The sequence below is a fragment of the Coregonus clupeaformis genome, chromosome 15 (genome assembly GCF_020615455.1).
Source record: "Coregonus clupeaformis isolate EN_2021a chromosome 15, ASM2061545v1, whole genome shotgun sequence".
In the NCBI taxonomy this organism is placed as follows: domain Eukaryota; kingdom Metazoa; phylum Chordata; class Actinopteri; order Salmoniformes; family Salmonidae; genus Coregonus; species Coregonus clupeaformis.
In genome coordinates, this window is record NC_059206.1 from 4,647,309 (window position 1) to 4,791,487 (window position 144,179).

The following is a 144,179-nucleotide window of genomic DNA, read 5'->3' on the forward strand; positions in this document are numbered from 1 at the left end:
TAGACTCAGTCTAGTACACTCAGTCTAGTACACTCAGTCTAGTAGACTCAGTCTAGTACACTCAGTCTAGTACACTCAGTCTAGTACACTCAGTCTAGTACACTCAGTCTAGTACACTCAGTCTAGTACACTCAGTCTAGTACACTCAGTCTGGTACACTCAGTCTAGTAGACTCAGTCTAGTACACTCAGTTAGTAGACTCACTCTAAAACACTCAGTCTAGTACACTCAGTCTAGTACACTCAGTCTAGTACACTCAGTCTAGAACACTCAGTCTAGTACACTCAGTCTAGTACACTCAGTCTAGTCCACTCAGTCTAGAACACTCAGTCTAGTACACTCAGTCTTGTACACTCAGTCTAGAACACTCAGTCTAGTAGACAAAGTCTAGTACACTCAGTTAGTAGACTCAGTCTAAAACACTCAGTCTAGTAGACTCAGTCTAGTTCACTCAGTCTAGTACAGTCAGTCTAGTAGACTTAGTCTAGTGCACTCAGTGTAGTACACTCAGTCTAGTACACTCAGTATAGTAGACTCAGTCTGGTACACTCAGTCTAGGAGACTCAGTCTAGTTCACTCAGTATAGTACTCTCAGTCTAGTACACTCAATCTAGTAGACTCAGTCTAGTACACTCAGTCTAGTACACTCAGTCTAGTACACTCAGTCTAGTACACTCAGTCTAGTACACTCAGTCTAGTACACTCAGTCTAGTCCACTCAGTCTAGTAGACTCAGTCTAGTAGACTCAATCTAATACACTCAGTCTAGTCCGCTCAGTCTAGTACACTCAGTCTAGTACACTCAGTCTAGTACACTCAGTCTAGTACACTCAGTCTAGTAGACTCAGTCTAGTAGACTCAGTCTAATACACTCAGTCTAGTCCGCTCAGTCTAGTAGACTCAGTCTAGTACACTTAGTCTAGTTCACTCAGTCTAGTACACTCAGTCTAGTACACTTAGTCTAGTACACTCAGTCTAGTAGACTCAGTCTAGTACACTCAGTCTAGTAGACTCAGTCGAGTAGACTCAATCTAGTGGACTCAGTCTAGAACACTCAGTCTAGTACACTCAGTCTAGTAGACTCAGTCTGGTACACTCAGTCTAGGAGACTCAGTCTAGTACACTCAGTCTAGTAGACTCAGTCTAGTACACTCAGTCTAGTACACTCAGTCTAGTAGACTCAGTCTAGTACACTCAGTCTAGTAAACTCAGTCGAGTAGACTCAGTCTAGTACACTGAGTCTAGTAGACTCAGTCGAGTAGACTCAATCTAGTGGACTCAGTCTAGAACACTCAGTCTAGTACACTCACTGTAGTACACTCAGTCTAGTACACTCAGTCTAGTACACTCAGTCTAGTACACTCTGTGTAGTTCACTCAGTTTAGTACCCTCAGTCTAGTAGACTCAGTCTAGTACACTCAGTCTAGTCCACTCAGTCTAGTAGACTCAGTCTAGTACACTCAGTCTAGTACACTCAGTCAAGTACACTCAGTGTAGTACACTCAGTCTGGTACACTCAGTCTAGATCACTCTGTCAAGTACACTCAGTCTGGTACACTCAGTCTAGTAGACTCAGTCTAGTACACTCAGTTAGTAGACTCACTCTAAAACACTCAGTCTAGTACACTCAGTCTAGTACACTTAGTCTGGTACACTCAGTCTAGTACACTCAGTCTAGTACACTCAGTCTGGTACACTCAGTCTAGTCCACTCAGTCTAGTACACTCAGTCTAGTACACTCAGTATAGTACACTCAGTGTAGTACACTCAAACTAGTACACTCAGTATAGTACACTCAGTCTGGTACACTCAGTCTAGGAGACTCAGTCTTGTACACTCAGTCTAGTATACTCAGTCTAGTACACTCAGTCTAGTCCACTCAGTCTAGTAGACTCAGTCTAGTACACTCAGTCTAGTACACTCAGTCAAGTACACTCAGTGTAGTACACTCAATCTAGTAGACAGTCTTGTAGACACAGTCTAGTACACTCAGTCTAGTACACTCAGTCTGGTACACTCAGTCTAGAACACTCTGTCAAGTACACTCAGTCTGGTACACTCAGTCTAGTAGACTCAGTCTAGTACACTCAGTTAGTAGACTCACTCTAAAACACTCAGTCTAGTACACTCAGTCTGGTACACTCAGTCTAGATCACTCTGTCAAGTACACTCAGTCTGGTACACTCAGTCTAGTAGACTCAGTCTAGTACACTCAGTTAGTAGACTCACTCTAAAACACTCAGTCTAGTACACTCAGTCTAGTACACTTAGTCTGGTACACTCAGTCTAGAACACTCGGTCAAGTACACTCTGTGTAGTTTACTCAGTTTAGTAGACACAGTCTAGAACACTCAGTCAAGTACACTCAGTCTAGTACACTCAATCTAGTAGACAGTCTTGTAGACACAGTCTAGTACACTCAGTCATTTAGACACAGTCTAGTACACTAAGTCTAGTCCACTCAGTCTAGTACACTCAGTCTAGTACACTCAGTCTGGTACACTCAGTCTAGAACACTCGGTCAAGTACACTCAGTCTGGTACACTCAGTCTAGTAGACAAAGTCTAGTACACTCAGTTAGTAGACTCAGTCTAAAACACTCAGTCTAGTAGACTCAGTCTAGTTCACTCAGTCTAGTACAGTCTGTCTTGTAGACTTAGTCTAGTACACTCAGTCTAGTACACTCAGTATAGTACTCTCAGTCTAGTACACTCAATCTAGTAGACTCAGTCTGGTACACTCAGTCTAGGAGACTCAGTCTAAGAGACTCAGTTTAGTACACTCAGTCTAGTACACTCAGTCTGGTACACTCAGTCTAGGACACTCAGTCTAGTACACTCAGTTTAGTCCACTCAGTCTAGTAGACTCAGTCTAGTAGACTCAATCTAAAACACTCAGTCTAGTCCGCTCAGTCTAGTACACTCAGTCTAGTACACTCAGTCTAGTACACTCAGTCTAGTCCACTCAGTATAGTACACTCAGTCTAGTACACTCAGTCTGGTACACTCAGTCTAGAACACTCGGTCAAGTACACTCAGTCTGGTACACTCAGTCTAGTAGACAAAGTCTAGTACACTCAGTTAGTAGACTCAGTCTAAAACACTCAGTCTAGTAGACTCAGTCTAGTTCACTCAGTCTAGTACAGTCAGTCTAGTAGACTTAGTCTAGTACACTCAGTGTAGTACACTCAGTCTAGTACACTCAGTATAGTACACTCAGTATAGTACTCTCAGTCTAGTACACTCAATCTAGTAGACTCAGTCTGGTACACTCAGTCTAGGAGACTCAGTCTAAGAGACTCAGTCTAGTACACTCAGTCTAGTACACTCAGTCTGGTACACTCAGTCTAGGACACTCAGTCTAGTACACTCAGTCTAGTCCACTCAGTCTAGTAGACTCAGTCTAGTAGACTCAATCTAATACACTCAGTCTAGTCCGCTCAGTCTAGTAGACTCAGTCTAGTACACTCAGTCTAGTACACTCAGTCTAGTACACTCAGTCTAGTAGACTCAGTCTAGTAGACTCAATCTAATACACTCAGTCTAGTCCGCTCAGTCTAGTAGACTCAGTCTAATACACTCAGTCTAGTCCGCTCAGTCTAGTAGACTCAGTCTAGTACACTTAGTCTAGTTCACTCAGTCTAGTACACTCAGTCTAGTACACTTAGTCTAGTACACTCAGTCTAGTAGACTCAGTCTAGTACACTCAGTCTAGTAAACTCAGTCGAGTAGACTCAGTCTAGTACACTCAGTCTAGGAGACTCAGTCGAAAACACTCAGTCTAGTTCACTCAGTCTAGTCCACTCAGTCTAGTACACTCAGTCTAGTACACTCAGTATAGTACTCTCAGTCTAGTACACTCAATCTAGTAGACTCAGTCTGGTACACTCAGTCTATGAGAATCAGTCTAAGAGACTCAGTTTAGTACACACAGTCTAGTACACTCAGTCTGGTACACTCAGTCTAGTAGACTCAGTCTAGTAGACTCAATCTAAAACACTCAGTCTAGTCCGCCCAGTCTAGTACACTCAGTCTAGTACACTCAGTCTAGTATACTCAGTCTAGTACACTCAGTCTAGTACACTAAGTCTAGTCAACTCAGTATAGTACACTCAGTCTAGTACACTCAGTCTTGTACACTCAGTCTAGAACACTCAGTCTAGTAGACAAAGTCTAGTACACTCAGTTAGTAGACTCAGTCTAAAACACTCAGTCTAGTAGACTCAGTCTAGTTCACTCAGTCTAGTACAGTCAGTCTAGTAGACTTAGTCTAGTGCACTCAGTGTAGTACACTCAGTCTAGTACACTCAGTATAGTAGACTCAGTCTGGTACACTCAGTCTAGGAGACTCAGTCTAGTTCACTCAGTATAGTACTCTCAGTCTAGTACACTCAATCTAGTAGACTCAGTCTGGTACACTCAGTCTAGGAGACTCAGTCTAAGAGACTCAGTCTAGTACACTCAGTCTAGGACACTCAGTCTAGTACACTCAGTCTAGTCCACTCAGTCTAGTAGACTCAGTCTAGTAGACTCAATCTAAAACACTCAGTCTAGTCCGCTCAGTCTAGTACACTCAGTCTAGTACACTCAGTCTAGTACACTCAGTCTAGTCCCCTCAGTCTAGTAGACTCAGTCTAGTAGACTCAATCTAATACACTCAGTCTAGTCCGCTCAGTCTAGTAGACTCAGTCTAATACACTCAGTCTAGTCCGCTTAGTCTAGTAGACTCAGTCTAGTACACTTAGTCTAGTTCACTCAGTCTAGTACACTCAGTCTAGTACACTTAGTCTAGTACACTCAGTCTAGTAGACTCAGTCTAGTACACTCAGTCTAGTAAACTCAGTCTAGTAGACTCAGTCTAGTAGACTCAGTCTAGTACACTCAGTCTAGTACACTCAGTCTAGTAGACTCAGTCTGGTACACTCAGTCTAGGAGACTCAGTCTAGTACACTCAGTCTAGTAGACTCAGTCTAGTACACTCACTGTAGTACACTCAGTCTAGTACACTCAGTCTAGTACACTCAGTCTAGTACACTCAGTCTAGTAGACTCAGTCTAGTACACTCAGTCTAGTAGACTCAGTCTAGTACACTCAGTCTAGTACACTCAGTCTAGTACACTCAGTCTAGTACACTCAGTCTAGTACACTCTGTGTAGTTCACTCAGTTTAGTAGACTCAGTCGAGTAGACTCAATCTAGTAGACTCAGTCTAGTACACTCAGTCTAGTACACTCAGTCTAGTCCACTCAGTCTGGTACACTCAGTCTAGGACACTCAGTCTAGTACACTCAGTCTAGTACACTCAGTCTAGTACACTCAGTCTAGTACACTCAGTCTAGTACACTCAGTCTAGTAGACTCAGTCGAGTAGACTCAATCTAGTAGACTCAGTCTAGTACACTCAGTCTAGTACACTCAGTCTAGTCCACTCAGTCTGGTACACTCAGTCTAGGACACTCAGTCTAGTACACTCAGTCTAGTATACTCAGTCTAGTAGACTCAGTCTTGTACACTCAGTCTAGTCAACTCAGTCTAGTAGACTCAGTCTAGTACACTCAGTCTAGTACACTCAGTCTAATACAGTCAGTCTAGTAGACTCAGTCTAGTAGACTCAGTCAACTATACTCAGTGTAGTACACTCAGTCTAGTACACTCAGTATAGTACACTCAGTCTGGTACACTCAGTCTAGTAGACTCAGTCTAGTAAACACAGTCTAGTACACTCAGTCTAGTACACTCAGTCTAGTACACTCAGTCTAGTAGACTCAGTCTGGTACACTCAGTCTAGGAGACTCAGTCTAGTTCACTCAGTATAGTACTCTCAGTCTAGTACACTCAGTCTAGTAGACTCAGTCTGGTACACTCAGTCTAGGAGACTCAGTCTAAGAGACTCAGTCTAGTACACTCAGTCTAGGACACTCAGTCTAGTACACTCAGTCTAGTCCACTCAGTCTAGTAGACTCAGTCTAGTAGACTCAATCTAAAACACTCAGTCTAGTCCGCTCAGTCTAGTACACTCAGTCTAGTACACTCAGTCTAGTACACTCAGTCTAGTACACTCAGTCTAGTAGACTCAGTCTAATAGACTCAATCTAATACACTCAGTCTAGTCTGCTCAGTCTAGTAGACTCAGTCTAATACACTCAGTCTAGTCCGCTTAGTCTAGTAGACTCAGTCTAGTACACTTAGTCTAGTTCACTCAGTCTAGTACACTCAGTCTAGTACACTTAGTCTAGTACACTCAGTCTAGTAGACTCAGTCTAGTACACTCAGTCTAGTAAACTCAGTCGAGTAGACTCAGTCTAGTGGACTCAGTCTAGAACACTCAGTCTAGTACACTCAGTCTAGTAGACTCAGTCTGGTACACTCAGTCTAGGAGACTCAGTCTAGTACACACAGTCTAGTAGACTCAGTCTAGTACACTTAGTCTAGTACACTCAGTCTAGTAGACTCAGTCTAGTACACTCAGTCTAGTAAACTCAGTCGAGTAGACTCAGTCTAGTACACTGAGTCTAGTAGACTCAGTCGAGTAGACTCAATCTAGTACACTCAGTCTAGTACACTCAGTCTAGTACACTCTGTGTAGTTCACTCAGTTTAGTACCCTCAGTCTAGTAGACTCAGTCTAGTACACTCAGTCTAGTCCACTCAGTCTAGTAGACTCAGTCTAGTACACTCAGTCTAGTACACTCAGTCAAGTACACTCAGTGTAGTACACTCAGTCTGGTACACTCAGTCTAGATCACTCTGTCAAGTACACTCAGTCTGGTACACTCAGTCTAGTAGACTCAGTCTAGTACACTCAGTTAGTAGACTCACTCTAAAACACTCAGTCTAGTACACTCAGTCTAGTACACTCAGTCTGGTACACTCAGTCTAGAACACTCGGTCTAGTACACTCAGTCTGGTACACTCAGTCTAGTACACTCAGTCTAGTACACTCAGTCTAGTACACTCAGTATAGTACACTCAGTGTAGTACACTCAAACTAGTACACTCAGTGTAGTACACTCAAACTAGTACACTCAGTATAGTACACTCAGTCTGGTACACTCAGTCTAGGAGACTCAGTCTTGTACACTCAGTCTAGTACACTCAGTCTAGTAGACTCAGTCTAGTACACTCAGTCTAGTACACTCAGTCAAGTACACTCAGTGTAGTACACTCAATCTAGTAGACAGTCTTGTAGACACAGTCTAGTACACTCAGTCTGGTACACTCAGTCTAGGAGACTCAGTCTTGTACACTCAGTCTAGTAGACTCAGTCTAGTACACTCAGTCTAGTACACTCAGTCTAGTACACTCAGTCTGGTACACTCAGTCTAGAACACTCTGTCAAGTACACTCAGTCTAGTACACTCAGTCTGGTACACTCAGTCTAGAACACTCTGTCAAGTACACTCAGTCTGGTACACTCAGTCTAGTAGACTCAGTCTAGTACACTCAGTTAGTAGACTCACTCTAAAACACTCAGTCTAGTACACTTAGTCTGGTACACTCAGTCTAGAACACTCGGTCAAGTACACTCAGTCTAGTACACTCAGTCTGGTACACTCAGTCTAGATCACTCTGTCAAGTACACTCAGTCTGGTACACTCAGTCTAGTAGACTCAGTCTAGTACACTCAGTCTAGTACACTCAGTCTAGTACCAGCACTCAGTCTAGTACACTCAGTCTAGTACACTCAGTCTAGTACACTTAGTCTGGTACACTCAGTCTAGAACACTCGGTCAAGTACACTCAGTCTGGTACACTCAGTCTAGTAGACTCAGTCTAGTTAACTCAGTCTTGTACAGTCAGTCTAGTACACTCAGTCTAGTACACTCAGTGTAGTACACTCAGTCTAGTACACTCAGTATAGTACACTCAGTCTAGTACACTCAGTGTAGTACACTCAAACTAGTACACTCAGTATAGTACACTCAGTCTGGTACACTCAGTCTAGGAGACTCAGTCTGGTACACTCAGTCTAGTAGACTCAGTCTAGTTAACTCAGTCTTGTACAGTCAGTCTAGTAGACTTAGTCTAGTACACTCAGTGTAGTACACTCAGTCTAGTACACTCAGTATAGTACACTCAGTCTAGTACACTCAGTGTAGTACACTCAAACTAGTACACTCAGTATAGTACACTCAGTCTGGTACACTCAGTCTAGGAGACTCAGTCTTGTACACTCAGTCTAGTATACTCAGTCAAGTACACTCAGTCTAGTCCACTCAGTCTAGTAGACTCAGTCTAGTACACTCAGTCTAGTACACTCAGTCTAGTACACTCAGTCTAGTACACTCAGTCTAGTACACTCAGTCTAGTACACTCAGTCTGGTACACTCAGTCTAGAACACTCTGTCAATTACACTCAGTCTGGTACACTCAGTCTAGTAGACTCAGTCTAGTACACTCAGTTAGTAGACTCACTCTAAAACACTCAGTCTAGTAGACTCAGTCTAGTACACTTAGTCTGGTACACTCAGTCTAGAACACTCGGTCAAGTACACTCAGTCTAGTCCACTCAATCTAGTACACTCAGTCTAGTACACTCAGTCTAGTACACTCTGTGTAGTTCACTCAATTTAGTAGACACAGTCTAGTAGACTCAGTCTAGTACACTCAGTCTAGTACACTCAGTTTAGTACACTCAGTCTGGTACACTCAGTCTAGTATACTTAGTCTAGTACACTCAGTCTAGTACACTCAGTCTAGTACACTCAGTATAGTACACTCAGTCTAGTAAAACCAGATGTTTAATCTCTTGAATAAACGTCTCTGTTCCCTCTTATTTCCCTCTGCGTAGATTTTTACTCTTCCTCTGTTTCTTCTTCTCCTTCTTCCTCCCACTCGGTCTTTGAATAATCTTCTCTTCGTAGTTTAAGCTTTCTTTCTTTCTCTCTCTCTCTCTCTCTCTCTCTCTCTCTCTCTCTCTCTCTCTCTCTCTCTCTCTCTCTCTCGCACTCTCTCTCTCTCTCAATTCAATTTTCAATTCAATTCAATTCAATTTAAGGGCTTTATTGACATGGGAAAAGTATGTTAACATCGCCAAAGCAAGTGAAGTAGATAGTAAACAAAAGTGAAATAAAAAATAAATATTAACAGTAAACATTACACTCAGAAGTTCCAAAAGAATTAAGACATTTCAAATGTCATATTATGTATATATATAGTGTTGTAACAATGTGCAAATAGTTAAAGTACAAATGGGAAAATAAATAAACATAAATATGTGTTGTATTTACAATGGTGTTTGTTCTTCACTGGTTGCCCTTTTCTTGTGTCAACAGGTCACAAATCTTGCAGCTGTGATGGCACACTGTGGTTTTTCACCCAGTAGATAAGGGAGTTTATCAAAATTGGGTTTGTTTTCGAATTCATTGTGGATTGCTGTAATCTAAGGGAAATATGTGTCTCTAATATGGTCATACATTTGGCAGGAGGTTAGGAAGTGCAGCTCAGTTTCCACCTCATTTTGTGGGCAGTGTGCACATAGCCTGTCTTCTCTTGAGAGCCAGGTCTGCCTAAGGCGGCCTTTCTCAATAGCAAGGCTATGCTCACTGAGTCTCTACATAGTCAAAGCTTTCCTTAAGTTTGGGTCAGTCACAGTGGTCAGATATTCTGCCACTGTGTATTCTCTGTTTAGTTCAAGTTTTTTTTTGTTCTTTCCAATGTGTCAATTAATTCTCTTTTTGTTTTCTCATGATTTGGTTGGGTCTAATTGTGTTGTTGTTGTTGTTGTTGTTGTCCTGGGGCTCTGTGGGGTCTGTTTGTGTTTGTCTCTCTCTCTCTCTTTACCATTCTGTTTTAGCACTCCCGATGCAGTCGCTTCGACCCTCCCCTCCCACTCCTCTACCCCTTCCAAGAGTTTGTCCCTCATTATCCGACCATCCAATCCCTTATATGCCCCCTACTAACCCCCCCTTCCTATTTCGTAGTAGAATGTATTAACACGGGTGTGATTCCACCACGAAACTAGTTCATCGTCTCCTGAGTTGGAGCTATCTGGCGTAAATCAATGGGGTAGGTGTATGGTTTTTATAAAGTTCATGAAGTTTTCTCTTTAATCATGAGGCTCAAGGGTAATGGGTTGAGCCCTATGTTTTTCCTGGCCATACCATCTGACCAGGGTAAAATTATGAACCCAGATGATTTTCTTGGTCAGGCCACAGTCAAGAGGAGTGCCGTTGTAACGATGGCAGCCCGGGTGAGCATTATGTGCCTGTAAAGATGGCAGCCCGGGTGAGCATTATGTGCCTGTAAAGATGGCAGCCCGGGTGAGCATTATGTGCCTGTAAAGATGGCAGCCCGGGTGAGCATTATGTGCCTGTAAAGATGGCAGCCCGGGTGAGCATTATGTGCCTGTAAAGATGGCAGCCCGGGTGAGCATTATGTGCCTGAGTTTAGTGTGGGAAGCTCTAGCTACAGTAGTGTGACACTGCCATTGGCTTACGCCTCATTATAACAGGAAGCTATTGACTCCGCTTAACAGACAATAAATTAGTCAAATCCATGTGTTGTGAGGATTTAGATACTAATCAGTGACTGACTGGAGCATAAACTGGTGTCATTGGTGTCAGTGATATACGATCTGTTGGACTGAGAAAGAGGTGAGAGATTAGGAGGTGGGATACAGTCAGAGATACACTATTTGTGAGCCACATCTTGTCATTGACATCACTGAGCCACCTGTTGCATGGGAAGATCAGATATTTTATATAGGGACAGGAGTTGTTCCTGGGAAGTTCATGTCAGCAGGAAAAACTCAGGGCCCTAACTATAATAGTATTGAATCAAAGTAACAGTAACAAGTAAAATTACAGAAACTATCTTTATGTCTACAAGATAATATCCGTCTCCTCACTAAGTCACAGTCAGTCATCACTCTACTCCAACATGATCCTGAGTCCCCTCTGTTCACCAAACTAACATGCACCATCACATAACTGTTGCTCTGCTCTGTGCGTCTTCACTCCTCATCATGGAAGGAGGGGGTAAAGGGAGGAGGGGTGGCGAGGAGACGGGCAGCGGGGGAGAGGCTTGGTGGAAGGGGGGGTTGGAGTCTGTCCCTGTTCCTGGGAGACAGATGGCATAGGGCTCCTATCTGTGCCAGGCTGTGGAAGGTTCTGGAAGCCCTCCACGTGCTGGATAGCGGGTAACTGGTGCCCGGGGCGGCCGTGGGCGTCACTCTGCTCCGCAGCTCCACAGTACAGCTCCTCAGGCGCAGGAGCCCTGCTTCCCCCGCCCCATCTGTTCCCCAAGTGTGTCACACACACACACACACACACACACACACACATGCACACATGAACATACCCATGCACACACACGTCAAAAACCGCTTCCCACTAATAAACAAGACAGTGCTGGGTTCAGTCACAGTGCAGCCGGAATCCCCCCTCCACCACTTCCCTTTTGATGGCATCATATCCCCCGCTTTGTTTTTTAGCCTTAAACTACAGTCTAGAAAGCTATCCCCACAGAATAATTTACCCACCAAAATACCATCAAAGAATCCTACTATGACCAGAGCAGCCTAATCCAAATGTCAGGACCTTAATTGGGTTGTTGGCATCTGGGTAGTGTTCAGTAGAAAGAAAACGTTTTGAAATGGAGTGAAATGGGAAGGTTCTACCTGAATTTGTCCAATCAGAACACAGATGTTCATTTTTTTGCTACAGTGTACCCTACTGAACATGACCCTGGACCCAGATTCCAGATTAGCTACTCCTCCCTCTGTGGAAGCAGTGGAGGATATGTAGCATAGGGAGTACCAGTAGATGGGGAGGGAACAGGAGGCTCCAGAGCCCTGATGGAGTCAGAGGAGAAACAGGAAGTCTCCATGTGTTTGGATCTGAACAACAGACCAGAATGGTTGCCATAAGGCAGACACGTCTGAGGATGACAAGGCTCTATCAGTCACAGTCACAGTCACACTGACGATCGTCTCAAGACCATAGGCCAACAAAGGTTTATCAAAATGGCATTTTTAGACTGACTCATATTTATGATTATACATATGAAAAACAGGATTGTTACATTACAGACGATGAGACGATGGACGCAACTCATGTTTTAAAATCGTGTCATTGTACTGATTTCTAGTTAGAGATTTCATGACACTTCACCAGAATATTCAGACAGGATAGTGGCATTGAGTTGTACACAATGTATTTAAAACGGTGCTTCCCCCTCTTTTTGCCCTCAGATCAGGGATGCTGGCCCATGTTGACTACAATGCTTCCCACAGTTGTGTCAAGTTGGCTGGATGTCCTTTGGGTGGTGGACCATTCTTTATACACAAGGGAAACTGTTGAGCTTGAAAAACCCAACAGCGTTGCAGTTCTTGACACACAAACCGGTGCACCTGGCACCTACTACCATACCCCATTCAAAGGCACAAATATTTTGTCTTGCCCATTCACCCTCTGAATGGCACATATACACAATCCATGTCTCAATTGTCTCAAGGCTTTAAAATCCTTCTTTAACCTGTTCCTCCCCATAATCTACACTGATTGAAGTGGATTTAACAAGTGACATCAATAAGGGATCATAGCTTTAACCTGGATTAATCTGGTCAGTCTATGTCATGGAAAGAGCAGGTGTTCCTAATGTTTTGTACACTCAGTGTATGCACTGTATGTACATATCTACCTCAATTACCTCGTACCCCTGCACATCGACTCAGTACTGGTACCCTGTGTATATAGCCAAGTTATCATTACTCATTGTGTATTTATTCCTCGTGTTATTATTTTTCCCAAAAAATTGTCTGCATTGTTGGGAAGGCTCGTAAGTAAGCTTTCACTGTTAGTCTACACCTGTTGTTTACGAAGCAGGTGACAAATCACATTTTATTTTATTTGCTGATGATGACATTCCCTCTGAGCGAGCACTGCTGGTCCGGGTCCTAACGTTGCTTTTAGCGCCATCTGTCTGAACGGCAGTTAGAAAAACATCAGACCTTAAATATTAATGTTGCAATATGGCATTGGACTGCTCACTGAGCTGTGGTCTCCAGGCCTGCTGGTTCTATTTGTCACACTCCAGAAAGTGCGCTCCTAAAGGCAAGGAGAAAAAAAAAACCTTCCAAGAAGAGTTGAGAGCCTCCATGAACCGAAATGTGCCACCGTGACCAGATTGACCACACCGCCATTAGAGAGGTCGTAACTTGCACTAATGATGTAACCTCTCTCCTCCGCTCACTCTCTCCCTTCTTTCCTCTGTCATTTATTTGTTTCTTTCTCTTCCTCTCCTCCTCCATCCTCTGTCCTCCATCTTGTGAGTTGTGTTTGTTGTCTTTTACAGGTACGTATAGCCTATATCTAGTCCTGGGTGGTATACTGTACATTAGGGCACACCGTAGCAAAACATTTCAAAATATTGTGCAACGGAAAACAAGCGTTTCTTATCAGAAAAGTTTAGCTAGAACCTCCTCGTTTCGGCCTGTTTTCATCCATTTCGTGCCCAGTGAAAATGACCCAGTATATTCGCATTTCCTTGAAATGCTTAAAATGCTGTATTAAAATAACCAGAGGCTTGTTTTAACAGTAATTGTCAATAAAATAACAAGTTAGATGAATGAGACACTTTGTACCGTTCTCTCTGTGAATAACTCTCAGCAACAGATGGCCGAGGGAGAGAGAGAGCAGCAACACGTTTATTTTCTCTGTCCTTGATATCCACACTAATTCTGCCTAATTGGATCCCCGTCATAACCCACATATTTCCGTTAAATTTTGATGTCTGTCCAACAGAAGATATTTTCATCTCTTTGACATCTCCATGACCAGATATCTGAGGCAAGATCCTTAATTGGCGTTTGGAATCTTAGTCATTAGGGACATGAAATGGATGATGGAATCATCATCATCGTCATCGTCGTCATCCTCATCAACATCAACATCATCATCATCATCATCATCAAAATCAACATCATCATCAATGTTGTCAACATCCTTTCCATCATTGTTAACCACCATGGTTACTTCATGTTCAGTCTCCTCTTCATCATATGCACCGTCATTGTCTTCATGATCATGGTTCCTCAACTTCATCTTCCTCAGCCTTACCCAGGAGGTAGCTGGGTAAGGTACGAATGATTCATCCCCCCTCCTTCAATCCCCCATACCAACTTTCTCAGTAAAAGAAAAGTGCTCACTTTTTTGTTGAACGAACACACACACACACACACAAAGCCACTCCCCCCACATAGTGCTGTACTGTATATTCATTCAATCACGTCTCTCTCTCTCTCTCTCTCTCTCTCTCTCTCTCTCTCTCTCTCTCTCTCTCTCTCTCTCTCTCTCTCTCTCTCTCTCTCTCTCTCTCTCTCTCTCTCTCTCTCTCTCTCTCTCTCTCTCTCTCTCTTACTCTCTCTCTCTCTACTGCCTCTCTACTGTCTCTGCTCTCTGTCTCTGCTCTCTCTCTTTACTGTCTTACTGCTCTCTCTCTTTACTGTCTCTGCTCACTCTTTACTGTCTCTCTCTCTCTCTTTACTGTCTCTGCTCTCTCTCTCTCTCTCTCTCTCTCTCTCTCTTAGTCTCTGCTCTCTCTCTCTCTCTCTCTCTCTCTCTCTCTCTCTCTCTCTCTCTCTCTCTCTCTCTCTCTCTCTCTTTACTGTCTCTGCTCTCTACTGTCTCTGCTCTCTGTCTCTGCTCTCTCTCTCTTTACTGTCTATGCTCTCTCTCTTTACTGTCTCTGCTCTCTCTTTACTGTCTCTGCTCTCTCTCTCTCTCTCTCTCTCTCTCTCTCTCTCTCTCTCTCTCTCTCTCTCTCTCTCTCTCTCTCTCTACTCTCTCTCTCTCTCTCTCTCTCTCTCTCTCTCTACTGTCTCTGCTCTCTCCTACTGTCTCTGCTCTCTACTGTCTCTGCTCTCTCTCTCTCTCTCTCTCTCTCTCTCTCTCTCTCTCTCTCTCTCTCTCTCTCTCTCTCTCTTACTGTCTCTGCTCTCTCTCTCTCTCTCTCTGCTCTCTCTCTCTTTACTGTCTCTGCTCTCTCTCTCTGTCTCTCTCTCTCTTTACTGTCTCTGCTCTCTCTCTCTCTCTCTCTCTCTCTACTCTCTCTGCTCTCTCTCTCTGTCTCTCCTCTCTCTCTCTACTGTCTCTGCTCTCTCTCTTTACTGTCTCTGCTCTCTCTCTCTCACTGTCTCTGCTCTCTTACTCTCTCTCTCTACTGTCTCTGCTCTCTCTCTCTCTCTCTCTCTCTCTCTCTCTCTCTCTCTCTCTCTCTACTGTCTCTCTCTCTCTCTTCTCTCTCTCTCTCTCTCTCTCTCTCTGTCTCTCTCTCTCTCTCTCTCTCTCTCTCTCTCTCTCTCTCTCTCTCTCTCTCTCTCTCTCTCTCTCTCTCTCTCTCTCTCTCTCTCTCTCTCTCTCGTCTCTCTCTCTCTCTCTCTCTCTCTCTCTCTCTCTCTCTCTCTTTACTGTCTCTGCTCTCTGTCTCTGCTCTCTCTCTCTTTACTGTCTATGCTCTCTCTCTTTACTGTCTCTGCTCTCTCTTTACTGTCTCTGCTCTCTCTCTTTACTGTCTCTGCTCTCTCTCTCTCTCTCTCTCTCTCTCTCTCTCTCTCTGTCTCTGCTCTCTCTCTGACTCTCTCTCTCTCTCTGCTCTCTCTCTCTTTACTGTCTCTGCTCTCTCTCTTTACTGTCTCTGCTCTCTCTCTCTCTTCTCTCTCTCTCTCTCTCTCTCTCTCTCTCTCTCTCTCTTTACTGTCTCTGCTCTCTACTGTCTCTGCTCTCTGTCTCTGCTCTCTCTCTCTTTACTGTCTCTGCTCTCTCTCTTTACTGTCTCTGCTCTCTCTCTACTGTCTCTGCTCTCTCTCTCTCTTTCTCTCTCTCCTCTCTCTCTCTCTCTCTCTCTCTCTCTCTCTCTCTCTCTCTCTCTCTCTCTCTCTCTCTTTACTGTCTCTGCTCTCTGTCTCTGTCTCTCTCTCTCTCTCTTTCTGTCTTCTCTCTCTCTTACTGTCTCTGCTCTCTCCGCTCTCTCTCTACTGTCTCTGCTCTCTCTCTCTCTCTCTCTCTCTCTCCTGTCTCTGCTCTCTCTCTCTCTCTCTCTCTCTCTCTCTCTACTCTCTCTCCTCTCTCTCTCTCTCTACTGTCTCTGCTCTCTCTCTCTCTTTACTGTCTCTGCTCTCTCTCTTACTGTCTCTGCTCTCTCTACTGTCTCTGCTCTCTCTCTGTCTCTGCTCTCTGCTCTCTCTCTCTCTGTCTCTGCTCTCTCTCTCTATCTCTGCTCTCTCTTTACTGTCTCTGCTCTCTCTCTTTACTGTCTCTGCTCTCTGTCTCTCTCTCTTTACTGTCTCTGCTCTCTCTTTACTGTGTCTGCTCTCTCTCTTTACTGTCTCTGCTCTCTCTTTACTGTCTCTCTTTACTGTCTCTGCTCTCTCTCTACTGTCTCTGCTCTCTCTCTCTCTCTCTACTGTCTCTGCTCTCTCTTTACTGTCTCTACTGTATCTGCTCTTTCTCTCTGTAGTCTCTGCTCTCTCTTTCTGTCTCTGCTCTCTTTCTCTCTCTCTCTCTCTCTCTGCTCTCTTTCTCTCTACTGTCCCTACTCTCTTTACTGTCTCTGCTCTATCTCTCTCTCTTTACTGTCTCTGCTCTCTTTACTGTCTCTGCTCTCTCTTTACTGTCTCTGCTCTCTCTTTACTGTCTCTGCTCTCTCTCTCTTTACTGTCTCTGCTCTCTCTCTCTTTACTGTCTCTGCTCTCTGTCTCTCTACTCTCTCTTTACTGTCTCTTCTCTCTCTCTTTACTGTCTCTGCTCTCTCTCTCTACTGTCTTTGCTCTCTCTTTACTGTCTCTGCTCTCTGTCTCTTTACTGTCTCTGCTCTCTCTCTTTACTGTCTCTGCTCTCTGTCTCTTTACTGTCTCTGCTCACTGTCTCTTTACTGTCTCTGCTCTCTCTCTTTACTGTCTCTGCTCTCTCTCTTTACTGTCTCTGCTCTCTACTGTCTCTGCTCTCTCTCTTTACTGTCTCTGCTCTCTGTCTCTCTACTGTCTCTGCTCTCTCTCTCTTTACTCTCTGCTCTCTGTCTCTGCCCTCTTTACTATCTCTGCTCTCTCTCTATTTACTGTCTCTGCTCTCTCTCTCTCTACTGTCTCTGCAATCTCTCTCTTTACTGTCTCTGCTCTCTCTCTCTTTACTGTCTCTGCTCTCTCTCTCTTTACTGTCTCTGCTCTCTCTCTCTTTACTGTCTCTGCTCTCTCTCTCTTTACTGTCTCTGCTCTCTCTCTCTTTACTGTCTATGCTCTCTGTCTCTAATCTCTGTCTCTATACTGTCTCTGCTCTCTGTCTCTTTACTGTCTCTGCTCTCTGTCTCTCTACTGTCTGCTCTCTCTTTACTGTCTCTGCTCTCTCTCTCTTTACTGTCTCTGCTCTCTCTCTACTGTCTCTGCACTCTCTCTTTACTGTCTCTGCTCTCTGTGTCTTTATTGTCTCTGCTCCCTGTCTCTTTACTGTCTCTGCTATCTGTCTCTCTACTGTCTCTGCTCTCTGTCTCTTTACTGTCTCTGCTCTCTCTCTTTACTGTCTCTGTTCTCTGTCTCTCTACTGTCTGCTCTCTCTTTACTGTCTCTGCTCTCCTCTCTCTTTACTGTCTCTGCACTCTCTCTTTACTGTCTCTGCTCTCTGTGTCTTTACTGTCTCTGCTCCCTGTCTCTTTACTGTCTCTGCTATCTGTCTCTCTACTGTCTCTGCTCTCTGTCTCTTTACTCTCTCTGCTCTCTCTCTTTACTGTCTCTGCTCTCTCTCTTTACTGTCTCTGCTCTCTCTCTTTACTGTCTCTGCTCTCTGTCTCTCTACTGTCTGCTCTCTCTTTACTGTCTCTGCTCTCTCTCTTTACTGTCTCTGCTCTCTCTCTCTTTACTGTCTTTGCTCTCTCTCTATACTGTCTTTGCTCTCTCTTTACTGTCTCTGCTCTCTCTTTCTTTACTGTCTCTGCTCTCTCTCTACTGTCTTTGCTCTCTCTTTACTGTCTCTGCTCTCTGTCTCTTTACTGTCTCTGCTCTCTCTCTTTACTGTCTCTGCTCTCTGTCTCTCTACTGTCTCTGCTCTCTGTCTCTTTACTGTCTCTGCTCTCTCTCTTTACTGTCTCTGCTCTCTCCCTTTACTGTCTCTGCTCTCTCTCTTTACTGTCTCTGCTCTCTGTCTCTCTACTGTCTCTGCTCTCTCTCTTTATGGTCTCTGCTCTCTGTCTCTCTACTGTCTCTGCTCTCTCTCTCTTTACTCTCTGCTCTCTGTCTCTGCCCTCTCTCTTTACTGTCTCTGCTCTCTCTTTACTGTCTCTGCTCTCTCTCTCTTTACTCTCTGCTCTCTGTCTCTGCCCTCTCTCTTTACTGTCTCTGCTCTCTCTCTTTACTGTCTCTGCTCTCTCTCTCTACTGTCTCTGCTCTCTCTCTCTACTGTCTCTGCTCTCTCTCTCTTTACTGTCTCTGGTCTCTCTCTCTTTACTGTCTCTGCTCTCTCTCTCTTACTGTCTCTGCCTCTCTCTCTTTACTGTCTCTGCCCTCTCTCTTTACTGTCTCTGCTCTCTGTCTCTTTACTGTCTCTGCCTCTCTCTCTTTACTGTCTCTGCTCTCTCTCTTTACTGTCTCTGCTCTCTCTCTCTTTACTGTCTCTGCTCTCTCTCTCTTTACTGTCTCTGCTCTCTCTCTCTTTACTGTCTCTGCTCTCTCTCTCTTTACTGTCTCTTTACTGTCTCTGCTCTCTCTCTCTTTACTGTCTCTGCTCTCTCTCTCTACTGTCTCTGCTCTCTCTCTCTTTACTGTCTCTGGTCTCTCTCTCTTTACTGTCTCTGCGCTCTCTCTCTTTACTGTCTCTGCTCTCTCTCTACTGTCTTTGCTCTCTCTTTACTGTCTCTGCTCTCTGTCTCTTTACTGACTCTGCCCTTTCTCTTTACTGTCTCTGCCCTCTCTCTTTACTGTCTCTGCTCTCTCTCTTTACTGTCTCTGCTCTCTCTCTCTACTGTCTCTGCTCTCTCTCTCTTTACTGTCTCTGCTCTCTCTTTACTGTCTCTGCTCTCTCTCTCTTTACTGTCTCTGCTCTCTCTCTCTTTACTGTCTCTGCTCTCTCTCTCTTTACTGTCTCTGCTCTCTCTCTCTTTACTGTATTTGCTCTCTCTCTCTACTGTCTTTGCTCTCTCTTTACTGTCTCTGCTCTCTCTCTCTTTACTGTCTCTGCTCTCTCTCTCTTTACTGTCTATGCTCTCTGTTTCTTTACTGTCTATGCTGTCTGTCTCTCTACTGTCTCTGCTCTCTGTCTCTGCTCTCTCTCTTTACTGTCTCTGCTCTCTCTCTTTACTGTCTCTGCTCTCTCTCTCTACTGTCTCTGCTCTCTCTCTCTTTACTGTCTCTGGTCTCTCTCTCTTTACTGTCTCTGCTCTCTGTCTCTTTACTGTCTCTGCCCTCTCTCTTTACTGTCTCTGCCCTCTCTCTTTACTGTCTCTGCTCTCTCTCTCTACTGTCTCTGCTCTCTCTCTCTTTACTGTCTCTGCTCTCTCTTTACTGTCTCTGCTCTCTCTCTCTTTACTGTCTCTGCTCTCTCTCTCTTTACTGTCTCTGCTCTCTCTCTCTTTACTGTCTCTGCTCTCTCTCTCTTTACTGTCTCTTTACTGTCTCTGCTCTCTCTCTCTTTACTGTCTCTGCTCTCTCTCTCTACTGTCTCTGCTCTCTCTCTTTACTGTCTCTGGTCTCTCTCTCTTTACTGTCTCTGCACTCTCTCTCTTTACTGTCTCTGCTCTCTCTCTACTGTCTTTGCTCTCTCTTTACTGTCTCTGCTCTCTGTCTCTTTACTGACTCTGCCCTTTGTCTTTACTGTCTCTGCCCTCTCTCTTTACTGTCTCTGCTCTCTCTCTCTACTGTCTCTGCTCTCTCTCTCTTTACTGTCTCTGCTCTCTCTCTCTTTACTGTCTCTGCTCTCTCTCTCTTTACTGTCTCTTTACTGTTTCTGCTCTCTGTCTCTTTACTGTCTCTGCTCTCTGTCTCTTTACTGTTTCTGCTCTCTGTCTCTTTACTGTCTCTGCTCTCTCTCTTTACTGTATCTGCTCTCTGTCTCTCTACTGTCTCTGCTCTCTCTCTCTGCTCTCTCTCTCTGCTCTGTCTCTCTCTCTCTGTAATGTAATGAAGTCAACCTTGGAGATGCCCTGTGGTGCTCCAGGTATGGAGAGCAATGCTGGCATTGATGTGTGCTGTGCATCTTCCTCTGACTCTGTTCTGCTCTGCAGGGTATTAGAAGAGAGACAGAAGAAACCAGGCAGCCACCGATACTCTAACTGGAAGTTCAACCCGAGAAAGAGATTGGGGGTTAGGAGAAGTCTGTGGGCCCATAATGGAGACAATATTGAGTGTGTGTGGAGGTTGGGGGGCAGTGTGTGTGTGTGTGTGTGTGTGCGTTTGCATGCAAATGTGAGTGTGTGTGCACCACCCTGCCTGTCTGCATGCATGTGTGTGTGTGTGCGCATCACATTACATTGTTACACTACATCGAAGCCAGATAACTGCCTGATCGGCTGGCTATGTAAAGAAATGCAATTATGAGAGGTGGGTTAAGACAGGGGGCCGCCCAGGGTGACTATAGAAAGTGCTGTGGTGGGTCCCGTGGAGAGGTCGGGGGGACGCGTGGTGGGTCAATGATGTGATTCCCATCGATCCCGGGCCCCCTGACAAGTGTTCAGTGATTTCCTGTCCCTGGCAGAAATATTGTGCTTGTTAATCCATTTGAGTCGGAGCATCATGGGGGCTCGGGAGGAGGGGTGAGGAGAGACGGGTAAGTGGGGTTTAAAAGGCTAGAGCGGGTGGGTGGAGAAGGGGGTGAGGGGGGAAGCGCAGGTCAATGCTAACAAGATGCTAATGAGCCTGCGCTAATCAATGTGTGTTTAATAAGCCATTCAGCACGGGAGGGAGGGGAGAGAGGGAGGGATGGGGTGAGGAGGAGGGAGGAGTTCATGAGAAAGTGCAGGCCCCAAACCCTTGGATTCACTCTGATTAATTCTCTCTTCTTTGTTGAGAATGTTCATCCTCACCTTTCTATCTCTTCCCATGAAGGGGTCTGTTTCTTATGACTTGATAATAGGTTGATTTTAAGAGTCATCCCATTACATTGTGCCTCCCGAGTGGCGCAGTGGTCTAAGGCACTGCATCGCAGTGCTAGCTGTGCCACTAGAGATCCTGGTTCAAATCCAGGCTCTGCTGTAACCGGCCGCAACCGGGAGACCAATGGGGCGGCGCACAATTGGCCCAGCGTCGTCCAGGGTAGGGGAGGGAATGGCCAGCAGGGAGGTAGCTCAGTTGGTAGAGCATGGCGTTTGCAACGCCAGGGTTGTGGGTTCGATTCCCATGGGGGGCCAGTAGAAAAAATAAAAAAAGAATAATGTATGCACTAACTGTAAGTCGCTCTGGATAACATTTACATTTACGTCATTTAGCAGACGCTCTTATCCAGAGCGACTTACAAATTGGTGCATTCACCTTATGATAGCCAGTGGGACAACCACTTTACAATATTTGGGGGGGTAGAAGGATTACTTTTATCCTATCATAGGTATTCCTTAAAGAGGAGGGGTTTCAAGTGTCTCCGGAAGGTGGTGAGTGACTCCGCTGTCCTGGCGTCGTGAGGGAGCTTGTTCCACCATTGGGGTGCCAGAGCGAACAGTTTTGACTGGGCTGAGCGGGAACTGTGCTTCCGCAATGGTAGGGGGGCCAGCAGGCCAGAGGTGGATGAACGCATTGCCCTCGTTTGGGTGTAGGGACTGATCAGAGCCTGAAGGTACGGAGGTGCCGTTCCCCTCACAACTCCGTAGGCAAGCACCATGGTCTTGTAGCAGATGCAGGCTTCAACTGGAAGCCAGTGGAGTGTGCGGAGGAGCGGGGTGACGTGAGAGAACTTGGGAAGGTTGAACACCAGATGGGCTCCAGCGTTCTGGATGAGTTGTAGGGGTTTAATGGCACAGGCAGGGAGCCCAGCCAACAGCGAGTTGCAGTAATCCAGACGGGAGATGACAAGTGCCTGGATTAGGACCTGTGCCGCTGTCACGATCGTTGTAAGAACCGGACCAAGGCGCAGCGTGATAGGCGTACATCTTTTAATGAGTACTTTAACAATAACAACAAAACAACAAAACGATACGTGAAGTCTACAGGTTAAACACCACAAACCTATACAGATCAAGATCCCACAATTAACTGTGCCAAACAGGCTGCCTAAGTATGGTTCCCAATCAGAGACAACGAGAATCAGCTGCCTCTGATTGGGAACCACCCTGGCCAACATAGATCCACACGATCTAGAACATAAACCTAGAAAACTAAACATAGAAACTAACACCCTGGCTCAACATTAAAGAGTCCCCAGAGCCAGGGCGTGACAGTACCCCCCCCCCAAAGGCGCGGACTGCGACCGCGCCAACCAAACCCAACAGGGGAGGGGCCGGGTGGGCATTCCGCCTCGGAGACGGATCCGGCTCCGGGCGTGACCACCACTCTCTCGCTACCCCCCCGTAGCGCCCCTGGTCTGGTCTGGCCCCGCTGGCCGGAGCTGGACTGGACACCGGTGGAGCGGATTGCTCAGGCTCCGGTGTGGAGCAGCTGACCAGGCACAGGTGGAACAGGTACGGGCTGTGCCGGACTGACGACGCGCACCACTGGCTTGGTGCGGGGAGCAGGAACAGGCCGGACCGGGCTGGCGACGCGCACCATTGGCTTGGTGCGGGGAGCAGGAACAGGCCGGACCGGGCTGATGACGCGCACCATAGGCTTGGTGCGGGGAGCAGGAACAGGCCGGACCGGGCTGGCGACGCGCACCACAGGCTTGGTGCGAGGGACAGGAACAGGCCGGACTGGGAACACACACCACTGGCCTTGTGCGGGGATCAGGAACGGGCCGGACCGGACTGGTAACACACCCCAGTACCTCTCGCCGTGCCTCTACACTCTCCTTCCCCCTCATGACCAATGGCCCCCGTAACCTGGTGGCCTCCTCTCCTAGTCCACAAACTCGCCCTGTAGCTGCCTCCAGCAGCCCCGTCGTCCATGTCGTGTGCCCCCCCCCAAAAAAATTATTGGGGTTGCCTCTCGCCTGTCCGACGACGGCACGGTTGGCGCCGTGCCTCCTCTCTCGCCAGGGCTTTAACTTTTGCCCTTTGCCCGCGAACATGTCCTCCCAAGACCACCATTCGCCCACCTGGGACATCGCCAACTTCTCCAGTTCCTTTCCCGGTGTCTGCTCCTGAACACGCTGCTTGGTCCTTCTTTGGTGGGATCTTCTGTCACGTGAAGTCTAAAGGTTCTACACCAAAACAAACCTATACAGATCAAGATCCCACAATTAACTGTGCCAAACAGGCTGCCTAAGTATGGTTCCCAATCAGAGACAACGAGAATCAGCTGCCTCTGATTGGGAACCACCCTGGCCAACATAGATCCACACGATCTAGAACATAAACCTAGAAAACTAAACATAGAAACTAACACCCTGGCTCAACATTAAAGAGTCCCCAGAGCCAGGGCGTGACAGCCGCTCCTGTGTAAGGTAGGGTCGTACTCTGCGAATGTTGTATAGCATGACCTACAGGATCGGGTCACCGCTTTGATGTTAGCGGAGAACGACAGGGTGTTGTCCAGGGTCACGCCAAGGTTCTTTGCACTCTGGGAGGAGGACACAACGGAGTTGTCAACCGTGATGGCGAAATCATGGAGCGGGCAGTCCTTCCCCGGGAGGAAGAGCAGCTCCGTCTTGCCGAGGTTCAGCTTGAGGTGGTGATCCGTCATCCACATTGATATGTCTGCCAGATATGCAGAGATGCGATTCGCCACCTGGTTATCAGAAGGGGGAAAGGAGAAGATTAATTGTGTGTCGTCTGCGTAGCAATGATAGGAGAGACCATGTGAGGATATGACAGAGCCAAGTGACTTGGTGTATAGAGAGAATAGGAGAGGGCCTATAACTGAGCCCTGGGGGACACCAGTGGTGAGAGCACGTGGTGCGGAGACAGATTCTCGCCACGCCACCTGGTAGGAGCGACCTGTGAGGTAGGACGCAATCCAAGAGTGAGCCGCGCCGGAGATGCCCAACTCGGAGAGGGTGAAGAGGAGGATCTGATGGTTCACAGTATCAAAGGCAGCAGATAGGTCTAGAAGGATGAGAGCAGAGGAGAGAGAGTTAGCTTTAGCAGTGCGGAGAGCCTCCGTGACTCCATTAGTGATCCTATAGTTTAACTATTGCAATCTGACCGAATAAACTGCAGTATGATGATGTCATTATTGGTCATTCATTGGTCAATAGACAGGTCAATCAATAGTCATTAGCCAATAGATTGCTGAGGTCAGGAAAACCAACATAAATTAAATTGATTGATATCATTGGAAATGTAACACCTCTTTTCCCCTCCCTCTTATATTCCATGACTTTATCACCTGAATGTCCCATTTAGGCTGATAGAGCTAAGCCAGTTGATGAATGGAGGGCTCCAGTGATAGTCTTATCTTAGTCATGTGCCAACCAGTATCTGTCTCTAGTGTCTTACGGGGGGGGCTGAGTGAGTGTGAGTTTACTCCTGCTAGACAAAGCATCAGTTAAACGTGGGACAGAGTGACGCGTAGAACGCTGCATTGATCTTGTGGATCTTTATCCCTGTCTAATCAGATCTTCCTTGAGGTGCATTAAGGCAATTTTGGTTATCAAGTAATACAGTCATCATTTACCTACAAGTATCCACCTGTACAGAGGTATCGCAAAGTCAGTCATTCAACATACCTTTTGTAAAGTTATTTTAGACATAGAAGAAACACTTCTTTATCACTTGTCATCAGATTTTTGGTTAATCTCTGACACACACACACACACACACACACAAACAAACACATCTACCCCCACACACACACAAACACCTACCCCCCACACACACAAACACTCCTACCCCCCACACAAACAAACACACCTTACCCCCCCCCCACACACACAAACACCTACCCCCCACACACACACACTCCTACCCCCCACACACACAAACACACCTACCCCCCCACACACACACACTCCTACCCCCCACACACACAAACACACCTACCCCCCCACACACACACTCCTACCCCCCACACACAAACACTCCTACCCCCACACACACAAACACACCTACCCCCCACACACAAACACACCTACCCCCCACACACACAAACACACCTACCCCCCCACACACAAACACACCTACCCCCACACACAAACACACCTACCCCCCCACACACACACAAACACACCTAACCCCCCCACACACTCCTACCCCCCACACACACAAACACACCTATCCCCCCACACACAAACACACCTACCCCCCCACACACACAAGCACTCCTACCCCCCACACACACAAACACACCTACCCCCCACACACACAAACACACCTACCCCCCACACACCGGTGTCAGACATTAGGAAGGGTCTAGGTGTACATATTACATCAGACCCCTGGTCTAATCTAAAGTCATTTGCTTTTGTTTATCAACTACTATTATTTGACATTCCTTTTGTCTGTAGGGCCTGCTTTACCTGGCTGTGTTTTCCGGGGGGACGGTTCTAGTGGTTGCACATTAATCTTGTTCTTTACCCTCTCAGAAAAAGCCCACAACTCAATCAGTCCGTCCTCGGCAACGGCGGCCTGTAAAAAATGACTCAGAACCCGGAGTTGACAGCCTAGAGATGGAAAGAGAGAAATTAACCTGCAGAAAGATCCAGAAGAAAAAAATGAAGAAAAAAATGTTAAATGCAGTGGGGGCCTCCCGAGTGGCGCAGCTGTCTTAGGCACTGCATTGCAGTGCTAGAGGTGTCACTACAGACCCGGGTTCGATCCCAGGCTGTGTCGCAGCCGGCCGTGACCGGGAGACCCATGAGGCTTGCGCACAATTGGCCCAGCGTCGTCCGGGTTAGGGAAGGGTTTCGCTGGCCGGGATGTCATTGACCCATTGCGCTCTAGTGGCTCCTGTGGTGGACCGGGAGCATGCACGCTGACTTCGGTCACCAGTTGTACAGTGTTTCCTCCAACACATTGGTGCGGCTGGCTTCCGTGTTAAGCGGGCAGTGTGTCAAGAAGCAGTGTGGCTTGGCAGGGTCGTGTTTCCGAGGATGCATGGCTCTCGACCTTCGCCTCTCCTGAGTCCGTAGTGGAGTTGCAGCGATGGGACAAGACTGTACCTACCAATTGGATATCACGAAAAATAACCCCCAACATGCGTGCACACACACCAATGCACAGTGACAGACACACAGTCTTGCACATCTAGCCACACATAAACACACACACACACCAGCACCCCTGTGTGTGGAGATGAGTGCACTGCAGTGAGCTGTAGGGTTCTGTCAGGGCCGGGCCTGTGAGGGAGAGAGATCAGTCCACATTACGCTCTAATCTGTTATCGCCCCGGGCAACCAGGGAACAAGGGGGCAGTGCAGTTTATGAAGTGATGTCAACATGGTCTGATCCCAGAACAGCCGTAGAAATACTCCTGGTGTGTTCAGGTGTTAATATTCTAGAGCAGATCGACATAGACATCCCGGTGAAGGTGAGTGGTTCAACTCACACTGGTACAGTACCAATGGAATCCATTATTTGGTTTCTCTCCTCTGCTAAATGGGATATGACCTGGAGTGATGGTGGAGGGCAACAACTGTGGTCAGGTTTGGATGTAGGGGGGAGGGGGTGCTTGCGTGCATGCATGTATACCTGCGTGCGCATGCGTATGTGTTTGTGCACCTCCGTGAGTGTGTGTGTGTGTGTGTGTGTGTGTGTGTGTGTGTGTGTGTGTAGAGGGAGAGATAAATGGAGGGAGAGATACACTACATGACCAAAAATATGAGGACACCTGCTCATCAAACATCTCATTCCAAACTCACGGGCATTAATATGGAGTTGGTCCGCCCCTTTGCTGCTATAACAGCCTCCACTCTTCTGGAAAAGCTTTCCACTAGATGTTGGAACATTGCTGCGGGGACTTGCTTCCATTCAGCCACAAGAGCATTAGTGAGGTCGGGCACTGATGTTGGGCGATTAGGCCTGGCTCGCAGTCAGCGTTCCAATTCATCCCAAAGGTGTTCGATTGGGTTGAGGTCAGGGCTTTGTGCAGGCCAGTCAAGTTCTTCCATACCAATCTCGACAAACCATTTCTGTATGGACCTCGCTTTTTGCACTGGGGCATTGTCATGCTGAAACAGGAAAGGGCCTTCCCCAAACTGTAGCCACAAAGTTGGAAGCATAGAATCGTCAAGAATGTCATTGTATGCTGTAGCGTTAAGATTTCCCTTCACTTGAACTAAGAGGCCTAGCCCGAACCATGAAAAACAGCCCCAGACCATTATTCCTCCTCCACCAAACGTTACAGTTGGCACTATGTATTTGGGGCAGGTAGTGTTCTCCTGGCATCCGCCAAAGCCAGATTTGTCTGTTGGACTGCCAAATGGTGACGCGTGATTCATCACTCCAGAGAACACGTTTCCACTGCTCCAGGGTCCAATGGTGGCGAGCTTTACACCACTCCAGCCGACGCTTGTCATTGCGCATGGTGATCTTAGGCTTGTGTGTGGCTGCTCGGCCATAGAAAACCATTTCATGAAGCTCCCGACGAACAGTTATTGTGCTGACTTTGCTTCCAGATGCAGTTTGGAACTCGGCAGTGACTGTTACAACCGAGGACAGATTATTTTTACGTGCTACACGCTTCAGCACTCAGCGGTCCCGTTCTGTGAGCTTGTGTGGCCTACCACTTCGCGGCTGAGCCGTTGTTGCTCCTAGACATTTCCACTTCACAATAACAGCACTTACAGTTGACTGGGGCAGCTCTAGCAGGGCAGAAATTTGATGAACTGACTTGTTGGAAAGGTGGCATCCTATGATGGTGCCACGTTGAAAGTCACTGAGCTCTTCAGTAAGGCCATTCTACTGTCAGTGTTTGTCTATGGAGATTGCATGGCTGTGTGGTCCATTTAATACACCTGTCAGGGTGTGGCTGAAATAGCTGAATCCACTAATTTGAAGGTGTGTCCACAGAGACCCCCCCACACACACACACACAGAGACCCCCGCCCCACACACACCCACACACAGAGCCCCCCCCCCCCACACACACACAGACCCTCGCCCTACACACACGCACACACAGAGACCCCCCCACACACACAGAGACCCCTGCACCACACACACAGAGACCCCCGCCCCACACACTCACACACACAGAGACCCCCGCCCCCCACACACACCCACACAGAGACCCCCCGCCCCCCACACACACACACATACACACAGACCCCCGCCCCCACACACACACACAGAGACCCCTGCCCCCACACACACACACACACACAGTCCCCCGCCCCCACACACACACACAGAGACCCCCGCCCCCACACACACGCACACACAGAGACCCCCCCACACACACACACACACACACACAGAGACCCCCGCTCCACACACACACACACACACACACACACACAGAGACCCCTGCACCACACACACACACAGAGACCCCCGCCCCCACACACACGCACACACAGAGACCCCCCACACACACACACACACACACAGAGACCCCCGCTCCACACACACACACACACACACACAGAGACCCCTGCACCACACACACACACAGAGACCCCCCCCACACACACACAGAGACCCCCCACACACACACACACACAGAGACCCCCGCCCCACACAAACACACACACACACCAGTCTATCATCCTTTGATAACAGTATGCATCTTTAATCATTTCCTCACAACCACATAACATTGTGAAATTAGTCAAGTCATTTGTCTCTAACTAAGCCGAGCCGGATTATAATACCAAACACTCTATTTATGTTGAGAACATCTGATGAGAGAACATCGTTACCGATGGACTGACGGCTGTGTGAAGGAACAAAGGAACAAAGGAGACAAGCTCTGGAATGTGTTGGAGAGGGAGAGCTTAGCCATAATTAGCGAGTGTCCACAAACACACACACACACACACACACACACACACACACACACGCGTACACAGGCAGGCAGGCACATACACACACACACACATGCGCACGCACACGCCTCTAATGATGCTTAAGCAGGCCCTGGCTACGAACACACACACACACACACAAATGCAACCACCCACACACACACACATTAACACACACACTGCCTGAGTCGTTTGATGACCGTGAAAAAATATATCTGAAGGAGTGTATGAAAAGGTGCATGTCCTCAGGTCTCCCATCCAGTACATTTAGTGAGGCTGATGACATTTATGTTGATGATGCGTGAGGGCTTTTTTAAATAATACACTTACAAAGAAGAGAGGGTTTAACATGCAACACAGAGTCTGATTGTCTGTCAAGATGTTCTTTGATGTCTTGCTGCTTCTGCGGCCTGAGGGGGTTTGAGTTAGAGTATCATCATTAAGGACTTTCAATGAGTCACGGGTTAAGACCAATCCTTCCGCTAACGGTTTCATCATTTTTTACATTTTAGTCATTTAGTAGACACGCTTATCCAGAATGACTTACAGGAGCAATTATGGTTAAGTGCCTTGCTCAAGGGCACATCAACAGATTTTTCACCTAGACGGCTCAGGGATTCAAACTAGCAACCTTTCAGTTACAGGCCCAACGCTCTTAACTAGGCTACCTGCCATCTCATCCTCAGTATAAAATGATTAGCCAAATGTTACCGTTTTTTGATTGGTCCACAACACCATTGTTGGTCCCATTTAGTTTTAGATGCTGTGTAATTGTTCATGCCTGTGATTTGATGTACTGTACAGGCATCCATTTTCTAGGTATCTTAGTACTGTATATTGAACACTACAGTAGTATGTGTCTGTCACCTGGTAAAGTTGAGAACACACCCACACACACACTAGCATTCTGTACTTGGAATCCGAACAAGGCGGAACACATTAAATATTCCTTTTGATTGGATCTCCAGCCGCATATTTTTACACAGAGAGATTTTGCTTTGCTGCTTTAACTCAAGGTTCTGTACACACAAGCACTTTGGTGGGCTGAACAAATATTTCCCCCCTGGCAATCTCTCAGCCCACCTGTGGTTTAGCACTTAATCCAACCCCTACAAATCCAGCCGACATATTTACCACGAGGTGGGCGTGGGGCGGCGTTTTTCTACAAAGAGAATTATTGACATTGTTAAGTTACGTGTTTACAGTATACAACAAGCCTTTTTTGACTTCTTGCAGAAACGTGTGTGTATCATTTTCAGTTCATTATGATGAAAATGACCTTAAATTCAGTGGATTGGCTAGATAGGCTAGTTCTTGAGAATACTAATGTTCGTAGTAGTGCCATCGTCTTGTAATGTGGTTCAAATCAAATCAAACCAAATCGGGTTCTCTTAAACCCCAGGTCTTCCCCCAAAATCAATGGTCCGTTTGAAAAGCATTGGTCTTCTCATCTCTGGCTCCGTTTTGAACACTCATTAGGAGCAGAGATCAAAGACTGGGGCAGAGGGGCCCGGGAAACTGTGGGGTAATTTTCATCTATTTATCACTCACGGCTGCCATTTTGTCTTTGAAATGGCAGGCAATCTGCATCCAGATTTCATTCCCTCTGCTCTCTCTGTGTGGCTGCCATTTTGGTGAAGGCCTGCATTTTAATGGGATGCTGGGCTGAACATGAAGAGTTCACCTACCGTTTGGGGCCACAAAAAAAAAATCAGTTGCTGGCAGTCTCACCATCCTGACTGGGTGAGACTTGTGAGGCCGTGGTGGATATTGGCTGTGGTGGGTATTACTTTTTGTTATCTTGCTGTACAGTCGATAAGTGTGAAAAGTGATAAGAAGTGATGTAATGATGATATGCATAGAGTATCGACGTAAACAACCCTGGTCCTGTAGTGCCGCACAGGTAGTGCAGGGTTTAGTTCCAACCAGGCACCACCTGACTCTAATAATGTATTTCATCAACTGATTTAATTGATCAATATCAGTGACTGGCCAAGTGCAAATTACGGGGCAGGGGGGTGCGAATTACGGGGCAGCTTTTTTTTGTGCAAGCGCGAGACTCTCCCGAATGTCACGGTATACAGTGGGGAAAAAAAGTATTTAGTCAGCCACCAACTGTGCAAGTTCTCCCACTTAAAAAGATGAGAGAGGCCTGTAATTTTCATCATAGGTACACGTCAACTATGACAGACAAAATTAGGAAAAAAAATCCAGAAAATCACATTGTAGGATTTTTTATGAATTTATTTGCAAATTATGGTGGAAAATAAGTATTTGGTCACCTACAAACAAGCAAGATTTCTGGCTCTCACAGACCTGTAACTTCTTCTTTAAGAGGCTCCTCTGTCCTCCACTCGTTACCTGTATTAATGGCACCTGTTTGAACTTGTTAACCATATAAAAGACACCTGTCCACAACCTCAAACAGTCATACTCCAAACTCCACTACGGCCAAGACCAAAGAGCTGTCAAAGGACACCAGAAACAAAATTATAGACCTGCACCAGGCTGGGAAGACTGAATCTGCAATAGGTAAGCAGCTTGGTTTGAAGAAATCAACTGTGGGAGCAATTATTAGGAAATGGAAGACATACAAGGCCACTGATAATCTCCCTCGATCTGGGGCTCCACGCAAGATCTCACCCCGTGGGGTCAAAATGATCACAAGAACGGTGAGCAAATATCCCAGAACCACACAGGGGGACCTAGTGAATGACCTGCAGAGAGCTGGGACCAAAGTAACAAAGCCTACCATCAGTAACACACTACGCCGCCAGGGACTCAAATCCTGCAGTGCCAGACGTGTCCCCCTGCTTAAGCCAGGCCCGTCTGAAGTTTGCTAGAGTGCATTTGGATGATCCAGAAGAGGATTGGGAGAATGTCATATGGTCAGATGAAACCAAAATAGAACTTTTTGGTAAAAACTCAACTCAGTCGTGTTTGGAGGACAAAGAATGCTGAGTTGCATCCAAAGAACACCATACCTACTGTGAAGCATGGGGGTGGAAACATCATGCTTTGGGGCTGTTTTTCTGCAAAGGGACCAGGTCGACTGATCCGTGTAAAGGAAAGAATGAATGGGGCCATGTATCGTGAGATTTTGAGTGAAAACCTCCTTCCATCAGCAAGGGCATTGAAGATGAAACGTGGCTGGATCTTTCAGCATGACAATGATCCCAAACACACCGCCGGGCAACGAAGGAGTGGCTTCGTAAGAAGCATTTCAAGGTCCTGGAGTGGCCTAGCCAGTCTCCAGATCTCAACCCCATAGAAAATCTTTGGAGGGAGTTGAAAGTCCGTGTTGCCCAGCGACAGCCCCAAAACATCACTGCTCTAGAGGAGATCTGCATGGAGGAATGGGCCAAAATACCAGCAACAGTGTGTGAAAACCTTGTGAAGACTTACAGAAAACGTTTGACCTGTGTCATTGCCAACAAAGGGTATATAACAAAGTATTGAGAAACTTTTGTTATTGACCAAATACTTATTTTCCACCATAATTTGCAAATAAATTCATTAAAAATCCTACAATGTGATTTTCTGGAATTTCTTTTCTCAATTTGTCTGTTATAGTTGACGTGTACCTATGATGAAAAGTACAGGCCTCTCTCATCTTTTTAAGTGGGAGAACATGCACAATTGGTGGCTGACTAAATACTTTTTTTCCCCACTGTAATTCACACTCTTGGTGGAAGATATTTACACCACTAAGTGAGTGGTGAGTAGGAGGGGGTATTCCACAGGAATGCGTCTTGAGACCATTGCCATTCTGAGGTCACTGAGGTGGCCTATTCTCCCCTGTCTCTTTGTCTGGGTCCTACACCTGATATACAGTATCTCCTATGTATGTATAACTGTCACTCATATGGGGTCTTGTGCCTGTCATCCCCTGCTCCTGTGTTATTTGTGGATTTACAGAAACAACTCAAAAACAACTGCCTTGAGGATTACTCCTTTGTCTCTGAAATCACTGCACATTTATGTTCCAGCTATTGATCCTTCTCTAATCCCCTTTTCTACCACTCCTGATGATAATCTGCCTTTGTTCCAGTGGATGGATGGAGTGTTCATCAGATTAACGCTGGATTTAGATTACTTTTAACCTCTGCTACTCTTTAGACCCATTTGCCCCTCTCTAATACCCTTTTCACACTATTGTGCTGGCTGGCTCTGATATTTTATTTTAACATAAAGAACCAGGCCAACGCAGTACAGCTTGGCTCAGCTCAGTAGTGTGAAACTGGGCTACAGGAATGTAGGAATGAAGCAGCAGGTAATGGTTTTTATATGGGTCTGTCTGGGTCACTCAACACCACACACACTGTCCCAGGGCAGTGACCTCAACCCGAGTAAAGAGCAAACATGCAGACAAGCCAGCATAGATCCTTCTTCAGCAATGGAATTTGGGCTATGTATGAGAGATGTTTGAAGACAGAGGGCAATTCCACTGTAATAGAATGACGCTGAGACTTCGATTTTCCACTTTAAAAGTATGCCAAACAAAAAAAAATGTTTATTGCAAAGTTAAACAAACCATACTACATTTAAAGTGGACTACTTTTAACAATTTCCACTGAACATTTTACAAAAACACATTTACTCAAAGAACAGTGCAGATGTAAATTTAGGTAACAGAATGACAGTAAAAAACTTTGAATTAAGATTCAAAGATGTCTGCAGAAAGAATGGGGTGCCAGCTATAATATGAAACCTTGAGTTAGAAAAAATATTTTGGTTATTGAACTACAGTAAGTGAAGTGGATTAACACCCGGTAACAGAATGATGGTAACAGAATGACATCATGGGTCCCTGATCTGTCCTATACAGAAATGCATAATGATGAATGTCATGCTCTTCATGTACCCTGAATAGGTACACAAAGGTCGAAAAAACATAATATCCCACCTTTGCATGTTTGGGTATTATACTACACACTGGCTACTATTCTAATGAGCTCTGCTCCCAAACAAGACCACATTTGGTTGGTCACCAAATCTGTACCAGTCATATATTTTACAAGTTTGGAACTCACAGTAGAGTACAGTACAGTAAACTAGAGTACAGTTCAGTACAGTAAAGTACAAAACAGTATACTGACCTATACTTTTCTGTACTGTACTCTACTGTACTGTGCCGTGTTGTCCAAACCTGTGAAACAGACATCTATGATTGGTTTAGATGTGGACTGACAAAATGCCTACTACTTTTCAACTTCCATGGATGTCCGGTGTCGGTCGGCCCTCAGTGGGTGAGAGGGCTGGTTACGATAAATGGAAAGAGAGGTAGCTCATGGGTAGCTGTCAGTAAGATCCGGGAGCGGTGACATTAACTGGAGAGAGGGAAGGAGGGATTGTCCAGACTGTTTTCACACTAGAAAGAACAGTTATGAGCTGAATATAACAGTATGCCAGTGGAAGGGAGGACAGTAGCAGGCAAGCCAACTGTGGTTTGTGACTACTATGAATTCCCCTTGTAGCCAATTCAGTTGCAGTCATTCTACTACAGATTTTTGGGCGTTTTAATCACTTAATAAATCCTAAACCAAACCGTTATCAGTAAAAACACTAACTACTTGGTAGGTCTACCTTTACTTGTTACCTCTGAACTGTCATTATCCTCCCTCCTCATGAGGGAGAGAAATTCTAAAATATCTTAAAGATATGTTGTGGGTTTTTGGTAACAGAATGACAAGACACCAGGCAATATTTATTAAACTTACAGAAAGCAACTCATTTCTGCAAAACTAAATATAAAATGTTGATTTAGTTGGCAGGGGTCTTTACTTCAACATTACTGTGTTTTGATGTATTTCTAATACCCTTTAAGACTTCTTCTGCCAGATGTTTTCTAAAGAGCCCTTCTCCATCTGTGTGACCAGAAATCAAAGCCTTCGCTTATTCCTCTTTTTTTTTAGGAAGGAACATTTTAGAACAATTATATGCCTTTTATATATGCCTTAATTTCTCGAAAATATAGACTCTTAGCTTTGATTTGACACCAAATTTGATATGCTCCTATGAACTTCACGTTAGTGCTGATGTTTTTTTTTTTACATGGAAATTCCCCAGACAGTCTGAATTCTATAACACTGTAGAGATGGAGACAGAAAGAGACAGAGCATCTGATGTCTGTGAGTCTACCGGTATGTGTGTTTTGTTAATGTGTGTAGCTTTGGGAGGATCCGCTGTTTCATGTTTCTTATAGCAGGATTTGTTTTTGACAATTAAACAAACAGTATCCAGTGCAATACCATAGCTGTTCTGTGAGGCTTCGGGGCTCCTCTCAGTTCCTCTCCTACAGAATGTAAACTGGGTTACTCAGTGTGCATAGAAGGAACCTGGAGTTCACCACACTACATCACAGTGAAAAAGCCGCCTGAACAACCCAGTGGCTGTCACAGTCTGTCACGGCTCAACAGATGTACCTTCCTTTGCAAAATGAGCTCCTGGAAAGTTGTCAACACAGCGTTACAGTGCTGCCTGCCAGACTGACTGCTACTGTTCCTGTTCGCTGGAGTTTGGTGTCTGTGGTTCTCTCTGTGTGTTTGTCGGTGGGATATATACTGAGAGGGATGTTGGGGTGTGTGTGTGTGCGTGTTTTAAAATGTGTATGCGTTTCTAAACAGGTGCTGTGTGTACGTGTTTATAAACGTGTGTGTGTGTGCGTGCGTGTGCGTGCAGCTCTACATTGATAATGACCTGTCAGTGTGTGTTTTCGCCCAACAGTGGGAGCGATTAAGTCTGACTTGCTCTGCATGTGACAGTCTGAGCCACACATTAAATATGTCAAAGAAAAAGCACCGCTTTCATTTTTCCACTGCAACACTTCATGAATTCATAAATGCACTCACCTACCTAATTCTAGCGCCAGAAAAACACAGCCATCTTATTCTACCTAAGGCTTGAATTGCGTGCAATACTATTCTTAATTTACCAGTAACTACCTGATCCAATCCATTACTTACTTAATCAGTGGGCCTGGTACAGTGAACTGCCCTTATGTGGATTATCAGACTGGTAATCCACAGACCTACTAGGCAGTATAGCACCCCATGGGCAGACCACAGCAGGACCATAATGGATGAATAAACCACCACCTTCCACAGACCCCCCTGCCTCTACAGACCCACAGACCCCCCTGCCTCTACAGACCCCCCTGCCTCTCCAGACCCACAGGCCCCCCTGCCTCTCCAGATGCCCCTGCCTCTCCAGACTATTTTCACCACCTGCCCCTGTAAAAAAAATAAAAAACTTTTGAGGCAGTGCTTGTTGTTTTTAGCCATCTTCACTCACCCAAAACATAAAGTTTCATTGAATTCCAAACAAAACTGATAGGTAAGATATATAAAACCTTGTAGAGAGCATATCCAACTGACAAGCTCTTTTTGGAACCAAGACTTAAAAATAACGGATGTTGGCACAAGATGAAGGGAAAGTTGGAGCATAACTAATTAAATTAAAGTTAACAAAAATCTACGCTTAATCCAGTATAAACTAATGTATAGAATGTATTATACAAGAGACAAAATTCATAAATTATACAGCACAATGGCAGAGTCATGTCTTAAGTGTAAAGCTAATAATTACTCAATAATCCATGTTTTCTGGGAATACTAAAAAGTCTGGAAGTTGTGGGCGGAGCTAGAAAGTTGTCTGTCAGAAATATTTCAAGTGTGGCCCCGTCTGTCTGCATATTTCAAGACATGGCATATTGGGGTGTAGTGAGATACCCGATGGGTTGGATGATTCTCTTTTCATCACGCATCTTGAATAAAATGTATACTAAAAACGTAGAAATCAATAAATCCGCCATCATTAACACAATGGAAAAATCGAATTATTTATTATTTACATATTTAATGTGCGTGGGCTACTGAGAGAAACAAAATGATGCAGTTTCAGGCCATGTGGTGGAAAGTGATGCGGGTGCTGGAGATGGGGGTGTGTGCTAGTGGGTCTGGGCAGGTGGGATATAGTTGATGGAGATGGGGTGTGTGCTAGTGGGTCTGGGCAGGTGGGATATAGTTGATGGAGATGGGGGTGTATGCTAGTGGGTCTGGGCAGGTGGGATATAGTTGATGGAGATGGGGTGTGTGCTAGTGGGTCTGGGCAGGTGGGATATAGTTGATGGAGATGGGGGTGTGTGCTAGTGGGTCTGGGCAGGTGGGATATAGTTGATGGAGATGGGGTGTGTGCTAGTGGGTCTGGGCAGGTGGGATATAGTTGATGGAGATGGGGGTGTATGCTAGTGGGTCTGGGCAGGTGGGATATAGTTGATGTTTGTATGATGTTGTCGTATGTGTATGTTTTGTATTGTTTATGAAATATTTTTAAAAAATTGTACCAAAACAATAAATCTAGAATTCCAAACAAAATGTCTCTGTTGTATGAATAATACAACGCCAGCTGTTGTGTTGAATAATAACAATAGATATTACAGTATTACTGTGAATCTGATACTGCAGGAGTCAGAGGTCACCTAGGGGGGTGTCCTGTATGGCAGAGGTGGCCTTAAGGGGCGACTTCAAACGCTTCATTAAATGCTTCCGTCCTGCATAGCTGAATGAAGGACAGGATGAATGGATGACATTTACTAAATGAGTGGAGAGAGTTACGTGGGGGTGTACCACAGGGATGTGTCTTGGGGCCGTTGCCACTCTCTCTCTATGGCCTATTGACCGCTGTCTGTGTCCCCTGGGGTCTTCCATTGACCTCTGAGACGGAGGGTTCCTACGGGGCCTAGAGCGCAGCCTGGCTGCGGCCTCCCTCTGCTCTCGGAGTGAAATGTCAGTCAGGAGGTCTGGTGACGAAGACCACAGAGAGGGGTCAACCCCACCGTTTGAACGTTCCACAGAGGGAGAGACAGAGACAGAGAGAGAGAATCCCCACTGTCAGAGCGCTAGGACAGAGAGATCCTGAAAAGCAGCTCTGCTCTCCAAAAGCCAGCCAAGGCAACCGCCCCGTAGCGCTGCAAAGAGCAGCAGCACAACAATGCCTGGCTCAGCACAGAAATCATTCCTATGTGTTAGAGCCAGTGTGTGTGTGTGTGTGTGTACTGTGTGTGTCTGAGAGGCTGGATGTGAGAGATTATTTTAACCTTTGTGTCTTTGTTGGTCTGTGAATAGGTGTGTAAAAATAGTATTTCATACAGTGCGTGTGCCCTTGCACATCTGTCGGTTTATGTGTGTGTAAGTGCCTTCCTATAGCTCTCCTCCTAGTCTCCTGACCTTGTCTCCATGTGTATCTGTATGTTTGTGTCAGTGACAGAGTGCTCTACTCTCATGCAGTATTGAGGGTTCCAACCTGGACACCTCGTAACTCGTCGCCCACGGCTCAACCCTCCAATCTCCTGGCTGTATCGGCTACGGTTCAAACCCCCCAACGCTATCTTGGGCCGTTCATCTTAATTCCGCCATTGAACAAAATGCTTCTGAGAAATGCAGTCGATGGCGTGTCATCGCAGAGGGGCCAAAGACAGAGGACTCCATTTGTTGTTGGGTGTTTTTTTCCCCTTCTGAAAATGTATTCAGTCTTTCTAAGCCTCACTGATTCCTCCCTCTCTCCGCAGCTCTCTGATGTGTGAGGGAGGGAGAGTCCCGGTGGCCAGCCCAAGGTTAACGGAAACCTAAACTGGGTTTGAGCTCTCTGCTCTACGCCCACCATCGTGGAGATCAAACATAGGCTACGTCTCTCTGCTCCCTCTGTACTGACATCCTACTGTTCTAAAAACAGGCCCACTATGCCCCTGAGCTCCAGACTAAACCCCTTGTTATCTACTGGTGGCCTTCTGTAAAACAGATCCAGACTAAACTAGATCAGTCCAGCAGTCAGAAACAAAACCAGTCCAGCTCTGGAACTCCCACATCACCCCTGAATAACCGATTATTTGATCCATATCTCCATTTTAAACCTCTGACCACAAACCATACCCAAACTTCTCACAGTCTCTTGTTAAATCAGGATAATAGTCTGATTTATCAAATTCTGTGAGAACTGGCACTTTGAATATGGTTAGTGGGAAGTCCCGACCCTAAACCCTAACCTTAACCATAACCTAACCTTAACCCTTAACCATTTTAAATGTCAACTTCAATGGTATGACGTCAGAGTTAGGACGTCCCAAGGATTCTGTTTAGACTTTTCCATTTGAATACTCAGAAAGTTCTTACAATACTACTTCCTTTGGGGGGTTAGAGTTTAATTAGATGTTATTACCATAGTAACAGTATACAGTACTGTTATTGTTCTGAGATGGTGTCATACAGAATCCAATCCAACATATTGCACAATGGAGACTCAGTGAGTCCCGCTCTAAACACATGGATCTAACGCAGCCTTGGAGCACCGCTTGGTGGAAAATAAAAGAATGGCAGTGCTTTGCTTTTCCTCTCTTTTTCTGTCACTCAGAGTGTGTTGTCAAAGTGTGGCCCCTAGGTGTCCACCAGTAGCTTTTCTATTCTGGTTCTGATTCTAGCAGAAGGGTGGAAACTGGAAACCTGACTGTACAATCTTTGATTCTACCAAAAATGGCGACAAACAAACACATCTACCACCAGGTGATCACTAGAAGTGGAAAGGCCAAAGTAGGTTACATTGTCACTGTTTGGATTAAATGTGGCTGTAGCATGACGTACCTTTGGGTACCAGGACCAGGATTGCGTAACACTCTAATACAGTACATGTAATGCTCTGTGTAAAATATCCTTATTAATACAGTGACCAACCCTTGAGTTGACTACCCTGATATCATCGTCATCATCAATATTCTACTTCCTCATCCGTTTTCCTCTTTCCTAATAAAGGCCCGGGGCAAAGTTGGTCATATCTACTACACACCACACCACTGTACAAAGTACACTAACGTGTCTACATACAAAATCACATTGTGGGTGACACTATCAAACAAAACTCACCTGCAGCCAATGAACAACATTGTGGGTGACAATCAAAATAAATAATGTGAACAATATTGAATGGAATGACACTGACTAATCACTCAGTGATATGGAGTAAATAGCAGGAGCTTAGAGCTACGTGGAAGAACTGGCAGAGGCATTGGCTGTGCTGTATGTTGAGGCACCCATAGGGAAACAGCTAACTAGCAGACAATCATTCTGTCAATGAGCAGTGCTCTATCCTGTCCTGACAGGCCCGTCTCTCCTCAGGAACTCACTGTTCCATTTTTCCTCTCTGTGATTTCACCATAGCCCCTGGAAATGCATTCCACACACACACAGTGTACACACACACCAATGTGTGCATGCGCACACACATACTGTACAGATATGTACCCATACACATGAATTACCTAAAGTCAGAGGGCAGGCCTGCTCCATGTGACTTTAGTACACTCTTCTCACATTGCAAATATATCTGCTGCAATTACAACTGGCACCACACATTGATAGGACAATGTACTATAACTCAACAGTGATATACCACAAATGCCGAAGATTTGAGAGAAAAGCTTGAGTCATGTCCATGTCAACCTCTCAGCTTGAGGTCCAAGATTCCACTCCATTCTTCTCCCCTGGCCCCTCAGGAGATCAGCGGGTGACCCAGATCACTCCACACTGACAGGAGGGAACGTAGATCCACTCTGCCAGTCATATAAATTATTCAGAACAAGAAGGGCATCCTCACACTGACTACTTCATGATGTGCCAGACACTGCTTTGTGAGTGCTTTAATTTAAGCACTAAACCAGGATTATGTCCTTTAAGTAGGCATATGATTGTCTGTTAGGGCCACCAGGGTTGACAGACACTGAGCAACCTCATACAGTATATTTTATAAGACTTATAATATAGAATACTTTCACATACTTTACAAAATATCCAGTAGAGGGCACTCTGACAACAATTATATATTTCTACAGCCAAGATTGACTTCATAAAGATTTAAAATAAACCTAAATACAAATGTATAAGCCTATTGTATTTGGTCGGAGTACTGTTAGAAACGGTTTGATTGTATTGCTCACCTCTGACCAGCCCAAAATGCTTCACAGATTGTTGCCACAGGGGGCACTTTCCATTTAAATTAAAATCCCTCTTGTTGACAGAACGATGTAGCTAATTCCATGCGCGAGGAGGTGCTGTTGTGCATCATGCGGAGGACGCACGGGGTCAAGGCAGCGCTCATGTGTTGGACTCTCCGCTCAGTGAAAATTGCTTGGACACAGAGAGAAACAGTTTCACACGTTGATGTGTGCCACAAATCTGGTCTCGTACCTCCAGCGAATTCATCTTACTGACACATGTGTGAGCCAAGAATGCAGGAATAATCGAGGGAGACACGGCGAGACGCTTTGGTTTCTGGCTAGTTAAGTTTTTGTTTTTTACGGCGAGTGAAATCACTGCTGGCTACGAAATGTCGGGGAAAATAGAGAGTAAGCAAGGTAAGCAGCCCAGCCGACTGGCCCCTCATCATACTTCTGCACCATGTCGGGTACTGGAATTTCACACATTGGGGATGGGTAGGCCCGGTTTGTGAGTCTCATTCGGGGGTCTTCAAATATTGGCAGGCATACATAGTACAAGCTTTTTGCTAGCCGTGCTCGTGTGCAGGAGATTGGTTTTCTGTCTTACCCAGTCGAACGAACGGGTGTTCCATACCATAGCTGTGTGGGTAGGGATAGCGGTGTAGAAAAGCTAGCTAGTTAGCGTTGGCCAACATTCCAGCGCTAGCTCTTTTCCTTACTTACCTTAAGCAGCAAGCTTATACATATTTTGCTAAGTAGTCGAAGTAATGACTGTAAACATTTAGTTCTCAGCTTTATCTAGTTACCCTTTCTCCTTTGCAGATGTTTCATACCTAAGGTTAGCTTAGCCAGTTGAAGAAAACGGTAGCTATCCGCTGCCTGGATGGATGATAAAAACAGTGGGACAACACCACACAGCTGGCAAGCATATCTTGTGTGGTAGCCAATTACCTTGCAAGCTGGCTCAGTAACTTTAGCTAACTCTATTTAACCCACCAGCTGTAAGTGGAGTAATGTCACACCGCCCTCCCTGTGTTGTCAAATTCACTTTCCATTGTGCACGTGGCATATCTGCTTTGCAATGACATTTGTTTTAGCAGTGTCTGGTACGCTATTGACAGTATATTCACATTAGGATGAAAACGTTAACAGTATGCAATATAAAGCATATATATACACACGGTGTTCAGTGCAATGGGATGGAAACCAAGGGTGGTCTGACGCTGCTTTTGAAAACTCTTTCCCTACTAGTATCCCACCCCTCCAGCTGTCTCCCGGTTTCGCCTCTCGACCCTGGGCGGTGATGCATGTAGCTCACTGGGTGGGGGTGTGAGTGTTGTCCACGGAGAGAGTACTCCAAACAGACGTAAAGTTTCCGATTGTTGGTCAATTAGTTGTTATGGCAGCAGCCAAGGATTGCCGTGATGTGCGCACAGAGAGAGAGAGAGATATGACTTTAAAGGTCGCGTTTTGTGCACAAATAAAGATTCACAAAGTATAGTAATTGTTTTCTGCCCTATGAATGAATGACGTGAGTGGGTGGCTGGTCTCCTGGGGTTTTGCCATCTGCGCGTGTTTACCGGGTCACCTGTTTGAGCCTGCTGTCTGTTTCACATGTGCCCATCGATCCCAGACACTGTATTTCCCCCCCAGGGCAGAGCAACAGACTATGCTGGACGCCATTGAGCTGGAAACGGGGACTAGGCTTGGCCCGTGCTCCATGGAAACAAACGAGGCAGATGCACGCCAGTGGCATAAGGACTGGGTGTGTAGCAGAGCTGGAGAAAACTAAGCATATGTTTTGTTCCCCTTAGAGAGAGAGAGAGAGAGCAAAGGGAAGAGTGTATGTTGTGTGGGCTGTAAGGAGACACTTCAGATAGCTCAGGCTTATTGTTAAGAGGAGATCATTTAACCAATTCCTTGACAGACAGGGCAATACTTGAACTGAAGCAGATAGGGAGAGAGTGTGTGCGCACATATGACACTGGGGTAGTTTGATGTTTCCGTTTACATTTGAGTTCCCCGTAGGCTGTGTGCCTGATGTGCTTGTGTACATTTCTATCAGGCCTATTATTCTTCCGACAGACTCGTCGTCACTGGTGTTTGCGCTGATGTCACAGGCCACATCAACACGCTCCATTATCACCATGGTGACAGTGTCCTGCTGCTGCTGTATCAGGCCCAGGGGGGAGAAACACCATCACCTGTTTGGAAATGTTCTCTGTGTTTTTGTCTGCTGAAGGCACTTGGGATGGCACCTCAGAGGGTGGCTGTCCTGACTGCAACCCCCATCTCACATACACACACACATCCTCCGTTCACTGGGAGGGCTTCAACAGTAACAAATGCTGTGCCTCTGGTGTCGCCCCAAAAGCTAACAACAGCCGGAAGCCAATCTCACATCCTAGCGTTTTCCTCCCACAGTGAGAAAATTAACTGGGTGGAGGAAGAATTGAGTTTGTGTGTTTGTGTTTTTTAATGTGTGTGTGTGTTGTGTTTTCTTCTTATTTCTAGTGAGTTTTTGTTCTACTCTACTTTTTTTATTGTATTGCATTGTTGGGAAAGAGCGAGCAAGAAATGCATTTCACTGTACTAGTGCACGTGACAATAAAACTTGAAACTTGTCTTAACTGATGAAGGAAAGGGGTCCTCAAGGCTGCTTTGAAGTGCTTTCGGATGAATGGGGTCCATTGCACTACTACAAGCTGTGTGTGTGTGGGCCTTATGATTTTTCCTTTTTGCGCCTGTAAATGTTTGTTGCTGTGACAGTTGTTCTCGCGGCTATGTTTTTTGTTTGTAAAATTTCAACAACTTCTATCCCTGGGGTAGAGGGGAACAGTGAAATAGGACAGCAAGGGATTTCTTATTGTAGTAAACTGCTGTGACAATTCTACTGACGCATATTTAATGTAGCCTAAAGTATTCTGTTTGTGATTTATGTTGTTTTTGTACAGAATCAAGTTTTTGAATGAATTAGGAATTCTCTATCTAGCTCCCTCTCATGGGTAGGGCCAGACATTTTATATTTAAATTCAATAAAACTTTATTAATCCTCTCAGGGCCAATTTAAGAAAGGCAAGGTTACGTCAACATCCTTCACTGTATAAAGAGACTTGTAGTTTGGGTCCAGCTTGTCACAGACTAGGTGGGGGGTGGTGAGCAGCACTGGGCTGTTCAAATGACTATCTAGGAGTGGGTTGTTTCAGGCTATTTCCCCCATAGGGACAGCTGATGTGAGACAGCTATTTCACTTTAATAATGGAACACTAGTCACTATAATAATGTTTACATACAGTACTGCTTTACTCATTTCATATGTACAGTGAGGGAAAAAAGTATTTGATCCCCTGCTGATTTTGCACGTTTGCCCACTGACAAAGAAATGATCAGTCTATAATTTTAATGGTAGGTTTATTTGAACAGTGAGAGACAGAATAACAACAACAAAATCCTAAGAAACACATGTAAAAAATGTTATGAATTGATTTGCATTTTAATGAGGGAAATAAGTATTTGACCCCCTCTCAATCAGAAAGATTTCTGGCTCCCAGGTGTCTTTTATACAGGTAACGAGCTGAGATTAGGAGCACACTCTTAAAGGGAGTGCTCCTAATCTCAGTTTGTTACCTGTATAAAAGACACCTGTCCACAGAAGCAATCAATCAATCAGATTCCAAACTCTCCACCATGGCCAAGACAAAAGAGCTCTCCAAGGATCTCAGGGACAAGATTGTAGACCTACACAAGTCTGGAATGGGCTACAAGAACATTGCCAAGCAGCTTGGTGAGAAGGTGACAACAGTTGGTGCGATTATTCGCAAATGGAAGAAACACAAAATAACTGTCACTCTCCCTCGGCCTGGGGCTCCATGCAAGATCTCACCTCATGGAGTTGCAATGATCATGAGAACGGTGAGGAATCAGCCCAGAACTACACGGGAGGATCTTGTCAATGATATCAAGGCAGCTGGGACCATAGTCACCAAGAAAACAATTGGTAACACACTACGCCGTGAAGGACTGAAATCCTGCAGCGCCCGCAACTTCCCCCTGCTCAAAAAAGCACATATACAGGCCCGTCTGAAGTTTGCCAATGAACATCTGAATGATTCAGAGAAGAACTGGGTGAAAGTGTTGTGGTCAGATGAGACCAAAATGGAGCTCTTTGGCATCAATTCAACTCGCCGTGTTTGGAGGAGGAGGAATGCTGCCTATGACCCCAAGAACACCATCCCCACCATCAAACATGGAGGTGGAAACATTATGCTTTGGGGGTGTTTTTCTGCTAAGGGAACAGGACAACTTCACCGCATCAAAGGGATGATGGACAGGGCCATGTACCGTCAAATCTTGGGTGAGAACCTCCTTCCCTCAGCCAGGGCATTGAAAATGGGTCGTGGATGGGTATTCCAGCAAGACAATGACCCAAAACACATGGCCAAGGCAACAAAGGAGTGGCTCAAGAAGAAGCACTAGCCAGTCTCCAGACCTTAATCCCATAGAAAATCTGTGGAGGGAGCTGAAGGTTCGATATGCCAAACGTCAGCCTCGAAACCTTAATGACTTGGAGAAGATCTGCAAAGAGGATTGGGACAAAATCCCTCCTGAGATGTGTGCAAACCTGGTGGCCAACTACAAGAAACGTCTGACCTCTGTGATTGCCAACAAGGGTTTTGCCACCAAGTACTAAGTCATGTTTTGCAGAGGGGTCAAATACTTATTTCCCTCATTAAAATGCAAATCAATTCATAACATTTTTCACATGCGTTCTTCTGGATTTTTTTGTTGTTATTCTGTCTCCCACTGTTCAAATAAACCTACCATTAAAATTATAGACTGATCATTTCTTTGTCAGTGGGCAAACGTACAAAATCAGCAGGGGATCAAATACTTTTTTCCCTCACTGTATATACTGTATTCTACAGTATTTTAGTCAATGCCACTCCGACATTGCCCGTCCTAATATTTATGTATTTCTTAATTCCATTCTTTACTTTAGATTTGTGTGTATTGTTGTGAATTGTTAGATACTACTGCACTGTTGGAGCTAGGAGCACAAGCATTTCGCTACACCCGCAATAACATCTGCTAAATATGTGTATGTGACCAATACAATTTGATTTGGTAGTAGGGATGGGAATTGCCAGGGACTTCACCATACGATATTATCACGATACTTAGGTGCCGATACGATATATATTGCGATTCTCACAATTCTATATGTATTGCGATTCTCACGATTCTATATGTATTGCGATTTGATACTGTGATTATACTAGTGGGTAGTGGTATGTCATGCCACTCTTAGTAATAGTGACAGTGTAGAAACACAGGCTTTATAATTAGCTCAGTGACTTCTCTCTGATTGGACAGAGCCAATGGAGTAGCCGGCCTCAGCGGAACATCAGTTCCTTATTTTAGCCACCCTGCCTGCCCTATCCCCAGCTGTGTGTGTGTGTGTGCGCGCTCGCCTCAGAGTCATGTATTCAGAAGTTCTAAATATATGGCTCTGGTTATGACTGCAGGGTGTCTCACGTGGTTCATGTACATTTTGGTGACTAAAAGAGTCCTCAGCTATAAGCCCTGGTGCTGCAATTTTGAGGTTGGGAGGAAATTAAGTATTTTTGCTCACCCTTGGAATGAGAGACTTGCACTTACCCTATAGACCTACATGGGCTGTAATTATGTGTTTGGGAGCGCACAAGTGTGTGAGAGGGAGACCGAGAGGGTGGAGACAGGCTGGAGGCCTGGTGGGAATGGAGTTACTGACAGAGTACTGTCCCATCTGGAAGAAACGAAGGATGGGACAAACAAATGGAGGAAGGAGAGCGATGCAGAGCTGAATACTACATTGGAGGAAAGCAGTCTTTCTCCAACAAGATTTTCATGGCCGAAGGGTTTTGTAGTAGTTACTGAGGACACTCACTGTTTCATTTTTGGCATCAGTTGTGGAGCCCTATAAGAAATGTTTCCAAGAGTTACAACCATCTTCGCTTTATGGAAACCACTCTTGTACAGAAGCTTTTAGCACTGAAGTGACTTCACACAGGGGTTGTGCAACATCCAGCATCCACCCTTGTACCAGTTCCAGTGACTTCTTGGTTCTCTGTGGTGTTCTGTCATCTGATGCAGCAGGGCAAGTGATTTGATCACTGTGTTTACATCATGGACCCGGGCCCTGCAACCCCTGTGGTCTAAATGTCAATCAATATTCAATCAAGCCTTCTCTGGATGTCACTGATACAGAGAGTCATGGACTAGCTTACCTTGGTGATGATTGACCTGACTTGTTTACTGAGAACCACTGCTGAAGGAGACGAGAGTACGTGACTGCAGCCATATTTCTCAAGACTTTTACTAGATTCTTGTTCAACCTCTTGTGATTCAAGGAAACTTTTGATCCAGCTCATCGTTAAGCCTGTTCTATTTTTGAGATCTTTCCGCCCATGTTATGTGGTCTGAGTCAAGCAGAGTCATGGGACGAGTGATTAACATGACTGACAGTCATAGCCAGAAGATTGGCCAATTCACATTCTATGTGAAGTGTGGAGTTCATCATCACACAGTGGTGGCTTGACTGTAAACAACAGTTGTGAAATGATTTATACTCTGTAAATTGGTTAGTGATCATCATCTACCTAGGTTGCCTACATTCCTTTGAGAGGTGACTGCAAACAGTGGTTGGACAGAACAAGCTCACGGTTGAATCAAACTGGACGACCTGGACCAAGTGTCTGATCGGAGGACTTCAGGTCTCCTGGATGGGAAATTTAAGCTGGAAGAGCCAAGGCTCTTCTGAAAATACAGACTCCTCTTTACAGGGAGAACTAGATGAGGAACAGCCAGGTAAACCAACACACATGGTCGCATCAACAGGGATTGCAGGTAAACCAACACACATGGTCGCATCAACAGGGATTGCAGTCATTGCACGACTACAGTGATGTGTATGGTTAAATGTTGTTTCAAGAGTTTGGCGGTACTGACCACGACAAACTCACTGCACATTGATCTGGTACTGGTACTCCCTGTATATAGTTTAATTCTTGTGTATTTTATTCCTCTTTGACTATTTTTACAGATTTTTTTTTAACGCTGCATAGTTGGGAAGGGCTCGTAAGCAAGCATTTCATGGTAAATTCTACACCCGTTGTATTCGGCTGACTTACCGTGTTTCATATTGTAATGTTTTTGCTATCTATCTAAAATGGTTGTTGAATGGTTTTATTTGACCTGACAAGTGCGGCAGGTAGCCTAGCAGTTAAGAGCGTTGGGCCAGTAAGGTCACTGGTTCGAATCCCCGAGCCGACTAGGCAAAACATTTGTCGGCGTGTCCTTGAGCAAGGCACTTAACCCTAATTGCTCCTGTAAGTCGCTCTGGAAAAGTGTCTGCTAAATTACTTAAATGTTAAACGTAAAGATGGTTAGATAAAGACAAATGAAAAATACTATTCCCCATTGCACCTCAGCAGGCATATTTGTTCTTGCGCTAAATGCATCCATGCTTGCATTTGTTTTCTTTTGGGGGGGATGGATGGATGGACAAACCTCGCTCGTGTTCTTTTCTTCTCAAAGACTAGCCTGTCAAAGCCATCCTGTTTTAGAGCTTTTATGTAAAGAAAAATAGAAGCGCTGGCATGAATGAAGCGCTGGGGACATTCCTCCCTAGGCTTTTTGTGTAGTGTGGCTTTTGTGAAGGCGCTCATTTGCTGTGCTGAAGTCTAGGGTGGACCCAGCCAGCCAAAGGAGGCAGCTAGACACAGCTCTGTACAGCCTGGCCTGCCCAGACTAGACTGCATGGGCCTAGGCTCTCAACCCTGAGTTGTCTCACTGTTTCATCCATCTGTACATCCACCAGCTTCAGAAACCTTTTTGGGGTTTAAATTTCAGTTAGGCGATGTGATGTCAGTCTCAAACTACTAGTCGGTGGCCTTGTCTATCTGTGCCATGTGAAAAGTAGCAGCAACATTTACTTGCAATATGTAGCGTCAGCCACATTAGCCCTGTTTATTTAGCTTCGTAATGACTGCCTCTTCGGCTCAGCCAGTTAGCAGTGTGTGAACCGAGATACCCTGGTGTGCTGCTAGCCTTGCATGGAGAGAAGAGAGGCTCCATAATTGAGGTGGTTGAGTCCATCATTGTGTAATTACACAGCGCAGAGTGGCGTAATGCCTTGTTTTGAAAACACGGCGTCCGCGGTGCGCCGTCGAGCCTAATGAAACTTTGCTGCTGCGTTTAACCTGGCAGGTGGTAAAGAGTGTCTGAGGACTCCTGTGTGTCTGTCTCTGTGTGTGTGTGTGTGTGCATGCGTGCGTGCCCACCGTGGCCTGTGCAGTCACCTCAGCTGTGGTGATGAGGCCAATTGGGGCTCAGCAGTGTGTGAGTAATAGTCTCTGTGTCAAACAGGCAGACTGGTGGCAGATCTAGAAACCAGCTAGCTAGTACAGTAGTTAGACAGTCACTATAGGCCTCACTGCAACCAAAGCTGAGCCAAGCAGCAGTAGAGGTGGGTCCCTGCCTGCAAATGTCTTTGCTGCAAGTGATGGTATAGGTGCATAACCACTAATTCACTTTGTGCTTTTTGCTCAGGAAATGTTACCATCTCTTATCACTTTTGACCTTCCCCACTCAAAACAAACACACAAACACTGTCTTTGGATAGTCAGTAATTTACTTAGTCTGGGTCCACATTGAGGCAGTGTGCACATACTCTGAGTGTACAAAACATGAATATAGAGTTGCATCCCCCAAGTTGGCTAGATGTCCTTTGGGTGATGGACCATTCTTGATACACACAGGAAACTGTTGAGCATGAAAAACCCAACAGCGTTGCGGTTCTTGACACAAACCGGTGCGCCTGGCACCTACTACCATACACTGCCCATTCATCCTCTGAATGGCACACATACACATCTCAATTGTCTCAAGGCTTTAAAATCCTTCCTTAACCTGTCTCCTCCCCTTCATCTACACTGATTTTGATTTGACATTTTTTGTTTATTTAGCAGACGCTCTTATCCAGAGCTACTTACAGGAGCAATTAGGGTTAAGTGCCTTGCTCAAGGGCACATCGACAGTTACTGGCCCAATGCTCTTAACCACTAGACTACCTGCCACCCTGTATTGATTTAACAAGTGACATCAATAAGGGATCATAGCTTTCACCTGGTCTGTCTATGTCATGGAAAGAGCAGGTGTTCTTAATGTTTTGTACACTCAGTGTATGTGCACATACACACACACACACACACACACACACACACTTTGTTGTCCTGCAGCAGACCCGGCACCAGGATAAAATGACTAAAAGCTCTGCATGCTTCCCATCCGAAACAGTTCGGAACAGTTCATGTCCTTATGACAACATTTTGTGACGTTTTAGTTTGTTTTGGTCTTGGGTAAGAGTTTTTTTCTGTTGTTTATGAACACTACATTTTTTCTCGAGGTAAGCTGAAGTTCGGTAGCCAAAGTCTACGCCCCTACATTGGTCAACAGTAGGGATTCTTCAATGAAGTGTTTGTACACATTCAATGATAGACGACTCGTTTTATGCAAATTTTTTCACTTGAGAAATACTGCACCAAATACTGTATCTTAGTTAGATGTAAGATCTCCTCGGCAAAAAAAGGTACAAATGAATGACACATTTCTTGAGTTATCTTAGATTCAGACTATTTTGAAGAAGTGTATATTGGCTACGGCGTCTTAAGATGGACAAAGTAATATTGGCGCTTTTTCAAGTTTTTCAAGCAAAGGTCTTTTTAAAGGAGTATGTGAGCGCACTCGTTCGGCTAGGCGACAGCCGAACTAAAGCGTGTGGAAGTAATGGGGCAGTTGAATTTAGCGAGGGGGTAAAAAAATTTTTGGGGTTCTTGCATTGGAATTCTATTGAAGCTCATGCTTTTGACCAAGAAGTGACAGATTGGCGTGAAATCTCCGCTGCACTCCATCAGCACCATGGACAGCGCCCTAAACACTAAAGCAAGATTTTGATCAAAACCAACCAGCTAGATAGTTTACCTTTTCAGAAGAGCCACATTTACGTGTCCTTAAACAGCCTATAACTAATTACTATTCCTTGTGTTTCGATCTGTAGCATATGCAAAACTTTATAGCCTATTGTTTTATTGTTTTTTACTTTCCTAAAACAATAATTGTCCACCTCAGAGATTTGAGCACTAAATGCATCAGGGCATTGCATGCATAGCCTATTGGCTTAGGTGTACGCTGTTTTAATATTAATATATTGTGACGTCACGAGAGGCTACACAGCTTTCAGCGGGATTGCTCAAGTAGTGCATGGAGACAAGGTTCAAACAAAACAAGGATTTTATTATAGGTCTTGGGAAATTAACGAAAATATAACAAAATTCTGTTCTCTTGTGGCTCTTTAAGGGTTAACAGTTCAGGGATGTCTCTTCCACATCCAAAATCATAATTCTCACTCGCTCAGATAACTTTTCCCCAGCCTTACTGTAGTCCACGTTGCAGCTAGTGGCCAACCCAGCAAAAAAGTCCTTCCAAATGTCTCTCACGTATTTCCACCGGTGCATATATCCAAAGGTGAGTATTTCCCAAAGGTAAGTATCTCCAAATCCTTATATTCCTCATGGAAGTGGACGTGCAGCACTCTTGTCCTCCAGAGAGCCCAGCTTGGAGACTGTGTCTCTTCCCTTCCCAAACCTTCAGCTCATCAGCTCCTCATTTGTTTCAGCTGCGTGGGAAGATTGGCCATAGAGGGTTGGAGTTCCCGACCATACCAGCAGATGGAGCCATAGCTGTCTGGGTTTGCAGCCACCTCAGGGGGATGTAACGTCCCTCCAGGACACAGCCTCTCGTGACATCACACATCCCCCTCCTCGGGACCGACGTCCTCGTCGGGGTAAAGGCAGCGAAGAAGGCATCACGCCGGGAGAGGGCGTCCGCATTGCCGTGGTGCTTGCCAGACTGCTCTCTCTTCAACTCCTCCAACTCTAGGACCAGGGACTCAGCCTCCTGTTGTCTCTCCTGGAGTTTCTTACTGAACGCATCAGCCTTGGTTTTAGCAGAGTTTAGCTTCTGTTGAGCAGCTTTCAGTTCCTTCTCTCTCTCTGCCTCCGCATTCTTCATCTTGTTCTCCAACACCTTGTACTTCTCCTCTGCCTTCTTCTGGACCTCCTTACTACTGCGCAGGGTCTCCTCACACTCCTCGATGGTCCTGCGCAGCCTCTCCAGCTCCTCCTGTTGCTTATGGAAGGAGCTCTGTTGGAGTTTAGCCTGGAGGATATCTAACTCTTCTGTCTTCATGTCTAACTGTTGCTTTAACAAACGATACCTCTCAGCGGTCCCCTTCAGACCAGACAGTTCTTTGTCCAGATTCTGTAGCTCCGTCTCTGTGTCGGTCTGGGCACCTGCCATCCCTATCAGAGCCCGGGCGGGAGTGAGTAACTCGGAGGATTGCACCGGAGCCTTCCCAGGATGAGTCTTGCCTCTCCGTTTCCGAGGTACTCGGGTTAACCTCTCCTGAGACTCTCTCCAGAGTGGGTAAAAGGCTGGGCAGTCTCGTCCAATTAGGACAGGGACGGGGAGGGAATCAACCACCCCCGCCGTCGTGTGTATGGTTCCCCGTGTGCTGGTCATTGTAAGTTCAGTAATGGGGTATTCTCTGGTGTCCCCATGGACACAGGAAACTGGGAGGACTTTCCCCGGGGGTCAGACACGTTGGGCCCACCAAATCCTTACGCACCAGGGTGGCCCGGCTACCAGAATCCAGTAAGGCCTCCACATCATGGTGATTCACTGTTACCGGGCAGGTGGGGGGTCGATCTGGGCCGCCATCTACGACTCCCAAGAGCGAGGCAAAACGGTGTGTGGGTGCTGAGCTGGAGGACTCCGCAGTGGGCATAGGTTCATCGGCTGGTTTCCCACACTGCCAGGAGATATGTCCCATCTCCCCACACCGGTAACACTGTCGAGTTTCCCCCTCCTGGTGTACTCTTCTTGGACCCGCCTGGTTTCTGGCTCCCCCTGGAGCCGGGATAAGTCCTGACGTGGCTGGGTTCGAGACCTTGGGGTCCTTTGGACGGGTTCTTCCCATTTGTGGTGGGGCCGCCCTCCTGGGGTCTTTTCGGGAAGCATTCAGCATCTCCGCTGTGGCCTGGTACTTTTCCACAGCTTCCACGGTCAGATCAGCCGTGGTCAAGGCCTGTTGACTGATGAACCGTTTTGCCTCATAAGGCAGGGGCGCGTAGGTAACGATCCACCACAACGGCCTCCACCACCGCCGCTGCTGTATTCCTCTGCGGATCCAGCCATTTCCTTGCGATTCGGACAAGTTCATGCATCTGCGCCCGAGGAGGTTGGTCTGGTTGGAAGGTCCAGCCGTGAAAGCGCTGGGCCATACCAAACTTTGTGAGTCCATATCTGCTGAGGATCTCAGACTTCAGGGCATCATAGTCAGTAACCTGGTCAGGGCCCAGGTCCCGGACAGCATTCAGCGATTCCCCGGTTAGAAAGGGGGCTAACAGACCAACCCACTGTTGCTTGGGCCAGGCTTCCCTAGTGGCCGTGGCCTCAAATGCATGCAGGTATGCCTCAATGTCATCGGTAGCTCCCATCTTAGATATAAAGTCACTTGCCTTTATTGGGCGGGTATTTTGGACAACCCTCTGTCTCTGCAACTGCAATTCCTCTGCCTTCAGAAGGTTGGCTTTCTTTTGCTCCTCCAAGAGAGCCACGTTTGCTTGCATCTGGGCTTGCTGGCCAGCAACAAGGGCTTTCAATATGTCCTCCATTTCAGTCGGCGGGAGCCTACGGCCAACTTGGAAAACTGGGTGATCAAACCTTCGGTATCCTCCTCTGACATGCACTATTAACGCTTGAGCGTGCCCGTATTCTCCACCATCTGTGACGTCACGAGAGGCTACACAGCTTTCAGCGGGATTGCTCAAGTAGTGCATGGAGACAAGGTTCAAACAAAACAAGGATTTTATTATAGGTCTTGGGAAATTAACGAAAATATAACAAAATTCTGTTCTCTTGTGGCTCTTTAAGGGTTAACAGTTCAGGGATGTCTCTTCCACATCCAAAATCATAATTCTCACTCGCTCAGATAACTTTTCCCCAGCCTTACTGTAGTCCACGTTGCAGCTAGTGGCCAACCCAGCAAAAAGTCCTTCCAAATGTCTCTCACGTATTTCCACCGGTGCATATATCCAAAGGTGAGTATTTCCCAAAGGTAAGTATCTCCAAATCCTTATATTCCTCATGGAAGTGGACGTGCAGCACTCTTGTCCTCCAGAGAGCCCAGCTTGGAGACTGTGTCTCTTCCCTTCCCAAACCTTCAGCTCATCAGCTCCTCATTTGTTTCAGCTGCGTGGGAAGATTGGCCATAGAGGGTTGGAGTTCCCGACCATACCAGCAGATGGAGCCATAGCTGTCTGGGTTTGCAGCCACCTCAGGGGGATGTAACGTCCCTCCAGGACACAGCCTCTCGTGACATCACAATATATATATACAGTGGGGAGAACAAGTATTTGATACACTGCCGATTTTGCAGGTTTTCCTACTTACAAAGCATGTAGAGGTCTGTCATTTCTATCATAGGTACACTTCAACTGTGAGAGACGGAATCTAAAACAAAAATCCAGAAAATCACATTGTATGATTTTTAAGTAAATAATTTGCATTTTATTGCATGACATAAGTATTTGATACATCAGAAAAGCAGAACTTAATATTTGGTACAGAAACCTTTGTTTGCAATTACAGAGATCATACGTTTCCTGTAGGTCTTGACCAGGTTTGCACACACTGCAGCAGGGATTTTGGCCCACTCCTCCGTACAGACCTTCTCCAGATCCTTCAGGTTTCGGGGCTGTCGCTGGGCAATACGGACTTTCAGCTCTCTCCAAAGATTTTCTATTGGGTTCAGGTCTGGAGACTGGCTCGGCCACTCCAGGACCTTGAGATGCTTCTTACGGAGCCACTCCTTAGTTGCCCTGGCTGTGTGTTTCGGGTCGTTGTCATGCTGGAAGACCCAGCCACGACCCATCTTCAATGCTCTTACTGAGGGAAGGAGGTTGTTGGCCAAGATCTCGCGATACATGGCCCCATCCATCCTCCCCTCAATACGGTGCAGTCGTCCTGTCCCCTTTGCAGAAAAGCATCCCCAAAGAATGATGTTTCCACCTTCATGCTTCACGGTTGGGATGGTGTTCTTGGGGTTGTACTCATCCTTCTTCTTCCTCCAAACACGGCGAGTGGAGTTTAGACCAAAAAGCTCTATTTTTGTCTCATCAGACCACATGACCTTCTCACATTCCTCCTCTGGATCATCCAGATGGTCATTGGCAAACTTCAGACGGGCCTGGACGTGCGCTGGCTTGAGCAGGGGGACCTTGCATGCGCTGCAGGATTTTAATCCATGACGGCGTAGTGTGTTACTAATGGTTTTCTTTGAGACTGTGGTCCCAGCTCTCTTCAGGTCATTGACCAGGTCCTGCCGTGTAGTTCTGGGCTGATCCCTCACCTTCCTCATGATCATTGATACCCCACGAGGTGAGATCTTGCATGGAGCCCCAGACCAAGGATGATTGATCGTCATCTTGAACTTCTTCCATTTTCTAATAATTGCGCCAACAGTTGTTGCCTTCTCACCAAGCTGCTTGCCTATTGTCCTGTAGCCCATCCCAGCCTTGTGCAGGTCTACAATTTTATCCCTGATGTCCTTACACAGCTCTCCGGTCTTGGCCATTGTGGAGAGGTTGGAGTTTGATTGAGTGTGTGGAAAGGTGTCTTTTATACAGGTAACAAAATAAAATATATTAAGATGGGCAAAAGAACACTGGACTTTTTCTTTGCAACTCTGCCTAGAAGGTCAGCATCCCGGAGTCGCCTCTTCACTGTTGACGTTGAGACTGGTGTTTTGCGGGTACTATTTCATGAAGCTGCCAGTTGAGGACCTGTGAGGCGTCTGTTTCTGAAACTAGACACTCTAATGTATTTGTCTTCTTGCTCAATTATGCACCGGGGCCTCCCACTCCTCTTTCTATTCTGGTTAGAGCCAGTTTGCGCTGTTCTGTGAATGGAGTAGTACACAGCGTTGTACGAGATCTTCAGTTTCTTGGCAATTTCTCGCATGGAATAGCCTTCATTTCTCATAACAAGTATAGACTGACGAGTTTCAGAAGAAAGTTCTTTGTTTCTGGCCATTTTGAGCCTGTAATCGAACCCACAATTGCTGATGCTCCAGATACTCAACTAGTCTCATGAAGGCCAGTTTGATTGCTTATTTAATCAGCACAACAGTTTTCAGCTGTGCTAACATAATTGCAAAAGGGTTTTCTAATGATCAATTAGCCTTTTAAAATGATCAACTTGGATTAGCAAACACAACGTGCCATTGGTACACAGGACTGATGGTTGCTGATAATGGGCCTCTGTACGCCTATGTAGATATTCCATAAAAAATCAGCAGTTTCCAGCTACAATACCCATTTATAACATTAACAATGTCTACACTGTATTTCTGATCGATTTGATGTTATTTTAATGGACAAAAAATTGCTTTTCGTTCGAAAACAAGAACATTTCTAAGTGACCCCAAACTTTTGAACGGAAGTGTGTATGTATGTATGTATGTATGTGTGTATATATATATATATATATATTTATTTGGCCAAAGAAAATGGCTCAACAGAATGAAAGAACACTTGTGAACTGGTTTAAACCTTCACAGAAGTTTTGAACAGGCTATATTGCAGCAATTACCAGGAAAGGCCAGTGCCTACCATACCCAACAAATTAGATCAATAGGCTACTGATATTTATTTTACAACAGGCCTACTTATAACCTATCTTAAATTAAATACGGAGCACACTATTAAAAAGACAGATCAAACTTAATTTAGCTAACGAAAATGTCTCAACAGAATTAATGAAAGCACGTTTTGCATATTTAAAGAAATGCTTTGGATTAATAAATAGGCCTACAATAATAATAATGATATACAATTTTAATAATAATAATAATAAAACAAATGATTATAAATACGAAAAAATAAATACATTTAAGTTCCAAAATTGCATCTTACCTGAATAGCTAGTTGCACAATAGCCTGCTTTGGCCGCGCCAACTTTCTTCTCATCTTTGTCCACTACAATATTACAACTTTTCCATACAGACATTCCCCTTGTAGCCGGGCATCAGACTAACATTTTCCCCTGGTTGCACTAGTGCCACTAAGTTTTTCAGTTGGTGGCACCAGCCCATGATTTGGATGCACACAACAAAATATGTGCAATAGCAAAAATTAGTAGGCCTATCAACCTATGAAGTAATTCAAAGTGCTTTATTAAAAAGTGTAATAGTCTACTGAGATGGTGTTGAAGAAATACATTATTTCATTATCTTGTGATATGATTCAAAATATTTTGATGTGCAACCTAATCCAGTGATTGTCATGCATTTTGGGTAGACAATTATGCTATTGTTATATTATACTGTTAAAATACACTACATGACCAAAAGTATGTGGACACCTGCTCATCGAACATCTCATTCCAAAATCACAGGCATTAATGTGGAGTTGGTCCCCCCCTTTGCTGCTATAACAGCCTCCACTCTTCTGGGAAGGCTTTCCACTAGATGTTGGAACATTGCTGCGGGGACTTGCTTCCATTCAGCCACAAGAGCATTAGTGAGGTCGGGCACTGATGTTGGGCGATTAGGCCTGGCTCGCAGTCGGCATTCCAATTCATCCCAAAAGTGTTCGATGGAGTTGAGGTCAGGGCTCTGTGCAGGCCAGTCATGTTCTTCCACACCGATCTCGACAAACCATTTCTGTATGGACCTCGCTTTGTGCACAGGCATTGCTGAAACAGGAAAGGATGTTCCCCAAACTGTTGCCACAAAGTGGGAAGCACAGAATCACTAAGAATGTCATTGTATGCTGTAGCGTTAAGATTTCCCTTCACTGGAACTAAGGGGCCTAGCCCGAACCATGAAAAACAGCCCCAGACCATTATTCCTCCTCCACCAAACTTTATAATAATAATAATAATACGCCATTTAGCAGACGCTTTTATCCAAAGCGACTTACAGTCATGCGTGCATACATTTTCTTTTGTGTATGGGTGGTCCCGGGGATCGAACCCACTACCTTGGCGTTACAAGCGCCATGCTCTACCAGCTGAACTTTACAGTTGGCACTATGCATTCGGGCAGGTAGCATTCTCCTGGCATCCGCCAAACCCAGATTTGTCCGTTGGACTGCCAGATGGTGAAGTGTGATTCATCACTTCAGAGAATGCGTTTCCACTTTTCTAGAGTCCAATGGCAGCGAGCTTTACACCACTCAAGCCGACGCTTGGCATTGCGCATGGTGATATTAGGCTTGTGTGCAGCTGCTCGGCCATGGAAACCCATTTCATGAAGCTCCCGACGAACAGTTATTGTGCTGACGTTGCTTCCAGAGGCAGTTTGGAACTCGGTAGTGAGTGTTGCAACCGAGGACAGACTATTTTTACGCTCTACGCGCTTCAGCACTCGATGGTCCCGTTCTGTGAGCTTGTGTGGCCTACCACTTCGCGGCTGAGCCGTTGTTGCTCCTAGATGTCTCCACTTCACAATAACAGCACTTACAGTTGACTGGGGCAGCTTTAGTAGGGCAGAAATCTGACGTTGAAAGTCACTGAGCTCTTCAGTAAGGCCATTCTACTGCCAATGTTTGTGTATGGAGATTGCATGGCTGTGTGCTCAATGTAATACAACTGTCAGCCACTGGTGTGGCTGAAATAGCCGAATCCACTAATTTGAAGGTGTGTCCACATACTTTTTTATATATTGTGTATTTTATTTTAATAGAGATACATTTGCCTGCATCTTTATGTGCCCTAATATCATGGGCTAATTCACCACCTGAGTAAGTGGGAACTCAAAACTATAACTAACTCTAAAGATAATACCCACTCATAGTAGCCGTGTATTAATCTAACAGTACGTTTAATTTCCTTTATTTTTTTCTTCAGTTGTAGCCTACCATCTAATGAGGCCTATGCACTCGCAATGGCCAATGCGCATTTCGCGTGATTACCTACAGAAAGCTGAGAACATCCTCTCTCCATCTGTGACAACAGGATAGCTGTGTTTTTCCAGCAATTGGATTTAAAAATGTTCTACAATCAGAACACTTCTTTCTCCGGGAGCATTTGAAAGGAGAGCGAGAGTGGGTAGCTCCACACAGCAGCAGGCCCCAGTGAAACAGGTACAGGGGCAGGCAGGCAGGCACTTTCATTACAGGAATCATGAGGATAATGTACTTTACTGTTTGACCAAATCATGGTTTTAGCCTCCTAAAAAATAGGATGTTTTTAGTGAAGTGAATGAATATGCAGCCCGCGCCGATGCAACCAATACATTTTTTTCCTCCCACAGCCAGGTATCCTATGGGTCGCAAAATGTGACTAAATGTAGGCTTTTCCCTGTAGGCATACTCTCTAACTTTCGTTTTACTTCAATGAAAAAAGGACTCAATCTTCGCAATCAACAGTAGCCTCTCCTCACCAGCAGGGCAGCCCTGGACAATTTGGCCGGCAATAATTTTATTCATCAGCTTTTCATAAATTGTATCGTCCAAAAGCTGGCAATTACCGGCTAATGGAAACCCTGCACCCCAGTGGCTTTCCATAGCCCCCCTGCACACACCACGGCGCGCTCTGTCCATTGTGCTGACACAGCGGAGATACAGATTTTGCAGCAACCTGGCACTTAATCATTTGAACTTTTTTGGATTCTAAAACTAAAACTGAGGGGGCACAAGTTTCAACTGATGGGGCAAAGCCCCCTTTTGCCCCCTTGTGGAGCCGTGTACATCCTGCAGGAGTTGGTGTATGTAGTGTAATGTAATGTAGTGTAATGTAAAATAATCTAAACCTCATTATGTGTGTTCTGTTATTGTAGCCTGAGAGGAGGGGGGAGGGGAGCAGAAATAGCAGCGTCTTAGGCTGACTAGGGGACAGGACGAGGCGTGTGGGGAATGTGAAACTTCAGGGCTCCCTGTTTAGGCATGTCAGGGGTGTGTGTGTGTGAAAGGGGGTATCCCTTCCTCCACTAATCCATTTCCGAACCCAGTTGAAATAGGAGGCAGAGAAGGGTGTGTGTGAACTCTCTCCACCCTCTCTTCCCTCTCTTCCCAACCCCATGACAGCCGTTTGCCCCCTCACCAATCCCTCAGACATCTGTGTCACACAGCATGACTCACACGCGCACACACACGCACACATACACACACTAGTCATCCCAGCAGGCAGTGCGACGGTCGGTTGCTTGCAGCCCCTCTAGGCAGTGCGGGGTCTTTCTGCTTGAGTACATCAGGCTTGGCCTGACCCACTTCCTCATGTCCTCTCCCTCTCCTCCTGCAACAGGCCGTCTGGAGGCTAGACCCCGGCAGGGACCTCTCCTGGCCAGTCCTGCCCACTCTGAGCATCTCATGTAGGGAAGGATTCCCAGCTGATGCCCCCTATCTCTCCGTAGTCCTCATCTCTCTCAGCACTGACAGAGTGTGAGCTGAATGAACAGAGGAGGATTGTCTAGAGAGCGAGCGAGAGAAAGAGGCTAGTAGTACTCTCTTCTCTCCAATGTGCTAAAGGACATTTACTAATCTCATCATCATTAGTTCTTGCTCACACTTAAGCAGCGCTGAAGTAATTTGCTCTTCTGGGGCTGTGTGTGCTTCGAGTGTCTGTCTGAAGAGCTTTAGAGGCTCTCTCCCTCTCTCTCTGCCTTTCTCTCTCTCTGCCTTTTTCTCTCTCTCTCTCTCTCTCTGCCTTTCTCTCTCTCTGCCTTTTTTTCTCTCTCTCTCTGCCTTTCTCTTTCTGTCTCCCTCTGCCTCTCTCCACCTCTTTCAATTCAATTTGCTTTATTGGCATGACGTAACAATGTACATATTGCCATATCTCTCTGTCTTTCTCTCTCTCCACCACCAAACAACAGTGGTTCACATCATACGGAGCTGCTACTGCTATAGGGCCTAGTGTTTATCTCCCTGGATCAGATGGTATATGTCTCTCTGCTCTCAGCTGCTGACTGCATTTATATCAATATAGGAAAGGCCCTAAAGTCTATAGACGAGATGAAAGATGGCCAAAAAAGTGGCACCGTTTCAGAATAAGAGACAAGAAGGACCAGGGGTCATCTCATTTTCCACCTCTCATTCATTTTCCTGGCCATGTAGCTGACGTACACACATTTCTGTCAGTTTGTAGCTGCTGAACTGACATTTCTATCAGTTTGTAGCTGATGTACACACATTTCTGTCAGTTTGTAGCTGACGTACTGACATTTCTATCAGTTTGTAGCTGACGTACTGACATTTCTATCAGTTTGTAGCTGCTGAACTGACATTTCTATCAGTTTGTAGCTGACGTACACACATTTCTGTCAGTTTGTAGCTGCTGTACGGACATTTCTGTCAGTTTGTAGCTGTTGTACAGACATTTCTATAAGTTTGTAGCTGCTGAACGGACATTTCTATCAGTTTGTAGCTGCAGTACGGACATTTCTGTCAGTTTGTAGCTGCTGTACGGACATTTCTGTCAGTTTGTAGCTGCTGTACGGACATTTCTGTCAGTTTGTAGCTGCTGTACGGACATTTCTGTCAGTTTGTAGCTGACGTACAGACATTTCTATCAGTTTGTAGCTGACGTACGGACATTTCTATCAGTTTGTAGCTGCTGAACTGACATTTCTATCAGTTTGTAGCTGACGTACAGACATTTCTGTCAGTTTGTAGCTGACGTACGGACATTTCTGTCAGTTTGTAGCTGCTGAACTGACATTTCTATCAGTTAGTAGCTGCTGTACGGACATTTCTGTCAGTTTGTAGCTGCTGTACGGACATTTCTGTCAGTTTGTAGCTGCTGTACGGACATTTATGTCAGTTTGTAGCTGCTGTACGGACATTTATGTCAGTTTGTAGCTGCTGTACGGACATTTCTGTCAGTTTGTAGCTGCTGTACGGACATTTCTGTCAGTTTGTAGCTGCTGTACGGACATTTCTGTCAGTTTGTAGCTGACGTACGGACATTTCTGTCAGTTTGTAGCTGCTGTACGGACATTTATAAGTTTGTAGCTGCTGAACTGACATTTCTATCAGTTTGTAGCTGACGTACACACATTTCTGTCAGTTTGTAGCTGACGTACACACACATTTCTGTCAGTTTGTAGCTGCTGTACGGACATTTCTGTCAGTTTGTAGCTGCTGTACAGACATTTCTGTCAGTTTGTAGCTGCTGTACGGACATTTCTGTCAGTTTGTAGCTGCTGTACGGACATTTATGTCAGTTTGTAGCTGCTGTACGGACATTTCTGTCAGTTTGTAGCTGCTGTACGGACATTTCTGTCAGTTTGTAGCTGCTGTACGGACATTTCTGTCAGTTTGTAGCTGCTGTACGGACATTTCTGTCAGTTTGTAGCTGCTGTACGGACATTTCTGTCCGTTTGTAGCTGCTGTACGGACATTTCTGTCAGTTTGTAGCTGACGTACGCACATTTCTGTCAGTTTGTAGCTGCTGTACGGACATTTCTGTCAGTTTGTAGCTGACGTACGGACATTTCTGTCAGTTTGTAGCTGACGTACGGACATTTCTATCAGTTTGTAGCTGACTTACGGACATTTCTGTCAGTTTGTAGCTGCTGTACGGACATTTCTGTCAGTTTGTAGCTGCTGTACGGACATTTCTATCAGTTTGTAGCTGCTGAACTGGCATTTCTATCAGTTTGTAGCTGCTGAACTGGCATTTCTATCAGTTTGTAGCTGACTTACGGACATTTCTATCAGTTTGTAGCTGACTTACGGACATTTCTATCAGTTTGTAGCTGACTTACGGACATTTCTGTCAGTTTGTAGCTGCTGTACCTACATTTCTGTCAGTTTGTAGCTGCTGTACGAACATTTCTGTCAGTTTGTAGCTGACGTACACACATTTCTGTCAGTTTGTAGCTGACGTACACACATTTCTGTCAGTTTGTAGCTGACGTACACACATTTCTGTCAGTTTGTAGCTGACGTACACACATTTCTGTCAGTTTGTAGCTGACGTACACACATTTCTGTCAGTTTGTAGCTGACGTACGGACATTTCTATCAGTTTGTAGCTGACTTACGGTACGCAAATTTCGGTTCGCTTGAATTCCGTGGTCCGGTTCCCTTTTTTACGACAATGTGAATGAAAAGCTCCCCAGGTTCACTTGTCATTATTCCTGCACCACACACTAGACTACTGCAACAGCGTTTCCCCTGCCATAAACCCTCACATTGGTGCCTCAAAAGAGAGAAGATGATGATGTGCAGATTCGCGGAAGAAAAGGTGTGCCGTTTTGGGATATTGATTAGCGATTGTCAAGGAAGCACAGAAATTCCAAAATGTGTGAGGTTTTTAGTTCAGATTATTTGTTTGCAATATATGTGATCTATATATATGTGATCTATAGGCTAAGAGCTTCATAAGCTGCTTATTATCGTGGGGTTTGAATAGTGTGAGAAGACTATATTTGGTGAGCATCACAACATAGGTTTGTATAAACAACAGGGTATAAAATCTATTCTAGCTCTTAAAGGGGCAGTAGCCTACCTTGGGTGTACAATTTTCAATTACAGCATTATTTATTCTGCAGTTATACTATTGCTATCAATTTTGTTACAAATCATATTACAATTATTATGTCTCATATTTTAACTAAATGCAATCTTTTAGCTTCCAAAATGTAAGTAGGTATATCTAGCTGTCCGATAACACATTCTGATGGAATGGTTTGTCCTACACTTTGTAAAACCCAGAGTGCATTGAGTGAATGTTGGAAAAAGATATTGGTTCCTTTATAAACATAGCAATGTGAATGCAAAGAGGACTCTGGAGGATTTCTGCATAGTGCAGCTTTAAAAACCTGCTGTATGTAAAATATTGTGTGCTATAGCTTGGAAAATAAATACATGTAACTCTGGATGACAACATCATGATGTTTGTTTCCAACATTAGGGCTGTTTTCCTAAAGAAATCTGCTTCGTGTTTTTTTTCCCTTGCCACGATACTAACGAGTATCATGATACTGGCATCGTCCCGGACCTAATTTCTATATGTTTGTGATGCTTTAGTTAGCCTGCTTGTCTCAGGTGACCTGCTGCAAGCCCAGCCTCTCTCTCTCACAACATACTGCTAAAACACAAAAAAGGGCCGGCGGCCAAAATACATGCTGAAAAATGGACCAAACTACAGTATCAGTACACAGAAGGTCACTTGAAGTGTGTGTGTGGCGTGCATATAATGTATGTGTATGTGTGCATTGTGAGCTTGGCGGTCCTAGGTTAGTCAGCATGTTGTTTACCCAGGCAGCTCAGGGCTGAGAATGCGTGTAGGGAGGATGGGAGGGGGCCGGCGGGGGAAGGGGACAGGAAATAGTGGCAGTGACCTGGCTGGCGTCAGGGGGGAAGGAACAGGAGGGGTACCCAGTACAGAATGACACACACCCAGGCCACGCACCCACACGCACACGCATACACATCCAGCTAGAACAGTAGAAAACGTGACCACCATGACAGGGTTTAGGCCTACTGACGGGAGGTCATATGACAGAAATGCTATAATAACCATAATCCTATCCTTGCCTATGGCTCTGTGGACATCATGGTATGAAGGAGTTTAGGCCTACATGTATGTACAGTGAGGGAAAAAAGTATTTGATCCCCTGCTGATTTTGTATGTTTGCCCACTGACAAAGACATGATCAGTCTATAATTTTAATGGTATGTTTATTTGAACAGTGAGAGGCAGAATAACAAAACAAAAATCCAGAAAAACGCATGTAAATTTTTTTATAAATTGATATGCATTTTGAAGAGGGAAATAAGTATTTGACCCCTCTGCAAAACATGACTTAGTACTTGGTGGCAAAACCCTTGTTGGCAAACACAGAGGTCAGACGTTTCTTGTAGTTGGCCACCAGGTTTGCCCACATCTTAGGAGGGATTTTGTCCCACTCCTCTTTGCAGATCTTCTCCAAGTCATTAAGGTTTCGAGGCTGACGTTTGGCAACTCGAATCTTCAGCTCCCTCCACAGATTTTCTATGGGATTAAGGTCTGGAGACTGGCTAGGCCACTCCAGGACCTTAATGTGCTTCTTCTTGAGCCACTCCTTTGTTGCCTTGGCCGTGTGTTTTGGGTCATTGTCATGCTGGAATACACATCCACAACCCATTTTCAATGCCCTGGCTGAGGGAAGGAGGTTCTCACCCAAGATTTGACGGTACATGGCCCCGTCCATCGTCCCTTTGATGCGGTGAAATTGTCCTGTCCCCTTAGCAGAAAAACACCCCCAAAGCATAATGTTTCCACCTCCATGTTTGACGGTGGGGATGGTGTTCTTGGGGTCATAGGCAGCATTCCTCCTCCTCCAAACACGGCGAGTTGAGTTGATGCCAAAGAGCTCGATTTTGGTCTCATCTGACCACAACACTTTCACCCAGTTCTCCTCTGAATCATTCAGATGTTCATTGGCAAACTTCAGACGGGCCTGTATATGTGCTTTCTTGAGCAGGGGGACCTTGCGGGCGCTGCAGGATTTCAGTCCTTCACGGCGTAGTGTGTTACCAATTGTTTTCTTGGTGACTATGGTCCCAGCTGCTTTGAGATCATTGACAAGATCCTCCCGTGTAGTTCTGGGCTGATTCCTCACTGTTCTCATGATCATTGCAACTTCACGAGTTGAGATCTTGCATGGAGCCCCGGGCCGAGGGAGATTGACAGTTATTTTGTGTTTCTTCCATTTGCGAATAATCGCACCAACTGTTGTCACCTTCTCACCAAGCTGCTTGGCGATGGTCTTGTAGCCCCTTCCAGCCTTGTGTAGGTCTACAATCTTGTCCCTGACATCCTTGGAGAGCTCTTTGGTCTTGGCCATGGTGGAGAGTTTGGAATCTGATTGATTGATTGCTTCTGTGGACAGGTGTCTTTTATACAGGTAACAAGCTGAGATTATGAGTACTCCCTTTATGAGTGTGCTCCTAATCTCAGCTCGTTACCTGCATAAAAGACACCTGGGAGCCAGAAATCTTTCTGATTGAGAGGGGGTCAAATACTTATTTCCCTCATTAAAATGCAAATCAATTTATAACATTTTTGACATGCGTTTTTCTGGATTTTTTTGTTGTTATTCTGTCTCACTGTTCAAATAAACCTACCATTAAAATTGTAGACTGATCATTATCTTTGTCAGTGGGCAAACGTACAAAATCAGCAGGGGATCAAATACTTTTTTCCCTCACTGTAGGTGAGAGAGTGCTTGTTGTTTATACTAGCATTTGGGTCACAGCCTCAATAGCAAAAGCCCTCTGCAAAGGCTTGTGAGCCATTTGACTGCAGTCCAGTTGGTTCATTCTTGCTTGTATTTGAGTCTTTTTGTTGAGTCAGCCTTTGTTTTTATCTTGTTGTTGATGTCGACAGAGCCTGTGGCATCCTCTCAGCTGCACTGTTTGGATGAATAGCCTCATGAATAGCGTAGATAGGGTATTTGTGTGTGTGTGCGTGCGCGGTCCATGAGTGTGTGTGCATGTACAGGACAATTGGATGACCCAGCACCCAGGCACTGTGCTGCCGCCATGGACACCCATACTGCCCCACTGAGCTGGTGGCGTGCCAAGTGTTCCCATAAGCTAATACACCCCCCCATCCCTACTGTCCATGATAAGACCTCAAGATCTGATCCATATAAATAGATGGATGAACATTTGCAACCTCTGAGCTTAGATACAGTCACAGATAGTTCTACAAAATTCAAGAGAACAAAAAGACCCCCAAAAGGATCTGTCTTCAAAAGTACCCTTTTACATGGATTTTATGTAGGAGTACACACATAATGGCTGGTAAGCCCACTGCGCTTGGGAGCATTCAATCCAATTAATGTAACTTTATTGGGAGCATGTCAGATAGGATAAAGTCCTTTAGAACTTTAGTTTCAGCCCTGCTATGGAATATAAATAGTTGTCAGATCGTCTGACCTAGCGTTTTTTCAAGTCTGTTGCATATGGATTGGTTATAGGCCCAGGAGGCTTGCTGTTAGTTGCTGGGCTGGTTGAATATGCTGGATAGGCTATATAGGACACACGCATGTCTTTCGTTTGTATCACCAGGCTATTCTCTTTGTTACAGCCTGTGTGTGTGAGAGAGGAGAGCCCCATAGATTTCATTGGTTTTGTGTAGTAGTTTTTTTCCTCACCTCGGGGCCCTCATGGTGTAGCAGCGTGTTTTAGCGCCGGCCCTAATACGGCTTGTGCCTTGCACCATTCAACCATATAATCAACACGCCGTTAGTGAGAAATGACACTCCCCAAGGCAAAGAGTGAGGGAGGCAGGCAGAGAGAGATGGATCGCGACTTTTGTTGGCTCCATACTTAGTTGAACAGAGGAGGCATTGAGGCATGACTAGGTCAATGTTTATGTGTGCCCCACACAATGTACACACACCCTTATCCCAGCCTTTTCCTTACTGTCAAAGTGCTACTTGCCTACATTTGACACAGAATGGCTCCTCTGAGTCTGAATAGGTGACAGCAGCTAAGCCTTGTATGGCAATACTTTGAGAAGTTAAATGAGAAGGAAACGCAAACTTTGCGAGGTGAAATTGAGGAACAGTAAAGGTAGTACAGATGCAATGCTTAATCATCTTAAATTGACGCTCCGTGAGAGCCAAACCGATGTTGGCAACAGCGCAGCTGCATTGTGATTTCACGTGGAATTTTAAATGTTAAGAAAAATTGTCAATTTGTCACATCCGTAGTTTAGAGTCACAGTTCACATCAGTGATTGCCATTTCACCGGTAGTATTCTGACTGGCTTGTGTGTGATCTTGAGTCATTTGGCAGCGATAAATACAGTGCCTTCAGAAAGTATTCATACCCCTTGACTTATTCCACATGTTGTTGTGTTACAGCCTGAATTCAACATTTATTAAATAGCTTTATTTCTCTCGCCCATCTACACACAATACCCCATAATGACAATGTGAAAACATGTTTTTATAAATTTATTGAAAATGAAATACAGAAATATCTCATTTACATAGGTATTCACACCCCTGAGTCAATACTTTGGCAGAGATTACAGCTGTGAGTCTGTCTGGGTAAGTCTCTAAGAGCTTTCCGCACCTGGATTGTGCAACATTTGCCCATTATTCTTTTCAAAATTCTTCAAGCTCTGTCAAATTGGTTGTTGATCATTGCTAGACAACCATTTTCGGGTCTTGCCATAGATTTTCAAGTAGATTTAAGTCAAAGCTGTGACTCAGCCACTCAGGAACATTCACTGTCTTCTTGGTAAGCAATCCAATGTATATTTGGTCTTGTGTTTTAGGTTATTGTCCTGCTGAAAGGTGAATTAATCTCCCAGTGTCTGGTGGAAAGCAGACTGAACCAGGTTTTCCTCTAGGATTTTGCCTGTGCTTAGCTCCATTCTGTTTCTTTTTTTATCTTGAAACACCCCCCTGTTCTTAATGATTACAAGCATACCCATAACATGATGCAACCACCACTATGCTTGAAAATATGGAGAGCGTTACTCAGTAATGTGTTATATTGGATTTGCCCCAAACATGTGAATTGCTTTGCCACATTCTTTTGAAGTATTACCAGGGGCGGTGTGTTCATTAGGGCGATATGGGCGACGCACTGCCAAACGGGAAAAGGAAGGGATTTTTTTTCTAATCAATTATATCACGCCAACAGTAGTTATCAGTGTTCTAATCTAGACGTCTGATCTGCCACTAAATGTCCAATCAGGCTAAAGTCGTGCTTCAAATGGCCCCGCCCCTTTGGGGCGATTTCAGTCAGGTTGAAAATCGCCCCAGAAGTATCTCATAGCCTGTCATGTAAAATCTTTTTTTTTCAAATATCAGAGCTTTCAATACAATCTCTATGGGTTTCTGAGGGCTTGCACTTACGCGCTTTCGTCATACGTAACATAACCATGAACGTAACTAAGAAAAGAGCGGGTAGCAGCGTCAATCAATTCACGTACTACTATCAAGATGGCTAGCGTTCAGTGCAACTCGATTGTCTCTTTGAAAGAAGTTCACATCAAAGACCATTCAAAACGAGCTACTGGAGTGTATGCTAGCGGTCATGAGGGAACATATTGTGGAGGAGGTGAAGTCGGCGAACTTCGTAGCTATCCAAGCTATCGAGACCACGGACGTTTCTACACAGACACAGCTGGTGCTTGTGCTGAGGTACATAGATAGCAACCACAAAGTGCAGGAGCGCTTTTTTGAGTTCCTTCCCATCTCGGAATCAACCTCAGTCTCAATCGCCAGTGTGCTTTTGGAGAGACTGAACGGTCTTTTTGCCGACGACGAGAAAGTCAAACTGTGGTGCACTGGCACTGTACCAGGTTCTCATGAGCTACAACCTCCAGGAGACGTTCTCTGAGACTGTGACTCTGTTGAACATCCTCATAACTACTCCCATGACAACAGCTGAAGCTGAGAGATGTTTCTCAACTTTGACACGAGTTAAGACATTCCTGCGAAATTCAATGGGCCAGGAACGTCTGAATGCACTGGCCATGCTTTCCATGGAGAGGGAACTAGTCCTCAGCATGCCTGATTTCAATGAGAAAGTCATTGACCGCTTTGCTGCATTGAAAGAGGGCAGAGAACAGTTTCAGTACAAGTAATGTAGCCTCTCTCTCTCTTTGTCCCTCCCTGTCTCTTTAACACACACACGCCCAAATCAGTTCACAGTTGATGTTGTTTAAAATAGTTATTTTTCATTTTTTTTAAAGTAAAAAAAAAAAAATCTGTTCATTTTTACAAATCTATACAATTGGCCAGAATATGGTTGTTCATATTTACAAATCTATACAATTGGCCAGAATATGGTTGTTCATTTTTACAAAGCCATACAGATAGCTGTGTTTACCTTTTCTAGAAATTATTTTCAAATTCTGTTTTCAGGCAAAATGTCTATCACTGTTCATTTTCACAAATCTATACAAGAGGGCAGAATATGGAAGTCTATAAAAAATTATTATTACCAATAACTTGCATCAATGTTTTCAGTAGCCTCTATCAAAAGCTCCTGCTTGCTTGTTGTGAATTATGCTCAGGTGCACATATTTCCAATTCAACCATGAGGCAAAAATGTGGTAAAAGCTCTTGTTGATCCTGCAATCTGAACAAATACCAAGATGCTGTATTTTCAGCTGATATTTCATTTGTTTATGGAGTCACTGTTTTAAAGTCACCATTGGCCTCATGGTGAAATAGGGCTAGATGGTATACCATATTTTACTATATATCGGTATTGATACAAGGACCGGTTTTTACTTTAACTTCTATAACGGTATTTCAACGTTTGGTTTGTTAATTGTGATACGCAACTCCGGCACGTATAATATCAGTTCTATATCGTGGAGCTCCGCCCCATAGGGGAGCTCTGCTCCTAGTGGTTTACCCTCTGCCCTAGGGCAGAGGGTAAACCACTAGGAGCAGAGCTCCCCTATGGGGCTCCGCTCCACTCATAGAACTGGAGTTACACTCCGGTAACTAATCGTTTTTATAGTTTACTCTGTTTGCTACTTGCGTCATCTCGCTCTCCTCTTCCTGCTGCATGGCGCTAACCACACCAAGCCCCGCCCCCTGTCACTCAAGGGGAGAGCAATTGCTCGACCACAGAGTCACGAGCGCTTTCTTGCAGTTCACACTGCATTGTCAGATGGAAGCAACACTGTTGGTGACATGCTGATTTCCACAAGCGTTCTATACACTTAGTAGTTTGCAGACAGTAAGATACACAAACTATCTGCTGGTTTGTCTTAGCAAGGTTTGTGTTGGCCGCTAATGCTAATCGCTAGTTAGCTGGCTAGCTAGCTTACTAAATGTACTAAGAGTCAGAGCAAGTGTAGCTAGCTAGCTAGCAGGCTAATACTGACTGGTACCAGTGCTGGTGTAGGCCTAGATAAGCATGTTTGTGCAATGGTATCTTATCAGAGAGCAATATGCGAAGCATGAATATGTTGGCTAGCTACACGAAGGAAGAAAACTGGATGTAACATCTAATTAGGGTCACCTGGAAACACTGACTAAAACTTTTGTTCCTACCCTGTCAATATTTTCCTCCCTGGTTTATTCATTTGTTGTCATGTCAAACAACAATGTATTCAAGGTGCTGCCCACTATATTCCAACTATTGAATTAGAATAATCATTATATTTCCATGATTCCAACACTTCACCAATTAACTAGGCCTATATATTTTTGCCCATTTCGTACTGCGTGGCACAGTGTGGAAATGATAAAAAAGTGCAGGAAGTGTAGAAATTGATCAAAATGCTGAAAATTATGTTTGTTTGGAGTTGGATTGAACAGTATAAATTGAGAAAGCCCCCTTTAAAATCACTTATTTGTGTTTCCACCCTTGGGTCATGAACTACTCATAAAGCATATTTAGAACTTTTATTATTCAAAAACATGAAATACTGTCATTCCGTCAAAAATATTGTGAAATCCCTGTGCGGTTTCCTTTCCTCTCTGGCAACTGAGTTAGAAAAGACGCCTGTATCTTTGTAGTGACTGGGTGTATAAATATACCATCCAAAGTGTAATTAATAACTTCAATGTCTGCTTTTTTTTTTTTTTTACCCATCTACCAATAGTTGCCCTTCTTTGCAAGGCAATGGAAAACCTCCCTGGTCTTTGTGGTTGAATCTGTGTTGGAAATTCATTGCTCAACTGAGGGACCTTACAGATACAGTGGGGAGAACAAGTATTTGATACACTGCCGATTTTGCAGGTTTTCCTACTTACAAAGCATGTAGAGGCCTGTAATTTTTATCATAGGTACACATCAACTGTGAGAACAAAAATCCAGAAAATCACATTGTATGATTTTTAAGTAATTCATTTGCATTTTATTGCATGACATAAGTATTTGATACATCAGAAAAGCAGAACTTAATATTTGGTACAGAAACCTTTGTTTGCAATTACAGAGATCATAAGTTTCCTGTAGGTCTTGACCAGGTTTGCACACACTGCAGCAGGGATTTTGGCCCACTCCTCCATACAGACCTTCTCCAGATCCTTCAGGTTTCGGGGCTGTCGCTGGGCAATACGGACTTTCAGCTCCCTCCAAAGATTTTCTATTGGGTTCAGGTCTGGAGACTGGCTAGGCCACTCCAGGACCTTGAGATGCTTCTTACGGAGCCACTCCTTAGTTGCCCTGGCTGTGTGATTCGGGTCATTGTCATGCTGGAAGACCCAGCCACGACCCATCTTCAATGCTCTTACTGAGGGAAGGAGGTTGTTGGCCAAGATCTCGCGATACATGGCCTCATCCATCCTCCCCTCAATACGGTGCAGTCGTCCTGTCCCCTTTGCAGAAAAGCATCCCCAAAGAATGATGTTTCCACCTCCATGCTTCACGGTTGGGATGGTGTTCTTGGGGTTGTACTCATCCTTCTTCTTCCTCCAAACACGGCGAGTGGAGTTTAGACCAAAAAGCTCTATTTTTGTCTCATCAGACCACATGACCTTCTCCCATTCCTACTCTGGATCATCCAGATGGTCATTGGCAAACTTCAGACGGGCCTGGACATGCGCTGGCTTGAGCAGGGGGACCTTGCGTGCGCTGCAGGATTTTAATCCATGACGGCGTAGTGTGTTACTAATGGTTTTCTTTGAGACTGTGGTCCCAGCTCTCTTCAGGTCATTGACCAGGTCCTGCCGTGTAGTTCTGGGCTGATCCCTCACCTTCCTCATGATCATTGATGCCCCACGAGGTGAGATCTTGCATGGAGCCCCAGACCGAGGGTGATTGACCGTCATCTTGCACTTCTTCCATTTTCTAATAATTGCGCCAACAGTTGTTGCCTTCTCACCAAGCTGCTTGCCTATTGTCCTGTAGCCCATCCCAGCCTTGTGCAGGTCTACAATTGTATCCCTGATGTCCTTACACAGCTCTCTGGTCTTGGCCATAGTGGAGAGGTTGGAGGGCTTCTTAAAGAAAAACTAACAGGTCTGTGAGAGACGGAATTCTTACTGGTTGGTAGGTGATCAAATACTTATGTCATGCAATAAAATGCAAATTAATTACTAAAAAATCATACAATGTGTCTTTCTGGATTTTTGTTTTAGATTCCGTCTCTCACAGTTGAAGTGTACCTATGATAAAAATTACAGACCTCTACATGCTTTGTAAGTAGGAAAACCTGCAAAATCGGCAGTGTATCAAATACTTGTTCTCCCCACTGTAATTGTATGTGTGGGGTAGAGAGATGATGTAGTCATTCAAAAATCTTGTTAAACACTATTATTGCATACAGAGTGAGTCCATGCAACTTATTATGTGACTTGTTAAGCACATGTTTACTCCTGAACTTAGGCTTGCCATAACAAAGGGGTTGAATACTTATTGACTTAAGACATTTCAGCATTAGATTTTTAATGAATGTGGAAAATTTTCAACAACAACAAAATTATTCCACTTTTACATTATGGGGTATTGTGTGTAGGCCAGTGACAAAAAAATCTAAAGATTATCCGCAACAAAATGTTGAAAAAGTCAAGGGGTGTGAATACTTTCTGAAGGCACTGAAACTGACAGCGCTGGGTTTCCCCCTGATAGTCGCATGATAGGCGTACCTCCTCATTAGACTTGGGCATCTCCTCTTGTAGACATCTGCAGGCCTTCAATTTGTCATCTTTTAAACTTGAGGTTAGAGCCGACACATCAGGTTTGTCAAAAATAGATTGTATGCGGGCATCACAGCCATAGAGGGACATCAAAAGACAGTCACACACGTGTCAATTATAATATTATACAACGGGTGGGTCTAATCCTGGATGCTAATTGGTTAAAACCGCATTCCAGCCGGTGTCTATTCCACAAGTTACCACTGGCTAAAGCTATGACGTTGAAATGGCTATGTACTCTGTTCCATCTCACTGCGCAATCCAATGTCTCATCAGCCCAGCCAGGAAATTTATAAACTTGATCTCCACTATAAAAAGCATCTAGACATTATCTCCTATTTCTTTTAGATTAGCATTTGGTTTTCAACAGCGGAGATTTGTATAAACCAAACACCGGCTTCTCAGGCATTATCACTTAAGTACGATAGATCCACACAGTACTAGTAGCTCTATCTGTGGATTACATTCTCACTATGCTCTGTTAGACATGGTCCACCAGTCCGTCAGTTCCCAGTGTATTGATATTTACTCGCTGTGAAATGTCCCACTGCAAATTGAACTGCATTAAAACTAATTGACACACGGAGACAGTGTGTGTGAGCGCATGTCACGTAGCCTGCGAATAATGAGAGCGAGGGGCGGATGGAGGACATAACAGAGAAGGAGCGGTTGTCCTGCACATGTCCTAAAGCAAGGTCTGTATGGGTGGTGTAGTTTGGGGAAATACATTAAAATGTAGTCCTGAGTTGATGTGGTGCGTAGTCGGCAACTCTGTAGGGTAATATAGTTTACTTACACGGTCAGGGTGTTGTATTTTATTTATTTCAATATAACATTTATGTAACCAGGCAAGTCAGTTAAAAACATAGTATGGACTGTGCTCCTTTAAGGGGAGGAGAGGGATAGAGGAATGGGTAGACGCACTGGAAGAAGACTTCCCATCCACATGTCTACAAGTCATTGAGTTGACATGTGGCATAGTCACACTAGTCAGCTTCTCTACTATATGGGAGTGGATGGAGGGTGGTTGGTCACTGGAGTCCCAAAGGGGTGTGTACCGACCCCACTCCCCTTAACACAATCTGACTTCCTGTCCGCCCCAGTGCTCCTTCCTGTGGCTCATTGTTCTGGTGTTTGGCTCGGACTGGAAGCCCACCAGGAAAAAACCCACCGATCACTGGACAGGACGCCGTCCTCCATGATCCCTGCCAAGCCTACCCCAATATGAGGCAACACATGTATAGACATCAAAACTATGGAGATGCATAAATCATTCACTCAGCACTCAACTTTTTTTGGGGGGTCTCACGTGCTTTGAGAAGACTTGCATTCCATTCCATTTCTCTATAGGTCTCTTGCCTAGAGATTATATTTGGTTGGGCTCTGTCATTTCTGTGGTCTTTATTTTAAACTTCACATCTGTTACTCAGTGGGGTCTTCATCTGTGACTAGGACAGCTTGAGTCTAATAGCAGATAGGCTAGGGCTAGGCTTACGTTAGCCACTGTTCCACCAGGTCTCACTGCACTATTTCAGTAATATACCTTATATATTCTGTAGGGTTGTCACGATACCAGTATTGCGATACCTGATTTTCCATGGTAAAAAGGAAAACATGAAGCAGATTAAACTCTTTGGTCCTTTTAAAAAACCTACTGTATACATTTTACATTTTTGTCATTTAGCAGACGCTCTTATCCAGAGCGACTTACAGTTAGTGAGTGCATACGTTTTCACTTTTTTTCATACTGTATGTAACATATTGTGTGCTATAGCGTCGAAAAGAAACATGGGATTCTGGGTGACATCATCAGGCTGTTTGTTTCTAACATTAGGACTGTTTTCCTCAGGAAATTCAGTACGCTTCATGTTTTGCTTCCTTGCCACGATACCTCGTAGTATCGCGATACTGTTATCATGACAACCCTAATATCCTGTTTTATAATTCATTTAGCCATGGATATCTATACTGCATGTCAGGTCTATGAATTATGTGGTACACCCATGATGGTAGAGCATTCCGGTACTATCCATTTCTAAGAAGAGTAGCGTGTTTATGAACTATGAAGTTAAGGTAATAGCAGAAGCTGCTCTCGTAACCATCTCGTAACTTTCCCTCCCTCGGCCTGCAACATTTCAGATCTGTGGGTATGATGGCAACAGCTGATTTATTTCTGTCTATTGAGACCATGAGTGTGTGTGTGTGTGTAAGCGTTTGTGTGTGTAGTCTCTTTATGTCAATCACTTAGTGAAGCTGTTTTTAATGCTTCTTATCGTGGGCTTTTAATTATGCACGTTTTAAATCACTTGTGTTTTTATACAGTGTGACACACACACACACACACACACACAGCCTAAACTCTTAGTGCTAAGACAAGGAACTCACTCACTCTCTCTCTCTCTCTCTCTCTCACACACACACACACACACACACACACACACACACACACACAGTCTGTAGCTCCCAGAAGAGCACAGGGAAGTGATTGCTAACTCTGTTAGTCATTCGCCAAGCATCATTTCTGCTAATGTGTGCTTTGAGGAAATGAAGGGAGTCCCACTTAGTTAAGTGGATGATTCACTCTCATTTTAATCATCACCCCATCCCCTCTATTGCTTTTAGCTGATCTCTCTCGATCTCTCTCTTACCTCTGTGTTGCTCTTTCTCTCTCTGTTTTTTCACTTGCTCTCCTTCCCCTCTCTCTATCTATCTTGCTCTCTCTCTGTCAATCTCTCTGTCGGCTGCTTTGAACTCGTCCCATTACTTAACAGCTGGCACTGAGACCTCTCTGACTTACTGCTGTCATATAGCCTAGCAGCCTTCAATTCCACACACACACTTCTAATGAACATTAGAGCCCGACTGATAAATCGGTTGACCGATATTATCGGCCGATATTAGCCTTTCACATAAATATTTGTATCAAGTCTTTATTCCACAGATAAAGCGCCAATTTTATTATATACATAGAATAAACAAATACGTTTTTTTGAAATGTTCAGTGGTCGCTTTGGATAAAAGCGTCTGCTAAATGGCATATTATATTATTATTATTATATTGCCTGAAGAGGGTAGTTAGCTTAGCTAGCTAGCAAGCTGTGATACTTATGTGCTAACACTGGATTGGCGCCAAAGTGAACACTCGTTCTTGATACAAAAAGAACACTGTTACTGTCTGGACCTATTATGTTAGCTGGTGGGCTTATTTAGTTAGTTTTCCCAAATATGCAATCTGCAAAAAGCAAGACAGTTGGCGCAGATCTATCATTCAGGCCATGTGCTTGCATTCATGATGAGAAAAGTAGCTAACGTTAGCTAGCTAGCAAAATTAGAACATGTGACTAAAACCAGTGCCTGCATAAACGTTTTGTCATCAGCACATGCCATTTGCAGTTGAAATTTATAGCCAATACATTTTGTATTGAAGACATATGGTTTCTGTAAGAAAATATTGTCGTAATGAACAGCTGGCTTGTGCTTGTCATAACGTACTCTCATTGCAAGGTTTCCAAAAAGTGTTTGTTTACATTACCTTTGACTGTTGTAAACACTGTCGTAAATCTACTCAAGACAAATGCTGACGCTGACACCAAGTGGTGACATTACGAACGGCATGTTACTGGTGGTCCTCTGTAGCTCAGCTGGTAGAGCACGGCGCTTGTAACGCCAAGGTAGTGGGTTCGATCCCCGGGACCACCCATACACAAAATAAATGTATGCACACATGACTGTAAGTCGCTTTGGATAAAAGCGTCTGCTAAATGGATATTTTTTTTTCTGCATTTCAATGAGAGAGAGAGAGAGAGAGAGAGAGAGAGAGAGAGAGAGAGAGAGAGAGAGAGAGAGAGAGAGAGAGAGAGAAGAGAGAGAGAGAGAGAGAGAGAGAGAGAGAGAGAGAGAGAGAGAGAGAGAGAGAGAGAGAGAGAGAGAGAGAGAGAGAGAGAGAGAGAGAGGAGAGAGAAGAGGAAGAGAGAGAGAGAGAGAGAGAGAGAGAGAGAGAGAGAGAGAGAGAGACCGCTTTCAAGGAACGGACACTAACCCAGACGCTTATAAGAAATCCCGCTATGACCTCCGACGAACCATCAAACAGGCAAAGAGTCAATACAGGACTAAGATTTAATCGTACTACACTGGCTCTGACGCTCGTCGGATGTGGCAGGGCTTGAAAACTATTACAGACTACAAAGGGAAGCACAGCCGCGAGCTGCCCAGTGAAACAAGCCTACCAGACGAGCTAAACCACTTCTATGCTCGCTTCGAGGCAAGCAACACTGAAGCATGCATGAGAGCACCAGCTGTTCCGGATGACTATGTGATCACGCTCTCCGTAGCCGATGTGAGTAAGACTTTTAAGCAGGTCAACATTCACAAGGCCGCAGGGCATGACGGATTACCAGGACGTGTACTCCGAGCATGTGCTGACCAACTGGCAAGTGTCTTCACTGACATTTTCAACATGTCCCTGACTGAGTCTGTAATACCAACATGTTTCAAGCAGACCACCATAGTCCCCGTGCCCAAGGACTCTAAGATAACCTGCCTAAATGACTACCGACCCGTAGCACTGACGTCTGTAGCCATGAAGTGCTTTGAAAGGCTGGTCATGGCTCACATCAACAGCATTATCCCAGAAACCCTAGACCCACTCCAATTTGCATACCGCCCCAACAGATCCACAGATGATGCAATCTCTATTGCACTCCACACTGCCCTTTCCCACCTGGACAAGAGGAACACCTACGTGAGAATGCTATTCATTGACTACAGCTCAGCATTCAACACCATAGTGCCCTCTAAGCTCATCACTAAGCTAAGGATCCTGGGACTAAACACCTCCCTCTGCAACTGGATCCTGGACTTCCTGACGGGCCGCCCCCAGGTGGTAAGGGTAGGTAACAACACATCTGCCACACTGATCCTCAACACGGGGGCCCCTCAGGGGTGCGTGCTCAGTCCCCTCCTGTACTCTCTGTTCACCCATGACTGCATGGCCAGGCACGACTCCAACACCATCATTAAGTTTGCCGACGACACAACAGTGGTAGGCCTGATCACCGACAACGATGAGACAGCCTATAGGGAGGAGGTCAGAGACCTGGCCGTGTGGTGCCAGGACAACAACCTCTCCCTCAACGTGACCAAGACAAAGGAGATGATTGTGGACTACAGGAAAAAAAAGAGGACGGGGCTGTAGTGGAAGAGGTTGAGAGCTTCAAGTTCCTTGGTGTCCACATCACCAACGAACTATCATGGTCCAAACACACCAAGACAGTCGTGAAGAGGGCACGACAAAGCCTATTCCCTCTCAGGAGACTGAAAATATTTGGCATGGGTCCTCAGATCCTCAAAAAATTCTACAGCTGCACCATCGAGAGCATCCTGACTGGTTGCATCACCGCCTGGTATGGCAACTGCTTGGCCTCCGACTGCAAGGCACTACAGAGGGTAGTGCGTACGGCCCAGTACATCACTGGGGCCAAGCTTCCTTCCATCCAGGACCTCTATACCAGGCGGTGTCAGAGGAAGGCCCTCAAAATTGTCAAAGACTCCAGCCACCCTAGTCATAGACTGTTCTCTCTGCTACCGCACGGCAAGCGGTACCGGAGTGCCAAGTCTAGGTCCAAAAGACTTCTCAACAGCTTCTACCCCCAAGCCATAAGACTCCTGAACAGCTAATCATGGCTACCCGGACTATTTGCACTGCCCCCCCACCCCATCCTTTTTACGCTGCTGCTACTCTGTTAATTATTTATGCATAGTCACTTTAACTCTACCCCGCACATTGACTCTGCAACGGTACCCCCCTGTATATATAGCCTCCCTACTGTTACTTTATTTGACTTCTGCTCTTTTTTTTTCTCAACACTTTTTTTGTTGTTGTTTTATTTAAAATAAATGCACTGTTGGTTAAGGGCTGTAAGTAAGCATTTCACTGTAATGTCTGCACCTGTTGTATTCGGCGCATGTGACCAATAAAATTTGATTTGATTTGAGAGAGAGAGAATAGACCAGCTACAGAGACGAGAGAGAGAGAGAGAATAGACCAGCTACAGAGACGAGAGAGACACCAGAGAGACCTGAGGAGCAGCCAGCCAGGCAAAGGCAGGTGTGTGTGGCAGACTGGCAGTGGGTGATGATAAATGGTACTAGCCTGCTGTATTGATCCCAGAGTGACTCAGTTCTGCTGCTGTGATTGTCACTGTTGCGTAAACACACTGGGCCACTGAATACAGCCCTATGTGACGTCACATACTGTCTCCTGGGCTGACTGAGTGATGGGGTCCTGGGTGTTAGAGTCAGAGGTTAGAGGTCAGTTTGACCCTGTGGTGTAGTGATCCATGCAATATAGGGACATGTGATCTCTGGCCATACAGATATTTATTTGCAGGGTATGGGTTAAGCACCACGCTGTAAGCAGATGCAGTATTACCACGGCTAGTCTACTACAGACATGTCGTCTAGATATTGCCTCAACCAGTTGGATAATGCTAAAACGAAGTGGTCGTTTAAATTAGTGTATCCATCCAAATGACTTACAATTGGCATAGTGAAAACAAAACAAGACAAGAAATCTCTCTACCTGTATATGGCTAGGTACCGGTACTTATATGTCTGGTCAATACCATGCATAGTTACACACACACACACACACAGACAGACTATTGATTGAACCAGCCAGAAAGAGACAGGAACAGGAAAAGTAGAGTGTGTCACGTTGTCTCTCCTCCCCCAGGGTTCTGTACCGCATGTGTCTAGACAGTCCCCCTCTCTCTGTTCCACTCACTGCTACTGTGAGACAGACATGCAGATAGAAAGAACACACTATATATAGGCTAAACCCTCTAAAGAGAACACTAGCTAATACCTGCCGGTCTGTAGCTCTACCTTCCTTCAGCCATTGTGATTTTAATTCATGTGTATTAGTTACCACTAGTACCACCTTTTGGCTAGGTCCCTGCTTTTTTTTTTACTGATTTTAAAAGTAGATAATAAAAAAAGAGTAGCCTAAAGAAAAATCCTTGGCTAAATTGCGCTGCCCATAGGATTGATTATGAGTGATGCGATTTTAATCCCTTGAATGAATGTCACTTGAAGTTTCTCAATCCAAATAGTCAATATGATTCTGTATGAGAATGATTCTGACGTAATTTGAGTAATGTGGTTTGGGGCGCAGCAGGTCACGTTGAGGTCAGGCTAGATGTTGGATCAGAAAGTAATACACTGTTGAATCATAATTCAGAGAAATTGACAGAATGCATCAACAAACATTTTTATAGAAGCTTGGCACCCAATAATAAATAAAGGCTAGCCAATAGAATACAATGCAGAAGTGAAAAGTCTTACATTGACAACCATTTTCAGTTCAAACAGCTATCAGGGTTAAAGGTTACACAGGGGCCACACAAGTCATCAGTAGCTGGATGGGCAGTTCCAACCGGATGGGGCTGTATGCTATGAGTAACTCACTACTACTACTAGCTGTCCTCCTCCTAGGGGTAAGTGATGTCATCTCACTGTAATGAAGGAGTGTCCAGGAGTCATACTGGATGGATGTCTCATAACCAAATCCCCAAGTGGTTACTACTGGATGGACGTCTCATAACCAAATCCCCAACTGGTTACTACTGGATGGATGTCTCATAACCACAACAACAACTGGTTACTACTGGATGGACGTCTCATAACCACAACACCAACTGGTTACTACTGGATAGACGTCTCATAACCACAACACCAACTGGTTACTACTGGATAGACGTCTCATAACCACAACAACTGGTTACTACTGGATAGACGTCTCATAACCACCCCCTGAACCCACAACCGTGGTGTTGCAAGTGCCATGCTCTACCAACTGAGCCACACGGGACCAACACCAACTGGTACCAACACCAAGTGGTTACTACTGGATGGATGTCTCATAACCACAACAACAAGTGGTTACTACTGGATGGATGTCTCATAACCACAACAACAAGTGGTTACTACTGGATGGATGTCTCATAACCACAACAACAAGTGGTTACTACTGGATGGATGTCTCATAACCACAACAACAAGTGGTTACCACTGGATGGATGTCTCATAACCACAACAACAAGTGGTTACTACTGGATGGATGTCTCATAACCACAACAACAAGTGGTTACTACTGGATGGATGTCTCATAACCACAACAACAAGTGGTTGATACTGTATGGATGTCTCATAACCACAACAACAACTGGTTGCTACTGGATGAGTCCGGTGTGGTCTATAACTGCCTCTGAGTCCTAGTGATGGTAGAAAGGAAGGGATGAGGGATGGATAAAAAGAGAGGGGGGTGAAGGGGGTACAGGTGGAATGAGTAGGTGAAAGGTTCACTGAGTGCATTAGGGTTGAATATTTTCCTGGTATTTTACAAATGTTCCATCCCGAGAATAAATCACTTTTCTCCCAGGTAACCCGGGTATTTCCTGCCAAAACCGGAAGTGTAATTCAAACGCATATAAAGCATATAAATAGGCCTTTGTCTGGATTTGATTAGAGATTTGATCGAAAATTCAAGCCTGATGCTACCTGAGCCTGATGAGCCATACATTAAATACATTTTCTAAGCTCTACATTAAATACAATTTATGAGCCCAAGCCCAAAAAAGTCTAAGTGATTGTGCTGTTATCCAATACATATATAATACAGATCAGGGTTGGGTTATAAAAAAATATCCAAGACTTTGAACATCCCACGGAGCACCATTTAAATCCATTATTTAAAAAGAATATGGCACCACAACAAACCTGCCAAGAGAGGGCCGCCCACCAAAACTCACGGACCAGGCAAGGAGGGCATTAATCAGAGAGGCAACAAAGATACCAAAGATAACCCTGAAGGAGCTGCAAAGCTCCACAGCGGAGATTGGAGTATCTGTCCATAGGACCACTTTAAGCCGTACACTCCACAGAGCTGGGCTTTACGGTAGAATGGCCAGAAAAAAGCCATTGCTTAAAGGAAAAAATAAGCAAACACGTTTGGTGTTCGCCAAAAGGCATGTGGGAGACTCCCCAAACATATGGAAGAAGGTACTCTGGTCAGATGAGACTAAAATTGAGCTTTTTGGCCATCAAGGAAAACGCTATATCTGGCGCAAACCCAACACCTCTCATCACCCCGAGAACACCATCACCACAGTGAAGCATGGTGGTGTCAGCATCATGCTGTGGGGATGTTTTTCATCGGCAGGGACTGGGAAACTGGTCAGAATTGAAGGAATGATGGATGGCGCTAAATACAGGGAAATTCTTGAGGGAAACCTTTTTCAGTCTTCCAGAGATTTGAGACTGGGACGGAGGTTCACCTTCCAGCAGGACAATGACCCTAAGCATACTGCTAAAGCAACACTTGAGTGGTTTAAGGGGAAACATTTAAATGTCTTGGAATGGCCTAGTCAAAGCCCAGACCTCAATCCAATTGAGAATCTGTGGTATGACTTAAAGATTGCTGTAACCAGCGGAACCCATCCAACTTGAAGGAGCTGGAGCAGTTTTGCCTTGAAGAATGGGCAAAAATCCCAGTGGCTAGATGTGCCAAGCTTATAGAGACATACCCCAAGAGACTTGCAGCTGTAATTGCTGCAAAGGGTGGCTCTACAAAGTATTGACTTTGGGGGGGGGGGGTGAATAGTTATGCACGCTCAAGTTTTCTGTTTTTTTGTCTTATTTCTTGTTTGTTTCACAATGAAAAATATTTTGCATCTTCAAAGTGGTAGGCATGTTGTGTAAATCAAATGATACAAACCCCAAAAAAAATCCATTTTAATTCCAGGTTGTAAGGCAACAAAATAGGAAAAATGGCAGGGGGGGTGAATACTTTCGCAAGCCACTCTATAGGCTAGAGAATTTGATTTTAATTTTGAAGTATAATTAGTAGGCTGACTCATATATACATTTTATAATATTTCCCCTAATGTTATAGCCTACCTCCTCTTTCTTTCTCTAATGTTGCTTCATTCCTTCCTTGCTTTCAACAGTTAAATGAAATTAGTTTTGTTGTCCTTATCGTCATTATTCTAATGACCATGATGAGATGATAGGTTTACATGTATTGTGAACTGCACTCCATACTGAGATGGGCTGTATGTCCCCACCCTGAGCGTTGAGGATTCATCATGCAGAGGCCGTGGAGAAGCCAGATTTAGACATCGCATATAATTTAACAGTTCCGTTTCACGTCATGCTGTTCATATAAGTAATTTATTATAATTTACCGTTTTCTCGCAGCTATTTGTCCCGGGAAAAAGGAGTGGTTTTGGGTGGTAAATATCGATAACCGAGTTCCCACCATTCAACCCTAGAGTGCATGTGTTTTGTTGTTGACTGGAGGAAAAAGAGAGACAACACACTGAATGGAGGCCTATGTTGTTGTTGTTTGTCTTAGTGGTTCTGCAGTGATGATGGTCCAGAGCCAGATGTCTGTCACTACCATAGAAATAAAGTCTAGATTCTATTTCTATGGTCACTACATTGTACAGGGATGTAGCTCAGTTGGTAGAGCATGGCGTTTGCAACGCCAGGGTTGTGGGTTCGATTCCCACAAATGTATGCACTCACTAACTGTAAATCGCTCTGGATAAGAGCGTCTGCTAAATGACTTAAATGTAAATGTACAGGGGATTACATCAGAAAGAAGAGCAGCTCTGTCGAGCCTCTATCACTTTCTCTCTTTACTGTCTCTTTCTCTCTCTCTCTCCTTTCTCTCTCGTTCTCTCTTTCCTGGTGGCTTTATAACAGGGCTGTTTATCTCCTGCTTCTGTCTGTGTGTGTGTGCAGCGGAGAGGGGGAGGAAGAGGGAGGAAGGAGGTTCTCCAGGGAGGAGAGAAGCGGGGAGCACTCTCTTCTCCCAAATCTCATCAACACTCTAGCAGCAGCTCGGGGAAACTCTGCTGAATGACTCTGCCATTATGAAGCTGCTCGCAATTATGCAGCATGAAGCGATTTTCATCTCTCCATCTCTTCTCCCACTAACCAGCCTATTCTCAATGGACAGTGAAGATTGGTGTGTGTGTGCATGTTTTCGTGTGCGTGCTTGACAGCTGTGTGTGTGTGTGTCTGTCTTTCTGTGTGTGTGTGTGTGTGTGTGTGTGTGTGTGTGTGTGTGCGCGCACACGCACTCCCTATCTGCCTGGCCTCTCAGAGATGGGAACGACCACACCAGCAGCAGTCTTATCAGTCGGTGGTCAGACAGTGGAAATGTCAACATGATTACACCTGATGGCATATCGGTTGCACCCTCAGCTGAACACAGACAGATAGGGCTAAACCAGCCTTCCTGCTGCTGGGCCACTGCTAGTACAACCACTAGGCCCTGCTGCACTGACACAAACACTGCTACTAAAATGCCATTTTGTCAGGGCTATGATCATTTGATTGGCACTGTCTCTTATTGATCTCCCTCAGACTCTTATTATTTCTCTATTTTAGCCTGGGTTGTGTTCATTAGGGTGTAAAGCATTATAAATTAAAATTGAGTGTTTCTCCCCATTTCCGTCTGTTTCAAAACCTTTTCTTCCTTTTTGTGCTTGGTTTTTCCCTGGTTTGTGCTTCAGCCTACTTCTCTGACATTCACTGTGGTGCCAAAGTCCTACATATCTACCAGGCTACTTCTATTCCCCCTCTCTGTCATTCCTTCTCCTCTGACCGACGTCTCATCCCTCTCTTCCTCTCCTCCTCAGACTCGCAGCGCTCCCACCTCTCCTTCACCATGAAGCTGATGGACAAGTTCCACTCACCCAAGATCAAGAGGACGCCATCGAAGAAGGGCAAGCAGCTGCAGGTCGAGCCAGCGGTCAAGAGCCAAGAGAAACCTGTCAACAAGGTGTGTGTGTGTAATGTGAGTGTGTGTGCTTGCCGTGAGAAACCCAGCTCTCCCACCTATCCTGATTGTTTACCTACGTGTGTGTGTTGTTGTTTTTCCGTCCAGTGCCTTGCTCTGTATTGTATTGCTCTGCCCTATTGTGTGTGTTTGTCTGAGAGTTTCCTGTGGCTTCTGAGTTGTTGTGAGTGCTGCCTCTGGCTGGATTACAGGTGCTAGCACCAGTAGGTTGAGAGCCTGAGACCCAGGCTGTGTCCCAAATGGTACATGGAAAACATTCCACAGGGATGCTGGCCCATGTTGACTCCAATGCTTCCCACAGTTGTGTCAAGTTGGCTGGATGTCTTTTGGGTGGTGGACCATTCTTCACACAGGAAACTGTTGAGCGTGAAAAACCCAGCAGCGTTGCAGTTCTTGACACACTCAAACCAGTGCGCCTGGCACCTACTACCATACCCTGTTCAAAGGCACTTAAATATTTTATCTTGTCCGTTCACCCGCTGAGTGGCACACATACACAATCCATTTCGCAATTGTCTCAAGGCTTAAAAATCCTTCTTTAACCTGATTGAAGTGGATTTAACAAGTGACATCAATAAGGGATAACAGCTTTCACCTAATGTTCCCTAATGTTTTGTACACTCAGTGTATGTAGGATCTTAATGTGAGTCAGTTTGCTACAGCAGGAAAATAATCCTGCAGTAATGTGAAATGTGAATTGTTATGTGGATTAAAATAAAAATGTTACCATGTTGTTTTCGTCAAAAGGTGTGCTTTAATCTTAAACCCTGGACTAAGCTTTCTTTGAAAATGCAATTTTCTCCATCCATCAATTATTATGTCACATAGACAGCTGATTTCCTCCAAGCTTACCATTTTCATTGTGTTCATTAGGGCCATTCTGCAACAGAAAAAGTTAAAATAGTACCTCCCCGTTTCACTCTGTTTCCATCCTTTTGGGGCCTACTGAACACAACCCAGATTTTTCCAAGCTGAACATGTCATTCTATTTTTATCTCTTTCTGTACTGTAGAAGGTGAGTCGGCTGGAGGAGCAGGAGAAGGAGGTGGTGAGTGCTCTGCGTTACTTCAAGACCATCGTGGACAAGATGGTGGTGGAGAAGAAGGTGCTGGAGATGCTGCCTGGCTCGGCCAGCAAGGTGCTGGAGGCCATTCTACCCCTGGTGCAGGTGGAGGCCCGGATAACACACAGGTACGTGGGCTGAGACGGGACAGGAGAAAGGCTAGCATTCAAGATGGTATGTAGGTAAAAGGAAATGGGCTTAGGTTAGTATTTAGCATAGGTGAGTGGGATCTTCGGTCCAGTATATGATCATACATCAACCGTTTTTTGTTTTTATTTTTGTATGAGTTTTTGGTGCCCAAATATCTATTCACTTTGTTATTTGTTTTGTCATATATTGTACCCAGTCATAGCCTAGGCATGTTGCCCCTTAGTGAGATGGGCTGTGTGCTACATCCTCACAGAACATTCTTGCTGATTTGCCACAAAATCATGTAAACAAATGGTGTCCCCATTCCCCAAGACCTTATGTAACAACCTCATATAAGTTTTCTGTGTGAGTGTTCATCTCGATAGCTCGGGTATTTCATTTCATCATGTTCTATTTCTTCATCTGGAAAGAGCTTCTGTTTTTATGAGTGACTTCATCTTTACGTTTCTGTTCAGCACTGTCAACACTTTCTTCAACACTTTTATCAGCCACGCGCTTCTCCCTATCCATTCGTGCTACAAAGTGTATCAATAGGCTTGTTTTGTTATTATTAGTGGCTTGTGTCTTTTTTAATATTGAGGAATATTTCCCATTCCCTGGTCATAGGAGTAGCAACATGAATTGGTGCGTAAGGTACAAATAATGAAGTGCTATTCGAGGTTCGCCATCAACTGGAAGACGGGGTCTCCTTTTTGGTCAGTCTCCCCCCGCTGATACTGACCATCAGATGCAGGCACCATCAGTCCAGTAAAAAAAAAGAAGGAAATTATTTCAATTTATGCTCACTCAGCTGTGCCTCACAAGTAACACAATGCATTTCAACGTCATAGATTTAGCCGGTGGTAACTTGTGAAATAGACACTGGCTGGAATGTGGTTTTAACCAATCAGCATTCAGGATTAGACCCACCCGTTGTATAATACCAGTGTGATCATATACCTCAAGTTTTGAAATATAATAAAAACATTATCTGAGAAGAACAACATTGCATTGGCAGGGCAATTCAAGCATTGTATTGGGCAATGCCTACTGCATACACCTCATTGCTACATAACTGTTTTTAATAGGTTCATGTTGAGTAGGCTTATGTTTTTTATGCCATGTTTTAAAGAAATTCTGAGCGGTAGATCTTGGCCTGCATTTTGACTCAGAAAGTGATCTTGGTTCAGAAAACATTGGTGACAACTGTCCTAGATCACAACCCACCTCTGCTTCTGGAACCACCTGGGTCCAGTGCCTGTATTCATAAAGTGTCTTAGACTAGGAGTGTTGATCTAGGATCAGGTCCCCACTGTCTATGTCATCTTATTCTTGGTAAACTCATGGGGAGGACCGTTCTATAGATTATATTTCTCTGAGCTGTATCCTGTAGAGACAGGAGGGATATTCCAGAGTTGTGAATCAGCTGCAGCGTGTTGGGACTGGTATGAACCTCCACCACCCCCAAGTGTTTCTCAATGCTCCATTCAGCACAGGCACTATACTGTATTTAGCAGCCACACACACCTAGAACAGAACAGGCACACATTCTCCACTTAATACCACCACAAACACACTTTTTCCAGTCACACACACGCGCACACACTTCCTCAATAAATCCCCTCAGGGGAGACATTGAGTTAACCCCCTGTGTGGATGCATATGGCAGCCTCAGTCACAGTGCGGGAGAAAATATGTAGTCCTTTAGTCTAGCAAGTTGTCCGTATTCTCAATCTATAGAGCCTGACATTAAATGTTGTATCCCTCTTTCCTCTTCCCTATACCCACACTCTGTTCCCCTCTTCCACACTCTGTTCCCCTCTTCCATTCTCTGTTCCCTTCTTCCATTCTCTGTTCCGTTCTATCTTTGTTCCCTTCTTACACTCGCTTTCATCCTTCCTTCCCTCTTTTTCTCTGTAACCCTGCCATCACTACTGTTCTATGCCCTCTCCCTTTTTCTCAATCTCTGCCTTTCCATTCTCCCCCTCTTTTCTTTCTCCCCCCCCATCTCAGCATCCCCTTTCTCTCCATCTCTACCTTCCTGTCGTTTACCGTCGCTTCTCTTCTCTCTCTCCTTTCTCCTCAGTTCGGCTGTGTCGTCGTGTCACAACCGGGTGTACCAGAGCCTTGCCAACCTGATCCGCTGGTCCGACCACGTCATGCTGGACGGCATCGACCTGGATGACAAGGACAACGTGGTCGCGGTCACGACTGTCATCAAGGCCGTCCTGGATGGGGTCAAGGTAAGAGGGACAATTTGTAAGTCGCTCTGGATAAGAGCGTCTGCTAAATGACGAAAATGTAATGTAAATGTAATGGTCGGTGGGACTGTGAAACGATAGCTTGCAGCTTTCCACGGCTCTCAGAGAGGGTCATATTGTCTATTTCTCCCTTGCCGAGCTGGGGCAAATACATTTGTCAAATAGGCCTACTTTCAAATACGTATGCTGTGGTTTGGTTAGCTTGCCTGGTACAATGGCACCAAATGGAATGGTCCTGAAAGGGCAAACTCCAAGCTGAATAAATTGCACCTCAAATACTTCCAAAGTCTTTGCAACTGAATATATTTGACCCATGTCTGCTCTCTGGCCATTCAGTTTTTGTCTAAATCATCTAATGAACACATCTAAAAGAAGAAGAGGTTTGAAAAACAGTATACTGTACACATTGAAGTTGTGTGGTTCTAACAGGAGCTGGTCAAACTCACCATAGAGAAACAGGAGCAACCCTCGCCCACCACACCGAACAAACCACCACCGCCGCCTGTCACTACCCCAGAGAGGTGAGTGAATGCACACACACACACACACACACACCAGACACACACACTAACTCACTCTCTTGTTCTGTTCCCAGCAGGTCAGAGTTGCCACTGACAGAACGGGAGAGAGAGATCCTGAGTAAAACCCCGCCCACCGAGGCTGTGAAGGACATGGCAGAGGAGGACATAGCCCCGCCCAAACCCCCCCTCCCTGGCCTGAAGATGGATGCGCTCAGGTGAGTAACACTGGACTCCATCTTTGGATAGAATCGACAGTGGCATACGAATAGTATGCACCAGGGCCCACCTGACCAGACCGAATCTTTGGGCCTTTTAGTTTTAGGGCCCAGAGTTTTATCACTAGGACCCAGAGTTTTTCCCTGGTCAAGTCACGTGGTCTAGAGAAACTCAGTGTCTTAAATATGATGTATTCAACATTTTCAGTTTTAGGGCTTAATCTTCTCATCCCCCTGTCCTCATCTGCATTAATTGAATTGGCTTCTTCCATATATTTTGAGTGAGATATTTATTTAACTTGGATGAAGGCGAATACATTAGGAGAGGAAGCTACTTGAGACTATTGAAATGCACCCAGGTAGAGTGAGAGTGGTTTCAGTACTGGCCTGACTCTCTTTATCTTAGTGAAACAAAAACAAAAACCACACATGTTCAGAATATTTCACTCTGTATGAGTTGTGGCACACTGATTTCAATGAGTGAAATTCTCATTCTCCTGCTTTCAAGTTCCTGTTTCTGACTGTCTTAAAGCGGTCATGTTTGTTACTGTAAGTTCCTGGTGGATAGAGAAGTTCCCCACCTCCACGGTTATGAGAAGGAACCTGCGGTCTCGAGTGTCTGCAGTCAGAAAAAAGCAGAAGCAGCCCTGTGCCACATGGTGTCAGTGACCACTTCTGTGGTGCTGTTGCGTGAGCACTTCTGAACCTTTTCTTTTAGAATTCTGCCAAAGAGGAAGTGAAGTGAAGATAAAACTGAAACGTTTACACTGGTCAGCATAAATTATTTTTGGTGCTGTTACTTGAAAACTTCTGAACGTTTTCTTTTAGAATTCTGCCAAAGAGGAAGTGTAGATATAACTGATATGTTGACGCAAGTCAGCATTAATCATTTTTGATTGACATGAGGTCAGGGTCTATTTATGAACTAGGTCTAATTGAGTCTGAAACCTTTCATGATATCTCATCTGCTGGAATAGGGTTCCATTTGGGATGCACACAGCTGTCAATGTGGAATAATCCAGTCTTTTTATCCATAATTTTCAAACAAATGTGGGTAGAAATATTTTATCTTAAAGAGGAATTGTATTAATCTACAACATAAAGTGCCTTCAGAAAGTATTCACACACCTTGACTTTTTCCACATTTTGCTGTTACAGCCTGAATTTAAAATGGATTAAATAGAGATGTTGTGCCACTGATCCACATACACACAATACCCCACAATGTCAAAGTGGAATTTTTGTTTTTAGAATTTTTTATGAAAATGAAAAGCTGAAATGTCTTAAGTCAATAAGTATTCAACCCCTTTGTTATGGCAAGCCTACATACATTCAGGAGTAAACATTTGCTTAACAAGTCACATAATAAGTTGCATGGACTCACTCTGTGTGCAATAATAGTGTTTAACATGATTTCTGAATGACTACCTTATCTCTGTACCCCACACATACAATTATCTGTAAGGTCCCTCAGTCAAGTAGTGAATTTCCAACACAGATTCAACCACAAAGACCAGGGAGGTTTTCCAATGCCTCGAAAAGAAGGGCACCTATTGGTAGATGGGTAAAAATAAATAAAGCAGACACTGAATATCCCTTATTATTAATTACGCTTTGGATGGTTTATCAAAACACCCAGTCACTATAAAGATACAGGCGTCCTTCCTAACTCAGTTGCCAGAGAGGAAGGAAACTGCTCAGGGATTTCACTTTAAAACAGTTAGTTTAATGGCTGTGATAGCAGAAAACTGAGGATGGATCAACAACGTTGTAGTTACTCCACAATACTAACCTAAATGACAGAGTGAAAAGAAGGAAGCCTGTTTTTGCAATAAGGCACTAAAGTAATACTTCAAAAAGTGTGGCAAAGAAATTAACTTTATGTCCTGAATCAAAGCATTATGTTTGGGGCAAATCCAACACAACACATCACTGAGTACCACTCATCATATTTTCTGGTGGTGGCTGCATCATGTTATGGATATGCTCGTCGTCGGCAAGGACTAGGGAGTTTTTTTAGGAAAATCCTAGAGGAATCGTAGAGGAAAACCTGGTTCAGTCTGCTTTCCAACAGACACTGGGAGACAAATTCACCTTTCAGCAGGACAATAACCTGAAACTCAAGGCCAAATATACACTGGAGTTGCTTACCAAGACGACATTGAACGTTCCTGAGTGGTCTAGTTACAGTTTTGACCTAAATCAACTTGAAAATCTAGGGCAAAACTTGAAATTGGCTGTCTAGCAATGATCAACAACCAACTTAATGGGCAAATATTGTACAATCCAGGTGTGCAAATCTCTTAGAGATTTACCCCAAAAGACTGTAATCGCTGCCAAAGGTGGTTGAATACTTATCTAATCAAGATATACAGTTGAAGTCGGAAGTTTACATACACTTAGGTTGGAGTCATTAAAACTCGTTTTTCAACCACTCCACAAATTTCTTGTTAACAAACTATAGTTTTGGCAAGTCGGTTAGGACATCTACTTTGTGCATGACACAAGTAATTTTTCCAACAATTGTTTACAGACAGATTATTTCACTTATAATTCACTGTATCACAATTCCAGTGGGTCAGAAGTTTACATACACTAAGTTGGCTGCCTTTAAACAGCTTGAAAAATTCCAGAAAATGATGTCATGGCTTTAGAAGCTTCTGATAGGCTAATTGACATCATTTGAGTCAATTGGAGGTGTACCTGTGGATGTATTTCAAGGCCTACCTTCAAACTCATTGCCTCTTTGCTTGACATCATGGGGAAATCAAAAGAAATCAGCCAATACCTCAGAAAAGGAATTGTAGACCTCCACAAGTCTGGTTCATCCTTGGGAGCAATTTCCAAACGCCTGAAGGTACCACGCTCATCTGTACAAACAATAGTATGCAAGTATAAACACCATAGGACCACGCAGCCGTCATACCGCCCAGGAACGAGACGCATTCTGTCTCTTAGAGATTAACGTACTTTGGTGCGAAAAGTGCAAATCAATCCCAGAACAACAGCAAAGGACCTTGTGAAGATGCTGGAGGAAACAGGTACAAAAGTATCTATATCCACAGTAAAATGAGTCCTATATCGACATAACCTGAAAGGCCGCTCAGCAAGGAAGAAGCCACTGCTCCAAAACCGCCATAAAAAAGCCAGACTACAGTTTGCAACTGCACATGGGGACAAAGATCTTACTTTTTGGAGAAATGTCCTCTGGTCTGATGAAATAAAAATATAACTGTTTGGCCATAATGACCATCGTTATGTTTGGAGGAAAAAGGGGGGCCTTGCAAGCCGAAGAACACCATCCCAACCGTGAAGCACGGGGGTGGCAGCATCATGCTGTGGGGGTGCTTTGCTGCAGGAGGGACTGGTGCACTTCACAAAATAGATGGCATCATGAGGAAGGAAAAGTATGTGGATATATTGAAGCAACATCTCAAGACATCAGTCAGGAAGTTAAAGCTTGGTCGCAAATGGGTCTTCCAAATGGACAATGACCCCAAGCATTCTTCCAAAGTTGTGACAAAATGGCTTAAGGACAACAAAGTCAAGGTATTGGAGTGGCCATCACAAAGCACTGACCTCAATCCTATAGAAAATGTGTGGGCAGAACTGTAAAAGCGTGTGCGAGCACGGAGGCCTACAAACCTGACTCAGTTACACCAGCTCTGTCAGGAGGAATGGGCCAAAATTCACCCAACTTATTGTGGGAAACTTGTGGAAGGCTACCCGAACTGTTTGACCCAAGTTAAACAATTTAAAGACAATGCTACCAAATACTAATTGAGTGTATGTAAACTTCTGACCCACTGGGAATGTGATGAAATGAATAAAAGCTGAAATAAATCATTCTCTCTACTATTATTCTGACATTTCACATTCTTAAAATAAAGTGGTGATCCTAACTGACCTAAGACAGTGAATGTTTACTAGGATTAAATGTCAGGAATTGTGAAAAACTGAGTTTAAATGTATTTGGCTAAGGTGTATGTAAACTTCCGACTTCAACTGTATTCATGTTTTATTTTTCATTCATCTTTTTAAAAAAAATATCAATTTGAATCCCAATTTGTAACAACAAAATGTGGAAAAGGTCAAGGGGTGTGAATACTTTCTGAAGTCACTGTAAGCCTAGAGGATTTTCTCCTCTTTAGTGGAAAAAGGATCATCATAAGAGGTGGCGAAACAGAAACGGAAGGTGGTAGACAGGCAGTGGTAGACAGGCAGTGGTAGACAGGCAGTGGTAGACAGGCAGTGGTAGACAGGCAGTGGTAGACAGGCAGTGGTAGTCAGGCAGTGGTAGACAGGCAGTGGTAGACAGGCAGTGGTAGACAGGCAGTGGTAGACAGGCAGTGGTAGACAGGCAGTGGTAGACAGGCAGTGGTAGTCAGGCAGTGGTAGTCAGGCAGTGGTAGACAGGCAGTGGTAGACAGGCAGTGGTAGACAGGCAGTGGTAGTCAGGCAGTGGTAGTCAGGCAGTGGTAGTCAGGCAGTGGTAGACAGGCAGTGGTAGACAGGCAGTGGTAGACAGGCATTCAGTTTCTGTGGGCTTAAGGAAGCGGCCTTGGACTTAGCCAGAAGATTAGATCAAAACCTTGAATACTACTACTAGGCTTTTGAGGTGCACTGCTGTCTGTCTCTCTTTATTTTTTCTCTCTGTCTGTCTGTATCTCTCTCAACTCTCATTTCATCTTTTTATCTGTGCTTTCCATCCCTCTCTCCACATTGTCCGGGAACAGAGCACACTTGGCTACTGACCGCTCTGTCGCTGGCCAAAGGAGATCCACAAAGACTGACACGTACGTTAGCAAATAGGGTCATCCCCCTGAATTGTGACATCCCGCTTCCTTAATAACTGTCCAATCCCGTCCTGGAAGCATCTTGATAGGTGGAGTGCCTGATTGGTGGAGTGTCGTGTCTTGCATGCTTGAGTTCCTAATTATGCGTCATTGCATCACGCCGTGCAATGAAGCCCTCATCCAATCAGGAGAAAGCTTGGTGCATGAGTGTGTACCAATGACGTCATATAAACATTAATATATGAATCTGTTTGGTGTGTACATATCATAACTGTCATAATTTACCCAGTCATAGTCCCCCATGTCTCCTTGACCTGCTGATTTTATGATGTGCCATTGACTTGTGATGATTGCAGTGTGATAACCTGGAAAGCCCAACTTCTGTTTGGGATATTCCAAAGGTGATCGAAAAAGAGGCATTAAGCACGAAATGCTGATTTTACCATGACAACCCCTCAGTGTCATATCCCACAATCTTGCTCAAGGAGCAGTAAACTGTGTGTGTGTGTATTTCTTTTGTCAGCCTGGTTGGGCCTAAAAACCTCCATTCTCACTGATAGTCCTACGTCCTACTTCTCTCTCTCCAGTCCACCTCCAGCCCTGCCCCCAAAGAAGCGTCAGTCGGCCCCGTCGCCCACCCGGGTGGCAGTGGTGGCCCCCATGAGCCGTGGCTCCAGCCTGCCCTGCAGCGTCCACAGACAGGTACCACCAACCCACACCAAGGGTTATGGTTGAATAACACCCACTTACTCGATAGTAATACTGTGGTCTTGTACACTGGTCTACTATAGAGCATCTGCATCAGAGTATGGTGTTGATCAGGGTGGATTACCAGACTATAGTGAAATAAAGTGATAACGTGATACAGTGATAGATACATAACTAGTGACTGACTAAATCAGACTTGATTAGGCCGGCCATTACTGGATCATATATCCACAAAGTTTTCTATTGTTTGATGAAACTGACTGTGTAGCTGACTTAACTGGTTTCTCCTTTGATTTTCTGTCTGTGTGTATGTGTCTGCCTGTCTGTCTGTCTCTATGTCTGTCTTTGTCTGTCTGTATGTCTGTCTGTATGTTTGTCTGTCTGTGTGCGCAGCAGCAGGACTATGAGCAGGAGTTCCTCCAGAGGCGTTTCTCGGGGGGCAGCCAGTCATACGGGTGCGACTCCCCGCGCCTCTCGCCCTACAGCAGCATGGGGAAGCTCAGCAGGTCTGAAGAGCAGCTCTGCTCCATGGAACAGGACAGTGGACAGTGCTCCAGAAATACTAGCTGTGAGACACTGGGTAGGAGCACAAACACATATACATTCAATTAGACACTCATCATAGTCACAGTTGATCTTTATACACTGTCTGTACCCAAATAGAAACGAATACACAAGCACTCCAATTCAAACACAAATTTTTTCACACACTATAAAATACACACAACACAGTACAATTGTTTTAGTAAAGATGGACAAAAATACATAGACTGAACAAACACCCACTTTACATGTCAACAGCCTCACCTCACCTAACCACAAACACTTGTTATTTTCTCTACAAATGTCTCCCTCTTTCTAACCTCTTGTCGCTGTCTCCTTTTACAACACATTTCACTGCACCTATTTTTTTTTAATCCAGACAACACAGAGGGTTACGACCCCGACTACGACTTCCTCCACCAGGACCTCGCTGTCTTCACAGGGGACCCCCACCTGCCCTCCACCGCCGCCCCCTCAGGGGTCACGTCCCTGTCCCCCCTCCCTGAGTCCCACAGCGAGTGCCCCTCCCCCGTCCCTCCTCACCCCCGGTTCAGGTCCCCACCCGTCCCCCCCCACCACCAACAACCCCACCCACCCCATTCCGAGCACTGGACCCCCGTCATCCCCTTGCTACCATCCCGCGTCAGTGCTCCTCCAGCGTTACCCCAGAAGAAGCGACGCAGCTCCCAGGTTTCGCCCTATCAGGACGGTTGTGGCTCCTCGGGGGGGCCCTTCAACGAGAGGTCCCCCTCCCAATACGATAACCTGTCAGAGGAGGAGCTGCTGCACCCCACGCCCCCCTTCCCCCTCTTCATGCCCAATTCGCCCATGCCCCAGAGCAACGGGGGGGTGTTCGTGGCCCAGCACCAGGCTAACGAGAACGCCGACGTGCCCTCCAGTCCACCGCCGCTGCCTGAGAAGAGGAACAAGCACGGTGAGTGGCAGAGGGAGAAATGGAGACTGGGTGTGCGGGAGAAAGGAAGGGACAGAAGGAGTGGAAGAGATTGAGGGAAAGATGGGAAAATTGAGGCTGGGAATGTGCATGTTAACGTTTCACTTTAATCACTTTTAATCTCCTGCTATGTAATCTCCTCCCAGTCCTGGCGTACATGCAGTTTGTGGAGGACTACTCGGAGCCCCAACCCTCAGTGTTCTACCAGACCCCACAGAATGAGAGCATCTACCAGCAGAGGAACAAACGCTTCCAGGACGTCTACGGCCTCAACGACTCCTTCAGCAGCACTGACTCGGTCCACGAGCCCCTTCCCATACCCCTCTTCCCACCCCCCGCCCTGCCCCCCAAGCAGAGGCAGCTGGTGAGTGTGTGTGTGTGTGTGTTCACCCTCAAGTCCTCACCCCCCCACTCACACATTCTGGGAGCCCTTATTGACTACGCCACCTCAGAGCTCACCAGTGGAATTTCTCAATCCTCTGTAGCGGTCTTGTTTCAGAAGGACACTAGAGATTGATGCACTGGTTATGAAGGTGGAGCGTGCAAGTGCACACTATGGGAAAAGTGTGACGAATCGGGAGCCCAAGGTTCTTTGTGAGGTCTCCTCTCCAGGTGGACATCCATGTGGTCATGGTTGAGTGCTGAATGGTTAAATGTTTTACTCGTAGGGGTTTAAGGTTGATGATTTAACACATCTAACTTTGTTCCAAGTCAACAATTAAACGTGGAAATCTAAAAGGTGAAAGTTTAAGCCCCCTGTGGTGGGTCATGGTGCTGCAACAGTAGTTATTGCCTAGGGGTCAAAGGTGAGGGGTCGGATTCCCACGGGGGTCATTTATGCTGTATGACAACCAGTAGACAGTCTATAGGTCTATAGGTCATTTGCAACCAGAACACGTGTCAATGTAGAGCAGGGTCGTGTTCATTAGGGCACGCAACGGAAAATGTTTTAAAACGTGCAACGGGAAATAAAAAGGGACCTTTCTTATTGGACCCTCCCTGTTAAAGTCATTTTTCATCAGTTTGAGGCCTGATCAACACGACCTAGAATAAAAACTCTGAGGTAATTTGTACTCGTCAGGTGGTTGTAGGCTGGTTGGCTGGAAAGGACAGTAGTCCAAAGCTGCATTCTTGCAGGAATCCATTCCTCCATCTATCTCTCGCTGGTATCTCTCACTGGTTTTGTTCAGTCTGCCTAGTCTCTTGTTCTTTCTTCTCTTGCTCGTTCTCTCTCGGTCAATCAGTCTATAGAGGGGAGAGCTGTGGGGGAGGGGCTAGGGAGGTCAGGGGGAGGTCAGCTAGATTTTCAGGTTAATGGGGATTGGTTCAACATAGCTGGGGATTGAGGTGTCAAGTGGTGAGGTTAGACTATGCATTAACCTGTAAAGATAAAACCTTTATGGTGTCACCAGTTAGACACTTGTGTCATTTGATTTGTCAGATTAGACCTGGGTAGAGGCTAGCAGAGGCTGGTGGGAGGAGCTATAGGAGGAAGGGCTCATTGTAATGGCTGGAACGGAATAAATGGAACAGAGTCAAACGTGGTTTCCATATGCTTGATGTGTTTGATACTGTTCCATCTATTCCATTCCAGCCATTACAATTTATTTATTAACCTTTATTTAACTTGGCAAGTTGATTAAGAACAAATTCTTATTTACAATGACGGCCTACCCCGGCCAAACCCGGACGACGCTGGGCCAATTGTGCGCCGCCCTATGGGACTCCCAATCACTGCTGGATTGTGATACTGCCGGGAATCGAACCAGGGTCTGTAGTGACGCCTCTAGCACTGACATGCAGTGCCTTAGACCGCTGCGCCACTCGGGAGCCCGTTGGCTGTATTTTTCCTCCATAGCTTGTTCTCCTTCTTTTTAAATAGGGTGCCAATTTGTTTTCAGCACTTTTATTTCCATGACTGATCAATACTCGTTTTCTCATGGCTCTCTCTTGTCCCTCTGCAGCAGACATATGGTTAGCAATATGTTTGGAACATCAAATCGCAATAAAATCACAGTATAGTGTCGCAATACATATAGGATGGGTATTACAATACATATAGAATTGTGAGAATCGCAATACATATTGTATCGGCATCTAAGTATCATGATAATATTGTATCATGAGGTCACTGGCAATTCCCAGCCCTAATAGTAAGCAGACCTACAGTGAGGGAAAAAAGTTTTTGACCCTGCTGATTTTGTACGTTTGCCCACTGACAAAGACATGATCAGTCTATAATTTTAATGGTAGGTTTATTTGAACAGTGAGAGACAGAATAACAACAACAAAATCCAGAAAAACGCATGTCAGAAATGTTATAAATTGATTTGCATTTTAATGAGGGAAATAAGTATTTGACCCCTCTGCAAAACATGACTTAGTACTTGGTGGCAAAACCCTTGTTGGCAATCAGAGGTCAGATGTTTCTTGTAGTTGGCCACCAGGTTTGCACACATCTCAGGAGGGATTTTGTTCCACTCCTCTTCTCCAAGTCATTAAGGTTTCGAGGCTGACGTTTGGCAACTCGAACCTTCAGCTCCCTCCACAGATTTTCTATGGGATTAAGGTCTGGAAACTGGCTAGGCCATTCCAGGACCTTAATGTGCTTCTTCTTGAGCCACTCCTTTGTTGCCTTGGTCGTGTGTTTTGGGTCATTGTCATGCTGGAATACCCATCCACGACCCATTTTCAGGGCCCTGGCTGAGGGAAGGAGGTTCTCACCCAAGATTTGACGGTACATGGCCCCGTCCATCGTCCCTTTGATGCGGTGAAGTTGTCCTGTCCCCTTAGCAGAAAAACACCCCCAAAGCATAAGGTTTCCACCTCCATGTTTGACGGTGGGGATGGTGTTCTTGGGGTCATAGGCAGCATTCCTCCTCCTCCAAACACGGCGAGTTGAGTTGATGCCAAAGAGCTCAATTTTGGTCTCATCTGACCACAACACTTTCACCCAGTTCTCCTCTGAATCATTCAGATGTTCATTGGCAAACTTCAGACGGGCCTGAATATGTGCTTTCTTGAGCAGGGGGACCTTGCGGGCGCTGCAGGATTTCAGTCCTTCACGGCGTAGTGTGTTACCAATTGTTTTCTTGATGACTATGGTCCCAGCTGCCTTGAGATCAATGACAAGATCATCCCGTGTAGTTCTGGGCTGATTCCTCACCGTTCTCATGATCATTGCAACTCCACGAGGTGAGATCTTGCATGGAGCCCCAGGCCGAGGGAGATTGACAGTTATTTTGTGTTTCTTCCATTTGCAAATAATCGCACCAACTGTTGTCACCTTCTCACCAAGCTGCTTGGCAATGGTCTTGTAGCCCATTCCAGCCTTGTGTAGGTCTACAATCTTGTCCCTGACATCCTTGGAGAGCTCTTTGGTCTTGGCCATGGTGGAGAGTTTGGAATCTGATTGATTGGTTGCTTCTGTGGACCGGTGTCCTTTATACAGGTAACAAGCTGAGATTAGGAGCACTCCCTTTAAGAGTGTGCTCCTAATCTTAGCTCGTTACCTGTATAAAAGACACCTGGGAGCCATAAATCTTTCTGATTGAGAGGGGGTCAAATACTTATTTCCCTCATTAAAATGCAAATCAATTTATAACATTTTTGACATGCGTTTTTCTGGATTTTTTTGTTGTTATTCTGTCTCTCACTGTTCAAATAAACCTACCATTAAAATTATAGACTGATAATTTCTTTGTCAGTGGGCAAACTTACAAAATCAGCAGGGGATCAAATACTTTTTTCCCTCACTGTATCTTCATACAGTAGGACACCACTGAGAAAGAGAGAGAGAGACCGTCAGTCGTCTTCTGCCATCCACCAACCACTGTCTATTTGAACACTTCCAAAACTTTTATTTGGATGATTTCTGTTGTAAAGTATTATTTTCCTCCAACTGTATTTCTCTCCTTCCTCTCCTCCTCCTCCCTCTCTTCTCCATCTCCTCCTCCTCCTCCTCCCTCTCTCCTGGTAATCTTGGCTGGTGGTGTAGGGGACTTGATGAGGTCGAGGATAAGCCTGTTTACCTCCTCGTCCTATTCCTCCTGTCCAATAAGCCACCATGTTACAGGCTTTACACGCTCTGGCGACTTTACACGGCTTTGAGAAATAAAAGTCATTTTGACGGTCTGCCAGTGCCAGTCAGATAATAAGACTGATGGGGGGGGAATCATATTTCAAGTGTGTTTTGGGCCTTGTAGTTGGCCTGGTTTCTTTGAAGCTGTAGAGTTTGGACCGTGAGAGCTTGGTAGGTTTAGCGTGCCGCAGTCAGATCTGAATACTGTGAGCGAATGCAGTTGTCCGGACTATTTGGTGTCTTCTGAGCTTCTGACCCCTAGCGATGACCTTTGACTTTTGCTGACCGTGTGGCTGAACTAATTACGCTAATTCATGTTCAGTGTCAGCAACGAGGAGTCTTCTCCTTCCTCCATTGATTCCATTCTTCAGTGGTAGATTTCACCATTGCTGGTGCTGTCCTCTGCTTAACTCTCATTTCTGGCTCTGGTTCTAAAACTGCTGCTCCATCTGCTCTATATCTAGTGTAATAAACTTTACTATTTTTCTTTCTTTGTCTCTTCTTAATCTCTTTCATGTATTTTTTTCTTCCTTTTCTTCCCCTATTCTCACTGCTTCTGTCTCTCTTTCTTCTTATCTATCTTTCCCCTCTCCTTTTTTCTTCCATTCTCTCCCTCCTCTCCTCCTCAGGCCTCCCACTCTTCCTCCCCTTCTTCCTCCTCATCCTCCTCTCTGTCGTGCCACCTCCAGCCGTCATTGGTGGCGGCGGCGGAGGAGGCGGGCTCTGGCCTAGGCCTCAGCCTATCGGTTTCTAGCTCCTCCTACCTGAGTGGACACGCCTCATTAACCACACCCATGGTGAGTCTACCTGATTGGCCCTAACGGCCCAAAGGGCAGGCCTCCAGTGCTGTGTTGTCTGGATCTGACTGACGATAGCCCTGAATTATGTGGTTCTGTTTCTCCTGAGTGGCTCACGGCCCCTCTGTTTTATTTACCCGGTTATGATGCGTTTTGTTGTTCGTCTCTGGGCATGGTTCCAAAATTGATTATGATAAATGTGTGCTCATGATGAACAGGTAACTGCCAAAATAAAGGAAACGTCAACATAAAGTGTCTTAATAAGTCATTGGGCCACCACGAGCCGCCAGAACAGCTTCAATGCACCTTGGTGTCTGGAAATCTACACCATTCTTCCACAAGAAATTCCATCATTTGGTGTTTTGTTGATGGTGGTGCAAAACACCGTCTCAGGCGCCAATCCAGAATCTCCAATAAGTGTTCAATTGTGTTGAGATCTGGTGACTGACACGCACACACACACCCTTTAATTTGATGGGAGCGAGTAATAGGACTTTGGGTCAGGGACCTCCACAGCAGATAGTCTATACCTGGTGATGAATGTTGAGGTGGTTAGCTGAGCGCATGATAACCATGTTTCTTTTGTTCTCTATGGCTCCAAGGTCAAGTTTGTCCCATAGGGCAATTGGTTTTGCAGCAAAGGAGCATTAAGACAACTTTGAACATATACAGTTGAAGTCGGAAGTTTACATACACTTAGGTTGGAGTCGTTAAAACTCGTTTTTTAACCACTCCACAAATGTCTTGTTAACAAACTATCGTTTTGGCAAGTCGGTTAGGACATCTGCTTTGTGCATGACACAAGTAATTTTTCCAACAATTGTTTACAGACAGATTATTTCACTTATAATTCATTGTATCACAATTCCAGTGGGTCAGAAGTTTACATACACTAAGTTGACTGTGCCTTTAAACAGCTTGGAAAATTCCAGAAAATGGTGTCATGGCTTTAGAAGCTTCTGATAGGCAAATTGACATAATTTGAGTCAATTGGAGGTATACCTGTGGATGTATTTCAAGGCCTACCTTCAAACGCATTGCCTCTTTGCTTGACATCATAAGAAAATCCAAAGAAATCAGCCAAGACCTCAGAAGAAAAATTGTAGACCTCCACACGTCTGGTTCATCCTTGGGAGCAATTTCCAAACGCCACGTTCATCTGTACAAACAATAGTACGCAAGTATAAACACCATGGGACCACGCAGCCGTCATGCCGCTCAGGAAGGAGACGCGTTCTGTCTCCTAGAGATGAACGTACTTTGGTGCGAAAAGTGCAAATCCATCCCAGAACAACAGCAAAGGGCCTTGTGAAGATGCTGGAGGAAACAGGTACAAAATTATCTATATCCACAGTAAAATGAGTCCTATATCGACATAACCCGAAAGGCCGCTCAGCAAGGAAGAAGCCACTGCTCCAAAAAACCATAAAAAAGCCAGACTACGGTTTGCAACTGCACATGGGGACAGAGATCATACTTTTTGGAGAAATGTCCTCTGGTCTGATGAAACAAAAATATAACTGTTTGGCCATAATGACCATAAGTTATGTTTGGAGGAAAAAGGGGGGCCTTGCAAGCCGAAGAACACCATCCCAACCGTGAAGCACGGGGGTGGCAGCATCATGCTGTGGGGGTGCTTTGCTGCAGGAGGGACTGGTGCACTTCACAAAATAGATGGCATCATGAGGAAGGAAAATTATGTGGATATATTGAAGCAACATCTCAAGACATCAGTCAGGAAGTTAAAGCTTGGTCGCAAATGGGTCTTCCAAATGGACAATGACCCCAAGCATACTTCCAAAGTTGTGGCAAAATGGCTTAAGGACAACAAAGTCAAGGTATTGGAGTGGCCATCACAAAGCCCTGATCTCAATTCTATACAAAATTTGTGGGCAGAACTGAAAAAGCGTGTGCGAGCAAGGAGGCCTACAAACCTGACTCAGTTACACCAGCTCTGTCAGGAGGAATGGGCCAAAATTCACCCAACTTATTGTGGGAAGCTTGTGGAAGGCTACCCGAAACGTTTGACCCAAGTTAAACAATTTAAAGACAATGCTACCAAATACTAATTGAGTGTATGTAAACTTCTGACCCACTGGGAATATGATGAAATAAATAAAAGCTGAAATAAATCATTCTCTCTACTATTATTCTGACATTTCACATTCTTAAAATAAAGTGGTGATCCTAACTGACCTAAGACAGCGAATTCTTAATAGGATTAAATGTCAGGATATGTGAAAAACAGAGTTTTTAAATGTATTTGGCTAAGGTGTATGTAAACTTCCGACTTCAACTGTAGAACCCATATGGATCACAATGACACAGAGTTCTAGTCAATACAATGGGCTAGTCCATCAAGTCATAGGGCTGACAGCCATCAACACTACTATATACAGTAGGTCTACTAGTGATCCACATTAGAAGCAGCACAAAAGTATAGCAAGCCAAAGTTGTGCTCTGTGCATTCTTATATAATCTTGTCAACAACATATCAATGTGCTGACAAAAACAAAAAACATCAGCGTCAACATCACATTCATCATCAACATATTGCTCCTCTATTATTCCTCAAGCAAGGGAGGAGGCCAATGACATCACAAATTTCCATCAGACCAACTCCTTTGGATGCCCTACTCTTTGAAGTTTTGCAGTTGTCTAAAAAACAAAAAAAATGTACCCTTTAATGTGTGTACTTTACTGTATTTATACTTGGGATATCACTTTTCAACAGTAAACGTTTTTTTTAAATCACTGGAGGACATTTTTAACAAAGCTAACGCTTGACACTGTTATCGCCTGACCCTTGACCTCTAATGGATATGAAGCAGATGATCTTGGTCTTGGGGAGTGGGCTGACCCCATATGGCCCCTGGGTGTGGGGGGCACGCTGAGGAGGTCGGGAGGAGGGGTGAGCATCTCCCTGTGGAATCACTCCATATGGACCTGGCCTGATGCAAAACAGATTCCCTCTCCTGACCTGCTCTTCTTCCTCCTCTACCGTTCTTCTCCCTTTTTCTCCTCCTCCAATCCCCCTTTCTCGTTCCTCTTCACCTCTACCCGTTTTTGCCCACTAAATCAAATCCAACTTAATTTACACGTTAAACATCACAGTACACTTTACAATTAAATCCAGCCCTTTTCCTGTCCCCCACTTCTTCACCCTTCCCCTCCTCTCTCTGTTACACCTCTCATGCCTCCCCCAAACCCTCAATCCCCACCCAGTGTGTGTGCCAATGGAATGTTCACATTCCTCAAGTCCTCGGGGCGTGATGTTTTGGGGGGATGCCATGAGGATGGGACGTCTGGAAGGAAATAGAAAATATATGCAATATATTTGATTTAGTCATTAGATTTAGTGCCAACAATGCCATTCCAGTGGAAAGTCTTTCTTCTCCGCTCTCTCTCTCTGTGTGTGTGTGTGTGTGTGTGTGTGTGTGTGTGTGTGTGTGTGTGTGTGTGTGTGTGTGTGTGTGTGTGTGTTTAGTATGTTTTATGGTTGTACATTTGTGGGGAATGGTATGTGGGAACATTTTGTTGGGTGGAAAGAATAGAAACTGTCCTTAGTCTTCAGTGGAAACATCCTAATTCGTTCTTATTCCACTTTTGCATACCGTGGTGCCTTAGGTTTAGTGTCTGTTATGCTTGTGTGGGTGTGGGAGGGAGGGAGAGAGAGATGGTGTGTGCACGCCCGTCTGTGTGTGGTGTTCATCAGTGATCTATGTAGGGCTGACCCCATTTAGTCGACTGGTCGATTGTTTGGTCAATAGACTGTTGGTCGACCAATACTTTTTTTAGTCAAGCAATTGCCGGCAAACATTTTTATAGCACGTCTTGATTGACGCCTGTCTCAGTGGACTAATCCATTGGAGACCGCGGGGATGGCACACCAGTATCACCACTAGTACATTTACCGTTAATTACCATCATTTTTCAATGGTTGTTTGGTTACCGTAATTTCTATTAATGCATTCAATATATTATTATTACCGTTTTTTACAGTTCTCATTGTCGGAGTGGACACGTTGTTTGCAGAGCGCACAACCTAGGCTATACTTGTGAGAAACAAGTTTAGATTTATTTCATTCCATTTACGAGTTGTTAATTTATTAATTGTTTTGTTTGGAGTGCTCCTGTCAGTGTTGAGTAAGAACGCGCACCTGATTACGCATAGAAGTAGGCCTAGGCTACCTGGCCTGCGCGCAAATATAGGCCTATAAATGTGCCCATTTGGGGATCTGATACTATTTCTGATTGTCTTAATTCACCACCGCTAATGAGCTGTAGAGCTTTCTCAAAATAACATTTTCCTTCACCTCAAACAGCAAGTAAACAAAGTCTGTTTTTACATCCATTGAGAATGACAATAGTTCCTGAATGTAGCCTATTTTTAAAATCTTTCCATCTCTCTCCCTTTCGATAACCACTGGTGGACCAAATTGATAGTTCATACAATGTTTCAAGTTCCTTGCAGACAGGCCATGCATAGACAATGGGATTTGTTTTTATCAGGAAATGTTCTACCTGCAGGCTGCAATGTTTTTATTTGTTGGCTTTATGTAGGCTATTTTTACATAATTGGCAATGGCAATAAAAGTTACTTTTAGATTTATATAATTTTCATGTAGATTTAGATATAATTTGAATGAATCACATGACAATGATTTTGAGATACGTAGACTTTATTATAAAATAAATGAAACTGTTCCACGAAAATGTGCATAAGAAAATCATAACTGGCACGCATATCTCAGGCTCCCTCCTTGAGTCATTTGTGTGTTTTAATTATTTAATCACCGTGCTTAAAGAAATCAGACAAGCTCATTAGCCTACATAATTGATTTTATTAAAACACATAGGGTGTGTCTATATATGGACAAAATGCACGTTTTAAAATTACGACCAGTCGATTGGTCGAAAGAACAGACGACTCTTGGTCAACCAAGATTTTTTAAAATCTGGGACACCCCTAGATCTATGGTCTGTCTGCTCTGGTATGTATACATTAACATAACAGGGTTGGTATACAGTAACATAACAGGGTTGGTAGGAAGTAACAGGGTTGGTAGGCAGTAACATAACAGGGTTGGTAGGCAGTAACATAACAGGGTTGGTAGGAAGTAACAGGGTTGGTAGGCAGTAACATAACAGGGTTGGTAGGCAGTAACATAACAGGGTTGGTAGGCAGTAACATAACAGGGTTGGTAGGCAGTAACATAACAGGGTTGGTAGGCAGTAACATAACAGGGTTGGTAGGCAGTAACATAACAGGGTTGGTAGGCAGTAACATAACAGGGTTGGTAGGCAGTAACATAACAGGGTTGGTAGGCAGTAACATAACAGGGTTGGTAGGCAGTAACATAACCAGTGGCGTGTATTCATGGATGCCAAGTGAAGCCAGGCTTCCCCAAATATTTGACCAATAAAAAATACAAATAAAAGAGGTATAACATGTTGAGCTGAGCTGTCCTGGTGCAGCAAAATGCCCCCCAAGGGAGGCCAGTTTGGATTTGGCTTCAGACCAATCAAATCACTTCCTAAGCAAAACGTCATTTTCAGAAAAACTTTTATGGTCTGCTTGTGTTGATGTCCTGCAGTAGCTAGCTTGCTAAATCGGCCCTTTCCTAAGCAATGGATGGAGATGGGGATTTGGACTTGTGGTTTTGACTTAATTCTCTTTACAGGCCAATGATTATGATCTAACCATAAATTAATATGTTGTGCCTCGGGCCTGAGACGATTGAAGTTCAATATGTAGCCTAGTAAGCTCACATTAACTAACGTTAGCTAGCTAGCTAACTTACCTGATTCATTGTTGCCCATGCAAAGAAGTCAGGCTAGCAAGCTTTTTAGCTAGGTAGCCTATGATAACAAAAACTAAAAGTGTACTGTATGACAGAGCCATAGACCGTTTTCCCAACATGAAAGAGAGGAGGATGGCATTGGCATTTTTGAGTATTTTTTTGTTTGTTTTACTTGTGTGCGCAGACAGACAGACAGACAGACAGACAGACAGACAGACAGACAGACAGACAGACAGACAGACAGACAGACAGACAGACAGACAGACAGACAGACAGACAGACAGACAGACGTACATACGTACATACGTACGTACCATGGACAGCCACATGATATTTAGCAACATTGATTGGACTAAATTGTTTCTTTATGTTTGTTTTCAGTGTGTTAAAGTCAGTATACAGTGCATTCGGAAAGTATTCAGACCACTTCACTGTTTAAACATTTTGTTACTTTACAGACTTATTCTAAAATTTATTAAATTCATTTTTTCCCTAATCAATCTACACACAATATCCCATAATGACAAAGCGAAAACAGGTTTGTTGAAATTTTTGCAAATGTATAAAATAAAATAAACTGAAATCTTATTTACATAAGTATTCTGACCCTTTGATATGAGACTCGAAATTGAGCTCAGGTGCATCCTGTTTCCATTGAGCATCCTTGAGATGTTTCTACAACTTGATTGGAGTCCACCTGTGGTAAATTCAATTGATTGGACATGATTTGGAAAGGCACACATCGGTCTATATAAGGTCCCACAGTTGACAGTGCATGTCAGAACAAAAACCAAACCATGAGGTCGAAGGAATTGTCTGTAGAGCTCAGAGACAGGATTGCGTTGAGGCACAGATCTGGGGAAGGGTACCAAAACATTTCTGCAGCATTGAAGGTTCCCAAGAACACAGTGGCCTCCAAAATTCTTAAATGGAAGAAGTTTGTAACACCAAGACTCTTGCTCCCAATACCTTTAACCCCACCTCTCAACTCCAATTCCTCTGTGCTAACCACTCTCAGTAAAAGCCCGCTTGGAGTTTGCCAAAAGGCACCTAAAGAACTCTCAGGCCATGAGAAATAAGATTCTCTGGTCTGATGAAACCAAGATTGAACTCTTTGGCCTGAATGCCAAGCGTCACGTCTGGAGGAAACCTGGCATCATCCCTACGGTGAAGCATGATGGTGGCAGCATCATGCTGTGGGGATGTTTTTCAGCGGCAGGGACTGGGATACTAGTCAGGATCGAGGGAAGGATTAATGGAGCAAAGTACAGAGAGATCCTTGATGAAAACATGCACCAGAGCACTCAGGACCTCAGACTGGGGCAAAGGTTCACCTTCCAACAGGACAACAACCCTAAGCACACAGACAACGCAGGAGTGGCTTCAGGACAAGTCTCTGAATGTCATTGAGTGGCCCAGCCAGAGCCCGGACTTGAACCCGATCTAACATCTCTGGAGAGACCTGAAAATAGCTGTGCAGCGATGCTCCCCATCCAACCTGACCGAGCTTGAGAGGATCTGTAGAGAAGAATGGGAGAAACTCCCAAAATACAGGTGTGCTTGTAGTGTCATACCCAAGAAGACTAGAGTCTGTAATCGCTGCCAAAGGTGCTTCAACAAAATACTGAGTAAAGGGTCTGAATACTTTTGTAAATGTCATATTTCTGTTTATTATTTGTAATAAATTTGCAAACATTTCTAAAAACCAGTTTTTGCTTTGTCATTATGGGGTATTGTGTGTAGATTGATGGGAAAAATGTAATACATTTTAGAATAAGGCTGTAGCATAACAAAATGTGGAAAAAGTCAAGGGGTCTGAATACTTTCCGAATACTTGTTGATTTTATATGTTTAAGTTGAAATGGTGCTGGAATAGCGGAGGCAGTGCTCCTGTTGTCTTTGTGCTGACTTGTGGTAACTCCGTGGTTCTAAATTAGTAGTTGTTTAGTAAACTGTTGAAAACATTAACTTGCTTGTTACATGCAATATTTGCTTTGTGGACTTCACCGGACAGATGTTGTGTTTTGTGGTGAAACAAACGTATGTGTAGTTGAATTTATTCCGACACTGTGTGACTGTTGTCTTTTTGTTGTCACGGCCTTATTGTATATCACGGTGGCATATGAACGAATGTGTTATAGAGCAAACAACGCAATTATCACACCATAGGTTGTAAAATTGCTTTTTTACTGGCTTGGCTTCCTCTCTGATTTTACCCACGCACCGCTACTGAACATAACAGGGTTGGTAGACAGTGTACAGCGTGTTACAGCAGGTTACTAGCTTTCTGCTTCTCCTCCTCACAGGAATCTGCTCACCTGGGCGCCATGACCACACAATCCCGGACAAACACACACTCTGATTCACACTTACAATCACAGTCACATGGAAGGCATGGAAAGGTTGATATCAGTCCATTCATTGTTACAGTATGTTGAACCATAAATCCACATTAGTCCAGGAGGAGGAGGTGCTGCTGGGGACTCTTTTTCTTTCTACTTTACCACTTCCTTTTCTGCTTTGATTATGTCTGATTTATTTTCTCAACCTGTCATAACACTGTCCTTTCATTCCTGGTTTCCTTTCCTACTTTCCAACAATCGCAGAGTTCAGACCAGGTCGCCTTGACCAATGCCACCATATTGGATGGCAGCATGGGCAGGCCCGACGGTTCCCTGGCCGACTCATTGGGCTCTGTGGCTGTCTGTCTTCCTCCTTCTGAGACCACTTCTCTTCTAACTGATTCTCTCCTCCACACCTCAGCAGTGGTGAGCTCACAGACACAGGCAGACATAGTCAGACGGGCAGACAGAGACGGGCAGACAGACAGGGAGATAACAGGGAGATATGTTTCAATAATAAGGAGTCATTTTAAAGTGGATGCCCGTCAGACAATAACATTGTTGGTGACTCATGGACCATTTACCTTGTCATACCAGTAATCACAAAGCATCAAAACTGTGGACCATAGTGAAAGATTTCCTCCTGCTTTGGTGATTGTTGACTACTTTCTAGTCTGCTTATTCTATTATCCTGACTCTGATTGTAGATGTGGGTCTAAATGAACCCATATAACTTTTGACTCTGTTTCTGCCTATTCACCATCATGTGTAACAGACACACATTATACTGAAATACTGTACACTCATTAAACACTAATCATGTACACCAGTGCCACCTAGTGGCCAATTATTGACACTTCCAACCAGTAAAAACCATACAACTCAATGTAGAAGTGCTTTTCCATACCTCACCGCAGCCCTGAGTTTTCTGTCCCAATAGATGCTGTCCCCACAGTATGTTCTAGGCTAAATTATTCCGAGGCCGTCCCTCTCAACCATGGTGTCCCTCTTCTCTTCCCGTAGAGCGTGGACGAGGGTGGCGAAGGCGAGTATGTCAACCTGTACTCATCCAGCCAGGCCAATGGGGAGCTGGAGCTGCCTCCCTGCCTCAGAGTAAGTAACTAATGCACTCAACCTAGTAGGATTGTCACGATACACCATGGCAAAAAAATGAAAGCACGAAGCAGACTAAACTCGTTGCTCCTTTATGCCAAACATTGTGTGCTAAAGCTTGGGAAAAATAAACACATGACTACATAAGGCAGTTTAGGACTGTTTTCCTTAAGAAATTACAGCTCTAGGATCAGATTATTGGAACAATATTAACTGTAATCATTAGGGGGAATAGCAAATATCTGATCCTGTATCAGTGGTTAATGACAACTTCTACCTATTACATTAGGGGTAGCTAACTCCATTTCAACTCTGATGGAGACAGCCTTTGTGTAAATGATGTGTTGGTGTTCCATGATTCCTGCTCCTCAACCTACCTTGACAGAGCTTACTCTGCCCCACACAGCCAATCGCTGCTGACGATGTCATTCAAGACCCCGCCCCACAGATGCCCTCCTCCAATAGCAAGGAGGCTCTGGACAAGGACAGGTATGGGATAAAGTGACCGCTCAGGTCACATTGCATAAACAGTCCCTCTCCCCTTCAGGCGTAATGTTTTTACTTGATCCGGTGATCCTAGAAGGTAAAACGCCAATTAAATGAAATGGATACTGATTAATGACAAATGCTAGGTATATGTAAGCATAGACATAGAATTACTAGACGAGACAAAGCCCCTTCAGACCAGTGACATTTGAATGGAACACTTATCATGGGTAACAATTCTATTCTAGGTAATAATTTAATGTCTATGTATGTAAGTTGAGGTAAACTGACCTAACGGTGCTTCCGTCTGTCTGTCTTTCTGTCAGCAGGAGGCAGAAGTCGACAGACTCGGTCCAGAGCGATGAGGAGGAAGTGGATGAGCTCTCTCTCATCGACCACAAAGAGATCATGTCCCGGATAACACTCAAACAGGAGGTAATGCTGCCCTCATTCATGACTGCACTAACATTATTACCCATGTCTATTGGCTAAGTGAGCATTGTCTCTAGAAAACTGTGTGGTTGTCTTTGGCTACAATTTCTTTAAATGCTATTCTGTTCATGTTACATACTGTATGTGAGACTCTGACATAAGAAACCTTCACACTGGTGGTATTGACATTTCACTCACATTTCTTCGACTTACTCTCAGTCCACTACTGACCTCTAGAGGAACTGCAGGGCATGTTTCCTCATTATAATTCCCTTTCCTTTTTTAGGTTTGGTGCAGTCTGACAGACAGGTGTGTGTGTGTGTGTTTGTGTGTGTGTGTGTGTGTGTGTGTGTGTGTGTGTGCTGATCCCGGTCCCCACTCTGCAAGGTCAGAGGCAGAGAGAGAGAGGGAGAGAGAAAGGGATAAAGAGAGAGGGAGGTCTGGTTAATCAACAAAGGACAACTGTAGCGGTAAACCAGAGTATTATTGTTAGGATCTGTCTGCTTGTGTGATTAGTCTGTGTCCTGCGTACGCCAGCCCTCTCCCTCGCTCTCTCCCCCTACACTCTCATTCTCTCTCTCTCGTCAGTGGAGCTGGTGCTGGGGAGGGAGAGCATGGACAGAGAGGAGAGAGCTGCATTTTGGGCTAGACTGCATTCCTGCCTTAATCCTCATAAATTCTCTCCCTAACCCTCTCTCTCTCTCTCTCTCTCTGTCTCTCTATCTGTCTGCCTCGCCCCCCCCCTATCCCTCTATCTTCCTCGCCCCCCTCTCTCTCTCCCTTTTCCTTTCTCTATCTGCCTCACCCCTCTCTATCGATCTGCCTTGCCTCCCTCCTGTCTCTCTCTCTCTCTCTTTCTCTCTGCTCTCTTTTTCTCCATCTCTCTCATTCTCCCCCTCTCTCTCAGAATGACGATGGTCCTGATGTGCGTGCTGGATCAGGGGATATTCTGTTAGTCCACGCCACAGAGACAGACCGCAAAGGTAGGTAGCATTTATCACCGTTCGACAGCAGCCCCTATTAGAATGTGTGTTACTGTGGTTCTGGGTCAGTGGCACAGTGTGTGTGTGTGTGTGTGTGTGTGTCATAGATCTAGTTCAAACCAGAGGGATCTGATCACAATTTTTGTCTTGTTAAATTGGTCTACAGTGACATGTGAACAGTTGTAGAATAGCTGCAGTATATCTTGACATAGATAGAACATTCTTGTTTTTCCAGCTTATTTCTCTGTATATCAGAGGTTACCAGACGTGTTCCATCCTATTCATGTCATCCATGCTCTCTAAAGTTGAGAGGATCCATCGTTAGTTGTCAACCTCAGATGATTTGTGGTGGACTTAAAGGGGTGGACTTAAATGGGCGGACTTAAAGGGGTGGACTTCTCCTCTGCTCCCCTACAGATCTGGTGTTGTACTGTGAGGTCTTCCTGACCACATACAGGACCTTCATCAGCCCAGAGGACCTAATTAAGAAGCTGCACTACAGATATCCTTTTTTGGTTGCCTCGAGTGTCTCAACACCAGCTAGATACTGTGTGTTGGAATACTAACAACTGAATGGATATGGCTTGTGGTGATGAGATAAATACAGAAAAGGTGTGTAGGTAAACGTGATTGTCCCAACCATGTTGACACCTAAAGTTACTGCTGTGAGATTAGAAAAAATATTCATTATTTTGTGAATATGGGATCTAATACTTGAGAGTGCAGGTCATTTCAGTATTCTCCTTGACCACGGACCACATACACCAGGTTCTGTCACAGTCCAGACACGTTTAAGAAGCGGGTCAGCAAGAACACCTTCTTTGTGCTCGTTAGAGTGGTGGACGAACTGTGGTGAGAATGGATGGACATATTCTATACAGTACCTAACTCAGACTCTCCGTAGAGCCACAGAGGTGGCTTTTTACTGTTAAAGCTCCACTCTCTCTGGAGATGGGACCCAAGGGTCTTCCACAATCTTTCTAGGCAGTAGATAGCCCTGGGGATCCAACATATCAGAAATGACTTCCAAAGAGTGTGTTTGAAGCAGACAACCCTCAATGGTAACTTACCTTTCAGTGTTAAGTGAATTAACTTCTCCTTCCTTTACTGTTCTCCTCTCCCGCCTCTCCATCAGTCTGGTGGAGTTAACAGAGGACATCCTGAAGCAGCTGATGGACCTGGTGTTCAGGCTGGTGTGTAACGGCGAGCTGAGCCTGGCCCGCGTGCTCCGCAAGAACATCCTGGACAAGGTCTGTCCACCAACACCACCATCTTCACCTCCCTCAACACCTTCACCTCCCTCAACACCTTCACCTCCCTCAACACCTTCACCTCCCTCAACAGCTTCACCTCCCTCAACAGCTTCACCTCCCTCAACAGCTTCACCTCCCTCAACACCTTCACCTACCTCAACACCTTCACCTACCTCAACACCTTCACCTCAACACCTATCCCCCTTTAACATCTTCACACTGTGTTACACTTAATAAAAGTGCTATGGTGTATAGATCAAATCTATTGGTATTGTCAGTTAGAATATTCAGGACAGGGTCTCATTCTGCAGTAGCTTGTGATTAGGAGGCATTTTGAATGTTATGTCTGTAAATGAATTGTTGTTATTGTTTTGAAGGTGGAGCAGAAGAAGCTGCTGCGCTGCACCAACTCCCTCAAGCCGCTGGCTGCCCGGGGCGTGTCCGCAAGGTAGGGGTCAACCAGGGGTTAAGGGTCAGGGGTCAGGAGAGAATGGAAGGGGCTATGACAACCTCTTCTTGCGTTTGCTTGTACAATCGATGTTTGCTTTCTGTCATTAAGCTTTTTTGTGTGTGTGACCACAGGCCCGGAACGCTGCATGACTTCCGCAGCCATGAAATCGCCGATCAGCTCACGCTTCTGGATGCAGAACTTTTCTACAAAATCGAGGTACCAGAGAGCCCTTTACTATCCTTGTTTTGCTTCCAATTCACTGCAGAGAAATTGACATTCTGCTCCAGTGATCTAATCCTATATATCTCCCTCTTTCTCTCCTTAGATTCCTGAGGTGTTAGGGTTAGTGACTGTCCTAACTCTATATATCCCTCTCTGTCTCTGCTTAGATTCCTGAGGTGTTGCTTTGGGCCAAGGAACAGAACGAGGAGAAGAGTCCCAATCTGACTCAGTTCACAGAGCACTTTAACAACATGAGCTACTGGTGAGAGCTGGACCTGAGCCTATGCTTACAGCCTGTCTATGCATGACATACCTCCCACCAGATGGACCTAATCACTCCCAAGTCACCTAGCTTTGCAATGACCGGTCAACACCTCACAATGGCCAAAACAAAAACACACACACACAGTCTCGCTTTCTCTCTCACACAACACTGTTTGTGTTTGTCCTCTAGGGTGCGCTCTCTAATCATTCAGCAGGAGAAAGGCCAGGACCGAGAGAAGCTGCTCCTCAAGTTCATTAAGATCATGAAGGTGACCGACCTCAACGTTCATACAATCACAGCTCTTCCTCTTAACTAAATATAATTTCCTGTTAACTAAATATAACTTACTATATCTAGTTAATGACTAACTCTCTGGACAACTGTTCTTATCCTATTTCTCCTCTTTTTATGTAGCACTTAAGAAAGTTGAACAATTTCAACTCGTACTTGGCAATACTGTCTGCCCTGGACTCGGCCCCCATCCGCAGACTGGAGTGGCAGAAACAGACCTCAGAGGTGAGTCAAACAGTAGTGGATTAAGTCTGACATAGAGATACAGTGGGGGAAAAAAGTATTTAGTCAGCCACCAATTGTGCAAGTTCTCCCACTTAAAAAGATGAGAGAGGCCTGTAATTTTCATCATAGGTACACGTCAACTATGACAGACAAAATGAGATTTTTTTTCTCCAGAAAATCACATTGTAGGATTTTTTATGAATTTATTTGCAAATTATGGTGGAAAATAAGTATTTGGTCAATAACTAAAGTTTCTCAATACTTTGTTAAATACCCTTTGTTGGCAATGACACGGGTCAAACGTTTTCTGTAAGTCTTCACAAGGTTTTCACACACTGTTGCTGGTATTTTGGCCCATTCCTCCATGCAGATCTCCTCTAGAGCAGTGATGTTTTGGGGCTGTCGCTGGGCAACACGGACTTTCAACTCCCTCCAAAGATTTTCTATGGGGTTGAGATCTGGAGACTGGCTAGGCCACTCCAGGACCTTGAAATGCTTCTTACGAAGCCACTCCTTCATTGCCTGGGCGGTGTGTTTGGGATCATTGTCATGCTGAAAGACCCAGCCACGTTTCATCTTCAATGCCCTTGCTGATGGAAGGAGGTTTTCACTCAAAATCTCACGATACATGGCCCCATTCATTCTTTCCTTTACACGGATCAGTCGTCCTGGTCCCTTTGCAGAAAAACAGCCCCAAAACATGATGTTTCCACCCCCATGCTTCACAATAGGTATGGTGTTCTTTGGATGCAACTCAGCATTCTTTGTCCTCCAAACACGACGAGTTGAGTTTTTACCAAAAAGTTATATTTTGGTTTCATCTGACCATATGACATTCTCCCAATCCTCTTCTGGATCATCCAAATGCACTCTAGCAAACTTCAGACGGGCCTGGACATGTACTGGCTTAAGCAGGGGGACACGTCTGGCACTGCAGGATTTGAGTCCCTGGCGGCGTAGTGTGTTACTGATGGTAGGCTTTGTTACTTTGGTCCCAACTCTCTGCAGGTCATTCACTAGGTCCCCCCCGTGTGGTTCTGGGATTTTTGCTCACCGTTCTTGTGATCATTTTGACCCCACGGGGTGAGATCTTGCGTGGAGCCCCAGATCGAGGGAGATTATCAGTGGTCTTGTATGTCTTCCATTTCCTAATAATTGCTCCCACAGTTGATTTCTTCAAACCAAGCTGCTTACCTATTGCAGATTCAGTCTTCCCAGCCTGGTGCAGGTCTACAATTTTGTTTCTGGTGTCCTTTGACAGCTCTTTGGTCTTGGCCATAGTGGAGTTTGGAGTGTGACTGTTTGAGGTTGTGGACAGGTGTCTTTTATACTGATAACAAGTTCAAACAGGTGCCATTAATACAGGTAACGAGTGGAGGACAGATGAGCCTCTTAAAGAAGAAGTTACAGGTCTGTGATAGCCAGAAATCTTGCTTGTTTGTAGGTGACCAAATACATACATAATTTGCAAATAAATTCATTAAAAATCCTACAATGTGATTTTCTGGAGAAAAAAAATCTCAATTTGTCTGTCATAGTTGACGTGTACCTATGATGAAAATTACAGGCCTCTCTCATCTTTTTAAGTGGGAGAACTTGCACAATTGGTGGCTGACTAAATAATTTTTCCCCCCACTCTATGTGATATAGCTATACTAGATATCCATACTCAAGTGTTTGAATTGTATTTCTATGGTGTCTCTTTAATATACTCGGGTATCGGGGTGTGCTGTGGGTAGAACACATTGTAACACACACTGTTGGTCTCTCCCAGGGATTGGAGGAATACTGCACTTTGATTGACAGCTCGTCGTCTTTCCGAGCGTACCGGGCGGCTCTGGCCGACGTGGAGCCTCCATGCATCCCATACCTGTAAGTCTGTGTACATACATGTGCAACTGAGCCGGGTAATGTTCAATGAAATGGTGTGTTTTTGTGTACTCGTCATAGGACTGTCCTTTATCTCTCTGTTTCTCTCCTCTTCCTCCTCTCTTCTCCCAGCGGTCTGATCCTGCAGGACCTGACCTTCGTCCACCTGGGGAACCCTGATCTCATCGATGGGAAGGTCAACTTCTCTAAGCGCTGGCAGCAGTTCAACATCCTGGACAGCATGAGGCGCTTCCAGCAAGTGTGAGTAGAAAGGTCATCCCAGGAGAAAAGCATCCACAAACCTCTAAACAGATAGCGAGCATGGTATGAATATGGTCTATTTCAGGGATGGGCAACTGGCGGCGGGCCCCCCTTTTGTAGGTCTGCGGAGCCACTGCGGCTCCTCATGAGTTCCAATTTTTTTGTGGCTCCCACCCCCATCAGTTGCCCATCCTTGGTCTATTTCATGTCATTCAATAAGACTACAATAATCATCCCATGTGAGGTAAGCAGTGAACCAAATCTTATATGAAAACCTTCAAATTAACCCCCATACAACAGAAGGTGCACCATTTCCAGCATTCATATTTGTATCGCTTATCCATCGGCAACTCGTTCTGTCTGTCTTTCCGACTCTCCAAAGGCATTATGAGCTGAAGCGCAACGACGACATTGTGTGCTTCTTCAACGACTTCAGCGACCACCTGGCCGAGGAGGCGCTGTGGGAGCTCTCGCTAAAGATCAAGCCTCGAAACATCACCCGGAGACGGACAGAGCGCGAGGAGAAGACCTAGTGGTGCCGAAACCCGGGACCAGGGCCCGCCGAGGGATCTCCACTGTGCTACAGACACTAACTCCACTTTACGACGGACGGACGGGCGGACGGACGGGAAGGATAGATGGACGGACACAATCAGCTGGACCTAACTAACATGGGAAGAGAGACTGACTAGGGCTGGACCAGAGCACATACAGTAGGCTAGTAGGGAGGAAAAGACTGCCATGGTTTAGTGACTCTGCACTGCTCTGCTACACTGGGATATTATGGGGGGGTTTTATGATTGGGATTACATGGGATTCTCTCCACCCAGAACTGGTGTTGGCAGGGGAGAAACTCCTAACCAATGGGAGGAGAGAGGAGAAATACGTTTTAAGAGACTTCATGTAAGGAGAGGATATGGAGAAACCTCTCCCATTTTAGTGTGTGTCTGTGAGTGTGAGGTGAAAGCTCCTCTACACCCTCAGATACCAACACCTTATTCCCTTCTCTTCCCCCTTACAGTGAGGGAAAAAAGTATTTGATCCCCTGCTGATTTTGTACGTTTGCCCACTGACAAAGACATGATCAGTCTATAATTTTAATGGTAGGTTTATTTGAACAGTGAGAGACAGAATAACAAAAAAAAATCCAGAAAAACGTATGTCAAAAATGTTATGAATTGATTTGCATTTTAATGAGGGAAATAAGTATTTGACCCCTCTGCAAAACATGGCTTAGTACTTGGTGGCAAAACCCTTGTTGGCAAACACAGAGGTCAGACATTTCTTGTAGTTGGCAACCAGGTTTGCACACATCTCAGGAGGGATTTTGTCCCACTCCTCTTTGCAGATCTTCTAAGGTTTCGAGCCTGACGTTTGTCAACTCGAACCTTCAGCTCCCTCCACATATTTTCTATGGGATTAAGGTCTGGAGACTGGCTAAGCCACTCCAGGACCTTAATGTGCTTCTTCTTGAGCCACTCCTTTGTTGCCTTGGCCGTGTGTTTTGGGTCATTGTCATGCTGGAATACCCATCCACAACCCATTTTCAATGCCCTGGCTGAGGGAAGGAGGTTCTCACCCAAGATTTGACGGTACATGGCCCCGTCCATCGTCCCTTTGATGCCGTGAAGTTGTCCTGTCACCTTAGCAGAAAAACACCCCCAAAGCATAATGTTTCCACCTCCATGTTTGACGGTGGGGATGGTGTTCTTGGGGTCATAGGCAGCATTCCTCCTCCTCCAAACACGGCGAGTTGAGTTGATGACAAAGAGCTAGATTTTGGTCTCATCTGATCACAACACTTTCACCCAGTTCTCCTCTGAATCATTCAGATGTTCATTGGCAAACTTCAGACGGGCCTGTATATGTGCTTTCTTGAGCAGGGGGACCTTGCGGGCGCTGCAGGATTTCAGTCCTTCACGGCGTAGTGTGTTACCAATTGTTATCTTGGTGACTATGGTCCCAGCTGCCTTGAGATCATTGTCAAGATCCTCCCGTGTAGTTCTGGGCTGATTCCTCACCGTTCTCATGATCATTGCAACTCCACGAGGTGAGATCTTGCATGAAGCCCCAGGCCGAGGGAGATTGACAGTTATTTTGTGTTTCTTCCATTTGCAAATAATCGCACCAACTGTTGTCACCTTCTCACCAAGCTGCTTGGCGATGGTCTTGTAGCCCATTCCAGCATTGTGTAGGTCTACAATCTTGTCCCTGACATCCTTGGAGAGCTCTTTGGTCTTGGCCATGGTGGAGAGTTTGGAATCTGATTGATTGATTGCTTCTGTGGACAGGTATCTTTTATACAGGTAACAAGCTGAGATTAGGAGCACTCCCTTTAAGAGTGTGCTCCTAATTTCAGCTCGTTACGTGTATAAAAGACACCTGGGAGCCAGAAATCTTTCTGATTGAGAGGGGGTCAAATACTTATTTCCCTCATTAAAATGCAAATCAATTTGTGGTCCACTGTAGCTCAATTGGTAGAGCATGGCGCTTGTAACGCCAGGGTAGTGGGTTCGATCCCCGGGACCACCCATACGTAAAAATGTATGCACACATGACTGTAAGTCGCTTTGGATAAAAGCGTCTGCTAAATGGCATATTATTATTATTATTATTATTATTATAACATTTTTGACATAAATTTTTCTGGATTTTTGTTTTGTTATTCTGTCTCTCACTGTTCAAATTAAACCTACCATTAAAATTATAGACTGATCATGTCTTTGTCAGTGGGCAAACTTACAAAATCAGCAGGGGATCAAATACTTTTTTACCCTCACTGTACATAGTGTGTGTCTGTGAGTGTGAGGTGAAAGCTCCTCTATACCCTCAGATACCAACACCTTATTCCCTTCTCTTCCCCCTAACATAGTGTGTGCCATCATTGGGTCAGCCCCTACTGCCCCCCTCCCCTGACTTAACTTCCCTCCCTCAAACATGGAAGGAAGAGAAACTTCCTTGTATCCATGGAATCCTCCTCAGTATTCCGGACTGTAGTCTAGGGAATTGGAATCTGAGGGTTAGTAGAGGTGGACTGGACTTGTACCAAGAGTGTAATTGGAATATTGTGTATTAATATTATTATTATTAATCATGTATGGTTATTATGTATTATATACAGTGCTCCTTTTGTTTTTAAAAAGGATGTTTATTATGCTATTAAGAGAAGCGCTCAGCTTCTACCCAAGTGCCATACAAATGTGCACTCAAAAAAGCAGAACAACAAAAAAAGACACAAAAAGAGAATGACTAAAGATGCTGTGAAATATGTACGTCATATTCAATCATTGTGTGCCATGTTTGAGTGAGAGAACTGCCAGGCAATCAGACGTGTGTCCCAGTAGTTCTTCATTCTGATTCCTTTGGAATAATCCTGTCATCCTCATCACACTATGCAATAAAACTGCTCACTTTCTATAAGTCAAGGCATCGCTGTGTAGCACCATCTTAAGAGGTTTGTCAGACTATGCTGCTTATATGTTCCTTATGGGCAAAATCCCAACAAGATCGGCGCTCCTAACTTTGACTTTTGCATTATCATGCATTGATGTCAATGGGAGTGTTGTTGCGCTCGCAAGTTAGGATTCAGGTTAGACAATAACAACCACAAGCCACTGATCGTGAACATAATATTTTTTATCTTTCTTAAATATCATGGTCATTACAAAATAAAGTCAAGTTAAGGCATGAATTTACATTGGCATCAAGGAATGACCAAGCAAATATTTAACATGAAGCAAAGTGTAAAGAATACTTAAAATGTGATACATATTGTATGAAATCCTTCATTTGTCTATAATTGTCCATACATAATATATTATCATCTTATTTCTACATGTTCTGAATCCAATAGAACACATTTCAAGCGTCTTGATACATGTTGCGTTTATATTTTTGTTCAGTATAAAACAAAGACCGTGAATCATGGTAGTACATGAAGTCCACTACATTACTCATTATTCATTGTTGGCTGTGAAAGACCCAACAGGTAAAGCCAAAATCAAAACAGACATTTAAATAACTTCAAAATAACATTAAAAGAACAGCTTTCCTTCATCTCATCCCTATTTCAGCCACAGAGGTAGTCAAACCACCGCAGGGTACAAAGTCACATGGAAGGCAAAGTCATTAAAAAAGGGAAGAGTTGTGTGGTGTACCTATGATTGCTCTAACTGTTTCAGTGACATACTAATGAATCATTACTGATGTGTCTTACACTCATTTTCCTCCAGACTTCCCTATCTGACTGGATGCTCTGCAGTCTGCAGGTGACAAGGGCGAGTTACAAGGGCAGGCTAGTCTTCCCATCTCTCCCCCACCCCAGAACATGTCAGTAACAGCATCAACGCTCAAATCCAACATACCATATACACATATTTATTAATATATATATATATATATATATATATATACACACACACATATATATCACACACACACATTCATATCACACACACACATGTTAATATATACACATAACACATACATATATATTAATATACACACACATACATATAGTTCCTTCAGAAAGTATTCACACCCCTTGACTTTTTCCACATTTTGTTGTTAAAGCACGTGTCAAACTCATTCCATTGAGGGCTGAGTGTCTGCAGGTTTTCACTCCTCCCTTGTACTTGATTTATTAATTAAGGTCACTGATTAGTAAGGAACTCCCCTCACCTGGTTGTCTAGGTCTTTAATTGAAAGGAAAAATAAAAAAACAGCAGACACTAGGCCCTCCATGGAATGAGTTTGACACCCCTGTGTTACAGCCGGAATTTAAAATGTCACTGGCCTACACACAATACCCCATAATGTCAAAGTTGATTTTTTTTATGTCACCTGTTCAATCCAAGTATTCATCCCCTTTGTAATGGCAAGCCTAAATAAGTTCAGGAGTAGAAATTTGCTTAACAAGTCACATAAGTTGCATGGACTCACTGTGTGCAATAAGTGTTTAGTATGATTTTTTTTATGACTGCCTCATCTCTGTACCCCATTATCTGTAAGGTCCCTCAGTCGAGCAGTGAATTTCCAACACGGATCCAATCACAAAGACCAACGATGTTTTCCAATGCCTTGAAAAGGAGGGCACCTATTGATAGATGGGTAAAAATGTAAAAAGCAGACATTGAATATCCCTTTGAGCATGGTAAAGTTATGAATGACACTTTGGATGGTGTATCAAATACACCCAGTCACTACAAAGATACAGGCATACTTCCTAACTCAGTTGCCGGAGAGGAAGGACACCGCTCAGGGATTTCACCATGAGGCCAATTGTGACTTTAAAACAGTTAGTTTAATGGCTGTGATAGCAGAAAACTGAGGATGGATCAACATTGTAATTAATAATAATACTAATAATTAGTCATTTAGCAGACGCTCTTATCCAGAGCGACTTACAGGAGCAATTAGGGTTAAGATACTAACCTAATTGACAGAGTGAATAGAAGGAAACCTGTGCAGAATATAAATATTCCAAAACATGCATCCTGTTTGCAATCGGGCACGAAAGTAAAACTGCTAAAAATGTGGCAAAGAAATTAACTTTATGTCCTGAATACAAAGCATTATGTTTGGGGTAAATCCAACACAACGCATCACTCAGTCCCACTCTTCATACACTGAACAAAAATATAAATGCAACATGTGAAGTGTTGATCCCATGTTTCCATGAGCTTAAATAAAAAAAATCCCAGAAATGTCCCATACACGCACAAAAATCATATTTCTCTCAAATGTGGTGCACAAATTTGTTTACATCCCTGTTAGTGAGCATTTCGACTTTGCCAAGATAATCCATCCACCTGACAGGTGTGGCATATCAAGAAGCTGATTAAACAGCATAATCATTACACAGGTGCACCTTGTGCTGGGGACAATAAAAGGCCACTCTAAAATGTGCAGTTTTGTTACACAACACAATGCCACTGATGTCTCAAGTTTTGAGGGAGCGTGCAATTGGCATGCTGACTGCAGGAATGTCCAACAGAGCTGTTGCCAGAGAATGTAATGTTCATATCTCTACCATAAGCCGCCTCCAACGTCATTTTAGAGAATTTGGCAGTAAGTCCAACCAGCCTCACAACCGCAGACCACGTGTATGGCGTCATGTGGGTGAGCGGTTTGCTGATGTCAACGTTGTGAACAGAGTGCCCCATGGTGGCAGTGTGGTTATGGTATGGGCAGGCATAAGCTACAGACAACAAACACAATTGCATTTGATCAATGGCAATTTGAATGCACAGAGATCCCGTGACGAGATCCTGAGGCCCATTGTCGTGCCATTCATCCGCCACCATCACCTCATGTTTCAGCATGATAATGCACGGCCCCATGTCGCAAGGATCTGTACACAATTCCTGGAAGCTGAAAATGTCTGCACACTCAGACATGACACCCATTGAGCAGTTTGGGATGCTCTGGATCGACGTATACGTCAGCGTGTTCCAGTTCCCGCCAATATCCAGCAACTTCGCACAGCCATTGAAGAGGAGTGGGAAAACATTCCACAGGCCACAATCAACAGCCTGATCAACTCTATGCAAAGGAGATATCGCGCTGCATGAGGAAAATGGTGGTCACACCAGATACTGACTCCTTTTCTGATCCACCCAACCTACTTTTTTTGGGGGTATCTATGACCAACAGACACATACAGTTGAAGTCGGAAGTTTACATACACCTTAGCCAAATACATTTAAACTCAGTTTTTCACAATTCCTGACATTTAATCCTAGTAAAGATTCCCTGTTTTAGGTCAGTTAGGATCACCACTTTATTTTAAGAATGTGAAATGTCAGAATAATAGTAGAGTGATTTATTTCAGTTTATTTCTTTCATCACATTCCCAGTGGGTCAGAAGTTTACATACACTCAATTAGTATTTGGTAGCATTGCCTTTAAATTGTTTAACTTGGGTCAAACCTTCCACAAGCTTCCCACAATAAGTTGCATGAATTTTGGCCCATTCCTCCTGACAGAGCTGGTGTAACTGAGTCAGGTTTGTAGGCCTCCTTGCTCGCACATGCTTTTTCAGTTCTGCCCACAAATGTTCTATAGGATTGAGGTCAGGGCTTTGTGATGGCCACACCAATACCTTGACTTTGTTGTCCTTAAGCCATTTTGCCACAACTTTGGAAGTATGCTTGGGGTCATTGTCCATTTGGAAGACCCATTTGCGACCAAGCTTTAACTTCCTGACTGATGTCTTGAGATGTTGCTTCAATATATCCACATAATTTTCCTTCCTCATGATGCCATTATTTTACTGTATCTGTATTCCCAGTCGTGAAATCCATAGATTAGGGCCTAATGAATTTATTTCAATTGACTGATTTCCTTATATGAACTGTAAATCAGTCAAATCTTTGAAATTGTTGCATGTTGCGTGTATATTTTCAAGCATGTGGTGGCTGCATTATGTTATGGGTATGCTTGTCATTGGCAAGGACTAGGAAGGTTTTTAGGCTCCCAAGTGGCGCAGCGGTCTAAGGCACTGCATCTCAGCGCTTGAGGTGTGCGTCACTACAGACCCTGGTTCGATTCCCGGCAGTATCACAATCCGGCAGTGATTGGGAGTCCCATAGGGCGGCGCACAATTTGCCCAGCGTCGTCCGGGTTTGGCCGGTGTAGGCCGTCATTGTAAATAAGAATTAGTTCTTAACTGACTTGCCTAGTTAAATAAAATAGGACCCCAAAAAGAACTGAATAGAGCTAAGCACAGGCAAAATCCTAGAGGAAAACCTGGTTCAGTCTGCTTTCCAACAGACACTGGGAGACAAATTCACCTTTCAGAAGAACAATAACTTAAAACACAAGGCCAAATATACACTGGAGTTGCTTACCAAGATGACATGGAATGTTCCTGAGTAGCCTAGCTACAGTTCTGACTTAAATCACTTAAATCTATGGCAAGACTTGAAAATGAATACTTATGTAAATGACATTTTTCTGTATTTCACATTTTCACTTTGTCATTATGGGGTATTGTGTGTAGATGGGTGAGAAAGCTATTTAATCAATTTTGAATTCAGTCTGTAACACAACAAATGTGGAATAAGTCAAGGGGTATGAATACTTTCTGAAGGCACTGAGTGTGCAAAACATTAGGAGCACCTGCTCTTTCAATGACATTGACCAGGTGAATCCAGGTAAAAGCTATGATCCCTTATTGATGTCACCTGTTAAATCCAATTCAATCAGTGTAGATGAAGGGGAGGTGACATGTTAAAGAAGGATTTTTAACCCTCGAGACAACTGAGACATGGATTGTGTATGTTTGCCATTCAGAGGGTGAATGGGCAAGACAAAATATTGAAGTGCCTTTGAACGTGGTATGGTAGTGGGTGCCAGGCTCACCGGTTTGAGTGTGTCAAGAACTGCAACGCTGCTGGGATTTTCACACTGAACAGTTTCCTGTGTTTATCAAGAATGGTCCACCACCTAAAGGACATCCAGCCAACTTGACACAACTGTGGGAAACATTGGAGTCAACATGGGCCAGCATCCCTGTGGAATGCTTTCAACCCCTTGTAGAGTCCATGTCCTAACTAATTGAGGCTGTTCTGTGGGCAAAAGGGGGTGCAACTCAATATTAGGAAGGTGTATATAAAAGTAGACTGTCAGTCTGAGAGTAGAGAAACACACACAGATGGCTGCCTCAGTGGGGGCGACTGCTGGGCTCCAGTAGGACCCTCTTCCCTAGGGGGAGGTTGGAGGTGGCGTTATCCAGGTCCCCCTGCTCCGAGATGGCCCGCTTGAAGCCCTGGCTGTGCCCATTCACCACTCCTCCACGGTGCCACTTACAGAGGTCCCCATTCAGGATGTCCTGGATGTGCTGCACGATGAGGTTGATGGCCACTGAGCATGAGGCAGATTAATAAGAGAGATGGAGGAGTGTGGAGAGAGAGGGATATGGAGAGGGTATGAGTCTGAAGGCTTCAGAGTGCTATAACTTACCCATGTTGTCAACTCCTCGAGGAATAATTACATCTGCATATTTCTTGGTCTGGGGGGGAAAAGAACTAATCAATCTAAATGTGGTAGCTAATGCTCTCAAAAGACTGCATTTAGAACATAATATAAATTAGTCACTGGGTGTTATGTGTGTCATTATCTTTTAAATGTCCATAATTAGCCCTATTAATAATGAATGAAAGTGTCCATTATCTGTTAGTTATCATCGGTGTATGGCTCTGCTGGACATTTACAGGCAAACAGAACTCCTCGAAGGCTGGCTTGACAAACGTGGTGTACTGGTTAAGGATCTGCTCCAGGTCTCTGCCTCTCTTCATGTCCCGCAGAACTGCAGGTCAAAACCAAAACAACAACAACCAGGTCAGGACCAAGACAACAACAACAACCAGGTCAGGACCAAGACAACAACAACAACCAGGTCAGGACCAAGACAAATGTGACAATTCAGTATATACATCAAATATGCTAGAGAAAAGTGTGTGTATGAGTATGGAAGTGGACGTGCATGTGACAATCCCCTTGTTAGGTGTGTGTGTTTCAGTAGTACCTCTGCGGGACAGCCTGACATCAGAGTCAGTGTCCACAAAGAGCTTCATGTGAAACATGTCCCTCACTTCCTGAGAGTAGAATACCAGAATGCCCTCAAACAGAACCACATCAGCGGGGTACACCGTGATCCTGTCCTGCAGCCTGGAAAACACACACACATTAAGCACCAAATGTATAGTACACACAGAGGTATTCTATTGACAGACTAACTTTCACGTGAATGCATGGTGTGTGTGTGTGTGTGAATTCATCTGCAAATGCATTGACATTCATGTCTGAGGCTGCACACACCGGGACGATGAACGGCCCGAAAGCAGTAGGTGCCGTGCTGTATGATTCAACACAGAATCAGAATGGCTGTCTGCGCTTAGTTTTCACAGTGGCAAATATTTAAAAAAATATATGGCACACGACACCGGTCTGATTGACGCCTGTCTCAGTGGACTAATCCATTGGAGACCGCGGGGATGTCACACCAGTACCACCACTAGTACATTTACCGTTAATTACCATCATTTCTAATTACAATGTTTGTTTATGGTAATTGATGTTAATGCTTTTTTACTGTTAATGCATTCAATGTATTATTATTACAGTCTTACCGTTGTCATTGTCAGAGTGGACGCGTTGTTTGCAGAGCGCACAACCTACATTTATTTCTGAGTTGTTAATTTATTCATTGTCTTTTGTTTGGAGAGCGCCTGTCAATCTTGAGTAAGGACACGCACCTTGTAACACATAGAAGTAGGCCTAGGCTACCTGGCCTGCGCGCAAATGTAGGCCTATGAATGTGCCCATTTGGGGATCTGATACTATTTCTGATTTTCTTAATTCACCATCACTGTGGAGCTTCTCAAAGTAATTTTTTCTTTGCCTCATACAGCAAGTAAATGAAGTCTGTTTTTACATCCATTGAGAATGACAATAGTTCCTCAACGTAGCCTATTTCAAAATTATTTCCAGCTCTCTCCCTTTCGATAACCACACAGCATGAAAGGCAAAATAAATGTCATCCTCTGATCCAGTGGAAACGTCACAATATAGGCCTACCTGATTACTTCTTATCCCTTGCGCAAAATAGCCTACAGCTGTTGTCGGTCTGTCCGGAACTCACTGGCACAGGAAACTGAGGGCCCAAAATATTTTATACAATGTTGCAAGTTTGCTAGCACGAGCATCAGGCTGGACCAAGTTAATAGTGGATACAATGTTTTAAGTTCCTTGCAGACAGGCCATGCGTAGCCAATGTGATTTATAGTATATTTATTTTTATCAGGATATTTTTTACCTGCAGGCTGCAATGTTTTTATTTGTTGGCTTTATGTAGGCTATTTTTACATAGTTGGCAATGGCAATAGAAGTTACTTTTAGATTTGTATCATTTTCAATGTTGATTAACCACAACATTGATTTTGAGTTTTGAAGACTATTATAAATTAAATGTTCCACGAAAATGAAAATCATAACTGGCACGCACGCAGTTCAGTAGAAATGGTACGATAACTTGGCACTCCAAATGGAAAAGGTTACCGACCGCTGGCGTAGCCTATTACCGGCAACTTCAGGAGCGTAACGGAAGAATCTGTGAAGACCAGCAGTAGAGGGTGGAGGGGGGTCGGGAACAGTTTTTTTTTATTCTGGTTAGGCTATATTGATCTCTGGCTCCCTCTTTAGTCATTTGTGTGTCTTCATTTTTAATCGCAGTGCTTAAAGCATCAGACAAGCTCCGTAGCCTACATATAGTTGATTTTATTCAAACATAGGGTGTTTGGAAAAATACACGTTTTAAAAGCGATTGGTCAAAAGAACAGACGACTCTCGGGTCAACCAGGATTTTATTTAGTTGGGAACTGCCCTAGTGTGCAAAACGTTTGGTCTTTTGCCAAACGTTTTGCAATGGAAACCGTTTACTCTAGGGTCCAAACAGAAGCATACAGACTAAACGAAACGGGGAGAGACCTATCTGAATTTGTCCAAAATAAACTTGTTTTCATTGCACAAAGTTTTCAGTTTGGAGTAAATGTTTTGCAACAGACTAATGCAATGAAATCAGACTAATGAATACACCCAGTTCTTTTGGTTTTTCTTTTTCTTTAGGTCAAGGGTCATCTATCTGAGCTCTGGAATGTGGAGGGTGGGCATTTTTGATCCCGTCTGTCTGAATTCAAGAAGGGGCATTTCTGTTACACTGGGTCTGGATGGAATGTTTCCTTCTCACCTGGAATGCATGACAAAGTCATATGTCGGCACCTCCACCACACTCCCCTCCACAATATCCTTCAGGGTTTGGTACATCAACTCGTTGTCGAAAGCATCTGTAATAAACATTAAGGTTATTAACTCAATTACACTGTTCAGCCAGAACATTAGCCATTTATAATTCTAGCAAAGATTCATTAAACGCCATGATTAACTAAATCCACGTTATCTAAGTGACTGACTGAGAGCTTATGTTATTACAACGATTATACTTATGTTATTACAATTCATACAGGCCTGTAGTACATTTTACGTTTTAGTCATTTAGCAGACGCTCTTATCAAGAGCGACTTACAGGAGCAATTCAGGGATTCTAACCAGCGACCTTTCGGTCCAATCTTTAGGCCCAACGCTCTTAACCGCTAAGCTACCTGCCACCCCCACCTGGGTGGTCAAAGTTGTAATGGCCCTTGAGTGCCTTGGCCTTCTGGTCAGGTGTCAAGACTCTGTAGAAACTGTCTTGGCTGACGATAGCAACTTTCCTCTGACGATGGTCCACCTTGTTCTGGCCCAGCAACTCCATGATTTTGGCACATACTGTTGACTAAAAAACAGACAGGTTTATTATTTCCTAGATTAGCTAAATCTATCACATAGAAAGGGGTTATGTGTATTTCAACATTTTGTGAGTTGAGTAAAGTTTCCATGAATTGTGTGTAATATACCATGTTAAAGACCTGTCACACGCAGGAAATGTATTGACATTTGGCATATTTTCAGTTTGATGATGAGGTTGGAGCAGAGAGCAGTAGCTGACACATTTCAAAATAATCTCAGACAGAAAACAAGACACTAACTTTAGTTTAATTGATGGCTTGGTGGCAAGAAACGTCCCCATTTTCATTAGCGATGTCACATCACATCACGAGTTCTCCTATTCCTGCATGACAACCAAGCTAAGAGTGCGCAATAATTCTAACTAGATAGCTAGCTAGCTGTATACCATTAGCTAGCTAACTTTAAGTGCCTTAAATTTATGAAAACAGACGTTCGTAAATTATTAGGCCAAAGAATTGTTATCACGTTTTGGTACAGGGGCGTGTCTGCTCTCAGTGCATGGGGAAACGAAAGCTAACGTTTCCGACTAACGTTACTGTTTGTTGATGTGACCTAAAGTTAAAGGCGCTTCATGGTCAATTCATGCTTCGCGACGCAGAGCTGATGTGAAGGAAGTTGTCAAGTTAGTGAGTTTGTGTTTACACAGGACCTTCCGCCCTCAATCATGTCAATGCGGAGCTATACGGAGCCTTCCGCATTGTTACAACACGGCGATGCCGTACAGAGCTCAATCTGGCCACCACCATTACGGCGCCTCCGACCACATTTTCGGATCAAGCATACATTGGCTCTTACTAACCCATACAGCTAGATAAGGCACGCTAGCTATTATTAGTTACCTACCTTGCCACTGGCCGTTCCTCCGCTAACACCGATCAGAAACGGACGGTGTCTTGGCCGCTCCATCTCGAACGGTCTGATAGCAGCCATATCGGGGCAATTTGTCGAGTAACAGCACGCTTGTTTAGCTAGCTTGCTGCCTTCTTCTTCTTCTTCTTCTATAAAGATTATGGAAGACTACACCTATTTGTGTATTGCCGCCACCTCTGTACGGGGTCTTCTTCTTTGATATTATGGCGGTCCGCAAACAAATGCTATTGGTGCATGCCGCCACCTACTGTTTTGGCTGTATATCAGCCCAAATAATTAACAAAATAATACAAAACAAAAATCAATGCGCTCCTTTATTCAGATTCAACTGTCAAAGCTCATCATCCCTGCAGGTTCTGGGGCCTGAGAAAAAAATAGCATCTTCGGACAGTATTCTTTGCACCGTTTGGGCAGTGAAGTCATGGAAACCCAAAAACCTTTCAGCCGCTGATACTATTATGTCCAGTTTCTTGGACTTTTTGTTCGTTTGTGCAGTACAATTAATCACATGCGCGATAAACACCATAAAATTCACCTTCTTCACAATCAGCATATTAGTTTCCCTCAACTGTTGAACAACACTCAATCTCCCCAGTCTAGCTGCTTTATAAAACAATAATCTGTTCACGTTCATACGTGTAACAACGCGAGAACACGGACAAGCACTTCCTTCAGAAAAATAATGTTTGTAAAAACGTCAAAATAAGGGTCCTCATTTTGAAACTCATGAAATAAGTGTGAAAAAAATGCTGTAATGTTGCAATAATACATTAAATTGGCCACCATGCAGTTTTTGTAATGTTCTATTGCCTAGGCCTACTGGTTCTCTGAAGCTTGCAGGAGGAAATAAAATGATTGCACTAGTGCATATGAAAGAACACAGGAGACCCCTCAGGAAATAAAAACACAGCACATTATCCCACTACTTCAAAATATACTGTATTTCAACCATAGAAGTGGGTTAATTGGTTAAGGTAATTGAAAATAGGCCTATTTGGCTCTGGTGATTTGTCTGTCAGGGTGGGTGTGGTCTCCCATGGCATCACATTACATCACAATCATGATGTCATAAATGACTGTGTTCAGATATGTTGACAGCCTAAATGGTTTGCCATAGCGTTACTGTCACATTACGGCAACACTTAAGTTCAATTCAGGGTCAAAACCATTGCTATATTTTGGATGGTTAATTTTGAAGTGCTTGGTGGTAAGTAGTTGTGACCACTTGTGATTTAGTGTGAGTAGTCCTACTTTGTGGCACAATTTAATTGAGTTTATTTAAATAATATAATAATATTTTTAAGCCATATTGTATCTTTTTCAGGATTACAGTAATTGAGGGAACCATGGGAAAGTTCTCCTTCCCAAGGCTCATCATAAGAATGGTTAGAATCCCTTTTTTCTCACCACCCTCAGTCAAAACTCCAGTGCTTTAAAATCATCATTTTGACATATAGGCCTATGAGCTTTTCTAAGATTGAAAATAACAAGCTTGTATAATGATAACCTCATTACTGACTGCATGTGTGTCCTCATTTTAATTTCTAGCCATGGGCAAATCGGACTGCACGGGACGATTTCTGCACAGGAACTAACGAACTCCACAGGCTCAGAACAAACCACCCTCACAACTCCTCCCAACTCCCCAGCCATACTGTAAGTCCCATCTGCAGGCTAACTCTATGATCTCCAGACTAATCATTTATGGCCAATCAGTGTAAACTTCGTACTAACTACGGCTTGATCTAGTGTCAACATTATACCTTCTTGATATTCTATATCAACGGAAAACGATGGAAGGCACATAATAATCCAATGAGTAAAACAAAATATACCATGTTCTATTCTCAATATCCCTACTGCCCCAAAGGTGTGTAGGCAGGGCAAGGAGAACACCGATTCAACCCAGAAGAAGAGGAAAAAGAAGAGGCACAATGAGAAGGGGACCCAGGTTGAACTAGGCATGCGGGAGGAGATCCATGACCTTGAGCTCGCCCATTGGAGATTGGCTAAAGAGACATGGAGAACTGAGCGAAGGAACATGAGGGAGATGAAGGCGCTGTATGGAGAAATATTTAGGCTGCACAAGTTGTTGGAGGAGGTAACGAGCAGTTTTCTTAAATCAGACTTCTCAGTAGATATACTGTAGTTGCTTTGAGATGTTCCCAATCCTGATACACGGAAATTAGATCTAAATTGTTTGAATAGTGAAATAAGACAGCAATAAAAAAAACTGCACACTGGTAGTATTCTCAGGAAGGTCTGCATTCTGCACTGGTAGTATTCTCAGGAAGGTCTGCATTCTGCACTGGTAGTATTCTCAGGAAGGTCTGCATTCCTAGAAGAGTTGAAAAAGAATACATCCAAAAGTGTGGACGATCCCATTTTCCTAATTAGCTAATATACAGTAATAAAATGTTTTCTCTATAATATGTACTACCCATACACATATAATTGTTTTAAGATAGTAATAACATGGACCATCAAGCTATTAAGTAATAAAAATGTGTCTGTCATCATACAGATTGGGGTAGATAAAGGGGTGATCAAGCAGCGCTCCATCTCCTCCATTCTTTGTCCCGTCTCCCCGACACTGCCAGCTCTCCCCTGGTACAATCTCCACAAGTACCTCACCAAAAGCCAATCGGAGTGTGACCAGCATGCCGCCGCCACCCAGAAGAACCCGGCTAAGAAACACTCAATCTTTCCCCCTCTGGTCACACAACGGCCTCATTCTCCGTCCAAGACGTCGCACCCACACGCTTCACACAGATTTTCTGTCCCATCCCACCTCCTGGCTCCCGGCCCTCCTGCCCAGCTGAGGCAGACCCATCCGCATGTCCACCCCAGGTCCCCATTGACTGACCAGGCAAAGGTCAAGGATAAGGTCAAGAGGTCAGAGGTTGCATCGTCTGAGGAATTGTCTGAGGAAGTTCAACGGAGAGGCGCAGAAATTGCGAATATGTATAAAGCGCAGCTGAAAGAGAGGATGGCCCAAAAGAGAAAGGAAGAGATTCTGAAGAAAAGGATAAACAACTATGACAAGAACGATGACACTGAGGCCTCCTGCTCCTCTGCAGTAGGACAATCCAAGACCCCTGCCACAGCCCCCGAGCGTCCGGCCAGCCCAGAGGCCACGCCAGTGGCCGTCCAAGAGGACACTCAGGGGGCCACCCAGCAGGACCTAGCAGAGGTTGTGAATGTGCTCAAGAGGCAGTCATCTGACCTATACCTGCCTGACGACGTTTGTGAGGATTCACTCACGTGGAGCTCCATTTACGAGGAGCTGTGCCCACTTGCTCACAGGGTGAACTCAGAAGCTGACTACATCAAGGCGCTCTGCGACACCACTGAGAAGGCTGTGACGCCCTTGCGCTTGTCTCAGGAGGATGTGTCTCAGAGTATGAGTGAGGACACAAGTGAGGAGGGGAGTAGTGAAAGTGAGGAGAGCATGAGTGGACAACAACAGAGATGTCTACACAGGGATCCTTATGGTGAGAGGGAGAGGAAGAAGATTGATAGTCGTACAATGGAAGGGAGATATGCAACCGCAAATGCAATGTCTATGATGGCGAGCCTAGGGAAAGAAGAACTTAATGCCATGAGCTACGCAGACAGGCTTAAATATTTCAAGGACGAGGCTAAGAAAAATGAAGAGATGTTGAAGATGAAAAGTGGGAAGGAAAAAGAAAGGAAGGCGGAGAAAGACAGGGAAGAAGAGCTCAAAAAGTGGGAAAAGAGACAGAAGAAATCGGTTGAGGAGGAAAGGAAAATGACAGAAAAGATGGAAAAAAAGAAGTTAGAGGAGCAGATGAAAAGGGAGAAGGCAGAGATGAAACTAAAGATCGAACAAGAGAAAAAGAGACAAGAGCAAGAGAAAAAGAGAGAAAAAAAGAAATGAAGAAGCAGCAGATGCAACAGAAGGCCCGCGAAAAAGAAGAGAAAAAGAGGGTGGGGAAAGAAAAAAAGAGGGAAAAAAAGAGGGCAGAGGAGTTGAAAAAGATTGAGAAACAGAGGATGGAGGAGGAGAAGAACAGGGAAAGGGAGAGAATGAAGGTGCTGGAGATGCAGCAAAAGGCACAAGAGAAAGAAGAGAAAAGGAGGAAGGAGGAGAAGAAAAGGAGATTGAAGATACAGCAGGAACAAGAGAAGGAGGAGAAGAAAAGGCAGAAAAGGATATGGGACGAGGATAAGAAGAGAGCAGAGCTTCAAAGAATAAAAGATGACGAGGCCAGGTTCAAGATGGAGATGGAGAAACTGTATGAGAGAGAAGAGCGGAAAGCACAGATTGAAAGAGAAAAGAGGCGTGCGATGTATTAGAAAAAAGGGCAGACACAGAGAGCAAAACAGGTGGTGCCATACCAGGTCACAGCGTTTACATCTGTGTGGACGGAAGAGAGGGAGCAGTGTCCAGAGACCGCTCACGCACAGTCTGCCAAGAGGAGAACAAGGAAGAAGCAGAAGTATGAGGCGGACGAGGCGTTGACAACTTTTGAGTAGATGACGAAAGAAAAGCGAGCAGACAAAGGAAGAAAGAAATGTTGTCAATGCTCTTAGGTATGTTAATAGATGTAAATAAACAAACATTTTTATATTTAAGGCAAAAAACAAACAAAAAAACTGGAAAAGGAGCAAAAGGGGGGGGGGATAATACAGAGCCAGGCATGAGGGTGAAGGGAAACCAGAGTGGTTTATCAGGAGGGAAATAGGATATATAGAATTCAAGTTCTGATGGACAGAATCAGGACGGACCATGGGATAAAAGGTCAATGAGATTAGCAGTAAAGAAGAGCTAAGTGGATCAAAAGAAAGTTATGGAAAACGCAAGGGGGAGGGCAATACTCAGAGGCAGAAGAAGACAAGATAAACAGAGACCAAGAGAAAAGAGGTGAAACCGTTTCATAAGAGTAATAGAGAGAAGATGGACATATGGGCAAATTAGCTATCCCAACTGGAACCTAGCTAATGCATTCCGAAGAGGCAGACTTCCAGTCTGAGGTAGATGAAAAGAGCAGCCATAGAAACAGATCTGTAGAAGCATCAATTGGAAAGGATGGGAGGGTTGGAGGAGAGGAGCACATTTGGATGACTACATTAGGTAAGTGTTTAGGATCAAAGCCTGTTCTCTGTAGACAACTGTATTAGTGTTGACAGAAGTGCATTTATGCAATGTCTTTCAACTCAAAAACTACAATTCCTGATCTCATGTGATTATTCACCTCATGTAAGTGGGCTTTCGGAAGTTTATTTTTTCCTGAAACAGATTGTGGCATATGAGGTCACTTTATCTGATGAAGCATCAATAGGAGAGGAAAAGACAGAAGAACAGATGAGGTAAGTGCTTGGGCTTGTGATAAGAGGATGGGGGCTCCAGAACTCGGCTTCATTATTTAAAATTACAAGACAAATGTATTACTGTGAATCCCATTCGTTCAATGATTGTTTGTTGTTTTACAGGAGCACTATGTTCTGCTTCCGTGTGGATTGACAGCATTGCTTTAATGAGCTGCTGGAGGGCACAATGGAGGAAGAGGGAGAGCGTCCATTATAGGCAGTTTGCCATGGCCCTAAATGGGCTTTTGGATGTTCATTTTTCCTGCTTTATATCATACAACTTTACAATAAAAATGAATTGCAAGCATCAGCCTTTTCTGTTTGAGTGTGATCAGTGCAGTAGTTGTAGGATTGGTGTAAACCCAAATAATATTCTGACACTAGTGTTCAGTTGGTATAAAATAGTGTGATAAGAAATTATCAACATGTTATGAAAACAATATAGAGATAGAAATATCAAAAGCAGTGTTGCATTTATTTAGTAATTGCTATATCTCACTCATAGAGAATGGTGTCCTTGTTGTGATCAGTCCATCGACAAATGCATGTATGCGCATACACACACAGAGAGTTAATCATGATTTCCCTGAGTCATCAGACTCTGGTGAAGGTTTCTTTGCCTCTGCATCTTGAGCAGTCTGTGTTGAATCCTTGCCGGACTTGTCTACAACAACCTCGAAGGCCGCCTCTCCTTCTACCCTCTTCACTTTCTCCCCTTTCGCTGCAAGGATTTCCTCAATGTTCCTGTAGGGAAAAAAACAAATCATGAATAAGAAAAAAAAATATTCAGGAATAATACTCAAGTCTTAAGGAGGCTGCATGCAAACAGAGCGAAGGAGCGTCGTATATGGTCCGTTCCAAAATCTGAGTCACACAAAAGTACCTAGAACTACCTGTGAATATTATGCTGGGTTTGCGTGAAGTGTGTAGGGCCCTTTAGTCCACACAAACGTTACAGCCTATTAATACGGTATTCACTTATGATTCACTATGACTGCAGTTCCATTTCTCTTCTGTGCATGTCACTATCAATAGGGGAAATACATTTACATTTAAGTCATTTAGCAGAGTGATTTACAGTTAGTGAGTGCATACATTTTTGTTTTCTTCTTCATACTGGCCCCCCGTGGGAATCGAACCCACAACCCTGGCGTTGCAAGCGCCATGCTCTACCAACTGAGCTACAGGAGACAATACGTAGACTAGCTAAAGACCTGTCCATAAAGTTCCCAGCTGCGCCTGAATCGACCAGCGCCTTACACTGGGGAACTACCGTGTAATCAGGGAAGTTGACGTGGATGGTGAAATGAGCAGCAGAGGGCTCTGAACGAGTGTGGGTTTGCGCTACCTGAGGTGACGCGAGAGTGCCCTGCCTGCATAACATTGTAATACTGTGCATGCATGTAAAATGTTCACAACTACATTAACTTGGCCACCAACCTCTTTCCCTTCAGGTCAGAGAACCAACCCAAGTTGTCAGCAATAATGTGGTGTTTTTCACATCCTGGGCAGGTCACTAGGACAACACCTTTATGATAGGCTACCTTGGATATCCTCTTTGTTGACCTGGTTGAGCACACCTGCATACAGATCATTGACAGTAAAATAATGAAACCGTTTATTAGAAGAGTCAGGGTGAAGAGTCAGTCTGAACTTTATAAACTATCCATATAATCTTATTCATTATCTAAAAGGCAAAACTGATCCATCAGCACTGATCCATCAGCACTCCTACTCTGAGATGGTTTGTGGATACGGGCCCTGAGTACCAGTGTTCTGATCACCTCACCAACCAAATCTTGATTGACAAATCATGCTATGCCTGTCACTGTAGAAACATGATGTGAACAAGAACTGATCTTCCATTTAAAATCTCATCCATTACCTTGCATGTGTAAACCAGGTGGTAATGCGTAGAATGGATATTCCCAATGGCATCGCTGCAGACGTGTGTGGTGGTAGAGAATTCTTTATGTATAGGTACATTTCTTCGATACTGCCTGAAAGCAACTGGCAAAGTCGAACCACTGCTGTATCTTGATTGGGAAGTGGACAACTGACTGGTCCCTGATGCAAGAGGTTGTAAGTGCAGTAGTATTGTCCTTGATAACTGAGGCCATGATCTCGACAAGGTATAACTTCTATGACAGTGCCATAATATGCGATTCGTAACCCGAATTGTATTCTGTTGAAACATTGAGGAAAATTGCTACGATTTTTGTATTTATTCGGTACTGTCAAGCTTCTGTTGTCCTCAACGTGGCTGAGTCGCAATCTAATGACATGAAAGAACATTTGATCTGTTTCGAATAGAAGCCAATCGTTTGTTTCCATTTTGATGACGGATATCGCGTTACACCAATGATAAACCCCATATTGAAGAAGGCGGGTCTACTGATCCGCACGTGAACCAATTAAATCATCGCAAACGTTACCTATTAAGCTTAGCAAGCTACATTATTTGAATGTTTATATGACTGTTTCAATGCGTTGGTAGCAGATAATAAGCAAAAATGAGCAACGAAGCGGTCTTTGAAACAATTGAAGAGGTCAATAAGCATATCTCACACGTCGAAGAGTCAACCTGTGTGAAATATATTTCTTACCGTGTGGACAAGCGCTTCAATGACCAAGGTAAACTAGCTAACTACGTTAGCCAAAGAGTGTGCTGCCTGTAGGAAACATGCATTGATCAAGCTACTGACAGTGCAAACAATCACCAGAGTGACATGGCTATCTTATAGCCCTTCCATTATATTTAGCTACCTACATACTATTTAGCTACCTATATTGAATGATTATCCTTACGTAGTGATGCATCGTCCACAAACTACTGGTGTATTCATTAGTCGGATTCCGTTGCAAAACGTTTTGTCTGTTGCATTTTGCAACGGAAACAGTTTACTCCAAGCGTAAAACACTTTGCAACGAAAACGAGAGTTTCTACTGGACACATTCAGGTAAGTCACTCCCCGTTCTAGTTCCGCTTGCTCAGACAGTTTGCTTCCGTTTGGTTCCTAGACCGACTAATGAATACACCCCTGGACTCATGGCTCTTTCAATGTGTTGTGCTAAACAGGTTGGAAACCACAGGACCACAAGAACAGGCTATACTGGGAATGGAAGTATGGCAAGGGTACTCCCTCTATCCCCTTTGACCGCGTACCCTTCATGTTCATTGGACACAAGCTGATGGGATGCCACCGGGGCCGGGCAAAGTGTGGAATCAAGAAGAGGCAGGATCTTGAGGCTCAAAGGGTGCTAATATCTATGATATTCTGAAACAGCTTTGAAGTGTTCCATGTAAATTATTAGGATGTATTGTGCATCTGAACCTAATGTGATATAACAAAATATTTTTGGTATTCATTACTGCGAGTTACAGGTTAGATACTGTTTGGTGTAGCACAGAGAATTTTCGACCAACCTTAGCTTGGTGATGCTGTCTTCGTCCTTGAATCTTTGGTTAAATCACATTATCAGGTGTAACAATCTGTAGCTAGGATGTATTTTGCATCTAAACCTGAATCGAATTCATTAGGGCACACCATGGAAAAACGTTTCAAAGCATTGTGCAATGGAAAACATAAAGGAGCTTTTCTTATTGGAGTTCAGGTTGTCCCTCCCTATTTCAGTACATTTTCTTCCATATGGTGCCTAATGAATACGACCCTGGTTCCATCAATGCTTCTAGGTAGTTGTGGGGTTCACAACCAATCTCAACAATTCCATTCTTACCTGCCACTAATTTTCTCCAAAATCCTCAAAAAGTTATACAGCTGCATGATTGAGAGCATCTTGACTGGCTGTATCACCGCTTGGTATGGCAACAGCTTGGTATCCGACCACAAGGCGCTACAGAGGGTAGTGCGTACGGCCCAGTACATCACTGGGGCCGTGCTCCCTGCCATCCGGGACCTCTATACCAGGCGGTGTCAGAAGAAGGCCCTAGAAATGATCAAAGACTCCAGCCACCCATATCATAGACTGTTCTCTCTGCTACAGCATGGCAAGCGGTACCGATGCATCAAGTCTGGAACCAACAGGACCCTGAACAGCTTCTACCCCCAAGCCATAAGACTGCTAAATAGTTAACCAAATAGCTACCCAGACTATCTGCATTGATCCCTTTTGCACTAACTCTTTTGACTCATCACATACGCTGCTGCTACTGTTTATTATCTATCCTGTTGCCAAGTCACTTTACCCCTACCTATATGTACATATCTACCTCAATAACCTCGTACTCCTGCACATCGACTCAGTACAGGTACACCGTGTACATAGCCAAGTACTCATTGTGTATTCATTCCTCATGTTATTATTTTTCTGTAATTTTTCTCGGTATTGTTGAGAAGGGCCCGTAAGTAAGCATTTCACTGTTGGTTTACACCAGTTGTTTACTAAGCATGTGACAACTAACATTTGATTTTGATCTTTCAGGAAAAAGATGGCAAGGAAAAAAGAAACCTTTTGCTGAAAACCAAGAAGGTAGCATGTCCTGCTGTGTTCACAATCAGCCGCATTGTCAAGTTCCCTGGATTCAAGGTACCGGTGAAATACTGTGTGTATATGTTTATTATGTTACACCAGTGATCACGCACCTCAGACTAGTACACTTAATTCTATCTCTGTGTGTGTGTGTGTGTGTGTGTGTGCGCACTCGTGCCACACTGCATCAGTTGGAGAAGGACACATCACGGTTGAGGAGGGTCATGTCTATTTCCATCAAACAAGCTCTCCAGACAGACCCAGCCTCGGTGCCGTGGAAGATACAGTATTTCCTCAAAATACCCAGTGTCACTGACCACAAGGGCCATCCAATTGGAAAGGTATTACTATACTATTACCATGGGATCTATTGCATTGGACTCTCTTTAGGCTACATATCAAGTATCTGTAAGCCTTTATGTCCGTTCGGTACACAGATGTAATAAAACCTTAATCTCTTAAAATTCCCTGAAGAATACAAGTATCTAACCCTGTAACAGTGGTTAGGGTTATTCTCTCCCTACTTAACAAACGCCACTCTCTCCTCGCTCCCTCAGGGTGCAGATCAGGTGGACGACAGGGTCAAAGGTTACATCCGAGCGTTGGTGCAGCAGGGGGTGAGGAAGGTGAAGGAGGTAAAGAACCAGATGGTCCAGTACGTGCGGACGGAGCTGTTCCGAGACACGACCCCGCCGCCGCTGAGGCGCTTCTTCCCCACAGAGAAAACCATCCATGCCGTCATGGCTCAGGTCATCGCGGAGGAACACTACAGCAAAATAGACCTGGTCAACCTGCTGGTGAGAAGGCTGCGCTGCGCTCCATCTATCCCACCTATTCAGCAAATATTTTGATTGTCTTAGATAAGGCCTATGGGGCTTGTGGTGTTAGCTGTATGTTTTCAATGCAATTTATGAACAGTTTGTATGTGTGTCACCTTTATTATACAATTCAGGAATGCACATGCAGAGTTTTCCACGGACTCAAGAAAGATCTAAATTCATAACCGCTTTGTAGTGCTTTATCCTTACATGGGGAAGAGCAGGAAGCCATTGAAGATGTTTGTTGTCATCATCCCAGAGCCTTGAGTCTTTCCAGAGACTCCTTTCTCCAGCAACAAAGGCTGTGTTTACACAGGCAGCCCAATTCTGGTATTTTTCCTACTAATTGGTCTTTTCACATCAGATCTTTTTCTGATGATTGGTCAAAAGACCAATTAGTGAAAAAAAGATCAGAATTGGGCTGCCTGTCTAAATGCAGCCAGAGTCACTGAATTTGATAAATAATCATTGCATCCATTGTGATTGTATTTACATTTTAGTAATTTAGCAGACGTTCTTATCTAGTGCGACTTACATGAGCAATTAAGGTAATGTGCCTTGCTCAAGGGCACATCGACAGATTCTTCACCTAGTCGGCTCTGCGATTCGAACCGGCAACCTTTCTATTACTGGCCCAACCCTCTTAACCGCTAGGCTACCTGCCGCCCTACTTGTTGACAGTAGACGCTGTCCATTATTATGTAAATCTACAACAACTGGGTTGAGTGATGTCATTCTCACAGACCCCACCACTCTCCCTGAGCCCATTCCCCAAACAGACAGAACAGCAACACCAGCAGAGCTAAAGCACCTCTCATTCTAAAACATATTTTTAGAAAGTATGTTGTCTGAGACTTAGTCCCCTTCTACACACTGGATATGGTGAACTAATACATGGGAACTTTAACAGGTGTCCTCAGTGGAATATTTGGGAACATAGCCAAGGACTGTGTGTGATGTAACAGAGCACAGATAAATAGTACTCCATGACACCTCATTCAAATTTGGGATTGTTTAAGGCCATGGGAATATCACTGGTGTAGTTTAGAATAAGACAGTGACATGCTATAGCAAAAGTCAAGGTTCACTTCCATATATAAAGCTCACGTTGGAGCAAAAAGGAGTTTGGTTAGCACTTAAATAGTTGAAAGGATGCAGAAGTTGCACCTCAGCTATTAACCATGTACAGCTATTATGATTACCAGCTCTGTGACCCTAACATGACCCCAACTTTGGTTTTACTCTGTCTCCCCCCCTTAGACCCTGGCAGAGAATTGGAAGGCGGAAGCTCCTAGAATCAACTTCCTACTTAGGGTCCAATCAGAGAGCGAGAACCTGTTGCTGTGCTACCAGACAGACTGGCAGCGGCGGCTGCTCCGGCAGTATGGCAAGGAGGTGTGCTTCCTGGACGCGGCCTACAAGAGGACGCGCTTCCCCCTGCCACTCTTCTTCCTGTGCGTGCGCACCAATGTGAGCGTGGCGCCCGTGGGCCTGTTCGTGGTGCAGTCGAGGAGCACCGAAGCCTTGGGGGAGGCGCTGGGGGTGTTCAGGCAGTGGAACCGGGGCTGGAGCCCAGCCTACATCCTCACTGAACACTGCCCTGTGGAGATGAAGGCGGTGGAGGCCGCATTCACAGGTGAACAGTGGTGAGGTTTTAATGTTAGCTATGAGGTGGGAAAAGCAAGTTAGCTCCATAATGTGCTCTCAACACTGTTGGTTTTGAAAAGACTTGTTGGTCAAGAAAAGGTTTAACCTGTTACAGTCTTTTAAGTACTAGAGGATGATGGGGTTAGAGTTAGCTAATTATGGACTATTTCACATTCCAATCTCAGGTGCTCAGGCAGTCTTCAGCGATCACCTGCGGGAGAGGACCTGGACCAAGTGGCTGAGCAACCGGTCCCGAGCCATCACCAACCAGGAGGGGATCTTTGATATGATGAAGGCCATCGCTGGAGCCCTTACCAGAGAGCAACACCAGGGGGCAGTAGAACGACTACAGCAGAGCCCCATCTGGCTGGAGAAGAGACAACTCTTTAAGAACTGGTTCACTAACAAGTGGCTGTCAGAGGAGAAGGTTTGTAGTGCACATGTCAATTAATGACATCACAGGGGCAATAGGGTCAGGTCCTGGACCTGCTCTGTCTTCACCTGCATATTAATGAAGGTCAGAGTGGTTAGACGGAAAGCAGATCTCAGACCTGTGCTTAGAGGTGCTTTCATCCTGAAGCAGACAGCATGTTTAAACCACATATACTGTATGTAGACAGTAGTCTGTAGCAGTAACAAGTGTGTTATGTTTTTGCTAGCTATTTAGTCATTTAGCAGATGCTCTTATCCAGAGCGACTTACAGTTAGTGAGTGCATAAATTTTTTCATACAGCTATATCCATGATACGGTATCTAGCAATATATCCATAATATGCTAGCTATAGGTCCATAATGTGCATCCTAGTCTAATGATGGTGCATACAGAGGTTAGTGACATGCTGCTGTTTTTGTTCATTCAGAGATGGGCGAACGCTGTGAGGGTTGATATTGTCAACTTTGTGTCTGTGGTGAACGGAGGTCTGGAGATGCAGAGCGACTTTTTCACACATAACAACATGAAGGTCCATAAAAAAGACACCCTGAGCCAAATGCTGCAGTTTGTTGTTGATGACTACTTCCCACCGATGCACCAAAGGTAAGTCCGTTTTAGAATAGGATTCACTGTCATTTAGAA

At 44.5% G+C, this 144,179-nt stretch overlaps 4 protein-coding genes across 6 annotated transcripts in view; 3 read left to right on the forward strand and 1 right to left on the reverse strand.

Moving 5' to 3' along the window:
- The first annotated feature begins 41,085 nt into the window (after nucleotides 1-41,085).
- Nucleotides 41,086-118,678, forward strand: rapgef1b (Rap guanine nucleotide exchange factor (GEF) 1b). Its single transcript, XM_041897644.2, has 28 exons — nucleotides 41,086-41,362; nucleotides 85,373-85,515; nucleotides 86,546-86,724; nucleotides 88,812-88,968; nucleotides 89,416-89,507; nucleotides 89,585-89,722; nucleotides 94,459-94,518; nucleotides 95,106-95,220; nucleotides 95,620-95,806; nucleotides 96,149-96,703; nucleotides 96,868-97,085; nucleotides 101,432-101,599; nucleotides 110,010-110,171; nucleotides 110,769-110,858; nucleotides 111,265-111,347; nucleotides 111,671-111,779; nucleotides 112,684-112,759; nucleotides 113,177-113,261; nucleotides 113,519-113,611; nucleotides 113,895-114,009; nucleotides 114,390-114,460; nucleotides 114,595-114,679; nucleotides 114,853-114,947; nucleotides 115,140-115,218; nucleotides 115,365-115,466; nucleotides 117,241-117,338; nucleotides 117,468-117,596; nucleotides 117,979-118,678. The coding sequence occupies exons 1-28, from the start codon at nucleotides 41,335-41,337 to the stop codon at nucleotides 118,127-118,129; spliced, it is 3,663 nt and encodes a 1,220-aa protein (XP_041753578.2). The 5' UTR covers nucleotides 41,086-41,334; the 3' UTR covers nucleotides 118,130-118,678.
- A 7,454-nt stretch (nucleotides 118,679-126,132) lies between these two features.
- On the reverse strand, nucleotides 126,133-131,012 carry uck1 (uridine-cytidine kinase 1). Of its 2 annotated transcripts, none has more exons than XM_041897642.2 (7): nucleotides 130,788-131,012; nucleotides 129,771-129,930; nucleotides 129,346-129,442; nucleotides 127,126-127,268; nucleotides 126,812-126,906; nucleotides 126,561-126,609; nucleotides 126,133-126,461 (listed from the first exon to the last, which is right to left on the reverse strand). In XM_041897642.2, the coding sequence occupies exons 1-7, from the start codon at nucleotides 130,872-130,874 to the stop codon at nucleotides 126,262-126,264; spliced, it is 831 nt and encodes a 276-aa protein (XP_041753576.1). In that variant the 5' UTR covers nucleotides 130,875-131,012; the 3' UTR covers nucleotides 126,133-126,261. The 2 variants fall into 2 exon arrangements, with proteins under 2 accessions (XP_041753576.1, XP_041753577.1); XM_041897643.2 differs by lacking the exon at nucleotides 130,788-131,012 and adding an exon at nucleotides 130,184-130,557.
- Nucleotides 131,013-133,027: 2,015 nt separating this feature from the next.
- Nucleotides 133,028-136,888, forward strand: LOC123492571 (DNA ligase 1-like). Its single transcript, XM_045224966.1, has 2 exons — nucleotides 133,028-136,148; nucleotides 136,272-136,888. The coding sequence occupies exon 1, from the start codon at nucleotides 133,246-133,248 to the stop codon at nucleotides 134,713-134,715; it is 1,470 nt and encodes a 489-aa protein (XP_045080901.1). The 5' UTR covers nucleotides 133,028-133,245; the 3' UTR covers nucleotides 134,716-136,148; nucleotides 136,272-136,888.
- Nucleotides 136,889-138,034: 1,146 nt separating this feature from the next.
- LOC121582090 overlaps nucleotides 138,035-144,179 on the forward strand; it is a 7,634-nt gene continuing 1,489 nt past the window's right edge. Inside the window, exons 1-8 of one of the 2 annotated variants that reach the window (XM_041897641.2) lie at nucleotides 138,035-138,782; nucleotides 139,228-139,406; nucleotides 140,592-140,696; nucleotides 140,831-140,980; nucleotides 141,197-141,436; nucleotides 142,718-143,093; nucleotides 143,290-143,531; nucleotides 143,965-144,140. In XM_041897641.2, coding sequence (XP_041753575.1) covers nucleotides 138,662-138,782; nucleotides 139,228-139,406; nucleotides 140,592-140,696; nucleotides 140,831-140,980; nucleotides 141,197-141,436; nucleotides 142,718-143,093; nucleotides 143,290-143,531; nucleotides 143,965-144,140 — 1,589 coding nt within the window. In that variant the 5' untranslated portion in view covers nucleotides 138,035-138,661. Of the gene's footprint in view, nucleotides 139,109-139,227; nucleotides 139,407-140,591; nucleotides 140,697-140,830; nucleotides 140,981-141,196; nucleotides 141,437-142,717; nucleotides 143,094-143,289; nucleotides 143,532-143,964; nucleotides 144,141-144,179 lie in introns of both variants that reach the window. The other variant, XM_045224965.1, reaches the window with a different exon arrangement.

What these genes read in the sequence shown, in the direction of transcription:
- uck1 (XM_041897642.2), bottom strand. Translation starts at nt 130,874, where the DNA reads ATGGCTGCTATCAGACCGTTCGAGATGGAGCGGCCAAGACACCGTCCG. An exon ending in GAGGAACGGCCAGTGGCAAG is followed by an intron (nt 129,931 to 130,787) that starts GTAGGTAACTAA and finishes TCTGTTTTTTAG; the next exon opens with TCAACAGTATGTGCCAAAAT. An exon ending in TCGAGGAGTTCTGTTTGCCT is followed by an intron (nt 126,610 to 126,811) that starts GTAAATGTCCAG and finishes TTTCCCCCCCAG; the next exon opens with ACCAAGAAATATGCAGATGT.
- LOC123492571 (XM_045224966.1), top strand. Translation starts at nt 133,246, where the DNA reads ATGTACTACCCATACACATATAATTGTTTTAAGATAGTAATAACATGG.
- rapgef1b (XM_041897644.2), top strand. Translation starts at nt 41,335, where the DNA reads ATGTCGGGGAAAATAGAGAGTAAGCAAG. An exon ending in CCTGCAGCGTCCACAGACAG is followed by an intron (nt 95,221 to 95,619) that starts GTACCACCAACC and finishes CTGTGTGCGCAG; the next exon opens with CAGCAGGACTATGAGCAGGA. An exon ending in GGCAGAAACAGACCTCAGAG is followed by an intron (nt 115,467 to 117,240) that starts GTGAGTCAAACA and finishes GGTCTCTCCCAG; the next exon opens with GGATTGGAGGAATACTGCAC.